At 32.9% G+C, this 144,179-nt stretch overlaps 7 protein-coding genes, 3 long non-coding RNA genes and 1 pseudogene across 16 annotated transcripts; 6 read left to right on the plus strand and 5 right to left on the minus strand.

Moving 5' to 3' along the window:
• The first annotated feature begins 18,403 nt into the window (after positions 1 to 18,403).
• Positions 18,404 to 20,142, plus strand: LOC128037977 (uncharacterized). The gene is made up of 2 exons (XR_008193448.1): positions 18,404 to 18,858; positions 19,811 to 20,142. It is a non-coding gene; the product is annotated as an uncharacterized LOC128037977 (long non-coding RNA).
• A 14,747-nt stretch (positions 20,143 to 34,889) lies between these two features.
• On the plus strand, positions 34,890 to 37,218 carry LOC105788526 (high-affinity nitrate transporter 3.1-like). Its single transcript, XM_012615470.2, has 2 exons — positions 34,890 to 35,268; positions 36,554 to 37,218. The coding sequence occupies exons 1-2, from the start codon at positions 35,139 to 35,141 to the stop codon at positions 37,033 to 37,035; spliced, it is 612 nt and encodes a 203-aa protein (XP_012470924.1). The 5' UTR covers positions 34,890 to 35,138; the 3' UTR covers positions 37,036 to 37,218.
• Positions 37,078 to 38,777, minus strand: LOC105788525 (manganese-dependent ADP-ribose/CDP-alcohol diphosphatase). Of its 2 annotated transcripts, XM_052627373.1 has the most exons (3): positions 38,631 to 38,777; positions 37,498 to 38,385; positions 37,078 to 37,331 (listed from the first exon to the last, which is right to left on the minus strand). In XM_052627373.1, exons 2-3 carry the CDS (start codon positions 38,363 to 38,365, stop codon positions 37,216 to 37,218), a joined length of 984 nt encoding a protein of 327 aa, XP_052483333.1. In that variant the 5' UTR covers positions 38,366 to 38,385; positions 38,631 to 38,777; the 3' UTR covers positions 37,078 to 37,215. The 2 variants fall into 2 exon arrangements, with proteins under 2 accessions (XP_052483333.1, XP_052483334.1); XM_052627374.1 differs by having other exon boundaries at positions 37,078 to 38,769.
• A 3,647-nt stretch (positions 38,778 to 42,424) lies between these two features.
• LOC105788522 (cytochrome P450 71A1) lies at positions 42,425 to 44,576 on the minus strand. 2 transcript variants are annotated; one of them, XM_052627371.1, is made up of 3 exons: positions 44,394 to 44,576; positions 43,342 to 44,316; positions 42,425 to 43,255 (listed from the first exon to the last, which is right to left on the minus strand). In XM_052627371.1, the coding sequence occupies exons 2-3, from the start codon at positions 44,281 to 44,283 to the stop codon at positions 42,647 to 42,649; spliced, it is 1,551 nt and encodes a 516-aa protein (XP_052483331.1). In that variant the 5' UTR covers positions 44,284 to 44,316; positions 44,394 to 44,576; the 3' UTR covers positions 42,425 to 42,646. The 2 variants fall into 2 exon arrangements, with proteins under 2 accessions (XP_052483331.1, XP_012470917.1); XM_012615463.2 differs by having other exon boundaries at positions 44,461 to 44,555.
• Positions 44,577 to 46,062: 1,486 nt separating this feature from the next.
• LOC105788523 (serine/threonine-protein kinase AFC2) lies at positions 46,063 to 49,968 on the minus strand. 3 transcript variants are annotated; one of them, XM_012615464.2, is made up of 12 exons: positions 49,715 to 49,968; positions 48,911 to 49,127; positions 48,343 to 48,369; positions 48,078 to 48,231; positions 47,915 to 47,963; positions 47,705 to 47,819; positions 47,436 to 47,527; positions 47,123 to 47,276; positions 46,980 to 47,044; positions 46,790 to 46,887; positions 46,595 to 46,697; positions 46,063 to 46,482 (listed from the first exon to the last, which is right to left on the minus strand). In XM_012615464.2, exons 1-12 carry the CDS (start codon positions 49,814 to 49,816, stop codon positions 46,285 to 46,287), a joined length of 1,374 nt encoding a protein of 457 aa, XP_012470918.1. In that variant the 5' UTR covers positions 49,817 to 49,968; the 3' UTR covers positions 46,063 to 46,284. The 3 variants fall into 3 exon arrangements, with proteins under 3 accessions (XP_012470918.1, XP_012470920.1, XP_052483332.1); XM_012615466.2 differs by lacking the exon at positions 48,911 to 49,127 and having other exon boundaries at positions 49,715 to 49,937; XM_052627372.1 differs by lacking the exons at positions 47,705 to 47,819; positions 47,915 to 47,963; positions 48,911 to 49,127 and having other exon boundaries at positions 49,715 to 49,934.
• Positions 49,969 to 65,873: 15,905 nt separating this feature from the next.
• LOC128034743 (uncharacterized) lies at positions 65,874 to 67,749 on the plus strand. Its single transcript, XR_008190869.1, has 3 exons — positions 65,874 to 66,004; positions 66,444 to 66,516; positions 67,534 to 67,749. It is a non-coding gene; the product is annotated as an uncharacterized LOC128034743 (long non-coding RNA).
• An 8,455-nt stretch (positions 67,750 to 76,204) lies between these two features.
• LOC128038013 (cytochrome P450 71AP13-like) lies at positions 76,205 to 78,106 on the plus strand. The gene is made up of 2 exons (XM_052627375.1): positions 76,205 to 77,320; positions 77,396 to 78,106. Exons 1-2 carry the CDS (start codon positions 76,406 to 76,408, stop codon positions 78,005 to 78,007), a joined length of 1,527 nt encoding a protein of 508 aa, XP_052483335.1. The 5' UTR covers positions 76,205 to 76,405; the 3' UTR covers positions 78,008 to 78,106.
• Positions 78,107 to 78,386: 280 nt separating this feature from the next.
• LOC105788529 (probable galactinol--sucrose galactosyltransferase 2) lies at positions 78,387 to 82,056 on the plus strand. Of its 2 annotated transcripts, XM_012615472.2 has the most exons (14): positions 78,387 to 78,829; positions 78,914 to 79,128; positions 79,225 to 79,315; positions 79,393 to 79,441; positions 79,527 to 79,618; positions 79,695 to 79,784; positions 79,854 to 79,973; positions 80,047 to 80,457; positions 80,554 to 80,695; positions 80,792 to 80,859; positions 80,936 to 81,070; positions 81,141 to 81,364; positions 81,455 to 81,543; positions 81,632 to 82,056. In XM_012615472.2, the coding sequence occupies exons 1-14, from the start codon at positions 78,402 to 78,404 to the stop codon at positions 81,911 to 81,913; spliced, it is 2,436 nt and encodes an 811-aa protein (XP_012470926.2). In that variant the 5' UTR covers positions 78,387 to 78,401; the 3' UTR covers positions 81,914 to 82,056. The 2 variants fall into 2 exon arrangements, with proteins under 2 accessions (XP_012470926.2, XP_012470927.2); XM_012615473.2 differs by lacking the exon at positions 79,854 to 79,973.
• An 8,970-nt stretch (positions 82,057 to 91,026) lies between these two features.
• On the minus strand, positions 91,027 to 92,602 carry LOC105789647 (uncharacterized). The gene is made up of 2 exons (XR_008193457.1): positions 92,282 to 92,602; positions 91,027 to 92,201 (listed from the first exon to the last, which is right to left on the minus strand). It is a non-coding gene; the product is annotated as an uncharacterized LOC105789647 (long non-coding RNA).
• Positions 92,603 to 92,745: 143 nt separating this feature from the next.
• On the plus strand, positions 92,746 to 94,327 carry LOC105788531 (28 kDa ribonucleoprotein, chloroplastic-like; annotated as a pseudogene).
• Positions 94,328 to 94,393: 66 nt separating this feature from the next.
• LOC105788532 (protein-L-isoaspartate O-methyltransferase 1) lies at positions 94,394 to 96,881 on the minus strand. 2 transcript variants are annotated; one of them, XM_012615474.2, is made up of 5 exons: positions 96,720 to 96,881; positions 96,021 to 96,224; positions 95,574 to 95,844; positions 94,976 to 95,140; positions 94,394 to 94,858 (listed from the first exon to the last, which is right to left on the minus strand). In XM_012615474.2, the coding sequence occupies exons 1-5, from the start codon at positions 96,723 to 96,725 to the stop codon at positions 94,608 to 94,610; spliced, it is 897 nt and encodes a 298-aa protein (XP_012470928.1). In that variant the 5' UTR covers positions 96,726 to 96,881; the 3' UTR covers positions 94,394 to 94,607. The 2 variants fall into 2 exon arrangements, with proteins under 2 accessions (XP_012470928.1, XP_012470929.1); XM_012615475.2 differs by lacking the exon at positions 96,021 to 96,224 and having other exon boundaries at positions 96,720 to 96,876.
• Between the last annotated feature and the right edge of the window lie 47,298 nt (positions 96,882 to 144,179).

Below are 144,179 nucleotides of genomic sequence, written 5' to 3' on the forward strand. Positions count from 1 at the left end.
CTAGGCCACACTAAAGATTGTTGATATGAACCATTGCATAACCCATAGAAACATTAAGATTACAAGGAAAGAAAGGAGGAAACCTTGAAGGAAGGGACACTTGAGGTTCCAAAAATAAAACACAATCATCACTAGATGGAGTCGATAAAGGCACGTGAAAATAAGGTTGACGGTGTGGAAGAGATGGGGTATAGCCCATAGATGCTTGTTCAAAAGAAAAAAGAGGGAAAAAGGTTTGACTTTAAAAACCTTAAGGACAAGAAGCAAGGATTAGGGAAGGAATTAAAAGGGCCTAGATTGGAGACAGCAGGGAACAACTCAACTTTCTGACTCAACTTTTTAATATTAGACTATTGTGTCAACTCTAAGCAAATAGTCATGAAAAAGAACACGGAAAAAGGTACAAGCACTGTTTACACTTAAAATAACTCTTCCAAGAAGGTAACATTTTAAGCCTTTAGGTGAGCCATCTAATGGTCATGTGATGCTTGACAATGAAAAAAAGGTCTCTTTAATGAACCCTGTGGCCAATCCAAATTTTGTCATGCAAATAGATACATCTCATGCACATGTTAAGGATGGTAGTGAGACTATCAACCCAAAAAGTAAAAACTTGGGGAAGGAAAATGTGACATTGAAAATTGTTGGAAGCGTATGAACAATTAATAACTGAAAAATAATTTTATTACACACAAAAATTTCACAATATACATGCAAGTTTTTTTCTGTATACTAGTTGCTACTAGTTTCTTTCACTCCTTACTTCACGGAACTTTTTCTTCCTTTTTCTCTCAACACTCACTCACACTTCTGCTTCTATTATACTAACCTATGAACCATATTCATAATCATGTTTAACTAACTTAAAATTTAACAAGCCTTATCGCCTAAGATTATTCAAACCATTACTACCATCATTATCCTTATCCTTTGATTTTTCATGAACATTCCAGCCAGTTTATTAATAATGCTTATCCATTTGCTTAAGGCTGCCACTTTGCAATTAATTTCAAGCCACATTTTGCAGAATCATATAGAAGTTTCTTCTTGTCTTCATGTTTCTACCAACTTTGAAAGTCGATTTGACTTTAACATTCCCCTTCAAACCGAGCTTTCATTCCAAGCTTTTTTTTAAGTTTGTGGAATATATCCACTTTCAATGGATTCGTAAATGTAACACCCTATACCCAGTTTGGTCACCGAGTTTGAGATCTAGGATGCTACACCACTGTCTCACATCAATTTCATCATAATCGTCACATTTAGTAACAAGCATCTTTATTTTCTTTTGTTACTATACCAATCATGAGAATATTAAGACATGCAAACTCAAATTAATATTTAACCATGCTAACATACGACAAACAAACATACATCGTGTTGGGTCGCCGGGACGCCCCATAGCACAACGAAAAAAATTATTTTGGCAATCCAAACCAAGAATCAATGCATGCCACTGCTGGTTTAATCCCCTTCGCATGTTGTCGATCCAAAGCCTTAATAGAATTGTCTCGGCCTCTACATATTCTACCAAGTTGCGAATGAACTAACAAAAACTTTCTCTAAACATTTCAGAGAGTTTTTCCAAAAAAAAAATTACGATTGCTAGACCTAAATTTCTTTTCCTTTTCGTGGTTAATGTTGGTACACTCTATCACCTTAGGGTTTTTATTATTCTCTTTTATTTAATATCCATATTAAAACCGGAATCACCCCTTTTTGGTGCCAGAAAATATATGGAAAATATCATAATGTAATATTTTTTCCAAACAGATATTAATTTCCATATATTTTATGTTTGACTGAAATTATTATAACATTTTATTTTAATAATTTCAGCAAACAATACATAATTAATATTTTATATGAATCAAATTCATACATTTATTTTAACTATGTTCTCTATTATTGTACAACAAATTTGTACATATCTCGTGTTTATTATTTAACTGTCAAATTAAATTAATTCAATAATTAATATAATTCTTGTGACAATTAAATTTAATACCAACTGTGTTTAGATTCTGTTCGTTTCAACCATAAGGTGTGACCCTGTAGGCTCTTGTAACATTGGTAGTAATACTAGAGCAATTCTAACGTTACAAGCAATGAATGGCATCTAGCAATGCATCATCGCTACCCAAGTTACAAGAAGTCGTGGTTCGACATAACCTTTTTGTGATAAATTTTCATGTATTATATCCTTTGTCCTTATCTTGATTGGAAACAAGTCATGAGAAAGTCACCACTTGCAAAGTCCAATCTTACGTTTCTTGATACCCAAAGTAGACTACAATAAACAAATAAGTGTAATATCTCATATTAACTTATTTAAGCATGGGCATGCATTTCTAGTCTCACTTTATCAAGTGACCTAAGATATTGCTCTCATTATGCAGGAGGTACAAATCCTATCTTGATCAATCGTATCCCACTACATAGATTGTAGCATACCCAACATCAGTCTTTATAGTACAACCTGTTACGGTAGACGTTTGATTGTATCAAAATATACAACTCACTATGTTAGGAAAATGATGATCTCAAGTCTGAAGACCGTATACATAGTTATCACTATGAGTAATGTTGTGACTATTATATAATAATCCAAGAAACATACTCATAACGGGTCAGTCCAATATGTCATTCTTTAACATATACTCATGTATTGATTTTGGCATCCCTATGTCAATGACAACACTTTGTTATCAATCAACTACATATTAGTCTTAATACATTATTGTTGTCCAAGCCTACAAGAATACTTGATTAAGGATCTTTAAAGAATAATCATATTATACACGGGACATTATTTTAAATCAATTTATTTTACATACACAGAAAGTGAAACTTAGCGATGCCTTTTATTAATAAACAAGATAGAATGAATATGTGATTACAATCATCTCATTATTGGTCTTTGGGCATACTCTAACAAATTGAGCATTGGGACCACTTAGCAAATTTTCCCCAAAATGTTACGTAGGTATTGATACTAAAGGAGTGGTATCGATATTTTCTTTAAGTGGTATCGATACCACATGAAAAATCGATACCAAACTTGCATACTATTTCTCACCAGACTTCCCAAACATCAAAAACTATCGGTACCTTTCGCAAGGAATCGATAAATTTACCCCTAGTATCAATACTCGGGATAAGGTATCGATACTAAATCTATATTCTGTTTCCTTGCATTTTTTAATATACAGAGGTACTATTTTTAAAAATCAAATATCAATACCTCTACTCCAGACTATAAAATCGCAACATACATCAACATTAAAACCATTCAAACTTAATCCTAAACAACATGCTTCATCCACCTGGTTAAGGAAACATCAAAATGTCTGAAATAGCAATCCCAATATCATGTTCAAGTCCACAAACTTCCAAACATAAATAGCATGCAACCAACCCAAAAATTGACTCAGCATAACTGATATAAAATCTACCACATTGGCCTATCACATTGCCTTTATTCCCCAAACAAAAATAAACATATAACACCTACTAAAAGAAGCTAAATAATCAGCTTGGATCAATCCCTCGAAGGCCACATCGCACACACCGACAAAATGTATCTGCAATCGTTAAAAAGAAGTGGGTGAGCTTAACAAGCTCAGTGAATGCTCAGAACAACCACTACGTAAACAAGTCAGTATGCATCAACTAAATAGACATATCTCATATTCATAACATATTTAACTCTAATATCATATTTCACACATTTAACCACATGATTATTTAAGCATATATCATAGCACAAACAAACCATATTTAGTCACATTCAATTATACTATAAGATAGTTTGGCTCTTTAGGTTATGAAACATTATGTCGATTCTATCACCACACATCAGATACACGAATCTCCAACACACCAATAATGACTCATAGAGTCGTACATGCCCCATAAGTATAGCGCATAGCTAACACTCTCCAACACACCAAACACACATATCCCAGTAATAGAGCTTAGTTCTCATTCTCTATCTTTTCGAGAATTTTCTGTAGGCCTCAATGCCCCAAAATCACATCACAAAGGTCAGTACTCACAATCCTATGGCATGCCAACTATATCCAACGGTCTCACAATAACACAAGGCCAAAATATCCACATTATTACCACATATTTACTTACCGATTTTCCGTACATATTCATTGTATATTCATATCATTAGCACATTATAAACACTATCACATGGCATGAACATCACACCCTTAGATTCACTTTTACATCAGTTATCATAAGCTTGTAGCATATTTCATAGCAATCTCATATACGTTCATAATTTCACAATTTCCCAAGCATACATATATCACATCTAGTCATATGCGTGAGAACACTTACTCTCAGAATTTAGAGTACCTCTAAATTCCCAATTATACAATGAATCATCTACGAGCAGCGATTCCAAAACACCCACCAAATATCAACTTTCACCAAAAATCGAAAGCTCGAACTAGCTTTTCCTCTAACTCGTAGTAGGCTCCAATGAACCCAAGGCTTCACACATAATGTCACAGAATACACACAGTCAAATGGCAGCAAGGACCCACTTAAACTAACCAAAACACAAGCCTAAGCTACCTTATCATGTAACCAAACCCTTTAGCATGACAGACTTAAAACGTAAATATCTCGATCTACACTTAACATTTTCGCATTAAACAAGTTTTCTTCATCCCCATATTCATATACGACTAAACCTCACCCTTTAAACCACACAAAACTACTCAATTCATGGTATCAAAATTTTTGACATGTTTATGCCTATTTTTCGAAAATTCATTAATACTCAATAAACTCTTAACGAAACTTCAAAGTAACTTTAGAAACCTTCTACTTATGTTAATACAAGTTGCAAAACACTTTTAAATAAGGTTTTAATCCACAAACCCAAAATTCACCATTAATGACCAAAATTTCAGCTTTTATCTAAAACATGCATTTTAATGGCTAGAAATTCGATTTAAAGTCTATGTGACATTTAAAACTAAAAGGAAGATGATTGGTTACCTTGAATGCAAGAAAAAAAACTTTGAAGCAAATTTAGGAAAACCCACTCTTGAGGAAGATGATGAAATTGATAGAATTTTGGTGTGTTTCCTTAAAGATTTGCGTAGGTTTAATGCTTGGGAATGATAGGAAATCAAGTAATTATATTTTGGATATCAAAAATCAATTAGAGGAGCAAGAGAGAGCAAGGGAAGGCACAATAAAGGGAGGAACAAATCTATCGTGAAAACAAACTAAGAATGCGGGTTTATTAGGTTCAATTTTAAAAATTGGCTAAACTGCAACATAAATGCCTACAGTTTTGACCCTATCACAAATTAATCCTTTTTTCTAAAATTAAAGGTATTTAAAACTCATTTTAAAAAATTTACTTAATTCCCTAATAGCCATTGTCGAAAACATTATTGAATACTAACCTTGCGAAATTTCGAGCACATATAAGCTAAAATTTCTAAAATACCCTCGAAACTTCTAGGCCCTATTTTGGGGTGTGACAGTAAAAATGTCTGCCAATTGATCTTTTGTTTTGCAATAAACTAACTCCACATTTTTCTTCTTCACTTGATCTCAAATAAAATGATACTTTGTATCAATATGCTTGATTTGACTATGAGACACTGGATTCTTTACAAGAGATATTGTGGACTTGTTTTCAATATAAATTATAACTGAACCTTCTTGTATAATAGATAATTCACCAAAAATATTCTTCAACCAAATTGCTTAACACGTGCATGTTACAACAGCTATGTAGTCTGCTTTACATGTTGAAAGGGCTACTGTTTGTTGCTTTTTTAAAGACCATGAAAATGTCGCGGAGTCAATATAGAGTAAATATCCGGATGTGCTTTTGCAATCATCCAAATCACCACCATAATCGCTATATGATTAACAAACCAATTTTGAACATTGTGAGTGTATGTAAAATAAACCATGATCTATCGTACCTTTAACATATCTCAAAATTCTCTTTGCTGTAATCAAGTGACCTTGTTTTGGCTTCTCCATGTATCTGAACTATTCCCACTGCATACATGATGTTTGGCCGTGTGATAGTCAAGTACCTTAAACTTCTAATGATACTTTTAAACAACGTTGGATTTATCGGCTCTCGAGATGAATCAACACTTAATTTCATGTCTGGTTCTGCTAGCGTGGCTACTGGCTTGCAATCTTTCATTATGAATTTTCTTAAAATCTATTTTGCATACCTCTTTTGAGACATAAATATTCCATCTTTCATTTGTTTCACTTTGACTCCAAGAAAGTATGACATTATACCAATATCTTTCATTTCAAATTCTTTAGTCATAACTTTCTTAAAGTCATTGAACATACCTGGATTATTTCCCGTGAAAATCATATCATCCACGTATAAGCACACAATCATGATGTCACTAACTCAATTTTTCTTTGTATATAGGGCATGCTCGTATGGGCTTTTCATGAACCCATTCTTCTGAAAGTATTCATCTATTCTTGTGTTCCATGCTCTTAGAACTTACTTTAGTCCATATAAAGCTTTCTTCAAGTGATAGACTTTGTCTTCTGTCCTTGTTCGCTATATCCAGGTGGTTGTTCGATGTAGACTTCTTGCTCTAGGTAGTGATAAAGAATGAGGCGGATGAATGCAGACGCGGATCATAAAATTTGTCCAAGTCGCGGATTTGACTTAAGGTTCTAGACATTTTAAAAGAAACTTGGATTTTAAAACAACCTGAAACGCAAATGAATCCAAGTCAGATAAAAAAATAAAAAGAACAATTAAAAATAAATAATCAATAGAATAATAAGATCAAAGATTATAATAATAAAGAAGAAAATAATGAAGATAGATGGAAAAGATAGAACGTAGCGTATAGAAGTCCAAAGAAGCCTTAGAAACAAGAAGAATTCACTGCTCCCTTCAAGCGGCTCTAATTTCCCCTCCAAGAAAGAAAACTTGGCAAGAAAAAATTTGAAGATGATCTCCACAATCTGAAAGATTGTTAAAACTTTTCTAAAAGAAACTCAAAAGAAATTTTTGAAAAAGAAAACTCAAAGAGAATTTATTAACTCAAAAGAGAAGTTGAATAATAATGAATTATGTGATTTGTGTACAATGCAAAGGCCTATATAGGCTAGCTAAATAAATCTAAATAAAACTTTTAAGTATACTAGAACTCTAATTAACCTAAACAATAAGTAGTTTTAAACTAAACTTTCTTGTTAACATAAAACTCTTAAATAACTTAAACTACTTAATAATTATTAAAATTTGGAATAATAAAATAGTAAAAGTTGATAAATACAATATTGGGCTTATATATAATAAAAATTCAGCCCAAAATCTAAACCCAATGTGATTTAAACTTGAATTAAAAGCCCGAAACTCGTAATTCCCGTCATAATCATGTCCAAGAATTCTACTCACACAATCTTTATTGAAATAGTCATAACTTGAGCTCCAGAACTCAAAATCAAGTGATTCAAACTGTGTTTCGAAGCTAAGAGATAGATCTTCGAATGTCATGCAGACATCTCGACCTAGAAATGCCAGAATCCCATCCAAAAAGTCATCGCAAGTCTGCTAAAATCCCAAGATTGAAAATTGGCAACTTCGGTGAATGAAATTTAATAAATTTCACCCCCATTTGTGCATGTAGCATTCCCCCTTTCCTCGAAAAGATTCATCCTCGAATCTTATATTTGATTGAATCTTAGTTTAATTTGCTTGGTATTTGACATTGTTGTTAGGCCTTGAGGCAATCTGAACCCATCACATTTATGGGGTTTGAAATTGGGCTTTAAGACTTGCATCAGGTAGTCATTAAGGAATGTTGACTTCACGTCTGCAACACCCCCATACCCGATCAGCTCGCCAGGATCAAGCACCGGAATGTTACATTCTTTGCCGAAGCAACTTCAGAGAAATTCAATTCAAATACTATTCCTAATCAAGTTAACAAAACAATTTGTAGTTAGTATTAAATTTATAAATTACATTCCAAGATTTAATCAAGCTTTTGTTAGCTCTATTTAAGTTTTATCGACCACTTAGGTCTTGTTTACAAACATTTTTTTCTAACATCAGAGGCATCGCCGCAACGTCAGATGGACACGTCGCGACATGTACTCTATTTTTCTCAATTTCTCCAAGTTTTCAATTTTCTGTATAGTCTAGTACCTACTTTCTATTCCAGTTTTTACTCCCTTCGCTAATCATTCATTCATATATAACTTATTCTCAAATCTTAGCATCATATATTCACACTAAAAACTATTTTACACTTTATGCAATTTAATTACTATACCATGAAATTCAATATTATTCCTATGCTTCTATTTCTCATTTCAATACTATTTGTTTCTCAATCAAATTTACAAGATTGACACAACTATCAAAGTTATACATATAATTACATTAAGTCATCATATTACAATTATTCACATAATGTCTTAACAATTCACTTAAATATTCTTATGTGTTAGTAATTCTATCACGTAAAATAATTTCTTAGAAACATACTCTTCTACTATTTTTCCTCCTCCTCATCTCCATTTCATAGTCTTTACATATGTGTATTTATACGAGAATTTATGGCTTTTAGTGTTGTATACCCCATATGCAACATTAATTTCAATTTTACTAAATACATAATTTTAGCAAAGTTGTCCACTTGAGTAACATTCACTAATTTATTATATCTCAGTCTACAAAATTTGAAATTAAGATCTACTTTTTGTTTTTAAAACTAGACTCATTTAAGATTTTACTCTAAAATTCAGAATTTATACCTAAGCCAATAAAATAGTTTATTCTTCAAATCTTCCCTATTCTCGCTTCTAGGCAACAATGACCCTTCTTCACTAAAATTTAATTATCTTTCAGTACAAGTCTCATAATTTATTTTTGTTTGTTTCCTTAAAATAGACTCATTAAGATTCTATTCTTACAAATTTCATCACCAAAAGTTTTTGTACAATTTAATATGAATTTAAAAGTTAGAATAGGGGATCACGAAATCATTCTAAACTTGTCTCACAAAAATCATTATATCTCATAATCTAAAATTTCATTGCTTACACTATTTCTTCTATCTGAAACTAGACTCAATAAGATTTAATTTCATATTTTATTCAACCTCTAATTTGATTTTTAAAATTTTGGTGAATTTTCAAAGTTGAACCATTATTTTGTCCGAAACTATTTTAGTGATAATATCTATTTTTCTTGATTTTTGCATTAATTTTCATTTAATCATACATAACCATTATAATTTTTATTATTATTCAATTTAATCCTTAAAACCCACTTACATCAACATATAGTTTTAATATAACTTCTCTTCAATTATGAATTTCACAAGTTTAAAATTTAATCCCTAACATTATGAAAATTCATTATTTGATATAATTTCACCTTAACATCACTTTATAATTAATCCACTAACACTCAACATTCCATTTAAACTTTCTAAGACCATATTTTATTTCACACATAAAATTTTGTACACTTTACAATTTAGTCCTTATTATCAAATTTTCAATTTAACTTCAAATTTTTCCACTCATTCACTTTTTATATCACCACTATTTCATCACAATTTATTTATATTCTCTTTTCAACATTCAAATTCACATAACCTATTTCGCTTAATTTACAATTTAATCCTCTTTTCTACTACTTCATTGTACTAATTTAATTTCATACATAATATTTTCACAATTAATTCAATCAATTTAGCATACTCTATTCTTGATTTAAATTAAATAAAGTAAAATTTTTGAAGCACTTACCTTGTTTCTTTAATCTCTTCACTTTTTCACAACTTTCTCCACTTACACTTGAATTTGTTTCTTCCAAGATTATATTGTAACTCTCTAGTGTCTTTAATTCACTTTTTCTTTTGGGTGGCTATATAAATTTGAGAGAAATTTGAGAGAAAAAGTGAGATTATATGGTGAAGGACCAAATTGTAAAAAAACAAAACTTTCTTCTCTAGATCTCTCACTCATGTTGGAACATGTATACTAACATTTTCATAATAAAATATTAATTAAAATTTAATTAAAATATTAATATTATAACATTTATCTAATTCTTAAATTTAAAATATCATTCAAATATCTTCCATGTCATCATTAACTCTAGAATTCTCTCTCATTCTAATTGACCATTTTGCTCTTTATAATCATTAAAATTCCATCCTTGAATCATCACTTAATTTATTAAAATTGTAATTCAATCCTCATAATTCTCCATTTATTCAATTTAATCATTATTCATCGATTTTCCTTGTTTTCTATACTCTTCAACCTTTAAGATATTTGCATTGTTGGTCTTTCAACTTTTCTATATTTATACTTTAACCCTCACATATTAAATATTTACACTTAAAGCACATAACTTTTTATATTTTTATGATTTAGTCCCTAGCTCAAATTAATATTTCACAACATTTTTTTTCTCTAATATCTCTTATCTTTTACTTTCTTTATATCTTATTTCACTAAAAATCTATCTTATATTTTTTTCGACCAAGGGGTTTTGGGGATGTTACAACATCTATTTGATAAATCTTCCATTTATTTTGCGCTACAATTGTCGTGAGAAGCCTTCTAATGTCAATTTTGCCGACCGGAGCAAATACTTCATCATAGTCCACTCCATGTCTTTGCTTGTAGCCTTTTGTAACTATTCTTGCTTTGTATTTCTCCACTTTTCCTTCGTTTTTGGTTTTTGTCTTGTACACCCATTGGACTACAATTTGACTATGTCCTTCTCGTAGACTTGTTAACTCCCACGTGTCATTTCTTCTTATTGTTTCAATTTCTTCATCCATTGCCTTCGCCCATTGCCTTCTTCCATTTGAAATCTTCAATTGCATGTTCATATGTTATTGGATCACAATCTAACATTACACAGAATAAGGAATAATCAAGTGTTGTTTTTATGCATTCTGTGACCTCATAAATATTGTGTAAACTATGTATTATTGCAGGTGCTTCCTCTGAGCTACTAGTACCGCTATTGATTGGTGATGACAATGTTATAGGGGTTATTACAACAAGACTTGGTGGAGAGCTTTGACCATCACCTTGTTATTATTTATGAAGTCATCATCTTTGTCATCACTGAAAAATAATCTTTCAATTTTCTTTTCATCTTCGCTCCATGTCCAGTAACCAGCTTCATCGAATTCAACATCTTTTGAAATGATAACTTTCTTGGTAAAAGGGTGGTATATTCTATATGCCTTGCTTCTTTTTTCATAACCAATGAAAATACATTTCACTCATTTGCTGTCGAGCTTCTTTCTTGTTTGGTCCAAAACATGAGCATACGCAATGCATCCAAAAATCTTGAGATGCCCAACTCCTGCCTTTTGATTACTCCAGGCTTCATTTGGCGTCTTATATTTCACACTTTTTGTTGTACACTGGTTCAACAAATAAACAGCACATTGAACAATTTTAGTCCTAAAAGTTCTTGGTAAATGCTTACCTTTAACCATGCTTCTTGTCATATCAAGAATAGTGCGATTCTTTCTTTCAGTGACTCTATTTTATTGTGGCATGTATGTAATTGTCAACTAGTGAATGGTTTCGTGCTCCTTTCAAAAGCTTTCAACTACCTTTGAAGTATACTTACCTCCTCTATCAATTCTGAATATCTTAATATAATGTCCACTTTTTTTTCTACCATAGCTTTAAACTCGATAAATTTTTCAAGTGCTTTTCATCCAACTTTTTCTACTGAAATCATCAATAAAAGTAAGATAATAACTATTTCCACCAACTGATGGTATATCAAAAGGACCTGGTATGTCGGAGTGTAAATCTCCAATGGTCTCCTGGCTCGTCATGATTTTCTAACTTCAAAACTTTGTCTATGTTGTTTTCCTTTTATGCAAGCTTCATACAGTTGATCAGAAAGATTAATTTTTGGCAATCTATTTACCATCTTTGCTTTTGACAATAGCTTCATGCCAAAAAATCCAAGATGCTCAAACATTAAATGCCACAACCATGAATCATCTTTGATTGCATTCTTCATACACTTCACCTCTCTAGATTCAATATCAATAGTAAACAGACGATTCCCCATCATATCAACCTGGGCAATTAATTTATCACTCTTATTTTTTAGGGCAAGCGTGCGATCCTTCATATGTACTTCATATCATTTTTCTAGAAGTTGCCTAAGGCCGATGACATTACTTTTAAAATTTGGTACATAATAAACATCTAATATGTACTTCTTCTCTCTGTTCTTTTGCGTAATTATAACTTTGCCTTTACCTTTGACTGTGACATGCAATTCATCTCCAAACGTTACTTGTTTGTGAATATTCTCGTCCAACTTTGAAAATAAGTCTTTTCGGCCACATGTGATTGCTGGCACAATTATCAAGATACCAACTATTTTTATTTGACTTTTCACTTTCTTTATAAGTAAGGAATACACTAGATTCCACATTTTCTTCTTCTTCATTAGCTGCTACTACATGATTTCTCTTCTCCACCTTGGGAGTTGATCTACACTCATAACCAAAATGGTCATATTTATTGCAATTATAATATTGTATATGGGATTTATTTCATTGATAAACTCTACCTCGACCTTGACCTCGATCTCGGCCTAAAACTCCTTATCCACGACTTGAAGTCTAGTATTCTTCACTTGTTTGGCCTCTACCATATTATTAATTGTCTCGTCCATATGTTTCTCATCCGCCTCTATTTCTACCTCTATATCCTCCACAATTGCTTGTACCTTGTCCAAAATTATTGCTAGCTCCACCTTCACTGAAGGACAGCTTGCTTTGCAAGACTTGCTCCAAATTTTTAGTATCATTATTTTGCTTGATTTTATGCTTATGGTCTTGGAGGGGACCCACAAATTCGATGATTGATATTTGTGAAAGATATTTTGATTCTTCAATGAAAACAACCACATAATCAAATTTGCATGTTAATGACCGCAATTTTTTTTCCATTACTCTTACGTCATCAAGTGTTTCTCAATTCCTTGTCATTTCATTTACCACAGCTTTCACTCGAGTGACATGATCATCAACATTTTCTAAAACTTTCATTTTTAATGTCTCAAATTTGGCTCTGAGGGTTTGTAAACGTACCTTTTTGGCCTTTTCCGCTCCTTAAAGGGATTTTTGCAAAATTCCCCATGCTTCCTTTAATGTCTTCACGTTTGAAATTTTTTCAAAGGTTGATTCATCAACACCTTGAAAAATAAAGAACAACACCTTCTTATCTTTTTCAAACTTCTTTGAATACTATTTTTTCTTCGTTTTTCAAAGTCGCTTAAGCAACTGCATTTTCGAGTTCGTTTGTCATATGGATGCTCCAATTGTCATAATTTGTCTTGGTTAATTTCAGGATCTACGATTGAATCATGTTTTCCATTATGATGTCGACACGAACCTAGCTCGGATTGTAACACCCTATGCTCGGCTCAGTCGTCGAGCCCAAATATCATAATGCCACACCATTGTCTCACATCATACGCAATACAACTAGGCTCATTCTTAAAGAAATGTCTTCCTTTTTAGCATTTGCTTGAGTTTTAAGTTAAACATGCTCCTAATTATCATTAAAACATGCCACACATACTTTAATGATCATATAATAACAGTTGTACATGCATTAGGTCCACTTAGCAAAATTTTAATACTGACTACGTAGGTACTGAAACTAGCACATGGGTATCGATATTTTCCTTACACGGTATTGATACCGATTGGAAAATCAATACCAAAATAGCATTTTGCTTCTTTCCTGAAAATAAAACACTAGAAAATATTGGTACCTTTCAATAAGTATTGGTAATTTTACCCCGAGTATCGATCCTCATGATAGGGTATCGATACCAAATTACGATTCTGGTTTCCTACACATTTAAAAATTATGGAGGTGTCATTTTTAAAACCCAATTATCGATACCTCTGCTCCAGACTACAAAAATACATCATGTTTAAGCAATAAGATCAATCTAGCTTAATTCCAACCAACACGCAACATCTACCAAATCAAATAAACACCAAAACATCCATAATAGCAGTTTAAATTGTCATAAATGTGTCTAGAAAATAACCAAATACCAAGATCAAAGTCCATATAAATCTAAAGCAAAGTGTTCATGTAGTCACACCAAATATCATGGAAAAAACCAACAAATAGTCTATCACATTGCCTTTATTTCCCTAAAACATAGATGAATAATAAACACCTACGAAATAATGCTATAAGACTTGTTTGGATCACCCCTCGAAAACCACACCACTCACGCTAGAATGCTACTAATCTGTAATGGTTTTAAAGAAGTGGGTGAGCTTAACAAGCTCAGTGGATGCCTAGAATGACTACCATGCAACCAAGTCATCAAGCATTAATGAAACAACCATATAGCACAATTACAACGTCTCATCTTTAATATCAGATTGTACTTATTCGTGCATTATTCATTAATTCATTTACATAGTATCACATTCTCATTTAAGCATATATCACAATACTCATAAACATATTTGAAGATAATTTGCCACTTGAGTTATGGAATGTAAAATTGGGCTATATCACACTAAACATGTGTCGTTGAATAGAGCTTAGCTCACATTCCCTTATCTCTCCAACATGTCACAGGGCCTAAACGCCCAAATCATATAACACATATAGGTGCGTACTCACAATCTTATGGCATGCCAACTATATCCAACGGTCTCAAAGTTCACAAGGCCAAAATATTCATTATCAAACACACATATTACTTACCGATTATCCACTCACTATCACCGCATGTTTGCATCATTAGCACAAAATTATCACTATCGCTTAGAATGTATGACATTCCTACATAGACACTTTCACAACAGTAATCGTGAACACATAACTCATGTAATAGCATCTCATCTCAATCCACATTTTCACAATAACACAAACACATATTTCACAAGTTAAATATGAGTAGGAGAAAGCTTACACTCAGAATTTAGAGTAGGGGTTTAGGCTACAACTAAATTCCTAAATAACACATTGAATCGTGTCTGCAAGTAGCAATTCTAAACATTCACCAATACGCTTTCGTCGAAATGCCAAAAGTTCAAACTAGTCTTTCTTTAACTAGTAGAAGGTCCTAATTAATCCAAAGTTTCAACACAATAATTCACAATAACACAATCAACAATCAGCTAAGGATTCACCTTAAATAATCAAAATCATAAGCCTAACTTATGTTCTCAAGTAACTAAACCCTTTGACATAGTAAACTTGATATCTAAATATCTCAACCTATACTCAATATTTTTGCCTAAAACCATCCATTCATCTATTTTTTCACCTATGGCTAATTCTCAACCTTTAAACTATGCAAAACTACCTAATTCATGATGTCGATATTTTTCAACAAGTTATGGCTATTTTCACGAAAATTTATTAAAACTCGAGAAATTTTTTAATAGAACTCCAAATTAAGTTTAGAAATATTCTAATCATGTTAAAACTAATTGCAAAACACTTTGACACCATATTTTTACTCAAAATCTCGAAATTCACCATTAACGATATTATTTTTGGCTTTTATTTAAAACATGCAATCTAATGGGTAAAAACTCAGTTTAAAAGACCAAATAACATTTAAAACTAATCAAGAATCGAATCGTTAACTTAGTTGACAAAAAAATGAGCTTTTGGTTGAAAACCCAAAAAACCCACAAACTTGACAATGGAGAAATCTATGGTGTTTTTGGGTGTTTTCTTGATATTTTATGGAGATTTATGCTATGAGGATGAAGAAAATCAATAGAATTAAGGTTTGAAAAACAAAAAGTGTAAGAGAGGAGCTTGGGGAGCAAGGGACGGCAAGAACATGTAGTTGGAGAAACCTATCGTGAAAATAAAACTGGAGATGGTGTTTTTAGGTTGAATTTTAAAATTTGGTCTAATTACCTCTTAAAAACTCACAAATTTGACCCATTTCCAAATCAGTCCTATTTTTTAAATTAAAGGTCTTTAAAACTCATTTTCAAAAACTAATTTAATTTTCTAAAAGCCATAGCCAAAAACATTTATGATTACCATACTTACGAAATTATGAGCACACTAAAGATAAAATCCCTAAAATACCCCTAAAACTCCTAGGCCCAATTTTGAGGTGTTACACGAATACCACTAGTTGGAAGCGTATGGAAGATTAATAACTTTATTACACACAAATATTATACAATACACATACAATTTTTTTCTTTATACTACTTGCTGCTAGTTTCTTTCTGTTGGTTTTCTATTGTTTAAACTGATACTAAGTGATACTACGTGGTCGAATCGTAGTACAGACAGACAACTTGTATTAGTAGATGAACCTAAACATTTCCTTAGTCTAATTGGAAATGAGAAAATCAATTGAAAGACTAATATGTTGTCTATCAAGTCCAATTGGAGAGACGTATTGTCTTGAGCATCGGAACGAATGACTCCCAAAATATAGTGATACAGATGTGACTGACTGAACTGATTGTACATCAAACTGGACCCAAGAAAAATAGGTCCTAAATCTGTTTATGGATTTATTCATTTGTGATGTTCATAGTGTGGCATACCTAAATCCTGAATGGATGGCGGACTATGTATGCTTGACTCATACACTTTGATGTAAGTAAAAGCCTGAGTTCGAATAGATAAGGAATAGAAAGTTGGTGCATTAGGCGTACGACTTCTGCAGTATGTAGCGTCATTAACAATAGTGGAATTCATAGCCCGAGACATGGGTAAATGATATCCTCTCATAGGCATTACATGGTTGATGAAAAGTAAATGTCGTCACGGGTCATTCGTCTTTGTGATGGATAACTTGATCACTATTTGATAGTGATTGACTTTTCATGAAGGAAGATGTAATTGTTACAATGAGATAAAATAGGATCATATTGGAAGAACAGACATTATCCCAAAGAGATCAATGATACCCTATGAGGGTAACACACTTATGACAAGGTCATTGGACGAGAATTGAGTAGTTGCTTTCATAATGGTAAGTCGTTACGGAGAGCTCAGTCACGATACTATAATGAAATAACTTCCTGACTAAATGAGTTTATAATTCATAGGCAAAAATTAAAAACTTAATTATAAATCATTTGAACCCTAATTACATATGTCCAATCGGTTCCTTCGCTAACTCGTTGAAACCAAAAATGAAATGCGAGTTTGAATAGAAGGAATAAGAAAAGAGAAATGGAAACATTCATGAATTATTATGTTTTTTTAAATGGAATCATTTGAAAATAAATGTAGGTTTCCAAAAATGGGAATGGAAATGATCCTTTTGCAATTCTATATAGATTACTTAAAAATAATCGGAAGAATAAGTTTATATTTTTAAGCTGTTTTGAAGCCCGAAAATGAAAATAAATCATTCAGTCACAGTGAACATGTTGAGTTATGAAATATTGAACATATTTTCTTGAAATTTTACCACGGGTAAAATCATCAAAAAATTTACTAGGGGTAAAATTGTCAAAATTTTATTGGAATAAAATAGGGATTCGAAAATTGTTTAATATAGAATATTAAAGTTTATTGTAGGAAATAGAAAAATCGAATCGAGTTGGATTACATTATAGAGTACTAGGTCAAAAGGCCTAGGAAGTAATTGTAATTGGACTCGATGTATGAGAGGCCCGAATCTCCATCATAATACATATGAGGGGAAGCACACCCTATTAGCCCCTCTCCCTCTCCTAGTTGGACTAGGAAGTTATTTTTCTATTTGAAATAAACATCTACAATTCAATAAGGGTTCTACCTTCTCTCCCTATAAATAGATGGAACCGGTAGAACTATTTACACAACTTTAAAAAATTGTTACTCTATCGAAAAATAGAGAGAACTTATTCTCAACTATTACATATATTTTCCGTAATAGCAATTCTACCGGTTTCTATTAATGAAGAGATAATTTCTTTTTTCAGCCCAAATAAAAGAGAGAAATTTTTTCTATTTTTGTGTTTTGATTCAATTGGTTCGAGCCCACACTCGAAGCAATTCGTGCTACGAGACTAGCGGAGAAGAGCATTTGGTTGAAAGTCGGGAACAACGAAAGCCTGCTAAGTCGAAAACATAGGTGTGAATTTGGTTAGGGTTTACTATTATAAATATCACAAACCGAGTCAGTTTTCAAAATTTAATTTTCTTGCTATGCAAGAAAATTGTTTTCAAACTAAATTTTTTCCAACAATTTCACTCCTCACTTCACGACACTTTTTATTTCTTTTTCTCTCAACACTCACTCACATTTTTGCTTCTATTATACTAACCTATGAACCATATTTATAATCATGTTTAACCGACTTAAGCTTTAACAAGCCTTGCCGCCTAAGATTATTGAAACCATTGCTGCCATCGTTATCCTTATCCTTTGATTTTTCATTAACCTTCTAGAAAGTTTATTGATAATGCTTATCCATTTGCTTAAGGCCGCCACTTTTTAATTAATTTCAAGCCTCGTTTTGAAGAATAATATAGAAGCTTGTTCTTGTCTTCATGTTTCTCCCAACTTTCAAAGTCGGTTTGACTTGAACAAAAATCCTTCAAAATTTTTAACTAGCATTGGTAACCTCTCCAAAGGCATTGTTCTTAAAGAAAACGACCACCTACTGTCTTCTAAAAGGCTATCTTCTTCTTCGAATACCCACCAGAATCCACAAGTTGAGAATCTTGCTCTTAGCAACTTTGATGAAATTTGGAGTACTCAATCAAGGTTTCCTAAGAAGGGAAGGGAAGTGCAGGTACGTCAAATGCAAGAGAGCAATAGAAGCAACTCACGGCCAGAATCCACAAGTTAGGAATCTTGCTCTTGTGTTATTTATTTTCTGAACTTTTGTTTATTAGTGTCGGAAGTAGTTGACGTTGTTCTAAGCACTAGTTCTGACACTGCGCGTTTTATGTCTCCAAATATTAATTTGAATTAAACAAATAATTTTTCACCGAAAGTTTTCCCGTGTTGAAACACCAATTACAAACCCCCCACCTCACTATAACTCCAATTTTCAACTGAAGCTTAAAGCTCTAATGAAAAAAAGCAACACAACTCCAATGGCGTTCGTTTGTGTTGCCATTATATATATGAGACGAGAGACTGTTAATCTTTAAAAAATAATAATAGGTATATATTACAATTATAAAATTAATATTAATTAAAAATAATTTTTTAATAAATAATATTAAATTTTATATGATATTATTTTTTAATTATTAATCAAAATCAATATTTATGATTTGACATCAATATAATTTTAATAAATTTTAATTATTTATTAAGTTTATAAAATAAAATAAATTAAAATTATTATTGCGCATATAAATTTTTTAATCTTTTAATCTATTGTTCTTAATGGTCATTTTCTTTTCTCACTATAATTCATCTCACCATTCCTATTACGTTTGAATCCAAACGCATATTCCAACACCGATTTCAATCATAGTGATAAATTAATTATTCTCACCGCCACTATTGTTTTTAAACTCATCGAAATTAATCTCACCATCCATCAAAAGGGATCCTGGCTTAGTTTGGATGAATGAGAGATATCTATTTAGGTATAGTTCCAAAGTACCTCTTTTCTTTGAAAGAACTCGTAAGCTTTGTGCTCCCTTTAAGTGGTCGACCGTTTTGCCAATTGCCACTATCTTCCCCGGTTATAAATTTTTTTCTTTTATCCCATTGTTTTCTTTTCCCTTTCTCTTTATAAAATAAAAATCTTCTCTTATTGATGTGTTTGTTGTACACTAGTCACTCCACCTATTGGGTGTGCCTCGCATTTATCGAACACATTGCAAACACCTTAGACGAGAATCGATGAGTAACAGATTAAGGGTCAAAATAGGCCCAACTTCGAGACGAGGAGGTCCTTGATATCGGGACGATGCAATGGTTTTTGGCAATGGACATGGTGACGACGTCGTGACGAGGAGATTGGCACGTCACGATGATTCCTAATGTTATCTAGTTAGGGTTTTGTTTTTAGGGTTTGGGTAATGCACGTTTAGTACATTTAGGTTTATTTTTTCCATATTGTACTCTCGTTTGTTTACTCATTTAATGAAAAGTCGAAGCCTCCTTTACTCGTGGTTTTTATCCTCTTCGGAGGAGTTTTCCATGTAAAATATTTGTCTTCTCTACTTTTCTTATTCATTGTTTCTATAGGTCGATCCCAAACACTAGCTACTAAGAAAAGAGGCTTTGCTAGATAATATAGACATCACTTATATAATAAGCATAATTACATGTTATTATTAATTATCTTTAAAAAGTTAGCACAAATTAAAAGTAGTTTAATATGATTAAGGATTATTGGATTTCAGTTATTAAATAAAGTATGTGCTAATTAGAGATTAATGTTAATGTGCAAAAGTTATATATTAGGGTTATAGTCCTCAAATTACATGTTCTTAACTTTTTTGGCATCCTATTTTCATAAAAGAGATACTCACCTTCTTTAAAATACTGGTGTTTTAATTTGGAAGATTGACACATGACTTAAGATTTCAACATATCAATGGTTTCAAGTATGCTTTCGCGTCTAATTTTTTTGTTGACGAATTGTCCTGACAGATCTAGGTAGATTAAGTTTATATTCGGTTTTATGATTTTAACAAGTAGCATTCGAGTTCTGTCATGTTGAATGGTTGAGAATAAACTGATTATCTATTATTTTAGAATTATTTGGTCCTAAGATTTTATAAATGTTATATTTTAATTGATATTAATCACTATAGCAAAACAGGTTTTTAGAGGCTATTTTATAAGAGCCGCAAAAAAAGCCACTAGAGATAATGCCGCTAAATTTTGTGGCATTGTAGAAAAACGCCACTACAAAACATGACCTTTAGCGGCGCTTTCCCACAAATGCCGCTAAACAACATGACCTTTAGCGGCGCTTTCCCCACAAACGCCGCTACAGAACATGGACCTTTAGCGGCGCTTTTCCCAAAAATGCCGCTAAAGTTCATGTTCTTTAGCGTTGCTTTTACAATGTTCTTTAGCAGCGTTTGTGGAAAAAACGCCACTAACTTTAGCAAATTTTTAACATCCCATTTTCATCCATATGAACCTAAATTTTCAACATAATTTCCTGTAACATCAAATCCAACCAAAAACTGCAAATTCAAATGATACTTCAAATCCAACGAAAGAAATATGTATATGATCTAAATTAATAAATGAAATAACAAAATTTATTATTTTCAAAAGTTATAATGTTAAAATATTCTTACAATAAGAAAACAAACGTCTAAGATGGTGGATTCTGTGACTGCTAAAACATCTTCATCATATTCTAAAGATGTAGCTGGAGTGCGTCATATTTTCTGCTTTGCTCTACTTCCCTCGTTGCTGCCTCTGCTTCCCTCGCTGCTACCTTCGCTTTAAGTCGTAGCTGGAGTTCTTCATATTTTCTTTGAGGATCTACTTCTCTCAATGATGCCTCCACTTTAACTTGAGTAATTTGCTCAACTGTGCTCGCTTGCATCTAAGCCATCTGGTCTCTTATCCTCTGAACTTCAGCTTGAGCCTGACTCCCCGAAGGCATGTATTATTGGGAGCTACATCCAAAATATTGGGTTGGGTTAACAAAGGATCCTTGAAATCAAACCCGACCATACATTTCAAGACCCAAAACTTCAATAATAATTTGGTTATCAATGTCGTCAAGATTAACATAACTATCACTTGAAGCGATCAATTCATACTCCGCCTTTTTATCCTTTAGTTTCTCCTAATAAATCAATCAAAGAGTTAGAAGTGAAATATGTTATCAAAAAAAATGCAACATAACTTAACGTTATTTGCATTACAAACGATGAATTAAATCATTATAATTAAACATGATAAATATTTAAAATAATTCAAATTTTATTAAGTAAATATACCATAATTTCTACAGCTTCAATAGTCATAGGAGATCCATCTTTCTTTCTATGTGTAATGTCAAAAAACTGAAGGAGTCTAACTTTTTGACCAAACGACAATTTCTACAATATAGTGGCAAAAATATTATTTAGTAGAAATAATTAATATTTGACATATTTAATAAATTCAAAATACCTCAGCCTCGGCTACACAAGCAAAACTTTTCGACCTAGTTGTGTGCGTGAATTTTTGTTTTTGCCTACTTGTAGTTCCAACTCGCTCACGATCCTACATTATAAAATTATTATTACATATATGGTAAATACTATAAACCGAAATAATTATAAGAGTTTGAAAGTACGTAATACCTCTCTTTTCTTTGAATTTCAGAATCTAACTGCATCTTCCCATTGGTACCTCAGCATTCCCGACGGGACATTTCACAATTTCTCTTCGAGGCTTATATTTTTCTTAAAATATTCCTTCTTTAAAGCACTTTTATGGTCTCTTCATTTTTTTCCTAATGCCTTCTTCACATAATTATCTGAGACCTCTAAAGCAAATCTCTCATGCAAAAAACACAAGTTTAGAAAGTAAATATAAATGAAACTTAAACCAAAGTATTATAAATTACATTCACGTTATTACCTTAATATTATCGAAAGCTTGATTTTTGTTACTATCAGGCATATGATGCTAGTTTGTAACTGCACGATTTTAGATCTAGTCGGAACAGTGGTTTCGGGACCACAAATTCGACGAGGAAAAATTTATTTTTTATTATCTTTTTATGGTCTCCAATTTCACGGAATGATTTTCTAAAAATTTCGTTCAAAAATTTCAACGTTTGGGCACTCAATTTAGCCAAAAGGACTAAATTGTAAAAAGTGCAAAAGTTGAGTTCTAGAAGCTAAAGGTGTTAAATTACTATGAAATTTTAAATTGGAGGTCCTTAAATGGTAATTAGAACATTGGTTAACTTGTTCAACAAAAATGGACAAGAGATAAGTGAAATAGGATTTTTTTAAGTTGGGGGCATTTTGGTCATTTAGTAATTAAAAGAATTAAAAAGGCCAAAATAGCCTAAAATTTGTCCATCTTCAAGCTAAGGCCGAATTTAGCAAGGGGAGAAGCCATAGTTAGGGTTTTCAAGCTTCCAAGCTCCATGGTAAGTGATTCTAAGCCCCGTTTTTAATGTTCTTTACGTTTTTGGAGTCCCGGTAACTTGTTTTAGCTATTTCTAGCAATAATTTAACCTAGGGTTTATATTTGGAAAAATAATCATAGGTGAAATGTGTTTATTTTGATGTTTTATGGTAGAATATAAAGCTAGAAATTATGTTAAACAACTTTTGCTAAGCGATTTTAAGTGAAAACGAGTAAAACGACATAATCGGTAAAAATACCTAATGTTCATAAGTGTTAGAGTGGGAATTTGATGTTGCCATACAAGGTAAAAATGTTCAGTATGTCATAAAACATAAGAATAAGAGATGAATTTTAATTTCCGAGCTTTGGGGAAAAAGTGTAAATATGCAAAAGTTTAGGGGCAAAATTGTAATTTTGCCAAAGTTTGATTTAAGGATTGTTTTGATGAATGTGCATGTTAAATAAGTTAAATGTGTTATTATAGTTCAAGAAAGAAGTGGAATCGACCTTGATCGGAGAAAAGAAAAGATAAAAGATTAAATTGCTAAATTTCTATATTGTTGCACCAAAGTAAGTTTGTATGTGAATTAATGCATTATTTTAATGTTATTCAATATATTGTTGAGATTTGAGTGAATATAGATTAAATATTTGATGTAGATTTTAAAAAAATGTGGTTAAGTTTGAGAAAGGTGGTAAAATGTTAAAAAAACAAGGTTTCCGATTGAACACTCGGAATAGACCGGAATATATTGGATAAAAAGGGGTCGCTAAGTGCAGATTCCCCGAGGGGTTGCTAAGTGCTGATTCCCTGAATTATTGATTCTAAAGGTGGTTTCTAAGTGCTGATTCCACCGTATATTTGATTGTGAAAGGGGATACTATGTGCTGATTCCCCGTATCACTGAATATAAAGGTGGTTCCTAAGTGCTGATTCCACCGTATCTTTGATTGTGAAAGGGGTTGCTATGTGCTGATTCCCTGTATCACTGAATTTAAAGTGGTTGCTAAGTGCTGAATCCACCGAGTAATGGATAATATTTCGAGTGTTCAACAGTGAAATTGGAAAAGTGAATGTACATATGAAATGGACAAGATTATGTGAGGAATATTGGGTTTGATACTTAATCAACCCATGTGTAAGATGGTATGAAATATCAAAACTATAAAAGAGTAAATTTAGAAATAAAACAGTTTTGAACAACAGCAGTTGTGCAAATTTGAAAAATCACCATAAATGGTGGAAATTGAATTAGAGGCTAAATAATATATGGAATTGAAGCTGAATGAGTCTATTTTCAAATGAAAGAAACAAAGAAAGCAAAAGAGTTATATATTTTAAAATATTTTAATTTTAGTGAGACAGGGTTGAATTGATTTTGAAATCCCTTGTTCCAACTTTGGAAAATCACCCAAAATTGTACAAAAATAATTATGGCTTGTATTATACATGCTTGAACTTCTAAATGAATCTATTTTCAAGAGGAGCAAACAAGAACATAGTTTTAATTTTTTTACAAAGAGTTAAGTAAATTTTAGTGAAGAGGGGTCAGAGCTTTCGAGCAGTGAAATAAGGGAAGTTTAAAGAATAAACTGTACTAATTGGCTAAACCAAAAATTCTGAAAATTTTATGGTAAGAATATATGTGAGTCTAGTTTCGGGAAAAATTAACATAACTTAATTTACAGCTCTGTAGCTCTAAATAAAAATAATTTAGTGACTGTAACTCGACTAGACAGCTTTAAATTTAAATATAAGTGGATAGTGAAATTATGTATAATGCTATTTAAGCATGTTATATACATAAAGAATGTGGGATAGAGAGGAGGAGGAGGACAATAAAATGTATGAATAAATTGTGTATAAATGGTCATATGCCCGATTATAATCGGTAAATGTTAAATTGAATGGTAAATACGTATTGGTACTGAAGGAGCTATTGTTGTATTGAAAAGCAAATGATCAAATGTTTAAGAAATTTAGTCATGATATATATATGTGTGATAGAAATTATTTATGGATGATTATATTATTTAGTTTCATTGATTAATTCGGTTTAGGTGATGGAAATGTCAAGAACATTTGTCTTTGATATGTGATGATCATGTAATGCCATGAAAATTTGTTTAATTGTGTGGTTTAAAATGTATCTATATTTTGTTATATAACTTATTTTGTAATCTATTTGACAAATGATAAAAATTAATTCGGTTACTATGTGAGGTGAATTATGATTTGTGAAGCATATCTATATTCGGCAATAATGGATAAAATACATTTATGTCATGGGTGAATGGTTAAACACTTGGGTTAGTATAAAGTGTATATTTAGTAAGGTTTGTTGGAAAAGAAATAACAGGTTTTGGTTTATATCGAATAGAGAAAATTTGTACTATCTTTGTGGCTAATTTTGTTAGCTGTATGGGAGATGAATGGTTAATCTATGTATGTGACAATTAGCTTACCAGGTGAACCATTGATATACTACAATAGTTAAAAAGGAAAATTTGACGATATGAAAATATGTAATGATACGGATCAATTCAGGTACTTAGGACGAATTCAACAAGTAAGTGAAAATTTATAAATTCATACGACGAGGAAGTGAAAGATTGTGAGTATATTTAGCCAAGTAAACCCTAATTAACGACCCAAGAATAACAATTGGAAAGTTTTAATTTGGATGGCATTTCGTGCTATAATGCCCAAGTATTCTACAAAAGTCAAGCTTCTAATCCAATAGGCTGACCAAGACTGTTTCTAGCTACTTTGACACGCTCGACAGAATTTAACTCGTATAAATCTTTTAATAGCGTACGTCCTAGAGTTTTTCTCGTCCCACCACTTTCAGCTGAAAAAATGCTATATTATAATATAAGAATTTGAAACAGAAATCAATAATAAAAGTCAACACGCATGTAAATTAAAGTTAACATTACTTTGAATTTTTGCAGGTTCGTCAGCTGTATTCAGAACATTCGAAGATCTAATAGCAGTCTGTTGTTCACTATTTGTTTCTTCCAAATTGGGAGGATTTTGAACAATACTTAGATCTCTCAATCTTCTTCTAGGTATTTTATCTGCAATACACATAAAATAGTTAAAATTTTAGTAACTAATTACAACAATAATAGTACATATAAAATAGTTGAAATATTTAACAAGATCAAGATTTAAATTATAATATCACATATAATTAAAAAAATCGTAAAATCTTACTACATCATAATTCGTAAATATCTTCATCCACATCTTGGCGAACCCATTGAAATTGTGTACTAGTACAAGGATAGTTTCATTTAAGTTTTGTTCTGGAAAATGTAAAGTTTCTGATCTTTCATCGATGTTATCTCTACTTCCATTGCCCATGTCAAACAAGTCTCTAGGGGTGTTACAGAGTACAATGTACGAACCCTCATCAGTTGGATCTTTCGAGTAAAAAACTTGTTTCACTTGAGAAGAAAATGCATACGACTCGTCTATCAATTGTTGTCCAGTGTGAATTAATCGAGAGAAGCTCACCATTGTAAAACCAAATTTATCTTTTTTTATTCAGCGAGCAGTATTAACATCAGCCCAATCACATCGAAATAAGACAACCTTCCGTTTGCTATAGTAATCCAACTCAATAATGTCAGTAAGAAGTCTGTAATACTTCACATTTCCCTCAACAGGATTACTGTCCCTAGCACTAGCATAACTTGTAATTAAAGAATTAACAACTATTCCACAATTTTGAGTCCTCCTCAATCTTTCGCGAGATTTTGTATGAAATCTGGATCCGTTGATGAGGAAGGCAATATATCTTTTTACTACTCTATTCGGACCTTAGGAAAGCCATTTAACTTCGTCATTGACGTCCTTTCCACTCCAAACCTATTGAATCGAAAGTAAATTGATTAATTATAAATGTTATGAGAAAATATTATTATTTGTCAATGAAAGCTTCAGTTGCATACCGTTTTCCCTAACCATTCATGAAAAGATTCTGTGAATAACTTATGAATATCTCGATGTTGTAATCTTCGGGAGCGTGAACGAGATCTCAAGACTTGTTTGTACTCGCTATGTTAAAAAGTTGATTACTTGGTTAGAAGATAAACAAATTAAAAAGATGAATATTTATCAAATTCTAAAACTTACTTGCGTAATGGTTCAATTGAATCGTGGTGAAAAAGAACATATCGATGTGCTTGTACCCAAGATCTATTATCTAAGTGTGCAATTTCAACTTTACCGATTGGTTCTCCATAACTTCAAAATAAATAAGTTTCGACTAAGTTATGATTAGTGAGCCCATCATTTCTACTTGGTCTATTCAGTCTTGTTTCAACATCTTTTAAATATCTAGAACAGAAAGTCATACACTCCTCTGCCAAGTAACCTTCAGCAGTTGATCCTTCTGGGTAACGCTTATTACAACAATAAGACTTCAATTTGCATAGGAACCTACACACGATATACAACATTATCAAAAGTTGTAACTAAAGGTATATTCATGAATGAATGAAAACTTTACAAATAAATTAGCACCTCTCTATAGGATACATCCATCGAAAGAAAACCAGTCCACCAAGTTTTGCTTCATGAGGGATATGGATTAGCAAGTGCACCATAATAGTGAAGAAGGAAGGTGGAAAGATCTTCTCCAAATTGCATAAAGTCAAGGCGGTTCGATCTTGTACTTTCTCAAGTTCTTCAACAATCAAAACTTTGTCACAAATAGCATTCATTATATTGGATAGTTCAATTATACAAGATGTCACCTTTTTTTACATACAACACCGTAAAGCAACTGGCAGTAAATCTTGCATCAAGATATGATAATCATGTGATTTTAGGGAATATAGTCTTCGATCTTTAAGACTCACACATCGATATATATGTGAAGCATACGCATCTGGGACCTTTATATCCTTCAACACCATGTAGAACACTTCTTTTTCTTTCTTTGACATTGCAAAAATAGAAGGCGGCAACCGATATTTCCCATTCGGAAGTACTTGGGGATGAAGATCACGCCGAATTCCCATGTCAACTAGATCAAGTCGACTGTGAAGATTGTCTCTCGATTTTCTATCGACATTTAGAATTGTCCCAATGATGTTCTCGCAAACATTTTTTTTCCACAAGTCTGCCTCATTAGGACCATCCAAAGGCAAAATGTGCATGACATCAAAATTGTGTCACAAAATGTGATGCTCCCAATAAGGCAGCTCAAAAAAATACTTATTTTTTTCCACGAGCCTGCCTCATTAGGATCATTCTCTTCATTAGATTCATCATCAATCTGCCAATCAACATCACCAACATACGCCTCCCTCGGTCTTCTCTTTGTTTGCGTGTTGGGTGGTTGATTCATCTTCCCATAACTGAAATTGATATCTTTTAACATGAACAAGATTTCAGATCTAATGGTCTGTTCAGGAGCTTCTCTGAACTCTTCAGTGTCATTAAATAGAGTCTTCTAAAATCTAAATCTATGATTTCCATCTAACCACCGATGATTCCCCATATAAGAGAACTTCTTCCTATTATATAACCACTTCGAACATGTTTGCGCCGCACAACAAGGACAAGCATAATGTCCTTTGGTACTCCAACCAGATAAATTGGCATAAGCCGGGAAATCATTAATAGTCCACAATAAAGCTATACATAAATAAAAGTTCTCCTTTCTCAAGACATCATATGTTTCAACACCCGCCTATAACTGTTTCAACTATTCAATAAGTAGTTGCATATAAATGTCAATATCATTTTCGGGACCTTTCTCTCCAGGGATAATCATAGATAAGATAAAAGAAGATTGCTTCATGCAAATCCAGGGAGGCAAATTGTAAGGAACAAGCACTACAGGCCAAGTACTATACAAAATACTCATGATTTTAAAAGGATTAAATCCATCAGATGTTAGCCCAAGCCTTACATTCCGAGGATCTCTTGCAAAGCTTGGAAATTTACTGTCAAATTATTTCCAAGCTAAGAATCCGCAGGGTGCATAATCCATCTTCGGTTCGTTGATCATGATGCCACCTTATAGACTCGACTATCTTTGACAACATGAAAAGCCTTTGAAGCCTTGGTATTAATGGAAAATATCGCAAAATCTTTATTGGCTTCTTTCTTGACTATGCCTCCCTTCATTCTCATTCACATCCTCTATATTCCTATTCATCCAACGAGATTTACTGCAAACATGACAAGACTGTTGGTTTTTCCGATCACCCCAATACAACATGTAGTCATTTGGAAAACTATGAATTTTGTCGTACCCAAGGCCCAAATGTTTTATCAGTTTCTTCATATCTTTGCATGAATAAGGGATTTTTGCAAACGGAAACATATCTCTCAAAAACTCTAATAGCAGTGTCAATGAGTTCCCGGTCCACCCTCCCAAACATTTTAAATGAAAAAGACGAATGCAGAAGGACATTTTTGAAAATTTCGATCCCTCATAAAGTTCTTCATTCATTTCATTAAGTAACTTATAAAACTTCGCCGCTTCTCCATTTGGCTTTTCATCAGGTACACTTCTCCCTGCTTCGGTAAAAGCATTTCCACCAATATCACAATCATCGGATGCAATAATTTCAGGTGGAAACGATTGCAAACCATGACTACGCATATTAAATGCATCCCGCAACATACCTTCCATGTCATCTTCTCTAACAGACTGATGGTAAGCATTATGAGGATAAGTCGGGTTAATCGTTGAAGAGGTTCTACGAGGTGTACACTCTCCATGGAAAATCTATTTTTTATACCCCCAAATAAAGCTATCAACAATTAGATGTTCGTAGACAACTTCATGAATATTCCAATTGATGTTGTCACACTTCTTACACGGGCAAAGAATCATATTCTCTTGGCTTGCATTTTGAAATGCAAATTTAGAAAAGTTTGTACTCCATTTCGGTAGTCGTTGCTTACCCTTGACAAATTCATCCAACTCTTATCCATTTCGTAGTTCTTGAAGTCTAAAGTTGACAATAAATTACGTTTACTTAACTGTTCTAAACTGATTTAAATCATGTCATTGTACTAAAATAGATAATACATATCAAGTATCAAGTATCTAATGGGAGTAAACTAATTCAGGTAAGTTGTTTATTTATAAGTATAATTAAGTTATGTAAGTTATGATATGATATATATTTATGTATTATGTAAATTATGTAAGTTATGTAAATTATGATCCAAAGTTTTTTTTTATTCTTTAAATATTTATGTAAATTATGATAATCATAAAATTTAAATGTTTATGTAAGTTATGATTACCGTCTTCAAATTTTAACTTTAAATTGCATAAGCAAAACAATTAGATATTTGCAACATCATGTTACAAGAACAAAATATACCCGATCTAAGCACAGACAAAGAGAGGTAAATAGCTCAAGGTAGCCTTATGAATCGAGCTAGCATGCATGCATATATAATTAAAATTTCATGGATTACAGTCTTTTTCTCTTTAATTTCAGATTTCGTTTTTGGTGTTAATTAATCGGAAACGAGGTTGCAAATTTAAACGATATAAGCCTGATTAAAATATATGTGGACCCCACCAAATTCTTTTAAAATAGTGGAATGAATTAGTAAAAGAAAGTTAAATTAAATGACTCAAAATTATATAATTGTGAAATTTGATCTTTAATCAGCTTTGTTTTGTGCAATTTTAAAAATGTATATTAGTACGATAAATCCATTTTATAAGCTTTTTTTTTTTAGGATAAGAATGGGTTATAATTGGATGGTTAAAAAATATCTTTTCATTTTAAATAGCTTTTAAATCATTTTTGGAAAAATTAGTAAATTTATTTTATATAAAAATAAATTTAAATAATGCTAAATATTATTATATTGATAAAAAATTATTTTAAGTTTTAAAACATTTAAAAATATTAAATATTAAAATCAAACATTATAATTTTCAATATTATTAAACATATACATTAATTAGTATTAAATATATATTTTTAGTCAAAAGAGAGTATTTAATCATATAATAAATTAATATTTTTAGTCAAAATATTGAAAATCATGTTAATATTTTAATAAAATATTGAACTCAACAATAGCGAAAATAATAAAATAAATGAAAAATAAAAGAGTATAAATAGCAAAATTACGAGTTCAAATAGTGCAATTAATGCTAAACCCTAATTATTGAGTTAAATTAATCATTAAAATGTAAGATTTAATTTGTATGTCACAAAATATGTACAGTAATAAACTTGAACATTTATAGACTGAAATGGAAACAAAAAAAAAAAAACCCTCTGAAATGGAAACTTCAACACCATGGAACATTATGAAACCAAAACCGATTTAATACTTAAGGAGCAAAAGAGATCACATTCATACTCCACCAGCATACAGGCAAACAATTTGCAAGTATAGGACAATGAAGGCTTTAACAATTTGCAAGTAGTATATCCAGAGGAAGACAATAGCATGCTCAATGTAAATGTTGTCACCAATCTTCAATTTCATAAAATGGCAAAGCATGCAAAAAAGAGAAAGCAGCAGTTTTAAATATAACTCATTGGAATTCACTGTTATTACCTTTACAAACTTTAGCTTGCTTAATTCGGTCAGACCAAAAAAGAGAAAGAAACAGAAAATTTAGAGCTCGGTAATTGCCCTGCAAAACCATGCTCTATTTCAAGAACTTGTTGATGTAAAAACTCAATTATACTAGCCTTAGTCAACAAGGGAAAATGATTTTAACACACAATGGTCACCATCAATATATCACCCAAAATCTCAAAATCATCTAACACAAGCAAAATCATTACTTTGATTAATTCAAGTCAAGAACAAACAATAGTTATGGATGAGCAGAATATTGTTAAACAATATCTTTTATCCATGTTTACAGTGTTTTATAACTGTGAAACATTAAAATTGCGTGCAAGTATTGCACTTAAAAGTGTAAGAAAGACTCTAAGAATTTGATCTATTAAAAGGAAACTACTACAATTATCCTTCAACGTAAACTTGAGATAAATTTTATTTTAATTACGGAATGCATAAATTTAATAGAAAAAGAAAAGAAAAACAAGATGTGATATTGGTAAGAGAAAATAAAAGAAAAAAAAGGAGGGCTTAAAGTAACAAATGCAAGAAGGCTAGTATAAATTAAATGTACTGTCAAAAAGGGACATGTATGAATGTAATCTACACTTCTGAAACCTGTAATTTGACATGGCTGATGATAAAGATACACAATGAACAGAAAAAAACCATAAAATTTCGGAAAGCTTGTTAATTCAATATAAAAGGTGAGTGTATCAAATATTAAAGAAAAACAATAAACACTTTCACTTTCTTTTTTAACATGTAAATCTAGCTATAGGATTCACAACTTGGTGAATTTCATCCTGATGTTGTACCATCCTACAGCCTTCCAATTAATAAAAAGTAATAACTAATTAGAATCATGATTATCCTTTGAAACTAGTTATTTTTGTTAATCAATCATCATCAACCACATTATTTGTCTTTGTGGGAGAGACCTTAATTTACTTTTTATGTTAAAAAATCAACTAATTTTATCAAGGCAATGAAGTTGTTGGCATTTCAACCTGCTGGACGCCATCTTTGTCCACCAATTCAAATTAAAAATGCATTATTTGGGTTTATAAAGTAACTCGGAACATAGAAATCACAAACCGAGGTCTGCTTGATCACCCGTCGAAGGTCACCTTGCTCTTCACCTTAGACGATTCTCCAATCTCGTTTGCTTCAAAAACTCAATTCATCACACCAATTAGAAATGAATCAATATAAATTAAATTAAACTAAATTGATGAGCAGGAAACAACCCCAAAACTTTACCCAATCCGAAATCTACCATTTCGAAGTCGATTCGAAATCCATTTCGAAGTCGATGGCGCTGCAGCAGATGGTCGGGTCGACAGCTATGCAGCAGATTGGTTGGGATTTTGATTTGGGGAAAATTTTTAGGGGGAAAAAATTAAGGTATTTTGGGTTGGGATAAAATAGAGGAGAGCAAAACGACATCGTTTCGTCTAAAACAAAATGACCTTTTGCCGCGTTTTTCTCCTAGCGCCGCTAATACTCGACCTTTTGTGGCGTTTTTTTCATAAATGCCGCTAATGCTTGACCTATTGCAGCGTTTTTTCGTAAATGCCACTAAAAAGTCAATCAAAACAGCGCCGTTTTGATTAAAACAAAATGATTTTTTCAGCGTTTTTCTCATAAACGCCACTACTGCTTGACCTTTTGCAGTGTTTTTCTCCTAAACACCGCTATTGCTTAGCCTTTTGCGGTGTTTCTCTCATAAACGCCACTTTAGCTCTAACCTTTTACGGCGTTTTCCGATTAGCACCACTAATGTATAATTTTTGGGAGTTTTTGGTCCAAACGCCACTAAAAACGCCGCTAAAAACTGTTTTGGTGTAGGGAATGTATATTCAATCTTTTGAAATTTATCATCAAGCGTTAGATTTTGACTTTTTTTTGTGGATAGGTTTTCACTGTTTATGAATTCAAGTTTTATAAAATAAGCACATAATGCATTGATTTTGTACACCAAGCATTTTAATCACGCATTGACTTTTGAGTCATGTTTTGGTTTAATTCACGACTATGGATCAACTTTTTTGGAATTGATGTTATGGACATTAGTTATAATTGACAAAGTTGAAGCTTTTAATTTTCTGCCATCATAGTTATGAATGTTATGAGATTAAAGTTACGGCTTTAATACATCTTTAATAAATTATTCAGATAATATTTTTGAAGCTTAGGATGATAATATCATCACTACATGTTTAACGAATTATCTTTATTATTTATTAAAATATCAGTCCAAGGTTAAAATTTTCAATTTTTTTTCAATATTTAGATAATCTTATTTTAACTCAAACAATATTCAAATTAGTTCAAGTTTTAATGCCTTCAATTTTGTTAAGTGATAGAACGAATTATGGCATCTCAAATTTATACATATAAGATTGAAATTTTCCCTTAGAGAGTCGCCCACAACACCCTTGTCGCCTCAAAAAGATTTCAAAAAACGCTACCTTGCCGGGGATGGAACTACATTGATGTCCCTTCTATAATTTCGTAAATTCATATGGGCATTCACATGATAACCCATGTGTATGTTATGTCAATAAAGAAAAAATGATTGTGCCTTTTGTATATAGATTTCCCCTCCTAAAAAAAATACATGATTTAAACATAGCTCATCTCTTTCACAATTAAATTTCAAACCTTTGTTACATTGTTTAATTAAATTCATAATGTAATGTTGTAAATGGATTGGGACATTCCATTTAAATGTAAAGTGGAGTCCACATCCCCAAATTTTATTCTTTTCAACAATTATAAAAGTCTCTCCAAGAATTAATTTTCTAGATAACTACCAATCGCACGGGCTTCTTAATTTAAAAATTTCCTTTTTGGGATTCTTTGTTTCTCAATTTCTAGAGGATTTGAAAATTGATTCACAAAAAAAGGTATAAGGTTGACAAGTTATTTGAGATTGAATGTCTATTTATTGATGTGGGTAGTATATAGTATATTGGAGTTTTGGTGTAATTCCATTTTAAAAAATACAAAAATATTAAAGTCGTTTTCTTCCTCTTTGCCCCTAGAGATGCAAATACAGCTGCCTTTTCATTCAAGGAAAGAGGTTTGTAGAGAGAATGTTGATGGATTGAAATGGTCCTTCTTTTATTTACATCTAATCATTTTCTTGTTTGTTTTTTGTACTTTCCTTTTTAAAATCACTTTACTACTTGCGTATTCTCCGTCACCATTTTCCACATCCCAACTAGTAAAGTCAACGACTAAAGAGTAAACCGCAAGAGTCGATCAAAGCTCTTAACCATGTTAAAGGGGCATTACTTATGTTATTAAATTATAATAAGAATAACAGTAATAGTCCCTCTTCAAATACAGAAGGCCTTTTTGACTTTTTCTTCAGGATTCGGGTTTCTATTTAAATCCCCCTCTGGCTTCAACTTTCTTCATCCTCCAACACCTGCCGAGGGATTTGATTGTTTGGTTGAAGACAAAGGTGAATCCATGGCGGCTACAGGTCTTCTACTGGGTTTAATACTTGTTTTGGGTTGCTTTTCAGAGATTGGTGTTGCCCTCATCTCTTTCTCTTCGTTGCAAACAACACTTGTTGTCACCGCTTCTCATCCACAACGACGTAAGTCAACCCCTCTCCCTCTCCCTCTCCCTCTCCCATTTTATCATTGTCTTTTTTTTTCTTTTTCTTTTTTGAAAAAAAGATGGGTTTTTTATTAAAAAGGTAGGGAAAATCCATTTGATTTCCTGAAATTATAAATTTTTGTTTTCGTAGATATTTCAAAGATGGGTTTTTTAGGCATTAGATGTGTTTGCATGGTGGATGACTTATATTGTGAAAATAGATTTCAGCTAACTCGCTAATTTAATCCATATCATATTTTTAAAATCATCTTATTTCTCATTTAACTCTAAATTAACGAATGTTGGAAAACAGGAAATTTGAGGTTCATCCCTATTTTACTATTTTATATAATATGTTAGAGCACTAGTTAAAAGTTCTCTATCCACCTCCAATATTATAGGCTAAAACATTAAAATAAATGTTTAATCAAATGTGATATGTGTTTTATGCCAAATATTAATTTATTAAAATATATATCTTTTACAAAGTAAGATGTTATATTTTAATATAAAATTTATAAAATATTTACTAAAAACACCAAAATCTTTAAAGCACCAATTTTATCATTTCAACTAAAATTTTATTTTATTTACCTAATTTTTCATCTACATCATTGATATGCTATAACCTAAAGGTTTTAAGTTTTTGAAATGAATTTTTTTGTTTATATAATTTTCAAACTATACCCATATTAAATATATATTTATATCTGGTACTAAAATTTAGTTTTAGGATACTTCTCAAAAGTGTTTTGAGGGAAAAAAACACTTGAGGAGAAATTAAAATTTTAACTTCTGAAAAAGGAATAGTATTTTTGGGCCAATTTTAACTTCAAAAAGTAACTTGTTTCAAAATAGTTGTGTCAAAAGTGTTTCTTAAGAGTAATACTAAACTGGCTCTAAGTTAAATTCGGGTAAAATAATAGCAGATTTTTATTATAGATACGTCCAAAAATGAAAGATAATATGAGAAGAAGAATACATGTATGAACGGTATCAAATGTGGAAATTTAGAGGTAAATTGACATTTCATCTGCCATTACCATTTTTCCACTTGGATTTTCTGCTTCGTCAATATTGTATGCGCCCACGCCAACGACTTGTAAAGGAAAAACAAGCTAATTAAATAGTGATCGCGATGCAATGTCTTCCTCCTGCCTTTATTTTGTATTTCATTTCTTTTGTTGATTTTTATCATAATTGGTTTAATTAAAATTTAAAATTTTAATCATTTATTTATTTTTTATATCTCGAGCCATTTGGTTGATGATTAAATTGTGCAGTTCTCAGAGCTGGGGAAGACAAAATAACAGTGAGATGGGGGCTGAACCAGAGTCTCCCTGCAGGGACCGACTCGGCCTATAAGACAATCAAGGTTCAGTTATGCTACGCACCCATTAGCCAGGTTGACCGCGCCTGGAGGAAAACCGAGGACCATCTTTCCAGAGACAAAACTTGCCAATTCAAGATCGTTAAAAGGCCCTACACCACCGGCAACCAAACTTTGGAATGGACCATCGAGCGAGACGTGCCGACTGCCACATACTTCGTCCGAGCCTACGCACTGGACGCCAATGATCACGAAGTGGCTTACGGTCAAAATACTGATGCCAAAAAGACTACCAACCTCTTCGAAATCCAGGCCATCAGCGGACGCCATGTCTCGCTCGATATCGCATCCGTTTGCTTCAGCGTTTTCTCCATCGTTTCCTTGATGGGCTTCTTCTTTGTGGAGAAAAGAAAAGGAAGAAAGGCTCAACAGTAGTGGATGAAACATGCAAAGCAAATCAAACTTTCAAATGTGTAATTTATATGTTTCTTGTTTAAGATGGTGTGTATTATTATTATAAGCTTCCAAAGCATAGACAGTATGTCATATTGAAACCTTGAACTGTACATTCCACAAAACATGTCTAATAAGGATTGAAACTAATGTTGGTGTTTTTCATTCCATCTGTTCCAACATGATGGTACCTGGAGGGTATTCCAAGGCAGCTTCAAGCACTGGATGATGAATTCTGTGAGGATCGATTGAATGCCCTCCGTCATAAATGTCATGTCCTGCAAGACAAACTTTCAAACAATCGTATCGATGAATCACATCCATTACCTCGGTTGCAACTCGTTTAATAAGGATTGAAATGAATGTTGGTGCTTTTCATTCGATCTGTTCCAACGAGTGATAACATGTTGTCATAAACCTCTATATATCCAAATGCATCAGTACCTGGCGGGCATTCCAAGGCAGCTTCGAGCACTCGATGATGAATCCCGTGAGAATCAATCGAATGTCCTCCTTCATGATCGTGTCCTGCGAGACAAACCTTCACACAATCATATCGATGAATAACATCCATTACTTCATCGTAATTCCATAGAAGTGGCTCTTGGCTCGAAGCACCCGGATCTAGAGGCAAATGACAACATACAACCACTTTCTGTTTCATATTTGTTGCATCTCGAAGTACACAATCTAGCCATTCCATTTGCTCTTCCCCAACAGCTCCATTAAACATAAGGAACCTTCTATCAAGTCCCTCGAGTCCGTTTGGGCTGTTTTTATCGGAGTTTGGGTTTCTTTCCCTCAAGAACTTCAATGCCTCCAACGTTTTTGGATGGTCATGAGGCCATCCGATTGCACTGATATCATAACCATCCAATACAACAAATCTGTATCCCGGTGCTGGTGAAAACTCGTAGTAGGCACGACCGCCATCAAGATTCGGGATCTTCAATAAAGGAAGTAACTTATCCCTTGGGAGATTGTAAAGACAATGATTCCCAATCATATGATAAACAGGACCCTTAAAATTTTCAAACTCATCTACCAGTTTTTTGACAGCATTTAGAGATTGATCCTTGGGACATTTCCCATCAACAATGTCTCCGAAATGAATGGCGAAGTTAAGATTCTTGTTGTTGTTCCAGCTCTTGACTGCCCTTTGCAAGACGAGCATACTATGTCGATAAAACCGGGGAACTCCGAGGAACGAGTGGCCATTAGGGATATCAGCATACTGGACATCAGTAATAACTCCAAAGGCAAACAGAGGATGCCCGCCTCTCCCATTTGTTAATCCATTTGCAGACCCCATGAGGGATACTCTCCTTACTCCTATCAGAGTTACCAAATCATTGATTCAATTGGCAAGGACGAATCAAAAGATAATTGAATAGCCCAACACGAATATGTTCAATTTTAATTACAAGACATACACAGAAACTAAACAATTACATTAAAAGCATCCGAAACACAACCAATAGAAAATTTCTAACAAAGCCTCTTGGTATAGTTTGTAAATTCAGAATAAGAAACAAACAAAAATGAATTAAAAGGGAATGTAAGGAGTAAGAACAGACATGCTTTTTTTTTGCTTGTTTGAAATACGAGGAGAAAAGAAAACTCCAATGCCAATAGACGTGTGTTTTTGTTTTTGTTGCAGATTATGACTGAAAATGGTGATTGATGAAGAGATGGAGTTTGATTGGTGAAGGGTTTTTTTCCCCTTTTTTCGATATAAAAGACACAAGTTGGTTTGCTGTCGGAATATGAAAGAAAATATGTAATTGCAAATCTAGTCCTTAAAATTATTTATATTTTTGTTATCACACCCACTTATCTTTTATTTTAGTTAATTTAATCCTTACGGTATTGTTTCAGATCAATTGACCTATATTTAATGCATACTAGGGATTAAAAATTAAACCAATATTTATTTTAAATTAGAATAATATTAATAGAATTATAGAATTATATTTATGATAGAGTATGAATACTAGAGAGAGATTTTAAGAAATGATGATCTATTCACTATATCAATAGTTGAGTTTATTATAAAAGATTTGTCTTTTCTATTGATTCCTATGGATTGAATCAAAAACAATTCTTAATTTCAACTCTACCTCCTATTTTTACGAAGAAAATGAAACAAGTTCGAGAATTTAAATTATAATTTTGTAATATTGCTTTTTCCTAAATAAGCTTACTCGTCAATATTAACATTTTACTTATCTTTAATAGTATTGTAGTTAATTTGAAACCAATCAACTCAAAATGAACTACATTAATAAAGAGTACTCCAACATCATCCCCAATATCTTTAACCTTACTACAATGTTAGTCATCTTAATTGAGAGTGAGCAAAACTTGATTCCGTTCGAAAAATAAAAAATGTATATTTAAATTTCGAGGTAATCGAATCGAGTTATTCGAGTCAACTCGAATAAGTAATTCAATTTTCGAATTCGAATTGAGTTGAATTTTACAATTCGAATAACAGATTGATTTAAATACCCTTTTAGTCCCTATCAATTTTGAAAATAAACAAATTGATCTCTATCTCAACAAAAAATAAAAAATTCAAAATAATTTTCAAAATTTTAAAATAATTTTAAAATTCAAAATATTTATAAAAACTCCAAATTTTAAATGTTTTTTTAAATAATAAGTTTTGGGACCTAAATAAGTTAATTAATGATTCAAATTTATACTAAAGTATATTGTTTTTATTTTATTTTTTTTCAAATATATAGAGTTTCAAATTTATGTACTCTAATATGAAATTAGTTATACTATAATAAGATTTTAATTTGACATGTTTAATTTTTTAATTTAACTCAAACAAGTTCACTTAATTCGAATTTCATTTCACTCCACTTGATTCGAAATATTTCAAATCGAGTTAAAATAATAAATAGGACTCGTCAACTCGATTAATTTAAATTTTTCACTCGATTCAATCAAATGTTCGTCTCTAATGTTATGGATACGTTATTGTTGTGCCATGTAAGAATATGTACTACCCTAGGATTGGGTACAACTCTTTTCCATTACTTAAATCAGTAATAGTAGCTTGTTTATCAGATTTATCTTTTAATAGTGTTTGTTTGTTTTTATCAAAATCAAATCGGTTATCTAAAATGAGATAAAAAATCAATTAATATAGGAACTAGTAAAACCGGTTGAACCGTATTATATATATATATATATATATATATATATATATATATATTATTTTAACAATTTATTTAAGTTGAATTGATCAGAGACTAATCCCAAAAGTGCCAAGTTAATATTCAAAAACACTTGAATGAAGCTTAATTTGTTCATTCAATCCAAAGAAGCTTAGCCCGTAACGCAATAAATATAGATGAAACATTCGAGTGAAGCGAACGTAATCGGTAAACAACATATAAATGTTTATGAATTCACTTGGATAACTAATTAACTATAAAATAAATGTTAATCATTTCAATGTGCAAAATATATAATTAGTTGTTTTGGATATTCAAATAAATTTTATTTGTATTCATAACTTTTATTATTTATAGAATTCGCCTTTTAGGCTATTTATATTATTTTCTATTATAAGCATTTCATTAACAATATAAATATAAATGAATAATTTAATTCACATTTATGAAAATTTGTTAATTTAATCACTTTACCGACTAACAAACCATCGTACAATTAAATATTTCTGAAACCAAATACACACATTATTGAAAGATTTTAGTTCAATTACGCGCATCCAAATAATATCACCTAATTTAAAGGAGATATACTTTTACTTTAAATAGAAGTTGAATCTCATTCATTCATTTGGTTACTTGATGAATACACCAGATTAAAAATTGATCATTCCTCTACCTATTTTACACATAAAATTATAGCCGTCCCCTTTATTCCACTAGTGGACTTCGCCAGTGGGCTTGAGTCAATGATTGAAAAACTTCCTTTTCTCGATCTTGGTTTTGGTAAAAAGTTGGGTTAGGAACTGGGGTCCTAGTTGAACCGGAGAGACCCGAATTCATATTGGTGTCATAAAATTTTTTAGCTTAGATACCATATGATTGGGTATCATATGAGTATGCCTGAAAAAACCCTTGTATAGCTACTTCAATTTCTCGGTAAAGAAAAATATGACCAACAGTTGTTCGAATGTATATACAAAGAATTTATTTATTTTTAACTTCTTACTATTAGATAATGCCCATAAATCTCATGATAGGTACCCAAAGATTCATAGTGAACTTCAATGGGAGCTTCTCTTGAAGCAATAACACATTGCTCTAGTTGCCAACAGAGTCACAAAGGACTATCTAAATTGATTCTTTTCTACCCATAAGCTCCAATCGCATCACATGAATTAAAAAAAAAAAAAGGGCTCCCTTGTTGACTTATAGTTATTATTGTAAATTCTTTAATTTTGATAGCTTTTTAGATTCCATGGATTATACCTATTTGCACAAATACCTCAACGATTCCCACTCGTTAATACATAGAGCCCAATAAGCATATCTTGAGTCAGTATGGAAATGGGATCTCCAATAGCTGGAGAAAAGAGATTCATATATGAGAAAACATAAGTAAGCGAGCCTCCGCTTGCACCTCTAAAGAGAAAGGTACAGCCATTTGATCCTCATCAAAGTCTACACTGAATCCCTTACAAACTAATGGATGTAAACAAAGAGCACTCCTTCCACTACAAAGGTTGGAATGCCTGTATACCTAATCTATGCAGAATAGGCGCTCCATTCAGCAATACAGGATGTCCCCGCATAACTTCTTGCAATATTTCCCATACAATCGGCCCTTTTTCCCGAATTTTACTCTTAGCAACTCCTATTGTGTGACTAAAGAAAAAGGTCAAGAGAAAAATTAATTTATTGGATGTGTTTCTTCATAGGGAAAAGGTCAAGAGGGAAAAATTAATTTATTGGATGTGTTTCTTCCTCTATTTTTTAATTATTTTCCTCTCAATCAGTAACAACTTAACCATGGGTTTTAAATTCTTCATCATCATCTCAACACTGGCCCCAAAGTTTTGGGGTCAGAAACACTTAACAATGGTTTGCAATGGCTATAGCTTCCCTTTAATTTTTAAAAGAAACACAGATCTAAAATCAGAAGACCCGAACCTAAAGAGAACCTTATCATAGTGGTTGGTATGGTAAGATTAACAATGGTATACTAACATCATATGCAAAACCGCCATCTTTAACTAGTATAAGAAAGCAAGAAAGAACAAAAGTATGATGTGGGTATTGCCAAATAAAAAGAATCCGGACAAAAGTAAGTAATAAATTTAGACACTCATTTAACTTAAAATTGGACCATTGATTTTAACATAAGTTTCTTACGGCTTTATCAGTTAAGAGAATCCGAATTCATGTAATCATTCCGCCATTGAGAGCTACAAAAACATTGTGTTCCAAACAAAGCTCGTAGCATTAAAGAGAAAAAACACATGATTTAGTTGTTTACCAATCTTCTATAACTGGTACCAAGTTCTTGATGAGCTTCAGTAATGTAAATAATAAAAGGACTATCTCTACCCCTGAGATCATGAATACCATACAAATGGATCGCAGGTTTATGAAAAAGAATGCAGCATTGGTACAAGATGAAGGGGTACCTTCTTGCGGATGATGAGAGCATAATAATCACTCATGTCTAAATCTTCACAGCATCTCGAATCCGGCAACTTCCAATCAAACCAGTAAAGGAGATTGGCCAAGACATACTCAGCTCCTGCAACTGCAAATGTAATTCCGGGACAAACTCTTCTTCCAGCACCGAATGGAGTGTACTGAATATGTTGGCCCCTAAAATCAACCTGACTGTTCAAAAACCTGTCTGGGATGAACTCTTCAGCCTTGTCCCATAACTTGGGATCCCTTTGAATTGCCCATGTATTGACCAATACTATTGTTTTGGGAGGAATATCATAGCCTTCCAATTTAGTAGCTGTGGAATTTTGTCTTGACACCATAACAGGAGCATGGAGTCTCAGTGTCTCTTTCACAACACATTTCAAGTAGTGCATTTCATTGACATCAATCTCACTGATTGTTTGTTTCTTACCAACAACCGCTCTTACTTCTTCTTGAGCTTTCTTCATTATGCTGGGATTTTTCACAAGCTCTGCCATTGCCCATTCCAGTGTTGCAGCTATATTATCCGTTCCACCAACAAACATGTCCTGTACTAGGATGATAATGTTATTATCCAAAGATTCGAGTTATGGCTAATACAAGTATGAGAAAAGAGAGGGAAAGAGTAGTATACCAGTATTATAGCCTTGAGGTTATCTTGAGTTAGACTGATATCGAGCTTGCCATCGAGCTGAAGACGAAGAAGGATATCAACAAAATCTTTGTTCTCTGATGTATCATCATCATCATCATCTTCATTCATCATAGCCAGGTGATCCTCTATCACTTGATCAAGAAAAGCATGTAATTCATTGGAAACTCTTTCCAGTTCTGAAGTCAAGCCTGTAAGAACATCAATCCATCCCAAATTTGGAAAGAAATCTTCAAAACAAAAGGATCCTATAAGGTCCATTGCTTTCCTTGATAATTCCCCAAACCCTTTATTCCCATCTTCTCTGTCATATACTCGACCAAGAATAGATCTGCTGATGATGTTGTTTGCAATGGTTTCAAGCATCTCACAAACAACAATTTCAGACCCATTATGACAACATTGTCTTACATTCTCCACCATTCTTGAAACCTCTTGCTCTCTCACAAGCTGAAACATTCGAACCCTCTTTTGGGTCAAAAGTTCGAGAACACAGATTTTCTTAGCTTGTCTCCAGTAATCACCATAAGCACTAAATGCAATATCAGTGCAGCCACAGAAGAGAGTATGGGCAACCCTTATTTGAGGCCTTTCTACGAACACATCGTGTGCCACCATGATCTCCTTGCCTATTTCAGAAGATGAAACCACAAGTGTTGGGGTTTGACCCATGTGTAAGAGCATCAAAGGACCATATTTCTCAGACAAGGCTCGGAAAGATCGGTGGGGCGATTTCCCAACTTGGTGGATGTTGCCAATGATGGGCAGCTTGGGTGGAGATGGTGGGAGATTGAGCTTCCAAGTTCTTAAAAGCTTAAAGAGAAAACTAATGGTGAGGAGAAGAGGAACTAATGTGAGAGGGTTGAACACATCAGTTGAATTAAACAGTTGCCACCATTGTTGCAATAACATTGTTGGATTCATGGTTTACCTCTTCAGTTCTACAATTTGCAAGAACTAGAGTTCAAACAAAGCAGATTTAGCATTTGTAAGAATCAATGAAGAGCAGAAGATGATTATTTAGCTGCTTATACCTCAAACATAACCCAAAATAATAAGAAGAAGAAGAAGAAGAAATTGCTGTCACTGTAGGGTACTCACAAATCACATAGATCTTCAACTTTGAGTCTAAAAATGAAATTTGGGAAGATAACAAATTCTGGATCTCACTTTTAAAGAATATTTAAGCGGTGATCTTCCTTAGAACCAATCTGTTTATTTACATCCTTTTTCTCTTGTTTATATACACGTAAAACTAATCTAATTTTTTATATAATTAATATTTTAATAATTTAGTAATTAAATTTATCAAAACATTTATATTTGTCATTTAAATTTTTAATTCATCTTATATATCTATTATATTCATCTAAAATATTATTTATATTAATAGGAGAGTATCCATTTATACTGCTGTAAAAATTTGTATGATTTTAGAACTTTTATATCAATTCAAGCGTCATATTTCATGCTCTTTTCATGTATATTATGTATGTCAAGTTTGATATAATTTAAAACATTTTAACTACTGCTTTTATAAAATATATATTAATATAAAAATAAATGAAATAGATTTGATAAAGATATTTAAAATTATATATATATATATATTTATGACAAATACAAGTCCAATTAGACTCTTAAAATATTAATCATATAAAAGTTTATAGAATTGTGTAAAACTTGTGTGAGTGAATCCTCCCCATATTAATATATATTTAGCGATTCAAAGGTTTATACATAAAACGAAAAAATAAAAATTTTAATTTGTGTCATATGCATGATCTACATGAACGGAATATAAATTAAGACAGTTTAATTGATAAAATGTTAATAGTATAAATTGTTAAGAATAAATGTAAAATTCCTTTAACTTTTCACTAGTATAATTAATAAAGTGAAGCTTTTAATAAAATTTTCTAAATTTACAAGACTCAACTTAAATCTTTAATTAAAATTTTAACTTAGAAAATTATCACTTAATTTAATGAACGTACAATATTTTCAAAAATTATATTATATAAAATTTAGCATATTTTTATTTTAATAAGATATCTTTTTTATTGTAATTTCATGGTCTTCATAAAGAAAAGAAAAAGAATATAGCAAGAAAGCCAAACTCAATTTAATTATTATGTAATATAGACTTGTGGAAAAGATGAAGCCTATGGATGTTGGACTGGAGCAACTTGATCTTATTCCTTTCTATCTAAGGTTTCCTGTGGCCTCTGTGATTGTGTTGTGTTGTTTAAGCCCTCTGTCATCTCTTTTCTTTGTCTGGACGTAATGTAACCCCTATTCTATCGTGAATAGTTGAAGAAAAGTCTGAGATTCTGAAATTAAGGCTTGTGCCTTGGTGGTCAAGCAAATGTGGTCTGCATGAGAAAATTCAACCCAACTTTTCGGACAGAAAATCTGTCTAGATCAAAGTTATTATTTAAAAACCAATGGTCAAACCATCTCAGTGACGGAGGATATTGCACAAATTATAAATACTCGTAGAATATGGACATCCATATGTATTATACGATACAGGGTGTCCCTGACAATTATTAATTTCAAGTCATAATTTATCGATCTGTGTGATTGAACATCTTATGAAACTTTCATAATTTGTATTAGGTAAAGGCATACTTTAGGGCCCAAAAATATAAAATACATAAATAAAAAAAGAATCTTGCACAAATTAAGGCTGGCAGGATATGCACTCAAAAAAGATGGAATTAATGGATTGCCAGGAGACGAGAAGTATGTGAATAAATGCCCCCATATTTACTACAATATCCAAAAGGGTTTAGTCACAATCTAACTAAATGGTGTTTTAATCTGTTGTTTGCACCACAATTCAGTCCTTTAACACACGCAGAAGGTGCTAGTGTTAACAAGTATTCCAGGTTAGTAATATTTACAGATATGAATCCTTGTCTACTTTCTTAGATATTCATTCATTCCAGGCCAACCAATGCTAGCCAAGCTCAATCGCCTAAATTGGTCCCTACTGAAGAAAGGGTGCCTTAAGGCTTCCCGAGCTGTCAGCCTATCAATAGGATCATATCTAAGCAATCCTTGCAATAGATGAATCAGGTCCCCAGCTGAATGGTCCACGTGTTGCATTATCAAGTTCTTCCATTAACATGAGATGCCAAACGGAGATTAGAACACAAGAGAAGGAAGAAACAGAGGCCATTAACATGCTGCACGTACATGTTGGAAATTATAACGCAACAAAGATTACCTGGAGACGAGGTAGCTTAAGAACAGCCTTGATACTCTCCCTTGAGGTTGCACCATCTGGCCAATCCAATCTACCTCTTCTAACATACTTCTCTGCATGACGGCTGTAATACACAAAATTCACAGCAACAATTTTAACTTCAAAAGATCCAGCAAGTATATAACTTTATAAAAAGACCATCCTAAGAATACGCACTCTACTCTCTTCAACATGTGCTGAGGTAGTGGACCTAACACTCGCTCCATCATGGCAAGGTGCTCTAAATTTTCATGGGTTTGAAACAGCGCTTCACCCTGTAAAATTATAAATACAAGATGAATAAAAGCAGGCTCATATAGATTGAAATTTCCTTATGAAAACCAAATAACCAATTTTCTGAACATACTGTGCATAATTCAACTAAAATGCAACCAACACTCCATATATCACAAGCATAACTCCATCCAAGTCCTATAAAACAAAATACCACAATTACATCCATCATCCGACCATATTCTAAAGCATCAATACAGCTTGAAAAATACATACCAAGAATAACCTCCGGAGCACGATAATGCCTTGTTGATACAATGTAATTCTGATCTGGGCGCTCATATGTAGTGCTACCAAAATCTATTACCTTAATAGCACTTGATTTTGGCAATCTTCTAAAGTAACTGTCCTTTGGAGATCGCAATGTACCCTGACAGCAAAAAATAAATTAAAATAAAAACTTATTGCAGATCTAGTAAAAGGTAAACACCTTGTAATCAGGAACTTTGACCAAGTATAAAGACGAACAGGGATTCTAAACTAGACACTGCTGCAAAGATGGATGATGGCATCCAGTAAAAGAAAATACCTTGTAATCAGGAACTTTGACGTACTCTGGAGAGACTAGAAGAATGTTTTCTGGCTTCAAGTCTGTGTGTATCAGGTTCAAATCATGCATGACTGAACAGAAACAAAAGAACCATATAAGAAACCAATGCCAGATAGAGCACAGCAATTGACAACTTTTCAATGTTCATTGAATCAGGATTCATGTTAAGATTTAGCAATCAGAGACAATATCTAAAAAAAATCATAAAAAGGATAGGCAGAGAAACTAGATTAGTAATTATTACACACATGCTACACATTCCAATAGTTGTCTGCCAATCTCACGGACAAGATCAATGGGAAATGAGCGATAATTGTTTTTGCGTAGAAAATCGTATAAGCTTGGTCCAAGCTTCTCAAACACCTGTCCAAACCATTTAAATTCACCCAGAAGTTTTAACCCCCATATTATTGGTGAGCAGGGGAAACCAATCCATCACAAATTAATCATATACTTACAATACAAATATGGTTACGATAGTCAAACCAGTTCCGTATTTGCACACAACTGCAAGGAATGAACCCATTTAACCATTGAATAAAAAAAAGAAAAACTTCTACAAGGTTGGCTACAATGTAAGTAGCTCCAGTAAATGCAATTACAATGATAAAGATAACTCACCGGTTGCCACCTTTATCATGTTTTCTAAGCTGTTGCAACATCTCAATCTCTATCATGGCTGCCTCACGATACTTCTTAATTCCACGGACAATTTTTATGGCAACCATCTCCTTCCTCTCTCTATCCCAGCATTCTAAAACCTGACCAAAGGTACCTATAAAAATATGGGAGGTCAGGGTCAAAATCCCTAAAAGGAAAAGGTATCACCAAGATTCAAATAAAACGTAAGTAAAAGAAATGGTGCGGTGAGTTCAATAAGGTATACCTTCGCCCATTTTACTCTGTATCTTATCTGCAAAAATATAAAGCAAATAGAATTAGGGGAGAAAAATTACTAAAAACAATCAGTTCAATGTTACTTTCTATCATATTTCATCTACTTATTAACCTCACACATTTAGCATAGAAAGATCCAACAAGCATAAAAATTACTTTTAGCAGACCTAAAATGTTTTGGTTCAGACTGCCATGTTATACATTACCATGTTTCATTTAATCAAGAAACTTAATCTAAAAGCATGAAACTAGACAATCCAGGCTTCAACAATTCTACGATCATATCTTATATCCAATATCAACAATTATAAAATAATTTTTTGAACAATTATTAAGACTCGGATGCATCAAAACTAAGTATGCCCAATTTTCTTAGAGGTTTTCAATGCAATTGGAGGATCCTTGGAGGATCACATCTTGGTACCAATGTCCATATATGCAAGGTCACCTATGTGAACACCAGTACTTCAAGAAAAGGAAGAGTCAAAGCAACATAGGTTTTGAAGGCAGCTACTGAATGTAAACTTGTTTATAATGATGATGAAAGTGAGATTTACAGCGAGAGGTTAAATTATCTCCAAGCTCAAACATGTAATGTCCATCTTTGTCATCGTCTCGCCATGGGGGAGAACCATTTTGAGCCACTCCTCCCTTTAGAACTACAGAAGAACTAGTAGTAATAGTACTAGCATAATCTGCAGGTGCTTTTGCAGTGGAAGAAGCAAAGCCTGTCACTCTCCCAACTTCTTGTGCACAAAACATTCCTACCTGAGCCTACACACAGCCATTCATTGATTGCACCACTAAGATTAAAAATAATACTTTTTAACCCTCCCCAATTACCTTACATCCCCCTCTTCTTATCGACCAAAATTACCATGGCTAAATATATATGCTAGCAGCAATCATAAACTTCTGTAAAACTATCACAGTAAACAATCTTGTAATATGAAACAGAAATTCTGGAGAAATTTAACGTTTTTTCTTGTTATACCGATCAGAAAATCTTAAAATTTTAGAGAAAAATCCCAATCCACGGAAATTATTTTCTAAAAAAGGAAAAAAAATTCAAATAAATCATATAATAATCAAATAAAGAAGAAAACATATTAACAGCGGATCTAAAGCAAAATCAAACATATTAACAGCGGATCTAAAGCAAAATCCATAAGAATACGCAAATCATAAATTCGAAACCCTAATTGGAGAAAAAAGAATTAAATGGATCTGAAACAAGAGCTATGAAAATACGCAAATCTTAAATTCAAAACCTAATTGAAGGGAAAGGAATTAAACGGACCTGCGGAGCGCAAATCAAATACCGAAAGAAAGATCTGATCCAAGAAAAAAAAAAGAGGTACCTGCGGTGGCAGCTGAGTTACGTCCCAGCCCAATCGCGGACGCTTTCTTGGTCGTCGATCCATATGCGTATGAGGGAACCCCGTCACGCGCTCCATCTCCATGATCGCAAATTCTAGATCTAAAAAATTTTCTTTTTTTTTTTCCGGAGAAAGAGAGAGAAAATCGAAAAACAGAAATCGCTTATTCGACGAAAAAAATAAGGCTAAAAAAGATGATAAGGCTTTCTATTTCTTCTTGTGAACAAAGTAAGAGGCTTGGGGGCCTTGCCCGAGTTTTTAACCTAACAACTAAGGCAATTGTGATTATATCTGATCGTACACGTGTCAGGCCTGTAGCCGTTGGTTTCACCGAATATGCCAATTTAAATGTGCTAAATTCTTGATGGATATCAATTATTAAGGATTTAGCCCATCTTTTTAAATTTATGAAAATATGTATTTTTTCGGAAGTTGGTGTCATGTGACAAAAATGCATTTAATTGGGCGTGTTTTTTGTCACGTATTTATTTTAAAATATATATATTAAGTATTGGATCGCCAACGGTTAAAAAATCAAGGACGTTAACTTTCTAATTATTGGAATCAACTGTTATAATCTGAAAAAAAATTCTCAAATATTTTTTCCTTATATACCCTTTACATTTATATTTTTTATTCAATCTTATTCACCTATTCTCTCATCTCTTTTATTATTAATTTTTATCCTAATCTCTCTTTTTCTCTCTCAATTTTCTATCATAATCGTTTGTAATTTTTCGGATTTTATTTGATTTACATCATCTTAAAGGTTTTAAAATGTCAACGCCTCTAATTCGTTTGTACCACAAACACATTTACGTTATCCAATTACAAATGGTAAAAAAATATTATTATATTTTTATTTTAATTAACATCATTACTAAGTTGTTAATGTTATTATTATTTTTATGTTTATACAATCAGGACGAAGATCAGATTATCGAAACATATATGCACAATTTAAGTGCAAGAACATCACATGTTATTAAACAATACTTGGAAGAGGCGAGATTCTTACACATGTCTCGTATGCTTGACAGGACTAAATTGGAGTTCGTACTTATCAACTCTTTGTTGGAAAGATGTAAAGTTGAAATACACACATTCCATCTTCCATGTGATGAGTGTAGGATTACACTCGAGGATGTGGCATTACAATTCGGTCTACCAGTTGATGGGTCAATTGTTACGAGGGTAGTGCGCCTTGGTGATTGGAGCCCAATTTCCCACCAACTATTAGGCAAGGTGCCGGACAAGTTTAGTGGTAATCAGATAGATACGAAATGGTTAGAGATAATTTCTTACATCTCAACAACTCTTTCTAGTGCGGTTGAAAGACAACAATTCTCTCGAGCATTCATACTAAGGTTGACCGGAGGTCATCTAATACCAGATAAATCTCAAAATCTAGTACATTTAAGGTGGCCCCTACAACTAATCAACCTAAAAGAAACTGGGAAACTTAGTTGTGGATCAACTATGTAACAACCCGATTTTGACCCTAATCGGAACAGTGGTTTCGGGACCACAAATCCGAGTCTGAAAAACATTTTAATATTATTTTATGTGTTTATTATGTGTGAATTTACTTGTGTGAAAATTTTGTGTGAAAATTTTATCGTTTGTGTGCTCGATTTTATAAAAGGACTTAATCGCGTAAAATGCAAAAGTGGCTAGCAATTTGTTAAAGTGCTATATTGCCATGGCTTTTATAATGTGGGGTCTTTATGTTGATATTATACCATTGAAATTTTGAGTGGACTTTTATGGACATGGTTAGTTAATTATTAAAGTAAAATCGTTAAGGTTAGTTTTGTAAATTAGTTAAATATGTTAATATAATAAAACATAAAATAAAAACCATGCATGTTATTCATTTTTTTGGCCGAATGTGAGAAGAAAAGAAAGTCATTTACCTTGTTAAGGGTTTGGCACTTTCAAGTTTGGATTAAGGTATGGATTTAGTTCGGTTTTTGATAATTTTTATGTTTTTGAGATCGTTGCTTTGAATACTTCAAAACCCATGCCTTAATTTTGTAAATTGTTGATGATTTTAAAATGTGCCATTGATGAATGCTTGAAAATTGTGATAGTTGATGATGAAAATGAAAGAAATGTGATAGATTAACATATTTTGTCTTTGAATTTTAGTGAATTTGAGAAATTAGAGCTAAATTGTGAAAATGAATTCTTGAGGATTAAAATGTGAAATAAATGAAATGTGTGGACTTGTATGAAGACAAGGAATATTCGCCCTAGCTTAGTGTGGGCAAATTTTGTGTATTTTGTGTTTTGTGCAAAAGGATTAAATTGCAAAAGTGTAAAATGTTAGGGGCAAAATGGTAATTTGCCCATTTATGTATTTTTGGACTTAATTGAATGTTTTGATGAATAAAAAGGTTAAATTTGATTATGTTTAGATTAAGAAACGAAGAAAACGGATTTGGATCTGGGGAAAACGAAAGTAATTGAATAGTCGATCTTTTCCGCTGATATACGAGGTAAGTCTATTAGCAATTTGATGTTATTAAATCAGTATATATGCATGTATATCTATTGTATTTTGATGAGCTGAAATTGAAAGTATATGGATTGAATTTGGTTAAGTATGAATGATATGTATATATATGTATCATGTTCGAAAATATATATATGTATAAATTCTTGTTTTTAATCAAAGGTACATATATATATATATATATATATATATATATACATAAGGTTCGAATATATATATGAGCATATACATGTATAAAACCTTGGACTTGGTTAAAGGTAGGAATGTTATATATATGTATATGTGAGTTGGAACATATATTTATACTCATAAATAAGTCTTGAATATATTTAAAGGTATGAATGTTATGTATGTATATGTAATTTCGAATATGTATGTATATACATGTATAAGTTTTTGTTCGAATCAAAGGTATGAAATTGTTAGCTTAGATTATCTATAAGGTGTTGAATGTATGATATATTTTCTTTGATTTGATTTTTAAGGTTATGAAATATATATGTATTTAAGTGATTCGATTAGTAAATGTATTTTACTTAAGGTATGATATAAGTTAAATGATAAGATTTTAGTAGTAGAATTTAATTTATTAAGTTATATATATGTGTGAGTTTTCGGATGTATAATTAAATTATTTAGCTGAATTTGGTATTTGATCTTTATATATCTATGTGGTTTAAAGATATAGTTTATAAATTATTGAGCTGAATTTTTATGTATGGATATTATATACAAATATAGTTTGAATATGAGTTACAATTTCTGTAAATTGAGATTTTCAGGCTCAGGACCTATCAGGTTTATTGTCAATGAAATAATTCGGACTTTAAGTCTAGCAGGCTAAGTGCCGGTGATCTGAATCAGGTTATAAACCTAGCAGGCTAAGTGCCGGTGATCTGAATCAGGTTATAAACCTAGCAGGCTAAGTGTCGGTGATCTGAATCAGGCTATAAGCCTAGCAGGCTAAGTGCCGGTGAATATGTTAAATTAAGCGATTATACGCATTTGATATATATATATATATATGATTTTGGGTTATATATAATGGATAAGTATATGAGCATTTGGCTATATGTATTTGATGAGCATATAAAGGTTTGGATCTCTGTGTTTAGTGAATAGGCACATATATTGGTTGTTATGAAAATTATTGAATATACATGTATGCATTCGGCACATGTGGATTAAAAGTATAGATGTGCATTTGGTTTATGTAGTTGATAAGTAAAAATATAAGTTTTTGACATATGTATTTGAAAGATCATAGATATGCATTCTATGAAATGCAAATGATAAGTATATTAGAAATCAAGTATATGCTATTAATGACTATGTTTGGAACTTGATTATAAGCATATATTGTTTATACATATGTTCGTTTATATGTATTTTAGATATGCTATAAACTTACTAAGCTATAAAAGCTTACTTTGATTGTTTTTGTCCGTTTGTTTTATAGATAAAAAAGAACCAAGCTGCAGACTCGGGGATCGTTAGTGAAGATCATCACTCTATCTACCATCTCGGTATTAAAACGTTTAAATTTTAACTTATGGCATGTATAGGCTAGATAATATGTTGGAAGTCGTACTTCAATGTACTGTATATATATATAATTAATAGTCATATGAAACTAGCTTATTTTTCTTACGATTTAACTGAACTGAAACGTTATGTTTTGTTATAAAAGGTTAAAGTAAAATTTTATAATTATAATTACTTCTTATTTGACTAATTTAACATAAATGTAAAAAAAATTTTGAATTCTACTGAATGTCTGTATTAAGTTGCATTTTATCCGATAATGCTTCGTAACTCTAATTTATCGACGTATACGGGTTAGGAGCGTTACATTTTATTGGTATCAGAGCTACGGTTTAGTCGATTCTAGGACTAACGTAGCATGTATGAGTCTAGCTATACATGCCATAATTTATACTGAGATAGTGTGATGACTTCTGACATCTAAAAAAATGTGTTTTTTTTTATAGTAATGGATCCCGATCGAACTGTAGCAGATGATGTCGAGAGTGTAGCACCTGCTCCCGTGCAAGAGATGGAGCCGGTTGATTCTCGACCGAATACGAGTAACCATGGTGATGAGACTAAACAAGCCTTTTATACTATGATGAATGAATGGTTTACTCAATATATCCGGACAAATCCGGCTGTTCAACAACCTCCGACCCAGATTAACCCACTTCCGATGCTTGTGGTACCTCCGACCATCGATCCTATGAGATTGAATAAACCTCCTGTTGATAAAATAAGAAAATACGGAGCTGAAGAATTTAGGGCCATAGCTAGTGATGATGCTGAACGGGCTGAATTTTGGCTCGACAATACCATTCATGTCTTCGATGAATTATCCTGTACACCTGATGAGTGCCTGAAATGTGCTATATCCTTGTTACGGGATTCAGCTTACTATTGGTGGAACACTTTAGTTTCGGTTGTTCCGAAAGAGCGTGTCACTTGGGATTTCTTTCAGACAGAATTTCACAAAAAGTATATTAGTCAGCGATTCATTGATCAGAAACGCAAAGAATTTCTCGAGCTAAAGCAGGGTCGTATGACCGTATCTGATTATGAGCGTGAGTTTGTAAGACTCAGTCGATATGCCAGAGAGTGTGTTGCGACTGAGACTGCTATGTGTAAAAGATTCGAGGAAGGGCTGAATGAAGACATAAAATTGCTTGTCGGCATACTCGAAATAAAAGAGTTCGTAGTACTCGTCGAGCGAGCTTGCAAGGCTGAAGAACTCAGCAAAGAGAAAAGAAAAGTCGATCTTGAAGCCAGTGATTTTCGTAAGAGATCAGCGAGTAAAACTTTTCAGACGGCAACAAAAAAATTCAGAGATGTTAGTAGCCGATCTAAGGCTACTGCCTGGCTTTCTATACAAGATCGACCCCCTGTGAGTTAACGAGCTACTTCAGTTGCTAGTGTGGGTAATGTTCGACAAAATAGATCAGAGTGCAAGCATTGTGGTAAATGGCATCCAGGAGATTGCAGATTTCATGATCGGTCTTACTTTAAGTGTGGATCAAATGATCATTTTATTCGAGATTGTCCGATGGTTGCCGAGCAAAATACTGTATAGAGTACCAGACCAAATAATGTGTCGGTACGAGGTAGACCACTCAGGCATACGGGTAATGTTAGTGGTAGTCAGAGAGGGACAAAGGACACGACAGTTCGATCTGAGGCTCGTGCACCTGCCAGAGCATATGCCATTAGCACACGTGAGGAGGCTTCATCCCCAGACATCATTACTGGTACTTTCACTCTCTATGATACTAATGTTATTGCACTGATTGATCCTGGTTCGACTCATTCATATGTGTGTGAAACTTTAGTATTCAGTAAGACTTTGCCTGTTGAGTCTACTGAATTTGTGATTAGAGCATCAAACCCCCTAGGCCGGTGTGTGTTGGTTGACAAAGTGTGTAAGAATTGTCCGTTGATGATTCGAGATTTGTGTTTTATGGCTGATTTAATGTTGTTGCCATTTGACGAGTTCGATATAATTTTGGGTATGGACTGGTTGACTTTACACGATGCTGTGGTTAACTGCAAAAGGAAGACTATTGATTTAAGGTGCCTGAATGACGAGATTATTCGGATTGAATCTAATGATCTAAATGGTTTATCGGCAGTTATATCCTCTATGTTGGCTCAGAAGTATGTGAGAAAAGGTTGTGAAGCTTATCTTGCATATGTTCTTGATAGTAAAGTGATAGAAAAGAAGATTGAATCAGTACCTGTTGTATATGAGTATCCAGATGTGTTCCCTGAAGAATTACCGGGTCTACCACCTATTCGAGAAGTAGAGTTTGATATTGAGTTAGTACCAGGGACGACTCCAATTTCGATAGCTCCGTACCATATGGCACCGACCGAATTAAAAGAATTGAAAGCACAGTTGCAAGAGTTGACTGATAAAGGTTTTACACGATCGAGTTTCTCTCCTTGGGGGGCACCAGTTCTATTTGTGAGAAAGAAAGATGGAACGATGAGAATGTGTATTGATTATCGACAGCTCAATAAGGTGACTATAAAGAATAAATATCTGTTACCACAGATTGATGATTTGTTCGATCAGTTGAAAGGGGCTACTATGTTCTCGAAGATATATTTGAGATCAGGCTACTATCAGTTGCGAGTTAAAGACTCTGATGTGCCAAAGACTGCCTTCCGAACGAGGTACGGACATTATGAGTTTCTTGTTATGCCTTTTGGACTTACTAATGCACCTGCTGTTTTCATGGATTTGATGGATCAGATCTTTAGACAGTATCTAAATCAGTTTGTAGTAGTATTCATAGATAATATTCTAATCTACTCCCGTGATGAGGCAGAGCATGTCGAACATTTGAGACTTGTGTTACAGGCTTTACGAGATAAACAGTTGTATGCAAAATTCAATAAATGTGAGTTTTGGTTGCGTGAAGTCAGTTTCTTGGGCCATGTTATATCGGCATCATGTATTCGGGTTGATTCGAGCAAGATTTCGGCTATACTTGATTGGAAACCTCCGAGAAATGTTTCTGAAGTTTGAAGTTTTCTGGGACTTGCTAGTTATTATAGACGGTTCGTAAAAGGATTCTCTATGATTGCAACCCCGATGACAAAGCTATTACAGAAAGACGTTAAGTTTGAGTGGTTAGAAAAGTGCCAGAAATGTTTCGATCAGTTGAAAGCTCTTTTGACTGAAGCTCCAGTCTTAGTTCAGCCCGAATCGGGTAAAGAGTTTGTTATCTATGGTGATGCATCTTTAAATGGTTTGGGTTGTGTTTTAATGCAGGAAGGCAAAGTTGTAGCCTATGCCTCGAGACAGTTAAAGCCGCATGAAAAGAACTATCCGACGCATGATCTGGAATTGGCCGCTATTGTATTTGCGTTAAAAATATGGTGTCACTATCTGTTTGGTGAAAAATGTCATGTTTATTCCGATCAAAAAAGCCTGAAATATTTGATGACTCAGAAAGATCTGAATTTGAGGCAGCGCCGATGGTTAGAATTGCTAAAAGATTACGAGCTTGTGATTGACTATCACCCGGGAAAGGCTAATGTTGTTGCTGATGCCCTAAGTCGAAAATCACTGTTTGCTTTGCATGCAATGAACATGCATATGGCTATGCCTGATGATGGTGCGATAGTAGCTGAGTTGAAAGCAAAACTATTATTTATTCAATAGATTTGTGAAGCTCAGAAAGTCGATAATGATTTAATTACAAAACGAGCTCAGTGTGACTTAAATGTTGATTCGGAGTTTTTAGTTGATGCTGAGGATTGTTTGAGATTCAGAAATCGATTATGTGTTCCGAAAAATTCAGAGTTAATTCAAATGATTTTGAACAGAGTTACGATGGATTTTGTATCTGATTTACCGTTGACATCGAGCAAGAAAGATGCAATTTGGGTTGTTGTTGATAGATTGACAAAATCGGCTCACTTTGTTCCAGTTCGTATTGATTATTCACTTGATAAACTTACTGAATTATACATTTCTTAGATTATGAGATTGCACGGAGTACCTATTTCTATTGTTTCGGACAGAGACCCGAGATTCACATCGCGATTTTGGGAGAAACTACAAGATGCTTTAGGTACGAAACTACATTTTAGCACACTTTTCACCCGCAAACAGATGGTCAATCTGAGCGAATCATTCAGATACTTGAGGATATGTTGAGTTGTTACATTCTCGAGTTTGAAGGTACGTGGGAACGATACTTACCTTTGATTGAACTTGCTTATAATAATATCTTTCAATCTAGTATCAAAATGGCACCTTACGAGGCTTTGTACGGTCGTAAATGTCGTACACCATTGTATTGGACCGAGCTCAGTGAAAATAAGATACACGGGGTTGATTTGATTAAAGAGACTGAACAGAAAGTGAAAGTGATTCGGAATAGTCTAAAATCAGCGTCGGACCGTCAGAAATCTTATGCGGATTTGAAAAGAAAGGATATAGAATTTCAGATCGGGGACAAAGTGTTTTTGAAAGTCTCACCGTGGAAGAAAATACTCAGATTCGATCGTAAACGCAAATTGAGTCCGAGATTTATTGGACCGTATGAGATTATAGATCGTGTCAGACCGGTTGCTTATAGATTGATGTTACCACCTGAGCTAGAAAAGATTCACAATGTATTTCACGTTTCGATGCTTCGTAGATACCGATCCGATCCTACACATGTGATTACTCCGTCAGAGATTGCGATTAGATCTGATTTGTCATATGAAGAAGAACCGATTTACATTTTGGTTCGTGAAGTTAAAGAGTTACGAAATAAGAAAATTCTATTAGTCAAAGTATTGTGGCATAAACACGGAGTTAAAGAAGCAACTTGGGAGTCAGAAGATACAATGAAAGAGCGTTATCCAAACCTATTCACCGGTAAGATTTACGGGGACGAAAATCTTTAAGGGGGGAGAGTTGTAACAACCCGATTTTGACCCTAAACGGAACAGTGGTTTCGGGACCATAAATTCGAGTCTGAAAAATATTTTAATATTAAATTATGTGTTTATTATGTGTGAATTTACTTGTGTGAAAATTTCGTGTGAAAATTTTATCGTTTGTGTGCTCGATTTTATAAAAGGACCTAATCGCGTAAAATACAAAAGTGGCTAGCAATTTGTTAAAGTGCTATATTGCCATGGCTTTTATAATGTGCGGTCCTTATGTTGATATTATACCATTGAAATTTTGAGTGGACTTTTATGGACATGGTTAGTTAATTATTAAAATAAAATCATTAAGGTTAGTTTTGTAAATTAGTTAAATATGTTAATATAATAAAACATAAAATAAAAGCCATGCATGTTATTCATTTTTTTGGCCGAATGTGAGAAGAAAAGAAAGTCATTTACCTTGTTAAGGGTTCGGCACTTTCAAGTTTGGATTAAGGTATGGATTTAGTTCGGTTTTTGATAATTTTTATGTTTTTGAGATCGTTGCTTTGAATACTTCAAAACCCATGCCTTAATTTTGTAAATTGTTGATGATTTTAAAATGTGCCATTGATGAATGCTTGAACATTGTGATAGTTGATGATGAAAAATGAAAGAAATGTGATAGATTAACATATTTTGTCTTTGAATTTTTAGTGAATTTGAGAAATTAGAGCTAAATTGTGAAAATGAATTCTTGAGGGATTAAAATGTGAAATAAATGAAATGTGTGGACTTGTATGAAGACAAGGAATATTCGGCCCTAGCTTAGTGTGGGCAAATTTTGTGTATTTTGTGTTTTGTGCAAAAAGGATTAAATTGCAAAAAGTGTAAAATGTTAGGGGCAAAATGGTAATTTGCCCATTTATGTATTTTTGGACTTAATTGAATGTTTTGATGAATAAAAAGGTTAAATTTGATTATGTTTAGATCAAGAAACGAAGAAAACGGATTTGGATCTGGGGAAAACGAAAGTAATTGAATAGTCGATCTTTTCCGCTGATATCCGAGGTAAGTCTATTAGCAATTTGATGTTATTAAATCAGTATATATGCATGTATATCTATTGTATTTTGATGAGCTGAAATTGAAAGTATATGGATTGAATTTGGTTAAGTATGAATGATATGTATATATATGTATCATGTTCGAAAATATATATATGTATAAATTCTTGTTTTTAATCAAAGGTACATATATATATATATATATATATATATATATATATATACATAAGGTTCGAATATATATATGAGCATATACATGTATAAAACCTTGGACTTGGTTAAAGGTAGGAATGTTATATATATGTATATGTGAGTTGGAACATATATTTATACTCATAAATAAGTCTTGAATATATTTAAAGGTATGAATGTTATGTATGTATATGTAATTTCGAATATGTATGTATATACATGTATAAGTTTTTGTTCGAATCAAAGGTATGAAATTGTTAGCTTAGATTATCTATAAGGTGTTGAATGTATGATATATTTTCTTTGATTTGATTTTTAAGGTTATGAAATATATATGTATTTAAGTGATTCGATTAGTAAATGTATTTTACTTAAGGTATGATATAAGTTAAATGATAAGATTTTAGTAGTAGAATTTAATTTATTAAGTTATATATATGTGAGTTTTGGATGTATAATTAAATTATTTAGCTGAATTTGGTATTTGATCTTTATATATCTATGTGGTTTAAAGATATAGTTTATAAATTATTGAGCTGAATTTTTATGTATGGATATTATATACAAATATAGTTCGAATATGAGTTACAATTTCTGTAAATTGAGATTTTCAGGCTCAGGGCCTATCAGGTTTATTGTCAGTGAAATAATTCGGACTTTAAGTCTAGCAGGCTAAGTGCCGGCGATCTGAATCAGGTTATAAACCTAGCAGGCTAAGTGCCGGTGATTTGAATCAGGTTATAAACCTAGCAGGCTAAGTGCCGGTGATCTGAATCAGGTTATAAACCTAGCAGGCTAAGTGCCGGTGATCTGAATCAGGCTATAAGCCTAGCAGGCTAAGTGCCGGTGAATATGTTAAATTAAGCGATTATACGCATTTGATATATATATATATATGATTTTGGGTTATATATAATGGATAAGTATATGAGCATTTGTCTATATGTATTTGATGAGCATATAAAGGTTTGGATCTCTGTGTTTAGTGAATAGGCACATATATTGGTTGTTATGAAAATTATTGAATATACATGTATGCATTCGGCACATGTGGATTAAAAGTATAGATGTGCATTTGGTTTATGTAGTTGATAAGTAAAAATATAAGTTTTTGACATATGTATTTGAAAGATCATAGATATGCATTCTATGAAATGCAAATGATAAGTATATTAGAAATCAGTATATGCTATTAATGACTATGTTTGGAACTTGATTATAAGCATATATTGTTTATACATATGTTCGTTTATATGTATTTTAGATATGCTATAAACTTACTAAGCTATAAAAGCTTACTTTGATTGTTTTTGTCCGTTTGTTTTATAGATAAAAAAGAACCAAGCTGCAGACTCGGGGATCGTTAGTGAAGATCATCACTCTATCTACTATCTCGGTATTAAAACGTTTAAATTTTAACTTATGGCATGTATAGGCTAGATAATATTTTGGAAGTCGTACTTCAATGTACTGTATATATATATATATATATATAATTAATAGCCATATGAAACTAGCTTATTTTTCTTACGGTTTAACTGATCTGAAACGTTATGTTTTGTTATAAAAGTTTAAAGTAAAATTTTATAATTATAATTACTTCTTATTTGACTAATTTAACATAAATGTAAAAAAAAATTTTGAATTCTACTGAATGTCTGTATTAAGTTGCATTTTATCCGATAATGCTTCGTAACTCTAATTTATCGACGTATATGGGTTAGGAGTGTTACAAACTATCCTGACTACATTGTACCGAAAGATTTGTCCGGGAACTGAAGCATAGAAATTTAAAGTCGATGGTTGTATACTCATTTTTCAATCATAGGCATGGTACCGCTTACTATTTTTAAATCCTCGAGTTTTCTTCCCTTATTAATTCTCACTTGTAATATGATAAGATTCATTTAATAATAGTTATTATATTATTTTTTTCATTATTATATATTTGGAATAACATACATGACACAAGTCATGTGGGTATATCGAACGAGCTTGAAGATATTCGGTTATTGTTAAATCAATGGGTCAAAAGCCGAGGTTAGTTTTTAAAATTTCAATTACACAATAATTAGGTAAGGATTTGAAATTTAATATTAGGTACGTAATGAAATTTATAATTTTGTACTACAGTTGGAATGGATGTCATACTTTGATCTAGGAATTCAAGAATACATCCAAGTTGAATTTTTTACATATCGTAATTTGGCATGTTAACCATTGATAGTTTTTACAATAGTTGATATGTGTAAATTTGATCGAATGATGCACCAGTTTGAGTTTGTGCACGATATCTCGCTCTCACCTCAAAACCTCGATGAACTTCACAAGATTAACTTATGAGGGAGAATCGATGAAGATTGGCCTAAATTTCATGCCAAGTATATCTACTTGTGGGAACATAAGTATGATTTCATACTTATGCACAAACCAATTGTCAAATTGGATTTGGCGACATCTTCAGATTACATGACATGGTTTAGACTTCATGGTGAGTCGTATCTATTACCAAAGGGGGAAAGGAGTAGACAAATTCGTTGTAGAAGGCCAACACGACTCTATATGATGCCATAATCAGGAGTACATGCATCGAGTTCATCATCATCAGCTCTAACTAGATCTGATCATAGGTTGGGTTATCGCCCTAGCTAGAAGGCCCGCCCAAAAAATGGGAGGGTTTTGGCAAAAAAATGAGGCACATTTTCTAAATGAGCTGAACCTCGGATAAACCTTTTTTGGTCCGGCCCAAATACTATGTTGCCCTAATTCCTCATAGACCTTTGTTGCTCTCCACTCCACCACAAACACCAATCGACCGACCACCACAACATCGACCAACCACCACAAACACCAATCGGCCACCACTATCTCTTCCCTCAACACAGACTGCCTCCATTAACCACCACCATCATCGTAAAACATGTATGCTCTTGAATGTGTTGAACCTTTCTACCACCATCATAATAACTTATTATGTAGCACTACATTATATTCTTTATTACTTAAACGAACTGAAGACAACAATTAATACCTTAGGTTAGTTCCTTATCTTTTTATCCTCTGTTTTTCTTTCTATTTGATTTTTAATTGAAATAATAAGGAATTTGCTTAATTTACATGGAAATTTAATAGGTTCAAACATCTGTTTGGATGACGAGAAAAAAATTTGATTTTTTTTGTTATGATTTGGACTAACATAAAATTCTAACCCTGCATATCTTCATTTTCTTCTTTTGAATGCAAAATTAAAGCTAATAGAATTCTCTTTGATGTCATGCAACTCAACTAAGTATTCATTTTTTTGCCTTGCGCTCTTTCCTTTTATTTTAGTATAAATTTCACTATTCTATACTCTACAAAGTATGGATCGTCTCAATTCTTTTTATGATTGAAGTTATGAAATATGCAACATGCTAGTATGATCCAACATTGATTTTTATGCTATACTAAGATGATGTTATTAATATGAGAAATGTTTTTTCAGAACAATTAATGTCTTCTTAATCACATTTTGAAGCCCCGGATGTCTCAAATTAAAGAGTTCGTGAGTTGTCTCTAGTGCTTGCGTCTGGCACCATTCTCTCAAATGGTAACATACTCTATGATATGGTGTAAGAAAACATTTTTTTATTTACATAATTAGCATCAACCTTATAATCTTTGAGTTCACAATCCTAATGATCTATATATTTAATTATAAAAACTTATATAAACTTTATTTGATGAAAGACTATGTTAGGTTAAATCTCTTTTTATAATATGTAAATTAAGTCAACAATAATATAAAATTTATACTATATACTATATAATCTTTATAAAATAAGGTTTTATAAATTGTCAAAAATTTCATAACACTTCTTATAAATAATATAAATTTTCCATAACTTTAAAAATTATTTTTATAAATAAGTTATAAAAAAACTATAACAATTTTTTATGAATAAGTATATTATTTTTATAATATATAGCATGGACATATAAATGAGAGTCCATATTTTGCTATAAATTTTATAAATAAATATATTATAACACTTCTATAACATGTAAGTTATTTTTATAATATATTTTTGACCATAACTTTAAAAACTTTTAAGATTTAAATAATATATTTTTTTGTTATAACTTTATAAAATACACAAATTATTTCTATAATATATATTTTAAAATTTATAATATTTTTTTCCATAACTATTTCAAACACTCATACAGTTCATGCTTATAATATAATTTTTATAACTTGTATAATTAAAAAGAAAAAAATAATTTGAGTGTAATTCCTATGTAAAAACTTCAATTCTCACCCTTCCTTAAGAATTAGAAATTGTAATTAGGATGCTCCAATTATACCTAATTCGATAGGATCCACAAATTACATCACCCTTGTGTAATTACAAATAATTACACACAAATCCAATTAGTAGGTGGCTTTTGAAACACTATCTTAATTTCGTTCCTCATTGTAATTTAAAATTCTAATCATAAGATTTCAAAATTTTTATACCATACAAATTATAAACACAATCAACTCGTGTATCATAATGAAATATATATAGTATGGATAGTTAATATGTCAAAATAAATTAAATACTGTATTGATATATAAAATAAACATGATATAAATACACAAATGTATTTTATTTCCTATTTTCCTTCTCTTTCAATTTTTCTAATATATTAAAATAAAATTTTAATAACACTTTTTTAAAGAAAAATTACGTTGTTAAGTATTCAATTATATTGAACGATTTTATAGATTCAAAATTTTTGCTGGGTAAATTACACCATTAATCATAAATTATAGGTAAGTTTTAGCTTAGTAACTAAAATATATATAATTTGTCACTAACATTTTAAAAATTATTGTCGCCCGACTATTAAGTGGCTAATGGTGACAACTTTTTATTTGGTATAAAAATAAATTTAGTCCTTAATTTTTATACTTTCTATCAATTTGACCCTGATTTTATATAAATAAAAAATAAAAAACTCAAAATTATTTTAAAAATAGAAAATTTTATATAAAACTTCTAGAAAAATAAAATTCTGAACGTGTTGTTGAAGAACTAATATGTATGAGAAATAAAAAAAGCATTCAATAGAATTCAATAACAAATTAAAGATAAAACAAAAAAAAAGAGTTAGATCATTACATGCTTGTTTCTCGAAACCAAATTAGTAATGTGTTCAAGTCGAGTTCCATGCCTTGAAGAACATCCATAACTAATATAATAGAGGCTTGTGAAATCAAGTCTCATGCCAATTTTTAGCCAAAAAAAGAAGAAATACAAAATATACCATAAAATTTTCTTTTTCAGTATCAATTCAAAATTTCAATTCATTTAAATTATTTTTCAAATCTCAAATTGTAAAAACAAATTATATTATGAAAATTTTATTTTCTTATAACAAAATTTTTGTAATGACCCAAAATTCACAGGCATCGAAAAAGTGTAATATCGGGCCTCCGTCTTAGTAAACTAAGTCCGTAAATAATTATTAGGAGTAATTATAAGTCTAGTAATGTGTCTAATTAATTTTAATTAGATGAATTTAGTTTAATTAAGAGAAATTAGGAAAAGGACTAAATTGAATTAGGGTAAAAGTTGAATTATAAATATAGAAATTAAAAGGATTAAAATGGCAATTAAGCCATTAACAAGAAATGAGGCAGCATATATGTAATAAAAATCTAAGATTTTTATGTTATATTTTAATTATAAAATTAATTATTTAGATACAAATTATGTTAAATTAATTTAAAATAATTATTATTATATTAAAAAATAAATTAAATAAAGACAAATATATGGTGATGATAATAGACAAGTGGGTGGTGTTGGTAAATACATGTGTAATAATAATAAACATGTATTTAATAATAAAATATGTATTGCTTATTAATTAAGTAAATATATATTATTATATTATTATAATTAAAATAATAAAGTAAATAAAAGAAAGTAAAGAAATAAAAACGAAACAAAATAAAAAGAAAGGAGAAAGAAGCAGAGAGCATTTCGAACAGAGCAGTGGAAAGGAGAAAACGAAAAAGAAAAAGAAAAACTAGGGTTTGAGGCTTTAAGCTTTAATTTGGTAAGTCAATCAAGTCCTTTCTTTTAATTTTGATGTTTTAAAAGTCTTAGAACAAAGTTTTGTTGAATTTAAGTTAAAATTTTGAAAGTTCTTAGATTTTTTAACATGATTCATGTTGAACAAATTGTTGAATTAGGGGTTTGATTGATAGAATTTCTAGTTAAAATTGATAAAAGAATTAAATTGTAAAGTAAGCTATAAGTTTTATGTTATAGGGACTAAATTGAGAAAAATCAAAATTAGTGAAATATGCTAAAAATTAGTAGATAAATTTGAGTTTGGAAGAATTTTGAATAGAAATAGAGTGTGAATTAAATTAGAAAAGTAAATAAATTTAGTTAGGATTAAATTGGAATTAAAGTATAAATTAGATAGAAATTCTATTATTATTATAAATTAATGTTGTAATTAATAGTGTAAATTATTATTATTTTCGTAGCTAACAAGGAACTCGAGGCATTGACACACAAAGGAAAGGAGAAGATTATTGAGGAATAATCGAGCAAATTCGGGTTTGTATTACTATAATTCAAATTATTTATTATTTAATGTTAAATTTAAATTATGTGTATGGTAAGCAAATAATAAGGTAAGTGACTTTAATGAATTGAATTTGGAAAATTAAATTGAATGAGAAAAGTATGTGTTGGTATTGAATTGTGTTTTGATTGATGAATGGAAAAGTATAATTGATATTGACAAATGAATTCTTGAAATAAAAGTGAAAATTGAATTGTGATTATATGTGAATAATTGAAATGCATATTGAATTGAGAAAGTGTATTGAAAATTGATTGAAAAGTGAAAAATGATTCAATTGAAAATGTGAGAAATTGTGGCTGAATTGAGTTTTAATTGAGAATTGAAATACCCTATTAACCAGTAGGGCTAAGTCGGATATAATTGGCATGTCATAGGATTTGGAAGAGTACGGGATTTATCGGCTTTGCCGATCAGGCACTTTATGTGTCGTATATCAGGCACTTTATGTGTCGTATTTTAGGCACCTCGTGTGTCGTATCAGGCACCTCGTGTGTCGTTTCAGGCACCTCGTGTGTCGTTTCAGGCACTTATGTGTCGTATACTGATCAGGTACTATGTACCATTTTAGGCACAATGTGACGTACTGGTGTGTTTGGGTTGGAATCTGTGTATCCGTCAAAGTCCAGATTGCTAATATGGTGAATAACTGAAATGAGGAAATTATATGAATATGATTGGTCATATTATTGAAAATATTGAAAGAAATTAGAAAAAAATGAATTGTGGATTGAAATTGAAAATGGAATTGGAAAACATGAACTAAATGTTCATGTAGTAAAGGTAATTAAAGTTATGACATAATATTAAAATTGATGCATAATTAAAAGTGTATTGTTAATACTAATATAGTTTAAGAATGAATTAATGTAAGAGAAAATCAATTGTTATATACTTGATATTTATATTTTATTATGGTTATTACAGTTTGAATTATGGTAATACCACTAAGTATAAAATACTCAACGTACGGTTGTTTCCATGCGTAGGTTGAAAGGGGTCCAGAGTCTCGGTTCAGCATCCAGAACAATCCCGACTCAAGCATAAATTTTGATGATGTTTTCTCCCTTAATTGAAAGTGGCATGTACTAGGAGTTGTATAGGTTATATAGATGTGCTTGTAATGTTGGTTGTAAAAATGGTATACCATATTTTGGTATCAGTTTAATAAAATGGTAAAGATTATATTATATAATTTGGCATTAAGTTAGAATGGAAAATGAATGAAGTTATTGGTTAATTTTGAATGATATTATGAATGTTTAGTTATTAAATTACTATGTTAATGAATTGGTCATGATTTAAGTACATTTGAGTTTATATTGTTTTTGGTTGTGTCATTGGTTTTGGATTAGTTGTTGTTTGAAAATTGCAAGGAAGGTTAGATGTTTATAAATGGGTTATAATAAATTTTAAAAAATATATATTTGGAGTACTCAAACAAGTCCTGTTCCATTGTTAATATGTGATTTAACTTCGAGGGCCCATTAAAAGGGATTTTATGATTTAATTTTTATATGTTTGTTATTTACTTGTGAATTGCTCATAAATTGACCAATATGTTCTGTAATGTTTCGTAACCCTGTTCTGGCGACGGTTTGGGGTTAGGGGGTGTTACAATTTTACTTAATATTTCTATTTTTCTATGTTTTTCAAAGAATACGTATTGGATATTTTTGTTGGAAAAATTGCTTTTATGGTAACTTTAAGGCATATTCTCAATTAGTAAAGGTAGAGAGTTGAATCATAAAATTATGATTTCATATTCTACTCTATGAGACCTTTATAATGGTATATCATATGCTCAAAATGGTTGAGTGATGAATGAGAAATTGATACTCAAAGTAAGATACTTGGAAATATTATTGAGGAAAAATAAATGCTTAGATCCCACATTGGTTAAATACCAAAGTGTGAGATATGTTTATATATGTGAACCCTCTTAAAAAGTAATTGAAAGACTGATTGTAACCTTGCCTCGCACGTAGGGGGTGCAGGTCCAAACTTGACGAGGTTAGGGCCCACCCACACGACGTGGGCGACGCGAAATATCCATATCGGTTAGGCCCAAAAGGGCCTGCAAATATTTTAGCCCAACACGAATTTATTTTCTCCAGTAGACATAATCTCCTTATATAAGGATATTTATCTTATTGATTTGATTCCAATAAATTTGATTAAATTTTTTAATCAAATTGATTTAATGGCAGATTTTGTGGGTATTTTTTTTCAAAATTTCTAAAGGATTTTACACACAAAAATACTCTTTGATATTTTTCTCTTATCGAAACTCTGTTGCTCTCAAAACTCTTCATTTTCCTTTTCGTATTATCAACATTTCGGTGATAGAAAAATGCTTGGTTTGTTCGTTAATCGTTGTAGAGGTGCTGCTACTTTGATCACTGTTGTTGTTGTATCATGGGAGACATTCGACAACGTTACTCCAAGTACCGTAGGAGCGGCCGAATCCGTCTTAAGGAAACTGTGTTTCAGAGGCCTCAACGTTTTGTAAAATCCCTATTCTTTCTTCTTTATTTCAACTTTATATTATGGTTTTGTTTGATTTTCATATTTCACAATTTAATTATAAATTGTTCCATTTACATTTTATTTATATTTATCTTATTTTGTTTCGCTAACGTGTGTATTGTCCAACAATTTCTATATAGATAAATGGAGAAAAAATTGAAGGGTTTAAAAACACTTTCCCCTCATTTCCCATCATTTTTTCTCACTTTATCTATTTTTATTTAATTTTTTTATAAGTACAAATATTACACATATTTTATATCCGTGCATTTAGCATTTTGCATAATCCTTAGGTGAAATATTGCAGTTTAGTTTAATTACTTATTTTGAGCCTCAATTGTATTTATTTATCTTTTTTAGTATTTTCCCTTTATTTTGTGTATTCCTAATTAATTAAATTTAAGTTAGGTGTTTTTGAAATTGATATAGGTGCATGGGAGTTTGAGAGTCGAGTTTTGGGACCATCAAAAGATTAGATGAATAATTGAGGCAATGCATAGCCGAAAACAAGAAGTTTGGAGTCCCGAAACAACATTTTGGTGCCGTCGCGCATGAGTAGCGGTGCCTCTACGCCAATTTAAACACCCCAACGTCGAACCCCTTTGTTTTGGCTTGAAATTCTGCATTTTGATCGTATTTTAAGGGTTTTTTTGTCATTTATGAGTTTTATGACCTAAATCAAGTTTCTGTAATCTAATTTAGATAGAAGGGATGTTATAAATACTCTGATTTGAGAGGGAGTTAGGGCTTTTGGCCGTTTAGAAACTGAATAGATAATTTTGTTTACTTTTTTTGATTTTATGGCTTGCTAAACTCCCTTTTTTGTATACAAAGGATTTATCAAAGTTTGATTTAATAAATTTGTGAGACTTATTTTTGCTTTAATTCTTCTTTGTTCTTTGATATTCATGCATCTTTTGCTTGAATTACAACTGTTGGCGCCACTTTTTGATTAAAACGGGTTCGACTTGGATTTTAAAGATGAAAACGAAAATGGGAGTCGCCACTAATCTTTTTTGATGAGGTGTGATCGGGTCACCTTAGAAAATGGTTGTTTTTAATAAACGATTTGATTTTATCAAAACAACAATTTGGTCTACGAAATTTAGAAAACGGGTTCGGGAGTCGGTTACGTACGAGGAAGGATTAACACCCTCGTAACTCCCAAAATTGGTACCTAGTTGATTACTTAATGTCTTGGTGTCGAAAATTAAAAACTCGAAAAGAATTTAAAAATACGATCCCTATTTTTATTGTGTTATCTTAAAATTACTCGAATAAATCAAAAAGGAAAATGCCTCCTTATCTCGAAGTAACAAGATGTCACATCCAGTAAGTTAGGACACGACACCTCATATTCTTGAGAGTAAGCTTGCCTTTCATTTTTTATTTAAACCTCATTCATTTCAATTTTAAAAGGATATTCGGTTATTTATGATCAATACGAAAAATCGAAGCCCAGTAAGTTAGGGCACGATTTCTCGAATTTTCTAAATACAGAATACTGCCTTTATTTTCGAAATTTTATGCGTTTGGAAATTTAAAAGGATATTTTGCTATTTAGGTTTAACGAAAGAAATTGAGACCCAGTAAGTTAGGGTACAATTTCTCGAATTCCCAAAATGCAAAACATTGCATTATCTTGAAATTGGTTACAAATTTGAGTAAAAGAATATTGAAATAGAAAACACGTTTAATTCATTATGCTTTTAATAGAATCATTTGATGCACAAAGGCATCATACGTGGCTATACGACATGCATTTAAATAACTGTGGCATAATATGCATAAAATACAAATATTTGATATTTAAAAGTTCTAATGTCAACATGTATGAATAATAGTTATGCAAGCAACAATATAATGATAGCAATAATATAATAACAATAAATGTAATACAAAATCGGTCTAAATTTTGAAACTATTTGAAAAATAACGAATAAATAAATGAGAGGATAAAATTACAATGATAATGGCAAAATAGAATAAACAAACCAAATTCTAAAAATAATGAGTAAATAAACCAAAAATAAAATTGTTGTAAATTTGACTAAAAAATAAAAATAAATAAATAAATAAATAACCTTAAAGAAAATATTAAATAAAACTGATTTTTTTAAAAAAGGAATATAAAATAAAAAATAAAAGGAAAATTCAAGGTTTAATAGGCTGAGGATCAAATCGCAATCAAGCTAAAATTTCGGAGTCAAAATAGCAAAATAAAAAAAGGTTGCAGGGGACTGAATTGAAACGCGCTTGAAATGTGAGGGACTTATAGGGAACTATTCCCCGGCCCTAAAACGCGGCGTTTAATCGAGGAAGCTGCGCATGGTCCAAGGACCAAATTAAAACAGAGGCAAAATTTACGGCCCAATTCTAAAATAACCAAAGAGATCAGATTGCGCTATGCTGCAAAGTCAGAGGGACCTCATGCGCAATTATACCCTCACATCAGAAAACGCGCGGATCCCATGAATACGGGTTGGGTCTTCGGGTCTTAGGCCAAACGGCGCCGTTTTTGGCCACTGATACTAAGGTCCAAAATGGCGCCATTTTATAGCTTATATAAATAAAAAAAACACACAAAAAAATCACTCTCATTCATTTTTTAGAAAGAAAAAACAGAGAGCCAAAGGTCTCTCTCTCTCGGTCTTCTCCTCCGGTCAACAGGGCCACCTTCTGCGCCGTCGGGTCTCCGCCGTAGGCGGTGGTCGGAGCAACGCAAAGGTCAGATTTTTTACCCAGTTCAAAGACCGTTTAAAGGTTGAACCTTCTGGGCTCGAGAGCCGAAAGAAGAGAACCCCCAACACCCCTTTTACCGGTCCGATTTCAGCGACCAAACAAGGTCTCCAGCGATGGGGTTTGCAGCGATCCCAGGTACTTCCTTCTCTTTTCTTCTTATTCTATTTTATTTGCTAAAACTGATTTGTAAAAAAAATGAATAAATAAAAAATAAAAATAAAAATAAAAGGAAAACAGAAAAACAAAACAAAGGCAATCAGATTTCAACCTTTTCAAATCTCTGTTCTATTTTTGATGTTTGATGCGTGTAAAAGGAAGAAAAAAATTACAAGTCTCTCATTTTGGCTTTATAGCCGATCTAAACAACTCTTTGATGTCTATTTTTTGTTGTTTTGCGATTTGGTTGCTTCCTTTTGTTGCATGTTACACGTTTTGCAGATGTCAGGGGTCGGTGATAGGCGAACGATGGTGGCAGTGGGCATGCGAATGGCGGCTGGTCAGAAGACAGAGAGCCCTAGGTGCGACGCACCTAGGGTTTTGTTTATTTTTGTTCTTAATCTGGGCTTGTTTTTGTTTTGGGTTTTGTTGTTTAGTTTTGGGCTTTTAGCCCGGGCAAAAATTGGGCTACTACAATAACTACTCAGGTTTATTGAATATATGGCTAGTGTTCAATTGCTTAGAATAAGCCGAGTCAATTAGGAAGGTTAAATATGTAGTTGTTTAATTCGTTCTAATACTAGTGACAAATTACATAACACATTTATGTTGTAGTTTACAGTTATGTGGTGTAAATGTGTGTTTTAGCTTAAATGAATTTTGGTGAGGTGAGTTTGTTAGTTAAAATTAAGCCTCTCTAGTTCTTAATGCTGCTAGTAAGTTAAAGCTTGGGCATTGAGTTGCGAGGTTATTTATTAGTTTGGGAAGTAATTTATATACGAGTTGTCTCTTGGTTACCGGTCAAGTAAGGAGAGATTGGTTGCCCGACGTTGAGTCAACAACTAGAATTAATTCACTAAAGGCGTTGAAGTTATATTTGTGTTGATGATCAAATTCATAAATCAAACAGAGATTTACCTTTGGCGAGAGCTTTTTTCCATTAATTTTTATAAAACTTTTAATTACTACTTTCTTCAATCTAAGTTTTCAATTTAAATTTGGTTTTAGTTTAATTTTAGCTTTCGATTTCATAAAACCCCCTTCCGATTTACTTTTATTGTATTTCTTTAAAGAAATAAAGTTATTATCGATCTCTAAGGATACGACCCTACTTGCTGCTCTTACTAATTACTCTTTTACAAGTAGGTTTTATTTTTGTAGGTTTTGACACCCTATCATTTTTCAATTTTAGAGTTTTCTAAATTTTTAAAAAGAATTTTATTTTTATTGTTTTATATAGAATCAGGGTCAAATTGACAGAAAGTATAAAAACCAACTAAAATTGTTATTATACCAACTAAAAAAATAACACCATCAACTGCTTGACACTCGAGTGACGAAAAAAATCGAAAACATTAGCGGCCAAATTGTAACTTACTCTTAGTTAAGTGATCAAAATGAAAATATTAGTGGAAAACGACTTTTATTTTAGAAAAACGAAAATGGAGTCGCTACCAACCCTTTTTATTAGGTGAGGCCGAATCACCTTGAAACTTAATCACTTTAATAAAAGGTTAAATTTACTAAAATGATAATTTTCGGTCTACAAAATCCAATGAGTGGGTTCAGGAGTCGGTTATGTATGAGGAAGGATTAGCACCCTTATAACGCCCAAAATTGGTACCTAGTTGATTACTTGATGTCTTGGTGTCGGAAATTGAAAATTCGAAGAGAATTTAAAATACGATCCCTCTTTGCATGATGTTATTTGATTAAAATATCGCTAACTAAAATAAATTTTATGGAAAATGCCTTATTTCGAGTTAATCGAGAAGAAAAGATCATGCCTTGTAAGTTAGGGCACGATGTTTCGAATCCTCGAAAACAAGAATAATTGCCATTTGATTATTACCTAAGTCCTATGTTTTTGTATTTTAAATAGGATATTCGATTACTTAGGTTCAAGGAGAAAGTCATACTCCGTAAGTTAGGAGCACGGCCCATTGGATTCCCCAAATAAAGAATATTGCATCGGTTTTAAATTATTTCTTATCCGTTTGTGTAGAAAAATATTATGAATGTATGTAGTAATATTTACAATACACGATAATGGCAAAATTATGACATTAACAAAATAACAACATAAATAATAAAATAAAATGACAATAATATAATGAATACAATAATTAAAAAATAATGATAAAAATTTATTCAATTAATAGTACTATATAATAATGATACTAATAGTGAAATAATATAAAATGTATGATAATAATATAATTACATTCATGAAATATTGATTTTTGAGAAAATTTTAACAAAATAATATTGATTAGCAACGATAATTACCTAATAGTATTAATAGTATCAATAATTGAAAATAAAGGACTAAAATAAAATAATTGATAAATTTGAGGGTAAAATGTAAATTATGCAACTTAAAGGTAAAAAAAGTAAGTACAAGGATTTAATTAAATGAACAGGGGACTAAATTGAAACTATGACAAAACTTCAGGTATAAATAAAAATAATAAATAAAAGGGAATAAAATGTAGGGACCAAAAAGGCAAATAACCCAAACCCAGTACACATCATTCCCCAAAGGGTCGATAGTCTGGGGATTGAATTGAATATGTAACAAAATTTAAATCATAAAAAAACAAAAAAAAAAACAAAAAAAGAATATAAAGGACTGAATTAAAATAAAATGGAAAAGTATAGGGCCTCAAAGGGAAATTATCCCAACCCACATTGTTTCCTTGGTTCAATAGTGGGTCAAAGGACTGACATGCAAGGAAATTAAAATTATGGGGTAAAAATGTAAAAAAAAGAATAAGATGAAATTGAAAAGGGCCAAAAGCGTAAAGACCAGGGCAATAATTACACCCCCATTTCTAACATGCATGGATCCTAGGGAATCCAGATCGGGTTGTCAGTTCACGCTTCAAAACGATGCTGTTTTGGGCATTTTAAGCTACGCCCCAAAACGACGTCGTATAGTACCCTTCTATAAGTTAAAAAACTAAAAAAAAAAAATTCATTTCCCTTCTCTGTTTAAAAATATATATATTTCTTTCCTTTTTCTCTCAAAACGACCTTTAGGCCAACCATGAGGTCTGGTGAGCCTTTGCCGTGGCCACCGATCATCGACGACGGCAACCGCAGTTTTTGGTGGCCGAAATTCCTAAAAAGTTTTCCTCGAGCCCCTTTTTTTGTGTAGATCGTGGATCCGACGATAGATCCTCTGAAAATCCAGTCAAAATCCGACTGGTGACCAAAAAACCTTTCGGTTTCTCTTCTCCGATGTGGCCATCGACGAACAGGTAAAATTTAAACCTTTATCTTATATTTTTAATGTTATTCAAAATAAAAGTAGAGAAAAAAAAAAGAATGATGAATCCTAGTTTTTTTGAACTTTGCTGTTGTTTTTTTATACTCAATTTCTCCAGTTTCCGTCGAGGCTGTCGACGAACCCTAAAGGGCTCGGAGACCGGTCGAATCGGCAGAGAGCCGTCGACGACAGTGATAGGAGATGAAGCGATGAGGTAATTTTCTTTTAAACCTTGTTTTTATTTTTTTATGCTTTTTACAAAAAAATAGAATAAAAATAAAAATAGAAGAATATAAAACCACTTTTGTAATTTGTTTTTTTTCTTTGTATTCTCTTTTGAATTTCTTTGTCTTCTGCAGGTGGTGGTGGCGAGGATGAGGAGGTGTTAGGCCTCAAATGGCACACCTACTGACGCGGCAAGGGCGACGACCGGAGGCTTACAGACTTTTAGGGTTGTTGATATTTTTTAGGTTTTAGGTTTGGGGCTTAAATAATTTGAGCTTTAGGGTTTTATAGTTGGACTTGTAATGGACTGGACTTTTAATTAATGGACTTATTTTTATTTATTTTTGTTATTTTTATTTGGGACGGATAAAAATAGGCCTCTACATAGTTTACCTATGTATTTTACTTTTAAAAAGAGCACCAAGTTAAAAGAGTTAATTAATGCATTAAAAATTATTAAAAAATGTAAAAAGAAAACATATTTCATTTAGAACATTACTAAATAGAATGAAAGTTTGAAGCTTAAGGTATAAAAACTTTTGATTCCCATATTTTCTTTATTTTAATTTCCCCACTGAACAGAGATATTTGTCCAGAATGCCGAATGGATGTATACTAATTTGCTGCAAATTTGTGTATAGATTATTAGAGGACTTGTTCAGTAGTTTAGGGCGCATTTTTTTTTTAAATTTATAGCAAATCCAATATTCTTTACGAAATTTGAGACTGTATCATCAGCTTCTGACTGATTATTGAAAACCTAATATTATCTCATTGGAAAGGTCGATACTGTTATCAAAACCAAATAATTCGTGATTGAACACACCAATATGTAATCCCCATACCCTATCCCTCCACCAACTTTGTCCAATAGCATAGCAATAGGACGAGATACAGTTAGTAAGTATAGACTTCCAACTGTGACCGAAGAAACTCCAATGGCTTCTCTTCAATGGCTGCTGCAACTGAGCTCCAGTCCCTTCTTGCTCTTTGCATCAATCCTCCTTCTCCTTAAACTTCTTTTCAACCAAAACTCCACCAAAACAAAACCCAATCTTCCACCATGCCCTCCCAAGTTACCCATCATCGGCAACCTCCACCAGCTAGGTACCATGCCTCATCTGTCACTCCGTCGCCTGTCCAACAAGTTCGGCCCAATAATTTACTTACAGCTGGGTCAGATCCCCACCGTGGTGGTTTCATCAGCTAATTTGGCCAAACAAGTGATGAAAACTCACGACCTCGCACTTTCCAATCGCCCACCCATCTTCTCGGCTAAACTTTTGTTCTATGATTGCACTGATATTGCCTTCGCCCCTTACGGTGCTTACTGGAGACATATTCGGAAACTCTGCATCCTTGAACTGTTGAGTGCTAAACGAGTTCAATCATTTAGCTTTGTCAGGGAAGAAGAGGTTGCTCGATTGGTCCGTAGAGTTTCAGAATCTTCTTATCCTGCTACTGTAAATCTAAGCAAGTTGTTGGGTTTCTACGCCAACGATAATCTTTGTCGAGTTGCTTTGGGAAGAGGTTTCTCACATGGTAGAGACTATGATCGCCATGGATTCCAAAAGATGCTTGAAGAGTATCAAGAGTTGCTTGGAGGATTTAGTATCGGAGATTTCTTCCCTTCCATGGAGTTCATCCATAGCTTAACGGGTTTGAAATCGAAACTCCAGAGCACGTTCCAACGCTTCGATCGGTTCTTCGACGAGGTGATAACCGAACACCTTGATCCGGACAGACATAAAGAGGAACATAGTAAGGACTTGTTGGATGTTTTGCTGGACATACAGAACAGTAAATCTAATGAGATCAACCTCACCATGGACAATGTTAAGGCCATCATGTTGGTAAGTACCTTTTGTTTGACGAACCCAATACGAGTATATGCCTGATATGAGTATGTTGTATTATTGGTTTTGCAGGACATGTTTGCTGCTGGAACCGATACGACATTCATAACTCTTGATTGGGCAATGACAGAACTTATCATGAACCCGAAGGTACTCGAAACAGCTCAAGCCGAAATCCGGAAAGTTGTAGGGGATAGAAGAGTGGTCTTAGAAACTGATCTGCCTCACCTTGATTACATGAAAGCTGTCATCAAAGAGACCTGGCGATTACATCCTCCGGCACCGGTCTTACTCCCTAGAGAATCCATGGAAGACGTTACGATCGACCGGTTCGATATTCCGACCAAAACACGGATTTTCGTCAATGTATGGGCAATAGGAAGAGATCCAGAATTATGGGAAAATCCAGAATGTTTTGCACCAGAAAGGTTCGTACATAGTTCAATTGACTTCAAGGGGCAAGATTTCGAGTTGATACCCTTTGGAGCTGGTCGAAGAAGCTGTCCTGCTATTACATTTGGCACAGTGAGTGTTGAGTTGGCACTGGCTCAGCTGCTTCATAGCTTTGATTGGGAGCTTCAATCAGGTACTGAAGCTAAAGATTTGGATCTTACAGAGAACTTTGGCATCACAATGCATAAGATTGCTCCTCTCATGGTTATTGCTAAACCACATTTCCCTTAGGGCAGACCATCCCTCCACTGTTCTGCAAATTATCTTGTACTAAACATGAAATAAAACAACCTTACAAAAATATACAAATATATGAATGTGTTTATATAATGAGTTGGGATCCTTCCCTAAATTCACATGCTTTTGCACCGTAATAACCCCACACCGCTCAATTCACAAGAAAACAAAAATCAATCGAAACAAGCATAATATAAAAACATATTAATATTAAATATAAACAACTTTTTTTAGTTTTAAATAATAAATCAGATTAAGAAATGATACAATTTAAGCTAAAATTATTGTATTGGACTAAAACTCATGCACCACAGCTGCACATGAGCTCCAATTCAGTTGGTTTTCAGCCACGTATAGCTCCATTGCCATCCGCTCTGGCTTAGAACCAATGTCGACACGTTTTATCCATCACTATATTTTTATAGTTGGGAGTTCATGGCTCATAAATCCAACAATCTCAGTCAGATTTTCAAATTTCTCGCTTTGTTCGGTGCGGTTTCCTTGTATTCATCTTCCTATCTCGTCTCATCCTGAGACACTATATAATGGACGGCTTCCATTGCTGAATCCTGCAGTATCTGCAAAAACATTAGCATTTCAGTCAAAAGAAAAGAAAAACATGGGAAGTAACGAAGATGTTAGGATTAGTGTTAAACCAGGTGTTACAGGTGGTTCGTTCATGGTTCGAGGAACGGCTGTTTTAACTAACGTTCCAGCTAACATCACGGTTACACCGGTTAACGACGGTTCGGTTTTCGTTGGAGCTAATGCAACCAGTTCAAGTTCTCGTCACGTGTTCAATCTCGGAACCCTCCAGTATGTACAATAACTGTGCAATTTAATTGAGTTAAACTTCGGGTTTATCTTACATTTTGGTAAGTGTTTATATGGATACTGCAGGGTGCACAGATTGGTGTGTCTCTTCAGGTTCAAAATCTGGTGGATGATACCATGCTTCGGAACATCGGGCGGAGACATTCCGGCAGAAACTCAAATGCTTCTCCTGGAAGTTGAGAACAAGTTCTATGTCTTGATACTACCTGTATTGGATGGTCAGTTTCGTACAAGTTTGCAAGGGACACCAGACAATGAACTAGAGTTTTGCATTGAGAGCGGTCGATTTGCCCCCCTTTTTCATCTATGTTTTATTGTAGTTCAATACAAGCTACTTCTGTTTTCTTAGTTCTTCTGTTGATTATCCATTGTTTCAGGAGATCCTGATGTTCAAACCACCAAGATTAAAGAACCAGTTTTCGTAAATTCGGGGAACAACCCGTTTAAGCTCATAAGGAATTCTATTAAGTATGTTGGTGAGCATAGGATCAGGGATTTAAATTACAAGCGCGTTTTATCGAATATGAAGTTTGAATTGCTTGTAGGATATTGGAGAAGCATAAGGGTACGTTCAAGCATATCGATAATAAGCAGGTAAAGAACCAAGAATCCATGTTTTCCATGTACGTTCTTGTTAGACAACTTCCATGGTTGAAAATCTGTGTTTTTTTTATTACAGAAGCCAGAACATATAGATTGGTTTGGATGGAACACCTGGGATGCTTTTTATTGTAATGTAGATCCTGAAGGAATCAAAGATGGACTCGAAAAGTAAATATTATTCTCGGTACTTCAAATAGGCTTCAATTTCTTCGTTCATAATATTGATTTAGGGTTTTATCTGTAGTTTCTCAAAGGGAGGTTGTCCTCCAAAACTTTTAACCATTGATGAAGGCTGGCAAAATATTTTTCCCAGCTATGAAGAGAACCCAACAGGGTAAGACAATTAATTCAATAAGTTCACTCTTGCTTAGTAGCTTTAGTCATTCCATCTCTTTGATTGAAGGGAATTGTCAAGATTAATTAATCTTGAGGAAAATACAAAATTCAAGGGCTCAAAGTTGGATAAATCAGGAAAAAATCTCAGAGATTTTATCAAAACTATCAAGCAGATATATGGATTGAAGTGAGTTTTTTTTTCTGTCAGAAGCTATAGAAGTATAGATTGTTCTTATTAATCATTGCAGTAACAATTGCAGATATGTATACATTTGGCATGCTATGGCTGGTTACTGGGGAGGGGTTCTTCCAGAATCTGAAGTGATGAAAAAATACAACCCCAAAATTCAACCTGTTGTTCAGTCCCCTGGTAATCTGACCCATGTTGTATGTTCAACCCTGGACAACATACAGGAAAAGGGAATCGGGCTAATTGATCCCTCCAAAATCCGCGATTTTTACCACGATTTTCATAGCTACCAAGCAAGTTGTGGTGTTGATGGTGTCAAGGTGGATGTTCAGAGTGTGTTGGAGCTCCTCGGTGCTGGCTACGGTGGTCGAGTTTCACTGACTAAATCATACCTGGGAGCCCTTGAGGATTCTGTTACCGAAACTTTCAAATCCAACAACTTAATCTGCTCCATGAGTCTGAATACTGACTTCTTATACAGGTTTGCCCAACATTATTATGCAACTTTTGTTATGATTTGGCAAAAAGGAAAAGGGTATCTTCAATTTTTTACAATAACATTTTCGGATACTGTCAGTACAAAGAAGGCTGCTGCAGCTAGAGCAACTGAAGATTTCATGCCAAATGAACCAACATTTCAGACATTACATGTTGCTGCTGCTGCTTTTAACTCTCTTCTTATAGGAGAGATCATTGTACCAGATTGGGACATGTTTTATGTAGGTTCTTAAGCATCTGCATGAACACCTTTCACATATACACAACCATGAACTATCCATGCATATTCCACATGGGATTTTTTTTTTCCATTTCAGAGCGATCATATTACCGCAGAGTTCCATGGTGCAGCGAGAGCCTTGAGTGGTTCTGCAGTATATGTAAGGTGTGCCCCTAGTTCTAAATGCAAGTTCTTGTACATCGCTATATGTGTCTTAATGTTGGGATTTTCATTCCTTCAGTGACAAGCCAGGTAGTCACGATTTTGACATTATTAAGAAGCTAGTGTTGCCTGATGGCTCTATCCTTAGAGCTCGATATGCCGGTCGACCTACTCGGGACTGTTTATTCAATGACCCTGTCACAGATGGAAAAAGGTTAAACACTTAAAGCAAAGAATCATGCTTGTATTCTGCGAGTATATCTTGTCTGATGACATTTTTGCAGCCTATTGAAGATTTGGAACTTGAACAAGTTATCAGGGGTTATAGGTGTTTTTAACTGCCAAAGAGCTGGAATATGGCCTCCTATTAAAGGTAGTATATATATGCCGGCGCCCGGCTCAGGAATACCAATCTCAGGGATTGTCAGTGCTGGAGATGTTGATGCACTTGAAGAGGTTGCAGGTGAGAATTGGAGAGGACATTGTGCAGTATATGCATGCCTTTCAGGTAAATCCTTTTGTTTCATGTTTGTCGGTCTTCGGGTTCTGACTTTGGACTCTCCAGAAAGTGCTTGAAATGTGAATCTATATACTGTAGGTTCCCTGAAGACAATGTTAAAGGATGCAAAATTTCAAGTGGCCTTAGAACATTTGAAATGTGAAGTCTTTACTGTTTCTCCTATCAGGGTCGGTACTTCTCCATAGCTTTTTTTTTTTTTTTTTTTAAAAAAGCATAAGCAAAGTAGTTAAAATAATGAAGTATGAATCCAAACAGGCATTCAGCGAGGATCTTCGGTTTGCTCCTATCGGATTACTCGACATGTACAATTCAGGAGGTGCAGTTGAAGCTATGGACTCCGAAAACAAATCATCAGAATGTAAGATAAAGGTGAGAATCCGAGGGTGTGGACGGTTCGGAGCATATTCGAATAAGAAACCAAAATGTTGCAGCATGAACGAGAAAGATGAGGAGTTCATATACAATCCCATAGATGGACTAGTGACAGTGAAGGTTGAAGGTGAGTACAGCTCAAGAGAAATGGTTTTTGTTTATTGAGACGAGGTTGTATGGGGAATTTTGAATGAAAAGAAAATGTGGGTTTAGTTAGATTTTACAGTGCATGAAGTTTTCCCTATTATTATGTAAGCTTTGCTTTCTGTTTTCCTTAACAAGGCAATGAAATATTAGTGTTATATATATATATATATGTTGGTGTTGGTGTTGGTGTTGAAGTGAGGTATTATTGATGTAATGTGTGGTAATGGAAGAAATTGAAGTTGTTTTCCTTAGCATTCTTAGTACTATTTAAACTCATCTAATATAATAACTATGGATTTTTTTTTTTTATCTTGGAAAAACAAAAAAGGCATAACAGCAGACCACAATTTGGTTCTCAATCAAAGTAACATTCTTTGGACATCTCAAGTTTCTTGTTTCTCAATTTTATAATTTAAATTTAGTGTATTTTTGGTAATATATTATTTTAGTAATTTTTTAATAAATTTAGTTAATCCATATTGCTATTTTAACACTTCATAAAAAATCAAAATAATAAAAAAACTTGATAAAATTTTTAAAAATTATCTATTACAAATTCTATCCCTTAAAAAAAAATTTAGGGCACGTTTGGTTCGCTGTAATGGAATAGAGGCGTAATAGCAATTCAATTGTTTGGTTGAATGTAATGGAATAGAGGTGTAATAGTATTCTTGTGTTTAGTTGAATGGAATGGAGATGTAATAGCATAAGAGAAAAAACTAAAATGACTAGAATACCCTTAGCAGAAATTTGTTTAGGTAAATAATTATTGTTATTGTTATTAAATTTTAATAAGATTATTAATATCAATAATAAATAATTTAATCATATTTTAACATAATTATTATTAAATATATTTTAATTAAAATACATAATTTAATAAAATTCTTAATAATCAATATTCTTATATGAATTTACTAAAATCATAATATATGATACTATAAAATATAATTTGAAATAATTATTATTAAATATATTTTAATTAAAATATATCGTTTAATAAAATTCTTAATAATCAATATTCTTATATGAATTTACTTAAATCATAATATATGATAGTATAAAATATAATTTGAAATAATTATTATTAAATATATTTTAATTAAAATATATGATTTAATAAAATTCTTAATAATCAATATTCTTATATGAATTTACTAAAATCATAATATATGATACTATAAAATATAATTTGAAATAATTATTATTAAATATATTTTAATTGAAATATATGATTTAATAAAATTTAAAATAATTATTACTAATAAATTTTCTTATATGAATTTGTATAATTTAAAATAATTATTATTAAATATAATTTAATAATAATATATAATTTCATAAAATTCTTGATAATAAATTTTCTAATATGAATTTGTATAATTTAAAATAATTAATATTAAATATAATTTAATCGTGATATATAATTTCATAAAATTCTTAATAATAAATATTCTTATATGAATTTACTAAAATCATAATATAACTTGAGAATTATATTCTGTGTAAACATAATTAACTTATATTAACAAAAGGTTAGATGAAAATGAAATTCTACATCATAATCCATATGTTATATAGTTTTACAACATCAAAAAGTTTAAACATTGATTTTTAATGGTCAGAAAGAAATCTTCTAACCCATTCTAACCGCGCATCAGAAGGTAAACTAAAGAAAACGAGCATTTGAGTTGGATGATCTGAAATTTTACTCAAAGCTCGATACCGCTCATCCACGGTTAAACCTTCAATTTCCCATAAGGTTGAATATAAATTTGTAGCTTTCTCTTGGATGATCTGGAATTCTTATGACTTCTGTTGAACTACAACATCGGAGGCAATACTCCTACTGATTTGTTCGCCAATGGCCCGCATGTTTTCGGCCAATAAAGTGGCAGCCTCATTAAATGAAGAAGAAATATTATCACGGGCATCAGAATTCTTCTTTCTCTTGTTTGAAGATGAGGAACCCCCTTGGTCTCTATCTTGTCACGGCTCCGTAGCAGAAACATCCATGTCATCCAAAGAGACGTCAGCTTCGCAGTCATAGAATGAGTTTCTTTCTTCATTCATATCTGTAGTAGATACACCCTCAGCATTTATTTCTTCAAGAACATCAGCGGCTATTTGAGCATCTTTCCCAGTCGCTCGATCTCTTGCGTATATGGCAGTAAGCTGGTCGTAGTAAGGGAAAGTACGATGTCTGAATTGAGCGGCTTCTTTGTGACTCTAAAAAAATGAGGAAATTATATTAGTTATAAGTTTGGTAAAAATAAGATAATAAAGACTTGAAATAATTCTTACCTTTAAATAAGAGTCCCAAACCGCATCTTCAGCAACAACGAGCTACCTATGCTCGTCCCAACCAAAACCGCTATTGTTTTGGCCATTAAGCATGTCATACACGATTGACGACTCCCTTTTTAGTAACCTAATCCTTGATTCAATATTAGGTTTAACCTTCAACATTGCATTTGGTAAAGCCTTTTCTAGCATTTTTTCCAACTCGTTTAAATAACCGGTTTTGAACCCAGTATCAGCATTAAATGTTCCAACATTGTGCAAGTCCACCATGCAGGAAACCAATGCTGCATCTTCTTCTGGAACCCATTTCCTTTTGGTTCCTCGAGAAGCTTGAGAAGAAGCATTTGATTCTGGAACACCTGACATAATTATCTTAAGAAAAAAAAAACAAATTATATTAAATACTATTAATATCATGAATCAAAAGGTGAACACTTTATAAAATTATAATTAAGTTCAATATCATGAATCAAAAGCTCAATACTAAATTTAAAATTATAACACATGCTGAATGAAAAGAATTTAAATTATAATTCAACAAGTTTAGTACAATACAAAAATCAATTCAAACACCACTAAAGTTTCACAAACTAGATACATAAAATAACATAAACAAATTAACTCAAACTCATTTTGTCCCTAAACCTAATTAATTTCTAGATGCTTGCCATTAATTGAACATTTGGTTGGCTAGTTCCATCCTTCAAGTAACCCAAGCATCCGACGGATGAATATTTGCGATATTCGGTTCATCGTCATCTACCACAATACTAGGTAATCATTCTCCCACATCCGCTTCAATAAGATCAATACTCATATGGGTTCGAATAAAATTATGGAGCAAACAACATGCAATAATAATTCTATTGTGCACCCTTACAGGATAGAATGATGGACTCCTAAGTATTCCCCATCTAAGTTTTAATAACCCAAAGCATCTTTCAATAACATTACGTGCTGAGACGTGTTTCATATTAAAAAACTCTTGCGGAGAACTTGGCTGATAACTCTGACGCCACTCGTTCAAATGATATCGTTGTCCTCTAAAAGGTGCAAGAAATCCCTCACAATTTGTGTATCCAGCATCAACTAGATAATAACAAACTATAAAATATATTTTTTTAAAATGATTAATTCAACACAAAAAGTTTGATCTTAATGAATAATTCAAAGTCCTCTAACTATCCACTTTACCATGAGGAACTTTTAGTCCATGTCTTCTACTAATGGCATCTCGAAGAACCCGTCCATCAGCAACTGAACCTTCCTAACCAGGAAGAACATAAACAATTGCATATCAGGTGTACAAACACCTAGCATATTTGTTGCTATGTCACCTTTTCGCGTTCGATATCTAGGTTTATCAACTGTTGGAACCCTAATCTTGATGTGGGTTCCATCAAGAGCACCTAAGCAATTCTATATCACATGATATAAAACCTTGAGTTAGAATACTAAATTTAAATCTAAATCAACTAAATGTTGTACAAGCTATATATAAAACTCAGTCTAATACCTTAAACCATTTCCACCTTGTGTCAGAAGAATCAGCTGTAATTGGCTCCGCCTTTTTAAATAACACATCTTGTAAGCGTATGACATCATTTAAAACACTATGAAATGCTCTGCTAACAGTTTCCCCGGACCTACTAAAGTGATGCTTGATAACTCAATTTTTCAGGTGATGGGAGATGATATGTAAAAACATTACCACTTACTCATCAACAAGCATGTTTCTTGACGACTTCAATCCCCCTAACGATTCTAACATCTCACATAGTTTAAAAAAGGCAGTTCTATTCATCCTAACTTGTTCAATACATGTCTCGTCACTAGAATATTCAAGCCTTTTCACATAATCCCATTTTGCATAAAAATTTAAGGTATAGGACCTAATCCTTAGTCTATAAGTATGTAGGCTAAGGCTGGTACCCATTGTAAATAAGAACCAAATCGCAATTCTACAGATTTCCAACCATATTGTCAATGCAATACTAATTCTTTTACGCCTCACACTTTGTGCAATTAAAGGCAGATGAGCCATTACTGCAACATGTTAAAATTACAACACACTATCAAAGAATTGAAGTTGTAATTACACATTATCAAATAAAAATAAACAATACAAATTTAGAATATTTACGAAGCAAAAAAGTAGAACTTAAATGATATCGTTGCAACTTTAATTTCATTTCTTTATCAATCACCCAAACAATAAAGAAAGAAAATATATTTAAATATGTTTTCCATAAATTTGTGAGGTGAACTGGATACAAATAGTCTATAACAATTTGCATAAATTATTTGTCTTCGTAATTAAAATTTGTTAGGTATATGTATAATTGACCTAAAATTAATTGTTGGTATTTGTTAGATTATAACTAAACTCATTATAATTTAAAATTATAAAGCATGTTCAAAGTTTGAACATTGATTAGTTTATTTATTGATGATTAGTTTAATTAAGGTTTTCTAATTTTAAAACAAATAAAATAAAGAATGAGGATTTGGTTTAATAATATATTAAAGTTTTAAAACTTTTATAATATTTTAAATTTAAATTTCATTTCGTATAAATATGTATAACTGCTTTTTTGTAAATTTAATCTCATTTATATCTACAAATAATTATTAAAATGTAGTATTGTATTTGCAATTATAATTGTGAAAGAAACAATAATTACACTTTTTGAGATATTTTGTGCTAAAGTTGAATTTACGGGAAAAAGTAAGTTTGATATTTAAATTGACTTAATTTCACTTTCAACTTCTTCTAAATCTCTGCTATTGACATGTGTTATAGTTAAAATTGTTAATGTGATATTTTAAAATTAAAAAATTCACTTCATAATTATATAAAACAATATTATAATGAATTGAATTAAACAAAAATTTTAATATTATTATCAAGTTTAAAAATTAATGTTAGCATTTTAATCGGTTAAAGTATCTAGGCTAATATTGGTGTACCAAATTTTATTAAAATATAAAGATTTAATCTTAAATTTGAACATTATATAAGCATCGAAATTGAAATTTGATTGTTTTTACATAATTTAAAAGCAGAGAGCTTATTAACTAAAAAAATCATTGTAAAATAATTCAATAATTATTTGAGTCTTTAATAGAAAACAACATAATTAACCCTTAATCAAATATAAATAATAGCTCAAGTAACTCGTTTACAGCATTTGATTTCAAAATCTAAAGAATAACAGAACTATATCCTACTATACTTGCAATTAATAATCCCCAAAACAAGCAGGAACCAGAACAAGTCAAGAACAATATCAAAACAAATGCAACAATTTCCAGTTTCATCTTCTAGTCACCAACAACAAGAAGCTAATATCTGAATTGAAAAAACAGCACTAACAACAATTTCCATTGTAAACTCTTTCAAAAAACAGCAAACTATCAAAAAACTGTCTGAATTGAAATGGCAAATCACAAGTTTAAACTCTTTCAAATTCTCCGGATCTAGACAGCCTAAAAGCACATACAACTAGGTGAGCAACTTAATACTGCTTCCATTGTACAATGTTCTTTATAAGAGTCACATAATACCAGCCTGGATCAGTCATTAAGCTAACTTAGAAAACAAAGCTATAATTGCTCACTGCCTCAAGTCTGCAGTTAAGCCTAGCATTCAATAGTTATGGAATCCGAAACGCACAATGTATAAACATCAATACAGACTCTAATTTTAGAAGACATTGTGCACAAGACACGATTTTATCAAATTTATTTTAGAAGTTAAACCAGAAGTTAAACATCAATACATACTTGCCCTTATGCCTTAAAACTCTTTGGATTACATAACAAAGGAAAAGAAACAGCAATCTTCCATGTCTCAGATGTAAGATCTCTACCAAACCCAACACCATTCCACCTAAGCTAAGCAAAGAACGCAGTAGATAGTATATGTTTGATGCATATAACTTGTTCAACTAGTTGTCAACTTAACATTCTAAGTGTGATGAACAAGAACCTGTAATGTGAACCAGGGAAACTAACCTGTAATCAGGGAAATCGGGGAAGAGTGCGATGAACAAGAACGTGTAATGAGAAAAGGGAAATCGATTAACTGAAACAAATATTGCAATACAAACAAGAACCGAAATAAAGATTACAAAGATTTCAATTTTTTTTCTTCAATTCTCTGTAATAAAACTATTTAGCCCTAAAATTCAACAACTCTTTCAATCGAACATGCAATACAAACATTGAAAATACCTATGGAAAACTAACCTGTAATGAGCAAATCGGGGAAGAGTGCGATGAAGAAGAACCTGTAATAAGAAAAGGGAAATCGATTTTAAGTGAACAGTGCAATAATCGATGAAGAAGAACCTGCAATAATTGATGAAGAAAAGGAAGAGTGCGATGAAACGAAACCATATATATATACATATATCATGATTTAGTTTCCTTTCCTTTCTCAACAACCAAACAAATAATTTCCAAATAAAAAAAAGTAAATTCCAGCAAAGAAGAAGCACAGATTAAATCCTCAGACTTAGTTTAAGACTTTTTACCAGACTAACATGAACATAACAAACCAATCAAATAAAAATCAAACTTGTTCATTCATCTTGATTTTCTTTTCTCATCATTTAAACAAAAGCACAATAAACAAATTGCCAAAAAGAAACCCAAATCCAAAAAGAAACCCAAATTTTGTCTATCCTAGCTTCGGTAATGAAAAAAAAATCATAACCAGCAAGAAACGAAATGCCGATTTACCAAGAAACTAATGAACTGAAACAATCGCACCAAAAACTAATCGTATTTATAAAAAAAAATTGCAATAACACCCATTAAAAATGCATGCAGAGAGGAAAGAAATAGAGATTACTCACAGGCGGAGATTACTCACTTGCCGCTTCAAAACGTCCGGAGATCTGAGACCGTGGAGTCTGTGAAAGATGCCAAGATGAAAGTTGGGAGCTGCTGGAGGTTTGGTTCGCTGGCAGCTTCTGTTGATGTTGGGAAGGAGAGGGTGGGGTGGAGATCGATTTCGGCTTGGGAGGGTAAAACAGAGACCGATTAGCTAATCCTTGCTTTTGGAAGGAATTACAAATCGGTGCTGAAGCAGAGAAAATGAAGAATACGTCCGTAATGTAATAGGCCTGTATTAAGGTAATACAGCGAACCAAACACAATATTGAGTGGGGCCATGAAATAGGGGTGTAATGGCTAATCCATTACACTCAACCAAACATGGTGTTAACATTTAAGAATTTCCTTTGAAATGCCTGAGTAAATATAATTTTATGATTCTTAAATATAAATGTATATTTTATAAATGTTTACTTTCACTCTTTCATGGGAATATAGGCTGGGACAAGTAGGGGCATGGCCATAACAATTAAATAAAAGATTTACCTTTGATCTTCCAATATTGAAATTTGTTGTTGTTGTTTAGAAGTGCTCATGGTAGGTAGCCTGAAAAAATTTTGGCCGGGTCCTAGGCACTTACCAGAAAAAATTCATAAGCAAGCTTGGCTTGCCCGCTTTTTAAATAAATACCAAAATTTATTTTAAAATTAAAAAGTATTTTAAAAATATTTTAAAATTAAAAAATTTAAAAGTATTTTAAAAATTTTAAAATTTAAAAATTTTAAAAAAGTATTTTAAAATTATTTTAAAATTAAAAAATAAAAAATAAAAATATTTATTATATTGGCGGGTAGGCCCGAGCCAAAAAAGTGGTGCCCGAGGCCCGGCCCATTTTTTCAATCGGGCCTCGTTTTTTTGCCCAAACCCATATTTCGGGCCTATATTTTTACCCAAACCCTCCCATATTTCGGGCAGGCCGTCGACTCGGCCCGGCCCATGAGCACCTCTATTGTTGTTGGATATGATACAATTTAATGTATTATACGTAGGGGTGAGCATTCGATCGAATTGAATCGAAAATTTTCGAGTTAATCGAGTTTTCGAATCTCATTTTCTCATCCTAACTTTATTTGAAGTTTTATCGAATCGAATCGAGTGAGATAGAGATCGAATCGAATCGAATTATTTGTTCGAGTTAAGTTTAAAAATAAAATAAAATTATTGTTGTTTATTTTTATGTAATTTTCAAAAAATAATTTTCTTTAAAGTTTTTAAACATAATCATACAACAAAAATTGAAGTAAATAAGTGAATAAATAAAAGTAACACAACATCAACCCAAATAAACAACATGATTCCAAATAAACAACAAAAATAATACAAAAGATTATAATAAAAAACATAAGTAAAAATCCAAGTAAATAGCATGAGTCGAAATAAACAACATTATAATAAAAAACAAAACATAAGCAAAAGTCCAAAATACAATAGAAACCTACTCCAAAAGAACACAACAAAAGTCCAATTAACCAACAACAACAAACCAAACCAAACCAAACTAATAACAATAACACATCAGTTCAAAAACCATTATAATATACAGCAGCATAAATTAAACAAAAAAAATATGTTAAACTACATTTATAAAAAATGGTTGAATTGTTTTATTTTTATAATTATAAGTTTTTGAATATATAAAATAATAACTAAATTAGAAAGAACAACAATAAATCTGCAGCTTCAAAATGATGGCTATAGTTTGATGATGATTGGTGCATACAAAAATAATTGACTGCATATTCCCACTTAGAGAATTTATATTTCCAATATCAATTTCAACAATCTTTAATCCTTGCAAAGGTAATGAGGTGAATAATACATACATATACTGATATACATATATCAGGTCTCAATGTATCATTCCTTAACACATAATCAAACATATATGCCTGAAGAATGGAATAAGAAATAAAAGAAGTAGCAGATCCAGAAAAGCAATCTAAGTTTCAAATTTCAACAACATTAAAAGCAACCCATTGAAAAGAAAAACAAAACAAATAACACATTCCATAGGCATAAACGATGGCAGAGCTATACAAAAGAACCCCAAATAGAAATAAAAACCCAGAAAAGAAGCTAACTAACCTCCAAAACAAAAAATAAGAATCTTTTAGAGAAGTGTAATAGATTATCTCTAAGATTTCGTTTAAGAAAACACACTCAATGGGGTGTTGGTAATTCATCTCAACTCAGAATAGGAACCAGAGAAGATGGGATGAATCCACCCAGTTGGAAAGGCACATCCTCCTCCTGAATTGAGATGCAACCTAATCTACAGCTCTGTTGGCGTCTCTTGTTGTCAGCAAGTAAAAAACCTTCATGCATAGCAAGAGCCTCAACTTCAAGGGTAGAGCTAGCCAAGAAACTTCTTCCCTTCTTAGCAACTAAAGCAGCCATAGAATCTCTAATGATCACCCCAATTCCAACTTCCTTCGACAATAAATTGAAGGCACCATCACAATTAACAATCCAATAACCAACCGTAGGCGCAATCCATCTTACTTGCTTACATCGATCCTTCCCTCCTCTAAAGATTCTTATTTTTTGTGTTGGTTATGTTTAGTACCAGAGATGATAACAGTTCTTTCTCACCACCCCCACAAGAAAAGCTTAAGAACTAAACAACAAGTAGCGAAAATAAAAGGGAATTCCACTCTCTCCCTGCAAACTTAAAGAAAACTCAAGCCTGCTTTGCTTTGATAAACAATGAAGAAACAAGTTTCTTCTCTCTTCGCCAAAAATTTACGACCGTTCAACGCATAATTCTTAAAGTTCAATCCAAAAACCCACGAGGCAAAATTGAAAACACTCATATCCCACACCAAGAAACAAAAACAAGACAAAATAAGGGAAAACCAGAAAAAAGCTTATTTTAATGACAGAAGCCAGAATTTTTTTTCAATGTTTTTTCTTTTTATTTGTTTCAACAGAAACCCATAATTTATGATAAAAGATTTGTTGGTTTGGATCTTTTCACTGGGATCAAGAGGACTTCTTTAACAGCTGACAAGTGTTAACTCTAACAAAGAGGGAAGTTTGAATGTTACCTGTGTACCCAATCAGTTGCTTTAGAAAGATTCGCAGAGCTCAAACCAAGGTACTGCAAGGAAGAAAGTGCAGAAATTGAGAAACCCATTGAAACTAAATACAGTGTAAGGAAAGGAATAAAAGTTAATATACCTTAGAAATCAAAGGTAGAAGATGTAAAAGCACTGGCGGTGGAGCAGTCAGCCGTGGAGGACCCGGGACCGGAGGTGGATCGGTGGAGGGGGGTGGACCGGAGGTGAAGATTTTCGAATTGGGAAAAAAGGGAGGAGGGAGGGCACGGGCTTAGTTAGGGATTTTGGAAGTGATTTTGTTTTAAATGTAGTGTATTTTAAAAATAAAAAATATATGTAGTATATTTTAAAAATAAAAAATATAGTTTTTATTCGAATTATTCGAGTTATTCGAATTCAAAAATTCAACTCGATTCGAACTCGAAATTTGAAAAAAAAAATTCGAATTGATTCGATTAATTCGATTAACTCAATTCGAATAATTCGAAATTCGAAATTTTTTCGAATCGAATCGAATTTTGCTCACCCCTCATTATACTCACAAGAGGCAGAGATTGGCCTCTTTTCAAAGAAAATATCTTTTTTGGTATAAACCTCCTCGTCCCCTCTCCTTTCTGCCTCCTATTATCCTTTCAGCCTCCTCTGCTCTTCTTAACACCCTCCCCCCCCCTCTCTCCTTTCTCTCCTTCGCAATTCTCCAACAACAAATATGTCTACTGTAATGAGACCTGTGTCTCTGGTTGACTCAACTTGCCTTGTTTCTTTGCCTTCACTCTTCACCACTTCTTCCAAGTTTCCATCTCTTCTCTCACTTCCTTCAAAGCCCATCAACCTTGTCCTCTTATCTTCCTCCACTCAGCCAACCTTATCCTCCCTCAAAACAAAAACCCATTTCCCTTCCCTCGTTGCCTTTTTGGCCCAGACGTCAGATTGGGCTCAACAAGAGGAGGAAAACGACACCACCCTAACCATTGATGACCAAGGAACTGAAAGTGAAATGAGGAGAGTGATGGGGCTGAAGCAAGTTTGTCTGATTGGGAACCTCAAGGTGGGGTTGCTGGTAGTGGTTCAGAAGAAGAGGATGCTTCCGAACCTTCTGAGGAAGCTAAATTGTTCGTTGGGAATCTGCCTTATGATGTTGATAGTCAAAGCTTGGCTATGCTTTTTGAGAAAGCTGGAACTGTGGAAATTGCTGAGGTTAAATGACCCAAGTTTTCTTCTTTGAAAAACTGTTTGAAATTCGTGTGTTTGGGGTTGAAATTTTATTTGTTTTCTAGGTTTGCAGGTTATTTACAATAGGGATACTGAGCTAAGCCGTGGGTTTGGCTTCATAACTATGAGTTCAGTTGAGGAAGCTGAGAAGGCTGCTGAAACATTTAATGGTTATGTAAGCCTTTTCTTTTGCTCAAAATTTCCCACTTAATCGCTTTCTATGTCAATCCAGATTCCTTGGCAAGAATATGAGATGCTTGGCATATAATGATCTCAATTGTGCATTAATGTGCTATGAAGTTTGTATTAGGTGCTTGTGCTTAGTCATTCTTGCTTTTAAACAGGATCTCAATGGAAGGCTCTTGACCGTAAATAAGGCCTCTCCCAGAGGATCACGTATCGACCAATCCCCTCGTGTTTATGAACAAGCTTTTAGAGTCTATGCGGGTAACCTTCCATGGGGTGTGGATAATGCTCGATTGGAACAAATTTTCAGTGAACATGGTAAAGTATTGGAGGCTCGTGTAGTCTATGACAGGGAGACCGGCCGTTCGCGCGGTTTTGGTTTTGTGACTATGTCCTCGGAGACTGAGCTGAATGATGCCATTGCTGCTCTCGATGGACAGGTATGTCTCGATGGACAGATACATTAATCATATATCAGTATCTGATGTAAGTAACCAAGATTTCGGGTTACAAATTTTTTTCATGTGTATTGTTGCAGGGTCTGGATGGAAGAGCACTAAGAGTAAATGTTGCAGAGCAAAAACCAAGGCGAAGCCCCTTTTGAGCTGAAATGATTATAGATTAAGACTATATGTTGCTGTTGGTTTTTTATTTCATATTTGCCCTTTCCTATTTCTATTTCTTTTCATTTTATTAACAGTTCCGAAGTTTTGCAAAATATTTGTATGGAATATTTTTATCCAGAGAGTTGGTCATCATTTGGGAGAAACTTGTTTCAGCTAAACTATCATCTACAACAATGATATGAAAAATGCATAATATTGTTGGAAAACAGTAAAAAAACCAAAACAGATTCATATAATCATCTTTCACTGGGCCATGGATTGCTTCCAGGAAGCATTTTCATTATGTTCCAAGTTCAAACATACGAAAAGCATGCCATTTATACAACGGTGCAAGTCCCGAAAAAAAAAAAGAAAACTCCGATATTCTGTACAATACTGGATTCAATAACAGTAACCACCTGAACGTAAGATACTTGCCTGAGCTCAATAACCCTTCAACTGTGCATCGCGACTGGTCAAAGGTACGTATCGAACAGCAGTCTTGTTTCTAATGCTAACTGAACCATCCAAATTCTTGTCCACCACTTGCAAATCTTGGAATATTTTTCCTACAGGGATCACCATTCTGCCGCCGGGCTTCAATTGATCAATAAGGGGTTGAGGTATTTCTGGTGCTGCTGCTCCAACATGTATAGCATCATAGGGTGCATGTTCCGGCCAACCTTCTCGGCCATCTATGACAATGTACATGATCAAACCATCAATCACAAACATTCATGGAAACATTCTCTCAATATGAAAAGTTTACAGCAAATTCTGTTTCAATATATCAAGTTCCGATAAGTACATACCGCCAGCATGCACTGAAAGAGAACCTCCTTTCAATAGCGAAGCTGCAGCACTTTTTTCAATATTTTTTATAGAAGAAGCAACCAATTCAGGAATATGTTCCACACCAATAGCACGACCCTGTGGTCCAACCATTGTTGCAAAACAAGCAGTCAAGTACCCCGTTCCTACAGGACAAATGCATGACGAAAACTAAAATAAGCCTTTCCACAAAAAAGGGAAAATAAAAATATTAGACTGCGATCAATGACTAAATTATGCAAAAAGTGTTAAGATAATGATCCAAAAAGCCTTCAGACACTTGAAAGTTTATAACACAAGTTTTCTTCAAACAACCTTTCTTTTTCCCGCCACTACCATAGAGTCGTAAACACTTGAGATTGGATTTTGATGGTTTTGCTAAAAACATTTCCTAAATGCAGGATGATTGGATGCAGCCATCAACTAGTATGATCGACTGTTTATCAATGACCATTGACAAAGCGAGATTAACATCAAGAAAATAAGTGCAGCACATTTGATATCCACCATTTCAAGAGAGTAGTACATATGAAAGAATCTGAAAAAGCACAGATACGACATAATGGAGCGAAAAGAGACCTGAACCAACGTCTAAAGCATGCATGCCAGGCTGCAAATTTTCCTCCAATAACTGAATGCAGGTAGCATGCATATGAGGTGCAGAAATGGTGGCATTGTAACCTATTGCCATTGGACTATCGACATAAGCTGGGGTCCCATCAGGTACAAATAATGCTCTATCAATAGTCTCCATTACTTCAACAACCTTCTTTGATGAAATCACTCCATATCGCTGCAACTGCTCCACCATTTGTTTGTTCTTGTTGGTCCCACTTCCACCCGAGTGGTGCTAACAAATCATTACCAAAAATGTTTAGCACAAAGTCACCATTGAACCGAAAAACAACAAAAGGAAACAGAAATACTGAAATAAAACCACTGAATGCTACACGAATCAACCACTGAAAATGCCTATGGCCATAACTAATTTTATTTTCAAGGCAAGCCACAAAAAAACAGAGGAACCTCAGACAGAGAAGTTGAACAAGCAATCATTGGTATAGACATCATCGCAGGTCCAATGCCCTCCTTATCAAGGGCAGCCACGGGCTGAGTTCGCAGGTCCGAAGTCGATGGACATGCTAAATTATCACTAGACATGGCACAATGGGCCCCAATGGAAATGGCCAATAGAACATAGCATCCCCAGGCTACTTGACATACCGGACCCTGTACCAGGAACTACCTCAAATGATGTCTTTTGCACCAATAATTATATCCACAACATAAAATTCCCACCTTCTGGGAAGTTCACAAAAATAACAATAAAATTTTATCATGTTTTGTTTCAATCCCTAGATTATGAATCTTACAAAATTACACTAATTGAACTTATTATGTTAGTAAAAGTCAAAAGAATATCCAACAATTCAAACAATTCTATAGATATAATAAAAGCTAGTTCTTCAAGCATTCATTGATGATCACCCTAGAAATTCTCAGAAACCGTCCCTAAATTATTCCTTTTCTATTTTTGATGATCAACCAAGACAATTTTATCATTTCTTGAAAACCCAAACTCAAAACCTAAGTAATAAACAAAAAAAGAGAGGAAAAACACCATTTCCCCGTAATCAGAAGGAAAACAAAACCCAGAAACCAAAACTGTTATTAAGCATAAAAGTGAAGCGAGATAAAGGGAAGAAAAAGGAAAGAGTAAGGCACCTCCATCCTGAAGAACAAGGGGTTATCCTAAGAAGAAAATTGAAGTTAGGGAGCTAAAAGATTGATTAATAAAGGAAGAATCGAATAAAATGAAGAAGCAGAGCGTGGATGACGAAGGAAGGTACTGGTGTCAGTTTCCATTAGTATAGTATGGCTTGCTAGCTTTTCTCACTCGGAACTGACTCATCTGGTTGGCCCAACACTGACGATACTCTCTTGGGCTTACTTCTGTAATTGATAATTCTTTCATGGATCAATGACGATAGCAAACTTCCGGGCCTTTAGTTGTTTATGAAAATTGTTCTTGGTTTAATTCCATGCCCTTTCCCACCAATGATACAACTTTGTGGGCTTATTTGGTAAGAATTGTTCAAGATTCGGATTAACTTTTTAAGTTGGAAAGTTCAGTTAAAATTTTAAAACTTAATATTAAGCTCGAAAAATAAGTTTTAAAAAAATTAGGCTCTTTTAAAATATGGATTAAATTCTGATTTTAATATTCAAAGCTCGAACTCGGCCTAACCTGTTCGATTTTTAAGTTTATAATATGTTATTTTTCTTTTCTTTTATGTATTATGTTATTTATATATAGAAGTTAAATATATTGGGTTATAATGTAAATATAAAATTTTAATAAAATAAAAATTATAATGACAATATACTTATATATAATTACTAAATATTTAAAAAAATAGATTTAAAAAAAAAAGAGGGAATCTAGATAAATTCAACCTAACTGTTTACGATTATAAACTAATTTAAATAAAATTTTAAACTCATATTTTAAATTAGGTCGAGCTTAAATAACTATCAACATTGCTACCAATTAGCTTAGCGAGGCCATGAAGATGGTAGTGTGAAAAAATTGGCTAACCAATTAAAATGCATAGGACTAAATTGATTTTAGTTTTAAGGAATCCATGAACTGACTCTCTAATTACTTGTTAGTAAAAATAATCCACCTTAAAATAATACGGCTTGGGTTCTGGAACTAGAAATCACTACACCAAAACAGGTCTTTAGCGGCGTTTTTTTAGGCCTTTAGCGGCGCTTTTTAACGCCACTAAAGGTAAGCGCCGCAAAAAAGGCCGCTAACGAAAACGTCGCAAACGTTTGCAGCGTTTACAAAAAGAACGCCACTAAAGATCATGTTCTTTAGCGGCGCTTAGAAAAAAACGCCGCTAAAGAACATGTTTTTTAGCGGCGCTTAGAAAAAAAACGCCGCTAAAGAACATGTTCTTTAGTGGCGCTTAGAAAAAAGCCTTTAAAGACCATGTTCTTTAGCGGCACTTAGAAAAAAACGCCTCTAAAGACCATGTTCTTTAGCGGCGCTTATAAAAAAAACACCGCTAAAGACCATGTTCTTTACTTGGTAGCTTAGAGAAAAACGCCATGAAGACCATGTTTTTTAGCGGCGCTTAGAAAAAACGCCGCTAAAGATCATGTTCTTTAGCGCTTTTATACAAAACGCCACTATTTTTGGGATTTTTATATATTAAATTTTTCATTTTTCACCTCCAGTAGCAACAAATCAAAAGGAACCGATTTAAACCACCAAAAGCAATAAATTTATATAATATTTCAAATTAAACGAATAAAAATATTAATATCAATAAATAAAAGTGAATTCATAGTATTTTTGCAAAATGTTAAATGTTAAAATGATAAAAATATTTATGCCATACACTATGAAGGCGGAAGTTGCGATTGAAACATCTTCATCACACTCAAGTCATTCTTTGGAGTTCGTCGTATTTTTTTTAGCCTCGCTCGCTTCTCTCATTGAAGCTTCCGCTTCCTCGCCGCCTCTGCTTTAAGTTGTAGTGGAGTTCTTCATATTTCCTTTGAACCTCAATCGTGGTCGTTTGCATCTCGACCATTTGGTCTTTCAACCTCTCGAACTTGACTTGAGCTCGACTCCTCAAGCCATGTATTGGTGGGAGCTGGATCCAAAATATTGGGTTGGGCTAACAAAAGATCCTTGAAATCGAACCGACCATACCTTTCGGGACCCAAAACTTCAAGAATAATCCGGTTATCAATGTCTTCAAGATGAACAGAACTATCACTAGAAGCAATCGCCAGACTCGCTTTTTATCCTTTAGTTTTCCTAATAAATAAATCACATAGTTAGGAATGCAATATTATATATTAAAAACATATGCAACATAACAATAGTTGCATTACAAGCAATGAATTATACCATTAGAAAATAAACACTAAAAATAACTAAAATAAGTCAAATCTTATTAAGTAAACGTACCATTATTTCACCGACTTGAGTCATGGGAGATCCATCTTTCTTCCTATGTGTAATTTCAAAAGTTGAAGGCGTCTAACTTTTTACGGACGATTTACGTTCCTACAATATGGTAGTATAAATATTATTTAACGAAAGTTATACATATTCGACAATATTAAAAATTAAAATACCTCCGCCTCACTACATATGCAAAACTTCTCGACCTTTGTGTGGGTGAATTTTGTTTCACTTTCATTGCTTTTCCAACTTGCTCACGATCCTACGTTATGAAATTTTTAGTACGTAAATAGAAAATACTATAAACCAAAATAATTACAATAGTTTGGAAGTACGTCATACCTCGCCTTTCTTCGAATGCCAAAATCTAACCGCATCTTCCCATTGGTATCTCAACATACTCGGCGGGACATTTTGCAATTTCCCATCTAGGGTTGTTTTTGTTTTATAATAATTTTTCTTCAAAGTACTTTTATTGTCTCTCCATCTTTTTCCCAATGCTTTCTTTACGTAAGCATCCGAGACCTCTAAAGCAAACCTCGCCTACAAAAAATAAAAAACACAAGTTAATAAAGTAAATATAAATGAAACTATTTCCCAAGCATTACAGATGGCATTAACATTTTGTTACCTTAATATTATCGAGGGCTTGGTTTTTGTTGCTTTTGGGCATTTGATGCCATGACTCGTAGTTGATAGGCAACATATTCGCATTTCGTGCTAAAATGCCTATGTATCCTGCTAAAAGTCGAGCTTCTGATCCAACAGTGACCAAAATCTGTTTTGGTCCAACTTTGACACGCTCGATTGGATCTAACTCGTATAACTCTCTAAGTAGCGTCGTCCTCGACCTCAAGCGTCCCACCATTTTCAGCTACAAATGGTATATTATAATATAAGAATTTGAAAATAAATCAACTATAATGTAAACACGCATGTAAATTAAACGTAAAATTACTTTGAACTTCAGAGGATCCTCACCGTAATCGGAACATTCAAGATCCAATTGTTGTGTCTGCATTCAAGACTATTTGTCTCTGTCGAGTTAGGATCATTCCTCGTAATGCTTCCCTTAGAATTTTTCTTTTAGGCATTTTATCTACAATACACATAAAATAGTTGACAACTTAATAACTAATTACAACAATATCAGCACATATAAAACAGTTGAAATATATAATAGGACCAATATTTAAATTATAATATATTACATATAAATAAAGAATCATAAAATCTTACTACATCATTATTCGTAAATATCTTCATCGGTATCTTGACGAACCCATTGAAATTGTGCACTAGTACTAGGGATATTGTCGTTTAAGTTTTGTTCTGGAAAGGGCAAAGTTTCTGATCTGTCGTCGATGTTATCTCTACTTCCACTGCCCATGTCAAACAAGCCTCTAGGGATGTTACGGAGTACAACGTACCAACCCTCATCAGTTGGATATTTTGAGTAAAAAACTTGTTTGACTTGAGATGAGAATACATACGGCTCATCTATCAATTGTTGTCCTGTGTGAATCAATCGGTCAAAATTCACCATTGTAAAACCAAATTGATCTTGCTTAATTCCACGAGCTGTATTAACATCGGCCCAATCACCTCGAAATAAGACAACTTTCCATTTGCCGTAGTAATCCAACTCTATTATGTCAAGAAGATGTCCAAATATTCCACATTTCCTCGACGTGATTATTGTCCCTAGCACTAGCATAACTTGTGATTGCAGAATTGACAACTATTCCACAATTTTGCATTCTCCTCAACCTCTCGCGATATTTTGTATGAAATCTGAATCCGTTGATGAGGAACGCACTATATCTTTTAACCACTCGATTTGGACCTTGGGAGAGCCATTTAACTTCGTCGTTTACGTTCTTCCCACTCCAAACCTATTGAATGGAAAGTAAACTAAGTAATTAAAAATGTTATGAGAAAACATTATTATTTGTAAGCGGAAGCTCCAACTGCATACCGTTTGGCTTAACCATTCATAAAAAGATTTTGTAAACATCTTATTGATATCTCGATGTTGTGTTCTTCGGGAGCGCGAACGAGATCTCAATATTTGTTTGTACTCACTATGTTAAAAAAATGTTCACCTTGTTAGAAGATAAATAGTTATTAGTTTGATAAATATTTATCAAATTTGTAGAACTTACTTCCGTAAAGGTTCCAATGATTCGTGGTGAAACAGAACATATCGATGTGCTTGTACCCACGATAAATGATCTAATTCTGCAATTTCAACTTTGCCGATTGGTTCTCCAAAACTTTGGAACAAATAAGTCTCGGCTAAGTTATGGTCCGTGAGTCCAAGATTCCTATTTGGTGCATTTAACCTTGTTTCAACATCTTCCAAATATCTTGAGCGAAGGTCATACATTCCTCGCTAAGTAGCCTTCAAAGAATCGATCCTTCGGATATCGCATTACGGAAGAAGACTTTAATTTGGATAGGAACCTAAACACAGTATACAACATTTCTTAATTATTGAAACTAAAGGCATATAGGTGAATGAAGGAAAATTGCAAAAATTTTAATTAACACATTTCTATGGGATACATCCATCGATAGAAAACGGGTCCGCCAAGAATTGTTTCGTGCGGGAGATGGATTATCAAGTGAACCATAATGGTGAAGAAGGAAGGTGGGAAGATTTTCTCCATGTTGCATAAAGTCAAAGCGGCTCGATCCTGTACCTTCTGAAGTTCTTGAACATCCAAAACTTTGCCACAAATGGCTTTCATTATGTTGGATAGTTCAATTATACAAGACGTCACCTTCTTGGACATACAACATCGTAGAGCCACTGGCAGTAAATCTTGCATCAAGATGTGATAGTCATGTGATTTTAGCGAATATAATCTTCGATCTTTAACGCTAACACATCGAGATATATTTGATGCATACGCATCTAGAACCTTTATATCCTTCAACACCGTGCAGAACACTTCTTTTTCCGTCTTCGACATTGAAAAAATAGAAGGCGGCAACCGATATTTTCTATTCGGAAGTGGATTGGGATGAAGATCAGATCGGATTCCCATTTGGAGTAAATCAAGTCGACTCTGAAGATTGTCTTTTGATTTTCCGTCGACATTCAAAATTGTACCCACAATGTTCTCGCAGACATTTTTCTCAATGTGCATAACATCAAGATTGTGTCGTAAAAGGTGATGCTCCCAATAAGGCAACTCAAAAAAATACTTCTTTTTTTCCACAAGTCTGCCTTATTAGGATCGTCCTCTTCATCAGAGTCATCATCAGCTTCATCATTTGATTTTCTATTTCTTTGCGTGTTTGGCGGTTGGTTCATCTTCCCATAAATGAAATTCATATCTTCCAACATGAACAAGATTTGAGCCACCGTCTGCGAAGGAGCTTCTCTAAACTCTTGAGACCATCAAATACGAACTCAAATCTAAATCTATGATTTTCCCAGAACCACCGACGATGCCCCATGTAAGAGAACTTCTTCCCATTGTACAACCATTGCGAACATGTTTGTGCAAAGACAACAAGGACACGATAACGACCCTTGGTACTCCAACCGGATAAATTGGCATAAGCGGAAAGTCATTAACGGTCCACATCAAAGTCGCACGTAAATTAAAGTTCTCCTTTCAAAGACATCGTATGTCTCGACACCAGCCCACAATTGTTTTAACTCTTCAATAAGTGATCAGTAAATAAATGTCGATATCATTCCCTGCCCTTTCTCTCGTGGATAATCATAGATAAGATAAGGAAGATTGCTTCATGCAAATCCACGAGGCAGATTGTAAAGAACAAGCACCATCGCCAAGCATCGACGCAGTGCTCATGATCTTGAAAGGATTAAATCCGTCGATGCTAGCCCAAGCCTCACACTCCTAGGATCGCTTGCAAAGCACGGAAATTTATTGTCAAATGATTTCCAAGCTAAAGAATCTGCGGATGCCTTAATAATCCATCATCGGTTCGTCCATCATGGTGCCATGTCATAGAATCCCAGTCTTCGACGACATGAAAAGCCTTTGAAGCCTCGATCGTGAAAAATACCGTAAAATCTTGGTGGCTTCTTTCTTGATCGTGCATCATTTTCATCGTCGTTCCCACCTTCTCGCATTTTACTTATCCAACGGAGTGGCCGCATACATGACAAAGATGTTGATTTCTCCGATCGCCTAATACAACATGCGTCATTTGGGCAACTATGGATTTTGTTGTACCCAAGGCCTAAATCTTTTATCAATTTCTTCATATCTTTGCATGGTGAGGATTTTTGCAAAGGAAACATTTCTCTCAAGAACTCTAACAGTATTGTCAAAGAGTTTCCGGTCCACCCTTCCAAACATTTTAATTGAAAAAGACGAACACAGAAAGACATTTTTAAAAATTTTGATCCCTCATACAGTTCGTCGTTCATGTCATTAAGTAGCGCGTAGAACTTCGCCGCCGTCGTTCGGCTCTTCATGACGTACACTACTTCCCGGTTCGGTAAAAGCACTTCTCCCAATATTACAATCATCAGAAGCCACAAAGTCCGCTGGGAACGACTGGACACCATGATTGTGCATATTAAATGCATCCCGCAACATACCTTCCATGTCATCCCCCATCGATGGTGGTAAGTAGTCTTGTCATAAGATACATCCATCCTTGAAGAGGAAGTACTAGGCGGGCATTCTCCATGAAAAAACCATTGTTTATAACCCCGAACAAACCCATCAACAATTAGATGCTCGTATACAACTTCACGATAATGCCAGTTTATGTTGACACACTTCTTACACGGGCAAAGAATCATGTTCTCCTGGCTTGCATATTGAAATGCAAAATTTAGAAAAGTCTGTACTCCATTTCGATAACCGTCGCTTACCCTTGACAAATTCATCCAAGACCGGTCCATTTCTTATTTCTTGATGTCTGATTTTCACCAGAAATTACAAGGGTAAGTTGTTCAGTGGTAACTACAAATGAGTTTTTTGAAATATATATCATATGATATATATTTATGTATTAAGTCAATTATGTAAGTTATGTACGTGTATAAGTTATGTAAGTTATGTATTAAGTAAGCTATTTAAGTTGTGTAGTATGTAAGTTATGCAAGTTATCAAAGTAATGTATGTTATGTAAGTTGTAAGTTATTATGTATTATGTCGGTTATGTAAGTTTTGTAGTATTTAAGTTGTGTAAGTTATGTATGCTATGTAAGTAATTTGTATTATGTAAGCTTATATAAGTTATTATGTAACTAATGTATTATGTAAGTTTATTTGAGAATTTTATATAAGTCACGATTATGTAAGTTAACATGTAAGTTATGTATTATGTAAGTTTTATAAGTGTATGTGTGATAGTTATATAAGTTTATTGAATATTAATAAGTTATGTAAGTTCTTGTAAATACAAAATTTGATTATGTAAGTAAATATTAATAGTTAGTCACTTTTATGTATCTTATTTATAATAAATATTGAAATTATAATATATTTTAACAAGTTATGTAAGTAATGTAATATATACTTAAATTTTAGTAAGTAATATATATTTTAGTAATGTATTTAAAATTTAAACACATTTTAGTAAGTAATGTATTTAAGTAAGTTATTTAAGTAATATATTCAAGTTAATTTTAGTAAAAATATGCTTTAGTAAGTAATGTAAGTCATGTAAAATATACTTAAAATATATATTTAAGTAATGTAAGATATCAATTTTAAAATATATATATTAATAAGTCATGTAAAATATACTTAAAATATATATTTAAGTAATGTAAGATATCAATTTTAAAATATATATATATATATATATATATTAATAAGTCATGTAAAATATACTTAAAATATATATTTAAGTAATGTAAGATATCAATTTTAAAATATATATATTAATAAGTTAAATTAAATTGTAAAATATATTTAAAAATATAATAAATATTGAAATTATATATTAACTTTAAAATATATATATTAATAAGTTATTTATATTAAACATGCAATCAAGTAATAATTTGTTGAGAATTCATTATATAATGAATTTATTAAACATTCAATCAATTAACTAACCAAAATTGATAATTCATTGACATTCATTATATAATGAATTTATAAAACATTCAATCAATTAGATAACCAAAATTGATAATTCATTGACATTCAATCAATTAATCGATCAATTTATTGAATCATCTTAGATTATTAAACATTTATTAATTAACCGATAAATTGTAAATCGATAAAATTGCAAATCGATAATTATAAATACAATATAATTATGAATATATATTCGAATAATTATAAAATTAAATAAAATTACCTAACAAATTATTTAAAATTTACCCATAACAACTAACAACTATACATGAGAAAAATCAAGGCTATATTAACATCAGAAAACAAATTTTGCATCCTTATCAACAATGCCATTTGCAGGATACCTGAAAAATTTTGAATTCATGCCTAGTGCTGAAATGATTTATGGGAATGGCATGAAAGAAATATGAAAGTAAATATTGACTTCGATATCAAACATACAACCACTTCATCTAAAATTGGAATGCATGGAAAATAATTTTAAATTAGGAGTAAATACTGCAAAAAAAAAAAGAAAAACATATGTAAATTACACCCAAATAAACAGGAAAAAAATAAAACACTTTTACTCTAAATCCATTATTGTCAGATAAATGCTTAGGCACCTATAGCAATTCAATTCGGATTTCAGTTTGGTTATAACATGTTACAACAAAATCAAACCAAATCAGAAAAGATAAAAGGAAGCCTATATATATTCAATATAATCAAACAGAAGAATGGTTTTTCTTTAACAAAAAAGTTTCCCATTGAAAAGTTTTTAAAACAAATTCATTAGATAAAACGTAAAATGCCAATAACTTTTCCACGCCAAAAACCATTGTCTAAGTAGCAGACTAAAGGCATTTCACATAAAAGAAACACGTCGTACCCTAAACCCACTATCGAACTAATCAGAAGCATCGACCAATTTCGTGTATAAAGGACCGATTTTTGAGCATCAAGGAGTCCAATAAAAGTAACCATATCAGAACTAAGGACCCAAAGCCACTAATTTTAAAAAATTAAATTAATACCGAGAGCTTTATACCTTGGAAAGGGTATTGCCCAAAACTGCAGATGGAATCCGTTAACACTAATTGCGGCGTCTTCTCCTCGGTTTCAGCCTTGGAGCTTCTGGGGAAGTTGGAAGATTGAAAGCGTGGGTTGCTACGAGGAAGGAGTCAAAACAACAGCAATGAAGAAGCAATAGAGAGACATTAACGCATGAAGAAAAAGACGGTTGCGGCGCAGAGAAGAAGCAACAGAGAGACATTAACGCAGGAAGGGTAAGTACTCGAACTTACCGATGGTTGCGGCGCCGGAAACAGACGGACGGAGTGATGCAGCACAGGAGACGGCAGAGTAGCAGGTGGTCGGGTTTGGGAGGCTGTTAGGGATTAGGGGAAATTTTAGGGATTTGGGGGAGAATGAGTATTTGGGGGAAAATATTTACCAAATTTCGGGTGTAATATTTGGTCAAATTGATGGAAAAAATACGACGCCGTTCTCATCTAAAAACATATCCATTTGCGGTGTTTAGCGCAAAGCGCCACTAAATTTAATTTAAATGCGGTCGTTTCATCAACCCACAGGTGAAACCTGTGGCGTTTCCCAATAAACGGCACTAACAATATAGATAAACGGCATCGTATCAAACATTGAAATACATTTTTGCGGCGTTTTAAGCAAAGCGCCACAATATATAGGTCAAAATTTTGCGGCGTTTTAAACTAAGCGCCACTAACTATCACTCAAAACGCAGTCGCTTCATCAACACTTACCTCAAACCCGTGGCGTTTTCGATAAAACGCCACTAATAACATTAACAAAACGGCAACGTTTCAACAAATGTTTGAACAATTTTGCGGCATTTTAAGTAAAGCGCCACTAACTATAACTCAAAACGAACCTGCTTCCCCAACAGTATTACCCAATGTTGTATGCGTTCCGACAAACGCCACTAATACAATAGACAAAACGACAACATTTCAATAAACATAATTATAATTTTGCGGCGTTTCATTGAAAGCGCCACTAATAGCAACGTAAACGCGCATAGCCAAGAACTCCTAATCCAACTTGCGGCGTTTTCAAAGCGCCGCTATCAGATGAACAAAACAATACTGTTCCTTTCCCAAAGGATGTGAAACGACGCAGCTTTTACTTAACGTTAAATACTCTTTCCGGTGTTTTGAGATAAACGCCTAACGGCTTTCATTGCAATTTTTTTAAATTTCTACAAAATTTAAAAATATTTCTAATTTATTTTAAATTATATATACGCTAAGAATAGAATACAAATATACTAGCACGTGAGTTGTCAAAATAGTGTCATCCAAGATTGAAGTTAAATTGATCCAAAATTAAAACCAAAGTTATAAAATGGAAAAATTAATAATAAAAAATGAGAGAGTAATACATTTAAAAATAAATAAATTCGCGTTTTAAACCTGCTTAAATTAAAATTTGTAATCCTTAAACCTCAAAAACCAAACCCTAAACCCCAAACACTAAACCCCAAACCCTAAAACCCCAAACAGTAAAAGTCAAAACCAAAAGTCCCAAATCGTAATTTTCCTAAACCATATTTTAGGGTAATTGCATGGCCAATGTTACTGTACAAAACATATATTTTATATTCATATATTAAAGTACTGCATGAATCTTTAGTAAAATCTAAATGTTCTTCAATTTTTAAACAGTATCCTTAAACCCTAAACACAAACTCTAACACATAAACTATTAACCCAAAATAATAAACAGTAAACTGTAATCCCTAAAACTCTAAACCATGGACATTAAATAATATATTCTATAACGCAAACCCAATAGGCCTAACCTGACCCCGAATTTTTAAACCCTAAATCACTAACTCTTATCTTCTAACCCTTAAACCCTAAACATTGGCCCTAACTTGTACTAACCCTAAACCTTGTTTAATACATAAATTAAAAAATATTAATTAATCCAAACCCTAAATCGTAACCCGAATCCCTAACCCCTAACCCCTAACCCTTAAACCATATTTTATAAAAATTAAAACACACTAATTAATCTAAACCCTAAAGCCTAACCTGACACCGAATCCATAAACCTTAAATCCATAACTTAATCTATAACCCTAAATTACAACCCTTAAATTAACCGAATCCATAATTCCATAATCTATATAAACGTTAAATTTGTAACTCTTAAACCGACCTTAAATCTTAAATTAACCGTATACCCTAAATTGCATATATATTAAACCCTAAACTATAATGATAAATAATTAAATATTTTAAAATTAATACTATCGTATCTTTTCTAATTATATATGAAATTATTTAATATATATATAAATTACAAATCAATCAGTCATGTACCTAAAATTTTTTAAAATTATTTTAAATAATACTATTTCAATATTTCCATTTTTAACAAATATTCAATTAGAAATAAATTGAATTTTAATTAATATAAATAAACAAATTAAATATAAAAAACATATAAAATGATTTTGTGGCGCTTTAAGGAAAAACACCGCTAAAGCACTAAAAAGTACCGAAACGATGCCGTCTGGCTTTGGTTTTTTGTGGCATTTCGGTAAAAGTGCCGCTAATACTATGCTTCAGCGGTGTTTTCCCATGTGCGCCATTAATTCTAGTATACATCAAGAACTAAACGCTGTGTTTTGGTTAAGATACTTTGCGGCGCGTTACACAAACGCTGCTAATGATATACTTTAGCGGCATTTTTCATCAAGCGCCACTAATTCTAATACTCCTCAAGACCAAACTCTGCGTTTTGGTTAAGATATTTGGAGGCGCTTACCACAAAACGCTGCTATAACTATCCTTTACTGGCATTTTCCTTAAACGCCACTAATTATAGTATACATCAAGACCAAAATGGTGCGTTTTGATTAAGATATCTTGCGGCGTTTAACGCTCTGCGCCGCTAATACTATACATTAGCGGCGTTTTCTTTATAAGCGCCACTAATTGCAATATACATCAAGACTAAACTCTGCGTTTTGGTTAACATCTTTTGCGGTGCTTTCGCTAAGCGCCGCTAATATCGTATACATTACGGCGTTTGTTCATAAGCGCCACTAATGCCAATATACATCAAGACCAGAACGCTGCGTGTTGGTCTTGATATTTTGCGGCGCTGCGTGGTAAACGCCGCTAATGATGTTCTTTAGCGGCGTTTTGTTAAAATCGCCGCTAATGCTAGATCTTTAGCGGCGTTTTTTTCTTTGCGCCGCTAATGGTTGATTTTTAGCGGCGTTTGTTATCAAAATGCCACAAAATATGCCGCTAAAAGCCTGTTCTGGTGTAGTGAATGGAAATTCAAAACTTGAAGGGCAAGATTAGGAAGCTGCATGATGAGCTAGTGGTTAAGGACTTGAAATCAACATTATTGCATAGTATCATCATAGTTTACTAGGTCATCTATTTGATAAACTAGACCATCATGAAGAACTTCTATCTTAAGGAAACTATCCCACTAAGCCAAAGCTTTTTATGATGTTGAAGATCAAGACTAAAAACTCTTGGATTATTGTATTTCCAATGGGTTTCGAGACTTGAACTTGTTTATGTAACTTTCCCGAAGGAATGTCTTACAAATCGACACTGTGTCCATTTGGTCCTTTGGATTATAAAATAGCTCACCCCATTTTCTTTTTGAATATTCTACAAATATGCATAATTTTTGTCTATTAACTTTGATTTCGAAAGCTTTTAATATAATAGAATTTAAGATAAATTTTATATATTATATTTTTCTAAGTCATTTGGTGAAAATATGGTTGAAAATTTCATCAAACATTTTCAAAGACTTGCAATTACTTTAAAACATGTTTTAAATGTGCTTTAATTTATCCAAATGTTTTTGAGTTAATACCAAAGTGTTCTAAGATGTTTAAAATATTCTTAAGGAACTTCGGTAGTCAAGTCTTATGGGTTGCATGTTTAGAGACATGAAACTTTGAAACTAAAGTTTTACTTTATGGGTTGCATGTTTAGAGACATTGGCATGTATGTCTCGAGACATAGCCAACCAATGACTATATAATGACTATTTTTCAACCATGTCTCGAGACATCTTGCCATGTCTTGAGACATCTTGCCATGTTTCAAGACCTAGGTTACAAGGATAGTTTTTAAGCACAAACTTAATGCTTTCAACGACAAGAATTCATCCCCAATGACCATAAATGTTCACAAATTCATTCCTTAAAAAATACAAGTCAAAGATAAATCAAGACACAAGATGGAGATATCCAAGCATCAAACACAAGAGAAAAGTATTCAATTCCTCATTATTTCATTTCTCTTGTAAATATTCAATATGAGTTTATTGTTAGATCTTTTATCACTTACATTTCATTTATTTGAAAGCTTAATTTTTTGTAAACACACACTCTGTAGAGGTTTTTTTTTTTTGGTTTACTTTCTTTTATATTAGCAACTATAAATTTGGATGGCTTTAATTAAGCCATAAAAACTAATAAGGGTTCTAGTTTTTCAATAAAAGCTAGGGGGAAAGGTTATATCTAAGCCTTGAGAAAAAGATAGAGTTGTAAAGTTTATACCTTCTACTTGAAAGGTATCAATTCTTATAGTGAATTGGGAAATCCTTGGTTGAGGTACATTAAGGTAGTGGATGTAGGCAATTAACGCCGAACCATTATAAATCGAATTATCCAAGTTATTCTCCATCTTGTAGAGAAATTCAAAATACCAAATCAACCCCTATTGGTATTTTTGAGCCTAACACTAACCATGTCTCCAACTTTATTGCATCATTATTCAATATGCGTGCTAGGAGTCCAATATCCTTAAATGGTTAAGGTTAGGCTTCTTTGTTGTTTCTGATGCGGAACCCCGGATCTAGACACAAGAGAAACACAAATTAAAAATAAAAACGAGAATAAATAAAATTAGTTAAATAATAATAATAATAATAAAAGGATAGATTTGCCCTATGGAACCCTTGGTTAACTTGCAACCAAAAACGCCAATGATTGAGCGGCTCCCTACGAAACCCCTAGAAGAAGAACCTCTAGGAACACCGATGAACGGGAAAGAAATTTGAATATTTGTAACTCCGAAATACCCTCGAAAGTAACAAACTCCAAACTAAATAGCAAGAGAAGAATCACTCTACTCTAAAAAATTTGCCTCACACAAATTTGGAAGAAAACAAATACTCTCTTTTTAATATCCCCTCCAATGTGTAGAAAGCAAGCCTATTTATAGGCAAATTACAAGAGTAATTGAATCCTAATAAAACTCTTTCAAGAGTAATTGAATCCTATAAAACTCTTTAAAATTATCTAAGAAAATAAAATAAATAATAACCTAACCAATAAAATTACTTAACTCATAAGTGATGTGTCCCAACCAATGAGAATTAAGTAAATAATAATAAGATACATAAAAGATTAATCCACCAATTTATGGGCTTTCACTATTCCAAGATTGGTCCAGTGAATTGCATTCCCGTATTTGTCAATGTCACGAACATGATGACTTAAATTTGTAGCAACAAAGTCTTGGACAAAAGCATTCATCTTTGATTTTAATTGTCGTGCCTTGCTTCGAGTGATTGGACCACAAGGAAAAACAACCCTTGAGTGTCACCTCTTTGGCTCAGATCATTCTCCCCTCTTCAAGAAGATTCATCCTCGAATCAACCTACATCAAATTCAAAAGGAGAAAGATCGAAACATTGAAAGTAGCACTAACACTATACTCACCAGGAAGATCGATGCGATAAGCATTGTCATTTATTTTCTCGAGTACTTGGAATGGTCCATCTCCTCGTGCATTAAGTTTATTCTTTCTCTTAGAAGGAAATCGTTCCTTCCTCATATGCACCCATACCCAATCTCCAGGTTCAAACAATACTTGCTTTCGCCCTTTATTAGCTCGATGTGCATTGGACTCATTCTTTTTCTCAATGGCTTTACGAGCCTTCTCATGGATCTCTTTCACTAAACCAGCTTTCCTTTCACCATCTAAATTAGCAATCTCATTCAAAGGTAAAGGAAGCAAATCTAAAACAGTAAGTGGATTAAAGCCATATACAATCTCAAAAGGAGTAAAACCTGTGGAAGAATGAATAGAACGATTATAAGCAAACTCAACATAGGGTATCCATTCTTCCCAAGATTTAACATTCTTACCTATTATGGCTCTAAGCGAAGATCCCAAAACTCGATTTACCACCTCGGTTTGACCATCAGTTTGAGGGTGGCATGTAGTAGAGTAAAGTAGTTTAGTACCTAACTTACCCCATAACACCTTCCAAAAGTGACTAAGAAATTTTGCATCTTTATCGGAAACGATAGTCCTTGGGATTCCATGTAATCTCACAACTTCACGAAAAAATAGATCGGCAACATGGGTTGCATCATCAGTCTTATGGCATGGAATGAAATGAGCCATTTTAAAAATCGATCCACAACCACAAAGATGCTATCTCGTCCACGCTTTGTCCTTGGTAAACCTATTACAAAATCCATTGAAATGTCAGTCTAAGGTGAACTAGGAACAGGAAGAGGAGTATATAGACCATGAGGCATCACAGTGGATTTAGCTTATTTACAAGTAATGCAAGTAGAGCAAATTTTTTCAACAAGTTTTCGCATGTTAGGCCAATAAAAATGCTCATGTAAAACATCATAAGTCTTAGTGACTCCAAAATGACCCATAAGACCACCACTATAAGCCTCTCGAACCAAAAATTCTCGCATTGAACACTTTGGTAAGCATAGTCTATTATTTCGAAAAAGATAGCCATCATGCTTATAAAATTTGTGAAATGCACCATGTTCACATCGTCATAAATGCTTGCAAAATCGTAATCATGGCATATAAATATTTGAGATACTCAAAACCTAATAACTTAGTATGCAAAGTACTAAGTAAAGTGTACCTCCTTGATAGAGCATCACCACAATATTATCTTTACCTTTCTTATACCTTATAACATAAGGAAAAGATTCAATGAATTCAACCCACCTCGCATGTCGCTTGTTCAACTTACCTTGTCCTTTTAAGTGCTTAAGTGATTCATGGTCAGTGTGAATCACAATCTCCTTTGGTAAAAGGTAATGTTGCCAAACTTCTAGTGCCCTTACCAAGGCATACAACTCTTTATCATAGGTCGAATAGTTCAAATGTGCTCCACCAAGTTTCTCACTAAAGTAGGCTAGTGGTTTACTATCTTGCATGAGGACGGCACCTATACCTACACCAGAAGCATCACATTCAATCTCAAAGGTCTTTTCAAAATTAGGTAAAACAAGAATAGGAGCATTACACAATTTATCTTTAAGTTCATTAAATGCTAATTCTTGCTTATCATCAAATGAAAAGATACGTCCTTTTAATAAGTGCGTCAAAGGTGAAGCAATTGTGGAAAAGTTACGAACAAACTGCGGTAGAAACCACTAACCCAAGGAAAGACCTTACCTCGTAAATAATTTTAGGATAGGCCATTCTTTAATTGCCTTTACCTTCTCCTCATCCACATGGATTCTGAGAACTTATCACAAAACCCAAAAAACAAGCTTATCCATACAAAAGGTGCATTTTTCAAGATTAGCAAAGAATCGTTCATGCCTTAACACATCCAAGATTAATTTAACATGCCCAACATGATCATTCAAAGTTTTGCTATAAATCAAGATGTCATCAAAATACACAACGACAAATTTTCCTAAAAAGGTCTAAGTATGTGGTTCATTAATCTCATGAATGTGCTAGGAGCATTAGTTAAGCCAAATGGCATGACTAACCATTCATACAAAGCCATACTTAGTCTTAAAAGCGCTTTTCCATTCATCACCTTGTTTCATTCTTATTTGATGGTAACCACTTTTAAGTCAATTTTAGAGAAAATGCATGCACCATTAAGCTCATCCAACATATCATCTAATCGAGGAATTGGATATCGATACGTTACCGTAATCTTGTTGACAGCACGACAATCAACACACATTCTCCAAGAACCATCTTTTTTTGGGACGAGAAGTACAGGGATCGCACAAGGGCTTAGACTCTCACGAATCAACCCTTTCTCTAAGAGATCTTCAACTTGCCTTTGCAACTCCTTAGTTTCTTCAGGATTTCTTTGATTGACTGGTCTATTCGGAATACTCGAACCAGGCACAAAGTCAATTTGGTGTTCAATCCCTCGTAAAGGAGGTAATCCCTTAGGCATTTCAGAAGGAAATACATCCTCAGAATCCTGCAAAAGATCAACAAAACAACTAGGCAAATGTGTATTAGGGTTAGTCAAAACAAAGTTTTCTCTAAACGTAATAATTACAAATGTTTGTTTTATACAAAGAGCAAATTTGATATCTCGAAACCTAGCGAATAAACTCACTCTTTCATCTCGTGACTTGTGTGTGCAATCACTTACCAATGTTGGGCCTTTAAGTTGGCTTTTAACACTAAGGGCCTCTTTACTCTCAGCCTTTTTTAATGATTTTACCTCACTTTCGTTACCCATCTCACTAGCAAGTTTGAGTTGATCATTGTAGACTTCTTGAGGAGGAAGTGGAGCCAAAGTAAACTTCTTTCCGAGGAACATAAAGGTATATTAGTTAAGGAAACCATCATGATTTACTCGTCGATCAAACTACCATGGCCGTCCAAGTAATATGTGCCCAGCTTGCATTGGAACAACATCACACAAAACTTTATCAGAGTATCTAGCAATGGAAAATGAAACTAAGTATTGTTTAGATACTTTTACCTCCCCACTATCATTCAGCCATTGCAAGCGGTATGGCCTTGGATGCTTCACACAAGGTAGGCCAAGTTTCTCAACAAGGGAAGAACTCACCACATTGGTGCAACTTCCACTATCGATGATCAATGAACTAGGTTGTCCACCAATCAAACATCTCGTGTGGAAAATGTTATCTCTTTGTTCGTGCCCTTCCTCTTTAAACTGGACATTTAAAGCCCTTCGAGCAACAAGTGCTTTCTCACCATACTCCAAGTATTCTTCATACTCATCATGAGTATGCACATCATTAGCATCTTCCAAATGAGGCATCTCATCTTCGTTATCAGACTCAAAATCAACCTCGCCATCTTCTCGAATCACCAATGACTTTTTATTAGGGCATTCTCGAGTATAGTGACCGCTTCCTTGGCATTTGAAACAAGTAATATCTTTTGGCTGCTTAATGGCACTAGGAGAAGTAGAAGAAGAAGATGGAGCTCGATTAGTAGAAGTAGAACCTTTAAATGAATTAGGCATACCTCTATCTTTGGAGTAAGTTCTAGGCTCATTTGGCTTGAACCGTGCATCTCTCCCATTCCATAATCTATCATCTTGTTTTTGCCAATTTCCTCTCCAAGCAGGATTAGAAACTGAACTAGCACCCCTCATTGTCCCTTTCTTTCGTAATTGCTTTTCAATGGTGAGTGCAGTTTGAAGCATCTCTTCAACATCCATGTAGTGTTGTAACTCAACTCGATTTGTAATCTCGGGCTTTAGGCCGCAAGGAATCTAGCCATAGTCACCTCACCTCTTCAACAAGATTGGCTCTAATCAATAGTCTCCATCTCTTTGTAGTAGTCATCCACAGATCTATCTCCTTGAACAAGATGTTGCAGTCTTTGATGGAGTTCTCGATAATAGTATGGTGGAACAAACCGTTTTCGCAAGATGCGCTTCATTTCAACCCAAGTAGTAACAAGTTGCTCTCTATAAAGAATCCTGCTTTTACATAATTGATTCCACCATGTTAGTGCATAATCAATGAACTCAGCGATAGCGTATGTTACCTTTTTCTCATCAGAGTAGTTGTAACAAGCAAAGACTGCTTCCATCTTTTCCTCCCAATCAAGGTAAGCATCAGGATCATTCTTCCCTGAGAAAGAAGGAAATTTTGGTTTGGCGGTGTCATTGTTTCATTCCAACCTTTCTCTATACATACTCGGACTCAAAGTCATCATAAAAAACATGGTCCTCCCTTCGTTTAAAAGTTCGATCGCGTGAATTTGATCGGCTTATAAAGGCTTCGTTCAACTTCTTGTAATTATCAGTAATGTATCTCTATTAAGTTGTAAGTTTTGCATCAAGATACTCCCTTTGCTCTTGTAACATCTAGGTCATGCGATGTTCGAATTGAGTTTGCAACTTTTTCATCTCTTTTTGTAACAACTTGACCAAAGGGTCGTTCTCTCTTTTTTGCTCATCCTCTTCATTTTTACTAGTTTGGGATCTAGTGAGCGGCATGGTATATGTGAAAGATCAAACAAATAGGAACAAGAAAGAAAAAATAATAATAACCTCACTTGTTAGCTCTCAAAAGAATAACTCTCTGAATGATTCAAAACTTGTAAATATGTTTCGAGAGGGTTACTAATCAAGATCAAATAACGGAGGTGCAAACTTCAAAGAAACAATGAAGACCCTAATTGCTTTAAGAGGCCAATAAACTTGACGAGGCAATTTGTAATGGAGGCTACACGGATGAAGGAATTGTGCGTGCCTTTAATATCTGCTAACACAAGAAGAAACAAAGTGTTAGAAAGCGTAAGAGAAACAAAAAAAACGTAGACCTGCAACGATCCCTAACTCTAGAGTCAAAGAAAAGCTTTAAGAAGAAAAAAACTTAAGAAAACTCTACCCAAATTAAAAAAAAAAAATTAGAAATGTTTGGTGTCTTAAGATTTTCAAAAATTGAAGCTTTAATTATACTTGAGTCAAGAAAAGAAGAAGGAAAAAAAATTCAATTTTGGGAAAAATAAAAATAAAAATAATAACAATAATAGGAAAAGAAGAAACCTACGTATGAAAGGTAGGCAACTTTTTTTTTGCGCTTTTTGCTTTTTTTTCTGTTTCTTTAAAGAATAAGAGGAGAATAAACACAAACTTCAAAAAAAAGAGAATCGACGAAACCGATGAAAAGTGTTTTTGGTATTTTGACTAGTTTCAGATTTGATTTTAGCTTCAAAAATAACACCGAATGGCCTGAAACTGATACCAACTGATGCGGAACCCCGGATCTAGACACAAGAGAAACACAAAATAGAAATAAAAACGAGAATAAATAAAATTAGTTAAATAATAATAATAAAAGGATAGATTTGCCCTATGGAACCCTTGGTTAACTTGCAACCAAAAACGCCAATGATTGAGCGGCTCCCTACGAAACCCCTAGAAGAAGAACCTCTAGGAACACCGATGAACGGGAAAGAAATTTGAATATTTGTAACTCCGAAATACCCTCGAAAGTAACAAACTCCAAACTAAATAGCAAGAGAAGAATCACTCTACTCTAAAAAATTTGCCTAACACAAATTTGGAAGAAAACAAATACTCTCTTTTTTATATCCCCTCCAATATGTAGAAAGCAAGCCTATTTATAGGAAAATTACAAGAGTAACTGAATCCTAATAAAAATCTTTGAAGAGTAATTGAATCCCAATAAAACTCTTTAAAATTATCTAAGAAAATAAAATAAATAATAACCTAACCAATAAAATTACTTAACTCATAAGTGATGTGTCCCAACCAATGAGAATTAAGTAAATAATAATAAGATACATAAAAGATTAATCCACCAATTTATGAGCTTTCACTATTCCAAGATTGGTCCAGTGAATTGCATTCCCGTATTTGTCAACGTCACGAACATGATGACTTAAATTTGTAGCAACAAATTCTTGGACAAAAGCATTCATCTTTGATTTTAATTGTCGTGCCTTGCTTCGAGTGATTGGACCACAAGGAAAAACAACCCCTTGATTGTCACCTCTTTGGCTCGTATCAGTTTCACAAAACTTATAGAATCTTAGGTGCAAACCTAGTTTGGGAAAACTCAAAATATAACAAGCCATTTGTAGTATATATCACCAAAAGGATAATGTCCATTATGAATAATTTTGTAAAGACTATATACCATGTCTAACAAATTTCCATTACTTCTCTCCACTACACTACTCTTGATGTAGAGTTTCTAATGCAATTTTCTAAGATATGATCTCATTCTCTATGTGGTTGGTCTTAGAAACTGACCCAATAAGTATTCTCCATTATAATTATGTCAAAGCACTTTTATGGATAAAAATAATTACATTTTTACCTCATGTTGTGTTAGGTACACATATCCAAATGCGAACAATTATCTATGATATTATGATGTAATTTTACTCTTTTTGCTCACTAATGTTCACGGGGCCATAAACATTACTGTGCACAAGTTCTAAGAGTTCTTTAGCCCTCAATACCTTTAGCTCCAAAAGACCTTTAAGTCATTCTGATCTCCAAAAAGGATTCACTCATACTCTTCGACTCCGTTCTTACTCCCACCTAAGTGGTTTTCCTTGTGCTATTCTAATTTGTGATGATATAAAGTAATGTTTGTTTTGTGCACATTTTGTAAGGTGATTTGAAGAGCCACCATATGTAACACCCCAAACACAGCCTAGACGTTATGATCAAATCTGACATGTCACATTGAAGTGTCATTTGAAAATTTAACTCGTTGGTAAAAGTTTGTTTCTAAGCTTAAGATAAACCCATTTATTATTTAATTAACAAATCAACTAGACAAAATGTTTGTCTTATTATCTGATATTGTTTTAATATTTTGGTCTAAAATCGCGAAAGCTTGTTAAATTCTATTGTTTAAAACTCGTGTTTTTGAAATCATTAATTATTTTAAAAAGTCATCTTCTCCTATCTAGCAGTTTAAAAATATGTAAGTAAAAGCCCAATTAAAAATTTAAACCAACTCAAAGGCCTTATTACAAAAAAAACCCCAACTTATAATTTAAATTGAAATAAAAGCAAGCGTGAATAATAACAGTTATGTGGCCACCTTCGAGTGTCTCGTAGCATCGAATCACCTAAGGCTGAGGATTACCTGAACAGTTAAAAGGAGGGTTGAGTTTACGAAACTCAGCGTGTAATCCCCTAACAGTCAATTAGTAATTATGCAGTATTAATCTGGGCTATACAGTAATAGTACAGTGTGGGCCTTAGCCCAAAACAGTAACAGTACGAGTTTTAGCCCAATACAGTAACCAGTATAGTGCAATAATGTAACCCATCCCAATCCAGCCAACACACCACTCCGTACCACCAACACACCATGTGGGGATAAAATCGACCTATCTAGCCAACACACCAATATCACATTAAAGCTGCCAGTAAGAGAATCACAACGAAGCTGCCAGTAACAGTATATGTGGCAAAGCCACCAGTACAGTATACTTCCCCCATATCAGTATCCCAACCCCATGCAGTATATCATGTCATAAATCATACGTGAATGCAGAACGTCATACTCAGTAACAGTCATATATATATCATTGAACAAATCAGCTATACATATCATAAGGCTATAACGGTCATTTCATCTCCAGGGGTATAACAGTCATTTTACCCTATGTGGGTATTTCGGTCATTTGACCCTTCGAGGGTATTTCGATCATTGTACCCTTCGGGGTATTTCGGTCATTTTACTCTTCGAGGGTATTTCAGTTTTTTCACCCTTCAAGGGCATTTCAGTCATTTTACCTTTCGGGGTATTTCAGTCATTTTACCTTTCGGGGTATTTCGGTCATTTTACCCTTCGGGATATTTCGGTCATTTTACCCTTTCGATCTTTTTATCCTTCGAGGTTATTTCGGTCATTTTACCACGAATCGCAAGTTGGGCTTACCACTCGAGCGATCGCACACCCGTGTTATCTCAAATGCTGTATTTACGGCTTTTTGGCTTTTCGCTGATCTACGGTCGTAGTGGGGCGATTACACACCTGATTGTGAAAACGCACCAAGATCCACGGGCACCCAAAATCTACATTCATATAATTTTTCCATTAGTCGCTAAACAATAGGGTTAAACTCCTTCTTTTACATCCTTTAACCAAAACTAAATTAATACTTGCCTTGCCTGTCAAAAGTGGCTTAGCCCACCTATACCACCGACGAAGGTTGACTAGAATCTTATTGACGGATATCTGTATTGCAAATGAATTTATTAGACAAGATTGCTTAATCATGTGGTTTAAATTTACTTCATGAAAACTTACAGAAATACAGCCAGCATTCAGCCTACCCCTAGAATGCTAGCCCACATACCTACCTTAGATCGTGAGAAGAGAGAAAAGTTTCGATGACTTGATATTACTTGATACTCCCTCAATCCTCGAGGAGTTCGAACTGACAGAGAAGAATGATATACAGTTGAACCACAGACAATAAAGGGGGATAACTTTCGATCAAAAAAAATAGGAAGTAGAAATCAAAGACAGAAAGAGAATGTTATTCGGTCAAGGAAGAAGAAGAGAAGGGAAAAAGATTCCGCCTACAGAGAAGAGATGAGGAGTAAAGAGAAGGGAAATTTAACAACAAGAGATGAAGGAAGAGGAAAGTGTATTCGACAGGGGAAACCACAATTATTCGGCCAACACACAAAAAGAAAAAGAGATGAGCAGAAAAATATATCAAACAGACCCAAAAGAAATACCAAGTCTTAGCAAAAATTGGCACCCAAAAGCAAAAAGACAAGAACGCGAAACTAACTGAAACCAAAACTGACAGAAAGAAAACAACTTCAAAAAACAATTACCTCAATGCCTTTTGACCAAATTCTGCACAAGCAAACCCCCAGCCAAAACCTCTAGCTAGAGTTTTCCCAAAACGGCACAACTCTCCTCACAAACAACTCCTTGATTTTCTCCTAAAACCTCTCCCCTTATCCCTTATTGAATCACTCCATCAATTTCTCCTCCAACTCCCCCAACAACTCCATTCAAACTCCCCTTAGCTGTGTTTCAGTCCAACTCCACTACCTACACAGCTCAAGCAGCAATATAAATATTCTACTGCACAACCCAGGACTTGAACCTCGAACCTCTCAGTTACACAACACGCTACCTTGCCATTTGACCACAAGCTCTTTTTGTAACATAAAACCAACACTAATATTTATAAGGCCTGTATGCCTATGCCCAGATTCATTTAAGAGCAAAACTAAAAATTCTGCCAAGGCCAAGACTTGAACCTAGGCTTCTCAAACACTCCCATACACACCCAAATAAATTAGCCATTAAAGCAAATAAGCAATTTGTGTCAAAACATGCAAAAATTAAAAACTTAGATTTTTGGGGCGTTAGACCATATTTTGATAAAAAGAGTCACTAAGGGATCCCTTAATTGCCTTCTATGTCGTGAAGGTCTTTGCCTTTATTTACTAGAGAATTTGATATTATTTGTGAGTATCTTCTTCTACCATCAACCATTTATCAATTCAGTATCAGGTGTTTTGGTTCTAGTAAGGAGATTTGAAGAAAGGGTCTAGTGTAGCATTTGCTTTCTTTGTGTGCTTTGGCTATTTATGTTGGAAAAAATCTGGTTTGAAAACGATATTCTTGCACAGTAAAAAATTAAAATTTTAAAAATCAACCCAGTTTGTGATATTTACAGCAATAAACCTTAACCGAATTCATACCTGTGTTTTTGGATAAGCGGATCCTTGATGTTTTCCGACTTTCAATCAAACAATCTTCATGTTATTTTCATATCACGAACTGCTTCAAGTGTGAGCTCAATCTAATTGAATCAAAACACAAAACTAGAAAAAGTTTTCCTTTTGGGGTGAAAACAAAAATTCTCTATTTTATAATAGAAACAATTAAAATTTTTATTCTAAAAAATATATTTATAATTTGAGAATAAATTCTCTTTAGCTTTCAGCAGAATAACAATCTTTCAAAAGTTTTGTCAATAGCTCTATCGGTGCCATCTATTTATAGAAAGAGAATGTAGAACCCTTGTAGAGTTATAGAAGTTTATTTTAAATAGAAAAACAACATCCTGCTTAGTGTAGCAGAAGGGTGAACGGCTCACCCTTGTATTTCTACTAGGGTTGCCCCCCTTTCATGTTATATGAGGGGTTTTGGGCCTCTCTTACATCGGGTCCAATTACGATTACTTCCTAGGCCTTTTTGACCCAGTACTCTGTAATGTGACCCAAATCGATTTAGTTTTTCTATTTCCCAAAATAAACTTTAATATTTACATATTAAATAATTTTCTCATCCCAATTTTACTTCAATAAAATTTTGACAATTTTACCCAATTAAAATTTCAATAAAATTTGTTAAATATGTCACAACTCAACATGTTCACTATGATCGAATGATTTGTTTTCATTTTCAGGCTTCAAAACAGTCCAAAAAACAAAAACTCGTTCTACCATCATTTTTTAAGTAATCCTATTTAAGATTGCGAATTTCCATTTCTATTTTTGGAAACCTACATTCATTTTCAAATGATTTCAATTCTCCATTTTGGAGAAAACTATAATCATTCCTGAATGTCTCCTATTTCTCTTTTTCTATCCATTCTATTCATTTTTATTGAAACAAACAATTCATTTTTGGTTTCAACGAACTAGCGAAGAGACTGATTGAACATATGTAGTTGAGGCTTAAATGATTTATAATTAAGTTTTAGCTTTTAGCCTATTAATTATATAATCATTTAGTTACGAATTCATTCCACTATAGTATTGTGACTGAGCTCTCCCCAACGATATACCATTACGAAAGCAACTACTTAGTGCTTGTCCAATGACCTTGTCATTAGTGTGTTACTCTTATAGGATATCATTGATCTCTTTAGGATAATATTTGTTCTTCCAATATAATCCTATTTTATCATATGGTAACCATTATATCTTCCTTCATGAAAATCAATAACTATCAAATAGTGATCAAGTCATCCATCAAAAAGATGGACCACCCTTGGCCATGTTTACTTTTCATCAACCATATAATGTCAATGAGAGGATATCATTTACCTATGTTTTTGGGATATGAATTCCACTATTGTGAATGACACTACATACTATAGAAGTCATACACCCAACACACTAGCTTTCAGTTCCTTATCTATTTGAACTCAGGCTTTTACTTACATCAAAGTGTACAAGTCACACATACATAATCTGTCATCCACTCAGGATTTAGGTATGCTACACTATGAATGTCAAAAGTGAATAAATCCACATACAAATTCAAGATCTATTCTGCTTGGGTCTTGTCCAATGTACTGCCAGTCCAGTCAGTCACATCTATGTCTTTATCTTCTAGGAGTCATCTGCTCCGATACCCAAGACAAGGCATCTCCCCAATTGGACTTGATAGACGACATGTTAGTCTTTCAATCGGTTTGTTCATTTCCAATTAGACTAAGGACATGTTTAGGTTCGTCAACTACTACAAGCTATCTTTCTGTACTACGATCCGACTACGTAATGCTTAGTATTTGTTAAACATTAGACAACCAATGAGCAACATTTGCTTCCATTTTTCTTTGCATGCAAAAACCATGTGAGGACAATATAAAAAGTATTATTGTAATTCATGAATAATTTTATTAACCAATCTATTTGAAAAAATTACAAGTGTACTTAGACGGAAATACTACACTTAGGGTACAAGATCTAACATTTTATGCACTTGCCACAAAACTATTATACTTGCCCTGACAAACTTTTCTCCCTTGGTCCTGAGCAAAAAGTGCATCAAACTACTTCAACTTGTTTTCTTACTAAAAAGCTCATGCACTTTTTATCTTGAAAGATGCTTTAACCCATTTTGAGCTACCTGTTTGGCCTATCTTCTTTATGCAAAGGGGTCCTGCTATTAGACTCATCAGGTGTCCTGTCTCAGAAGGGACTTAGTTAACTTTCCCTATTACTATCTTTGTTCTTTCAAGTGGTTATTTATCATGGGTCAACACCTTAAGGTCACCCTTTCTTTTGCACCAATACTTTGAAACTCTTAAGACATTTTTTTATTGTTAGGTTTCTCCCTTTCTTTCTTTTAGGAATGGGGTCTTTGTTTTATGAATCTTTCCAACTACTTTTCCCTTATTACAACTCTGATGACATCTTTCAAGTTGATTCAATAGTTGGAGGTGTGACCTATATCATTATGATCTAAGCAATCAATCATGGATTTATTCCTTTAGGGATTAGACTATATGGGTGGTGGAATTCCTAATATTCTTATGCTTTCACGAAAGGTTTCTCCTTGAGAGGTGTTCAAAGAAGTGTAATGATGGAAAGGTTTCAATGACATCCCTTTCAGGTGTTTTAGGCATTGATAGTTTTGATTTCCTACTACAACCCTGTTCTTAATCCATTCAGTCACACGATGGTTAGGTTCCCCCCTAAGCTAGAGCTATACTAGAGTCTCAAGGATCCTTTTTAGCTTCAAGAAAAATCTTTTTTCTTTTTATTCTTTGCTACTTACTTTCCCTTTGTGCTTCTTCTTAGGCATACTCCTAGAAATGAGCCTAAATAAACTCATTTTGAGGTTGTAACTCTTGATATTGTAAGATCATAGTCCAAGAATCTTATTCATCTCTTGGTCCTCAATAATACTCTTCCTCTTGATGGTTTTCAAAATAATCAGGAGAAAATGGATAGGTGTAACAACCCGTTTTTCAATGGTGTTGGAAACAGTGGTTTTGGGGCCACCAAATCTAACAAGTAAGTTTGTAAATATTATATTTAATATTTATGAATATTATATTTAATATTTACGAGTCATTTGTGATTTTAAAAAAAGGTTTTTGATATAGTGTTTTTGTAGTATAAATGATTTATTAAGTTCAAGTGGTTTTAGAATATGAGGTATCGTGACCACGCTTTTTATAAACCAAGTGTAAATATTTTTATAAATATTTACAGAGTGTAATTAAGGTGGTATTAAAGTTTTGTTGGAAAATTTTATCATTTCGATAGTTAATTAAGCAAAAAGGACTAAATCGCATAAAGTGTAAAAATTGTGTTTTATAAGCTAAAGGTATTAAATAGCTATAGAACATTAAAGTAGAGGTCACCATATGGTAATTAGACCATTAATGTGTTAGTGGACGATAGTGGTTTGGCAATATTATAATTTTTAAATATTATAAAGGTTAATAAAGTAAATTAGATATTAAATGAATAAATAAAGAAAACATAAAGCTTTCATCTTTATTTTTCTTCCTCAACCAAAATTTCAAGCAAGAAAGAAGCCATGGATGCTGGAAAATTTCAGCTAGTCAAATTCCTTGCATGTAAGCCCCTAAACTATCATTTCTTGTAATTTTTATGTTTTTGAGATCGTTGCAACTAGGTCCAGCTAGCCCGTACCTTCGATTTTGAATCTGTTAAAGATTTTGAATGTTGAAATTGATGAATCTTGTGATTTTTGATGCTAGATGATGAATTTGGACTTTTTATTTGTATTTAAAAGTATTTTGTTAAGTGATTTTGATGAAAATTTTCGATTAGGGACTAATTTGTTAAATTAATAAAACTACAAGGATTTAATGTGAAATTGTTGCATAAATGGGCTGTTTTGGATACCATGAACATTTGAATAAGCTCAATTTTGTGTAAAAATGGTTAATTTGCATGTTTTGGGCTCGAGACTAAATTGAATAAAAGCAAAACTTTATGGGTAATTTTGTAAAAATTTCAAAATGAAAAATATGTATGAAATGATTTGTTTTATTTTATAAATTAATATATTGAATTAAATTATTAATTTAGATCAAGATTGGGTGGAAAATCGAGGAAAATAAAAAATTATCAAAATGCCCTTAAACTTTGGTATTTCTGCAATTTAGCTAGGTAAGTTCATATGAACTATACTATGTATATTTTTTATTAAATTTAATGTTATTATATGAAATTTTATTAAAAATGAATCGATATATATATGTTATTATATAATTTAGCTTATAACGAAACGAGGAAAATTCAACGACGCACGACGACTATCGAGTTTTGTTTGAACCTTAGGAATATTTAGGATACAAATGACATGTCATTAGGGGTTATCGTGTTTTGCGTGCTGGTCTCGTACGTCCTACCGGTGGCTAAGTTTCTAGCATTTGTTGCGGTTACTTGACAGCTTGTGTGAGCAGCACTGTGTAGCTACGTCTTGACTGATAGCTTGTGTGCGCAGACCCATTTATGGCTCGAGAGAGAGCACTGATATGAGATATGAGATAGTAGTGGTTTCGACCACATGTTGGCACATAGTGTGCGAGATTCCTGCGTATTCGATATTATTCTAGTGGTTCAACATAAAATGTTCTGTTACGAGACGATATGAGTTCAATACAAACTAATACATGTATATATATATATATATATGAAGAAACAGTACGAGAATGGGATGTATCATGACATGTACATATATGAATATCTTTGATATGTTGATACATGGAAATTATGTAAGTGGAGACGAGTAATAAACTTAAGTGTGACATGTTGAGAAAATAAGGGTATTAATGTTGAATTTATATGAAATATGTTCAAGTAAGCTAACATGTGTTGTTGTTTGATGCTTAGGCAAGTGCCAAGCTGTTGGTTGAATGGTATTCTGTTTACTTATAAGTTGCATTGAAATGGTAAGTGCTCAAATGAAAATATGCTTGTGCTCATGAAAAAGTGGTAAGGTCTAAATTGTGCAATTTCTTGTGAAATGGCTTATCATGTGATTAATTTGAAAAAGGGCTACATTTAAATGCATTAGCTTGTGGCTATGGTTGAATGATATGCTTATGACTTGTGTGTTATGCATATGGAATTGATGTGGACAGTAATGAAATGCAAATGAAAATAAAGAAATTTGGAAGAGTTTAAAGTTTTTTTAAAATATTACTATGCTAGGGATAATATGTATAAGTGATGTTGTGGATTTAGTCATTTTATGAGTTTTTAAATTTGGTTTCATGAATCATGTGGTATCGGTATATGATTATTCTTGATATGTATAAATTTCATAGTTGAAATGGATAGATATGATTAAAGTTTATACGAGATTACTAAGTATTTCATTGCTTACGTAGTTATTTTTCTTTACTTACAGACTATCGGAAGCTCGATCGGGTTAGAAGCTCGTCGGAGAATTATCACGCTATCCAGCGATTATATTGGTAGATTTTGATATCTTGGTTAAGGTTATAATGACATGTATAGGTATTTTAGCCAATGTTAGACTATGTGCTTTGGTTGTGGAATTGACCATTTGGTTAGTTTGCATTTTGGAATTGTGTTGGTAAAATGATATATATTATAAGGTGTATATAAGTAGCCTTGTAATGGTTGATTTATGACTTGTTGTGAATTGGTGCTTTTCCATAGTAAGCATATATGTATTTTGATGCTAATGATAATGTGGTACAGTTGGTCCCAAATGGTATGTTTTGATCAATGATCTACATATTGTGTAATGATGCAAACTTAGTTATAAGTTAAATCTATTATTTTGGCCAAATTGAGTACATGGTTATACATCTTTTAATGTTGTCATTTGAGGTGCCTTTGAGCATATTGGTTGGATGTTATTATACCATATGTGTTTGGCTTGATTATGCATGATTTTGGCCCATTTTGAGGGCTTATGTATATGTGCAAAAGGGATTATAGGTATATGTTGAAAATGGTGAGAAAAATGGCTTGTAAAATAGCCTACTTTCATCCACACGGGCAGAGACACCAGTGTGTGTTTTAGCCGTGTGTGACACATGGCCAGGTAGCACGGACGTGTGTCCTTTGTAGTTTTCAAAGGGTTACAAGTCAGGTTTTACATGGCCTAGCACACGGCTTGGCACTCGGGCGTGTGAGGTTATTTCGAAGGGTACACGGCCTGGCACACGGGCGTGTGGTTTGGCCGTGTGACCTAAGATGATGCCATTAAGGTAAACACTGCCTCAATCTATTTTATAATGTGGCTCTCTTGTGGTGGCATCGTAGGTCCACGGATGAGAAACATGGTGGGAACGCAATTGGGACTTGGGAGGAGTTTCAAAGAGAGGTGAAGAAGCAGTTTTACCCACAATATGCCGAGAAGGAGGCTCGGACTAAGTTGCGTCGTCTCACGCAACAAGGCACTGTACGGGAGTATGTTCGGGCATTTAGCTAATTGATGCTTCAAATCTCTGACTTGAGCTAGAAAGAAGCGTTCTATTGGTTCGAGGATGGGTTAAAGCCATGGGCAAATCATGATTTGCGTAGGCAAGGAATCACCAAACTTACTGTAGCCATGGCCGAAGTAGAGTCCTTGTGAGTTACACGGGCACGGACACGGTCTGAGATACGACCAAATTGATACCCTATTCAAGCCTTGGTGATGTGTTGAGATGCATTGAAATCTCAACCTGAATCTAGAGTTTCAATTCGATCTTCCACATATGTGTTAAATTGATAGAAATTAAGCTTAGTTTAAGAAAATGACCTAATTATAAAGTCTAATTGTTAGTTTCGTACATTACAGACCAAATTTAATAAAATGCAAAATTGTTATGAAAATTTGGTAAGAATAGAAAGAAGAACGTCCCTAATGAATATAGGTGAAATTGGATTTTAATACGAAGGTCTAGATCGAAAGTTAAGCTTGTCTCGAGTTTAGGAACTAAATTGAATAAATTGCAAAATACGTGTGACTTTGTAATTGAATATGATTGATATGGAATTTGATAGTGAATTGTTGAATTATTATTCGTAGCTAAAGACAACACAACTTCGTCGAGAGGGAAAGAAAAGGAAAGAGCCAACGACATGTAACTCGAGTTTTCATTTTGTTTTTCTATGACTCGAATCATTTCAATTGTTGCATATTTATATTGTTTTTCATAATATGATATTGAGGTGAGTTGTAAATGATTATTTGAATTGAATTGCTATGATTGAGATTGGTTATCGAAATAGATGACTAAATTGAATGCAATAAGGCATAGTGTAACTTGATGAATATATGATATTGGCTTTGAATTGGGTTGAAGTATGTTATGTTATGTTATGTAATGAAATGATGAATTGAAATTGATGAAATGTAAATTTAGCTATATAATGAATTGGATATTTGGTTAGCCTATTAATTGTTCGAGCAGAGTTGGATATAGTTGGTATGTCATAGGATAGATTGAGTATGGGTTACTTTAGCTATTTGTTGATGAGCGTTGGGCTCATTTTCCTTCGGACGTTCCGGTGAGTGAAAGACATAACTTTTATTTTGATTATACCAATGAGTATTGGGCGCAATCTATATACTTCAAACGTTCTGATAAGGCACTAGGTGTCAAACTAGTGTGTTGGTTGGTATCCGTGCATCCGTTCGATTCCGAGTCATGTTAATAGGGAATATAATTTGTGAATTGGCTGGATGATATTTGAAAAGGGTTAAATGTTACAAAGTTGTAAAAATGTGCTTATATATGATATTTGATTATTGATAGCATGTAAAAGACCATGCAGACTGATTATGGAGCTGGAGGACCGATATGGTAAGATAAGGAATAGATTGTTTTATTTGTTAATGTAATGAGGTATAGTAAAATGTGGTAAATTGAGTAGATATGCAAATATCATTGGCATTGTAATGTTGGTATGAGATGTTCATATAATTAACTAGTTCAAGTGTAACACCCCTAAAATTGATATATTATAAAAGTAGTATTAAATTGAAATAGTGTATAATTGATTTCTTGATAAAATGAAGAGAAGATATAAAGATGATAAAAGAAAAAGGGTAAATGATGCCAAAGAAAAAATTGAATTCGTAAGAATGTTGATCTAAGGAAGGGACTAGATTGTAATAATGTAAAAATTTTTAGACACAAGTATAGTTATTCAAAATCCAAGGGTTAAAGTGTAAATATGAAAAATTTAAAGGATCAAAGTAAATAGCCCAATTTCTTAAGATATGAAATTGGGATATAGGGACCAAATTGGATAAGTGAAAGAAATACGTGGACTAAATCACAATTTTATCAAAAGTGAGTAATGACTCAAGAATGAAAATTTGAAGAAATGTGAAGGGTAAATGGTCATATCTTAAATGAGATAATTATACGGTATAATAATTAAAGATATTTTAATTAAATAATTAAATAATTAAATGAGATATTTTTGGAGAAAAGTGTAGAAAATTCCCTTATCTTCCATACTTGTCACATTGGTTATAAATAGATGTAGAGGGGTTTACATTTCTGTACAATTTGACCCTTTACCTTGAAATCCCACTTTTTCTCCCAAATTTCTTGAAAATTTTCATAGCCACCCTAAAGGAGAAGTGAAGTAGAGACACTAGAGAGAATATCATCTTGGAAGTGGAAGTGGAGAAAGTGGTGGAAAAGTGAGAAAATTAAAGAGACAAGGTAAGTATTTCAAGAATTTTACTTTATTTAATTTTAATCAAGTATAGATTATGCTAAATTAGTTGGATTAATTGTGAGTGTGCAAATATTATGCATGAAAATTAAATTGGTATATTGAAGTAGAAGAAAATGGACTAAATTGTAAAGTAAGTAAAATAGGTTATGTGAAATTGAATGTTGAAAAGAGAATACAAATGAAGTGTGATGAAATTGTGATGATATAAAAAGTGAATGTGAGGAAATTTTCAAGTTACATTAAATTTTATAATAATGACTAAGTTGCAAACTGAAGAAAAGTTTGTGTGAAATAAAGTATTGTGTTAGGAAGTTTAAGTGGAATGTTGAGTGTTAGTGAATTAATTATAAAGTGATGTTAAGGTGAAATTATAATAAATAATGAATTTTTATGATGTTAGGGATTAAATTGTAAACTTGTGAAATTTATAATTGAAATAAGAGAAGTTATGATAAAATTATAAGTTGATGACAAGTGAGTTTTAAGGATTAAGTTGGACAATAATAAAAGTATAAGGATTATGTATGTGTAAATGAAAGTTAATATAAAACCATGAAATAGTAAAAATTAGCATTAAATTAGTTTCGGACAGCAGAGTGGTTCACTTTTAAAGTTTACCAAAATTGTGAAAATTGAGTTAGAGGTTGAATCAAATATGAAAATAAATCTTATTGAGTCTAGCTTTTAAAAGAAGAAACAATGTAAGAATTGGAATCGTAGGTTATGAGATTAATAAATTTTGTGAGACAATGTCAGAATGATTTTGGGTTCCCCTGTTCTAACTTTGAAAAATCATTATAAATTGTAAAAAATGTTTAGGAGATGAAATTTATATGCCTAAAATCTGAAAGATTATATTTTCAATGGAAACAAAGGAAACATAATACAAAATTCGTACTAAAATATATTTAATTTTTAGTGAAGAAGGGTCAGAGTTGCCTAGCAGCAGAACGTGAGAAGGTTTGAAGAAAAAATTGTATTAATTGGATTAAGTAGAAATTTTGAAATTTTTATGGCATAAAGCTCGTTGAGTCTAGTTTCAAAAACAACAAGCGGATCTTAATTTCTAATTCTATATACCAATATATAAATAAATTAGTTACTGTCACTCAAATGGACAACCTTGATAAGAGTATGTAATTAACTAGAGAAACATTAATTAATGTTACATATAAGTATAATATGTTAAGATCCAAAGATTGATATATATATATACACATATAAACATTAAGGAAGTGGAATGGAGAGGAGGAGGAGGGCAAAATGATAAAAGTGTGATATTGTTAAGAAGTTGTTGCAAATAATGGATTTGCTAATACATAAGAGAAGTTCAAATATATTGTTAAAGTACTAAGTGAGTAATGATTATAAAATGAATTAAGGTAGTCCTAATTGATAAATTGATTGGTATATGTTGGCAATAGTTATGGTATGTTGAAAGATTAAACTGTATTTGTAAGTGTAAGTCTTCTAGTGGACTTATTTGTAAAACTTTGATAATTGTGTTAATTTTAATAGCTTTTCTATCTTTGATTGAATATCATGTTTTATTATGTGAACTTGAGATTATAAATGGGTAAATGTGGATGATATGTGAAATGAGTTGAGTTGATTAAATTTTGAGCTTTGAAAAAGGATTTGGATGTTAAAAAAACTTGAAATATGGTACAACATGGGAAATAAGATTCTCATGGAAACGACGAAGGAACCAAGTCGCGACAATCTAAGTCAATTTGTGACATCGTGACGAGGAATCCCTGACGTTGCGACATCACCCCAAAATTTTGAGAACATTTCACTTTAGTCGTTGTTCCTCTTTATACTATTTTAAAGGTTGCAATAAACTCGTATAAGACTCGGAAAAGATACTAAGGCATATCAAAAGCTAAAATTAATCAAATTGATTAAATAATTATTCAGTACCAAATGAATTTGACTGTTGTTGCTTTGGTAACAAATATAGCATCCCGATATGTTAACCCGACGATCGGGTCGGGTATAAGGGTGCTACATCAAGTATTTATAGGTGATACATTTTAAGTATTGGTATAATTGCGGCATATGTCTAACAACCCGTTTTCAGTGAAATCAGAACAGTGGTTTTGAGACCACAAATTTGAAGTTAAAGAATTTATTTTTATATTTTTTAATATCCATATCATGATAATAGGATTGTATAAAAATTTCACTAAGAAATTTTACCGTTTGCAAGCTCAATTTGATAAAAATGGCTAAATCGCGCAAAGTGCGAAAGTTGAGTTCTATTAGGTAAAAGTATTATATAGCTATAGAAATTTAAAGTGGAGGCCCTTATATGGTAATTAAACCATTAAAGGTGATAGTGGATGTGCATGGCTTGTTAATTGAGTAAATTTTAAAGTTAAGTAAGGGCAAAAAGGTAATTAGGTAATTAAAGGCCAAATTAATAAAACAAATAGCTATCATCTTTCTCCCATTTTTTTTGTGTTGGCCGAATATCACCATAGGAGGGGAGAAGAGATTTTATTCAAGCTTTCCATAGGAGGGGAGAAGAGATTTTATTCAAGCTTTCTCTTTGCATGTAAGTGATTCCTTGTCCCGTTTTTGTTGATTTTTATTTTTTGGAATCGTTATAGCTTAATCTAGCTAAATAGGGGACTAATTTGCAAAATGGTTGAAAGCCTAGGGTTTTACCACGAGAGAATTTTAGATGCTTATGAAGTTTAATAGAAGAATATGAGTCTTTATTGTTAATTAAACAACTTTTGTTAAGAGATTTTTAATGAAATTACCTATTAGGGATTAATTTAAGAAATGTGAAAATTGCGTGTTAAATGTGTGAATTTGTCAATTGTATGGGCTGCTTTGAGCGCATAGGATATTTGGCTAGGCTTGGGTGTAGTGAAATTTCATGAATTTCATTTTATGAGCCTAGGGACTAAATTATAAATAAGTCAAATGTTTAGAGGCAAAATGGTAATTTTTCTAGAACATGAAATTTGGATTGATTTGATTAGAAATATGATTAAATGAGTTAAATTTGATTATATAGATCAAGAAAAAGCAACATTCGGAACTAAATTGGGGAAAAGATAAAGTTGTGGACTAAACGATCGTATTCTCCGTTTGAGTTTGAGGTAAGTTCGTGTAATTAAATTGCGTATTTATATGCTTTAATTGAAATATATGTATGTGAATGGTTTAATTATTATGTATAGTTATCGAGGGCATAATCGATGACATACGAAGAATACCGAGGCCTGTTTGAACCTTAAGAATTCGTAGGATATAAATGACATGTCATTAGGGTTATCGATTTAGTTATGGTCCTGTATGTGTTGCGGACACACCATAGCTTGTATGAGCTTACCGATTTTAGCTCCTGAGAGCTTACCGATATTCAGCTCGGAGGAGCTTATGTTTATCGCTCGTATGAGCATACATGTACAAGAATTGAAGGATTTACAGTTTAGTACGTCTTGCGTGTACTACCCGCATATCTAACGATATTCTAAGTGGTTCAATGGGCATAGTGTTATTACGAGATTACACAAGTTCAATACAAACTAGTACAGGTATTTGCATGGAAATGGTTTATATATGATATACGGATAGACGGTATAGATGGTACATGTACATGGAATTTAATAATTGTTGAATTCATACATGATTTTCGATTTTATATGAATACATGACTAACTTGGTTAATGGTTATGTGATAGGCTTTGGCCAAATTGAACTGAGTTACTTAACTAAATTTGTGGTTATATGGTAAGTTTAATTCTATGTTTTACAAACTTACTAAGCTTAATTGCTTACTATGTTTATTTTTCCATCTTTTATAGTGTCCCGGTAGCTCGTTCAGATTAGAAGTCATCAAGGATCGCATCACACTATCAAACTCTTATTTTGGTACTTTGGACTTTATATTTTGGGTTAAATGGCATGTATAGGTATTTTGGCTAATGTGACCTATATGTTTTGTTATGTATTTAGCCATTTGATTTGGCTTGAAAATGGTATATGTTTTGATATGTAAATAGGTGTAAATGCCTTATGATAAGTTGTGTATAATTGCTATATGAATGATTTGATTTGTGAGTTGGTATTTAAAGTACCAAATGGTTGAATTGAGAATGTGTATGCATGCTAAGTTAGGCACAATGTCTCATATATGTAATTGACCATTTAGGTAGATTTTGGAAGTATATTTAGTATGTTTAAAAGTGGGCAAATGAATGCGCTTATGGATATCATGTTGTATGTGTGGTTAGTACATGATAAAAACTTGATATTAGTTGGTTTTGAGTGCCTATTTATGCCATGGTTATGTGCAAATTGATGTGTATTGGTTGGTACCAATATGGTTGAGGAATATGGCTTTGAAAATGACCTATTTTTGTCCACATAGGCAGAGACGCGGGCATGTGTCTTAGTCGTGTTTGACACACGACCAGGTGACACGGTCGTGTGTCCCCTGATACTTCTTTAGAAATCAAGTCAGCAGCTTCACATGGCCTAGTACAAGGGCGTGTGGCTTGGCCATGTGGCACAAGTCAGTCTACCCTCCAAGTAGCATACGGCCTGACACACGGGCATGTGAGGCCGTTTCAAAGGGTACACGGCCTGGCACACAGGCTTGTGGTTGGTCGTGTGACCCAAGTTAGTGAGTTACACGGGGTTGGACATGAGCTGGGACACGGCTGTGTGTCCCCATTTCGAATGCCCACACGGCCTGAGGCACGTGCGTGTTTCTTGGCCGTGTAAGACATACGGCCTGGCCACACGAGCGTATGTCCCCTGCACATTGAAAAATTTCAATGTTTATGTAAAAATTTCTTCAGTACTCGGTTTAGTCCTGAACTATTTTTAATGTCTATTTGGGGCCTCGAGGGCTCGTATTGGGGACTATATGAATGTATTTGAATGGTTTTTGATTTGATTGATAATTGATTATGAAATGTATAATTGTTTAAGTTATAAGCCCGGTAATGCTCTGTAGCCCTATTTTTGCGTCGAATACGGGTTAGGGGCGTTACATTTATTGGTATTAGAGCTACGGTTTAATCGATTCTCAGACTATCGTAGCATTTGTGAGTCTAGTTATACATGCCATTTTATAAATTGTGATAGTGTGATGAGTCCTGATAGTTTAAAATCATGTTTTCATATAGAAATAGATTCCAATCGAGTAGATTCCGATTATGTAAAAAGTAATGCACTGGCCTCCGTTTGCAGAGCGACTTCTTCTGAATCGAGACCCGTATCTAAGGGTTGTGGAGGAGAGGTTCACTGATTTTGTCTGAACTAATCTGACTGCTTAGCAACCTCCACCCCCGCCTTTTCCCCGGTTGGTCCCTGGAGCTCCTCAAGTGCTATAACCCGTACGCTTGAACAAACCGTCGACAGCTTAACAAGGTTACGATTAAGAATAAGTATCCATTGCCGCAAATGTATGATTTGTTTGATCAGTTGAAAGGTGCAACGGTGTTTTCAAAGATTGATTTGTGATCTGGTTATTATCAGTTACGGGTTAAAGATTCAGATGTGTCAAAAACTGCGTTCAGAACTAGGTACGGGCACTATGAATTTCTTGTTATGCCATTTAAGTTAACTAACGCCCCTACAGTCTTTATGGATTTGATGAATAGAATTTTCAGATCGTATTTAGACAGATTTGTCATTGTATTCATTGATGATATTCTAATCGATTCTCGAGATGAGTCTAAACGCGCCGATCATTTGAAAATTTTGTTGCGAACGTTGAGAGATAAACAATTATTTGCTAAATTCAGAAAATGTGAGTTTTGGCTCCGAGAAGTTGGATTTTTGGGACACATTGTTTCGGAGGAAGGCATCAGAGTTGATCCGAGCAAGATTTCAGCAGTTGTTGACTGGAAACCACCAAGAAACATTTCTGAGGTTAGAAGTTTCTTGGGGTTAGCGGGCTATTATTAGAGATTTGTTAAAGGTTTCTCAATGATAACTACACCAATGACTCGGTTATTGTAGAAAGATGTAAAGTTTGAGTGGTCTGAGAAATGCCAACAGAGTTTTAATCAGTTGAAAACATTGTTAACTGAAGTACCAGTTTTGGTTTAGCCTGAGTTGGGTAAAGAATTTTTGATTTCCAATGATGCGTCATTGAACGATTTAGGATATGTTTTAATGCAAGAAGGCAAAGTGATAGCGTATGCTTCTAGACAGTTAAAGACACACGAGAAAAATTATCCGACATATGACTTGGAGTTGGCTTCGATCGTGTTTGCATTGAAAATTTGGCGACACCACTTGTTCAGTGAGAAGTGTTATATCTTTACCGATCACAAGAGCTTGAAGTATTTGATGTCTTAGAAAGATTTGAATTTACGACAACGAAGATGGCTCGAACTGTTGAAAGGTTATGAGTTAGTGATTGATTATCACCCGGGAAAAGCAAATGTAGTCGCGGATGCTTTGAGTAGAAAATCCTTGTTTGCTCTAAGAGCGATGAATACGCGATTGACCTTGTCTGATGATGGTTTGATCTTAGTGGAGTTAAAAGCTAAACCGATGTTTTTACAAAAAATTTGTGAGGCTCAGAAATGTGATAATGAATCGCAATCTAAAAGAGTACAATGCGAGTCGACTACAGATTCAGAGTTTCAGATCAGATTCGAGGATTGTTTATTGTTCAGAGGTAGAGTTTGTGTAACAGCCTGGTTTAGACCCTAGTTGGACAGTGGTTTTGGGACCAAAAATCCGAGTTAGAAAAATATTTTAATATTATTTTCCATGCTTATAGTATGTGAATTGATATGTGTGAAATTTTCGTGATTTAATTTATCCGTTTGTAAGCTTAATTTGTGAAAAGGGCTAAATCGCATAAAAAGTAAAAGTGGCATTCTCATTGTTAATATGCTAATTTGTTATGATTTGATTTATGTGAAGGTCCTTAAATGGTAATTATCCCATTTTTGTGATAATGGATGATAGTGGAATGGCACATGGTGTAATTACTAATGTTATTAATGGTTAATTAGGTAAATAAGTAAATAATGTTAAATAAAAATAAAACAAAATGTATTGTCATATTCCACTATTCATCTTCACCGAAAATTCAAGCAGAAGAAAGCCATTGTTGGATTTAACATTCGGCCAAGCTTTCATTGCCCAAATAGGTACGATTTTAACTTCGTTTTTAATGATTTCTACGTTTTTGAGATCATTGTAGCTTAATCTAGCTAGCCCGTATCTCCGATTTCAAAACTGTTAAAGTATTTGAATATTGCCATTGTTGAATGCATGAGTATTTTGATAGTTGATGATGGAAAATAAATCATTGTTGTTAGATATGTAAGTTTTGTTAATGAATTTTTGATAAAAATGTCAATTTTGGACTAAATTGTGAAATATTGAAATTATGTGACTAAAATGTGAAATAGATGATAGAATTGGGCTGCTAGGGACCTAAGGTAAATTCAGCCCAACTAGAGTATGTTGAAATTTTGAATATTTTGAGTTGTTTTGAAATAGGGACTAAATTGAAAAAATGTGAAATGTTAGGGGCTAAAATACAATTTGCCCATTTATATGTTTTTGAATAAATTTGAATAAATATATGATTAAAAAATTCAAAATTGTATTGAAATAGATCAAGAAAAGAAGAAACCGAATTTGGTAATAATATAAGCCCGAAATATATCAAGAAAAGAAGAAACCGAATTTGGTAATAAACTTGACCATTTGTTGAGGTTGCTTAGCCTGAATATGTTTGAGTCTTTATACAGTGTGATATCACATATGAAGTATAATATGCACGATATATGTTATGTAATAATATAATCTTAAAGAGTATTTTTAAAATGAGAATGATATGAATATAGGAGTATTAAGATTCATAATTTGAATGGGATAAATGTATTGATAGGGTTAATTTACAAAGCATGAATTGTAATGAATGCCTGTTATGAGCTGTGTTTTGTTCGGTAATGCCTTGTAACCTTAATCCAGCGACGGATACGGGTTAGGGGTGCAGTTTACGTACCGAAGAATCCCGAGCTTACACAGAGAATTTTACATGAAGCACACAGTGGTAGCTCGTTTGTTCATCTGGGGAGTACTAAGATGTACAGTGATTTGAAATAGATGTACTGGTGGTCAGGTATGAAACGTGACATTTCTGAATTTCTGTCAAGATGATTGATTTGTCAAAAGGTTAAAGCTGAACATCAAGTACCGTTAGGACTATTACAGCCAGTGATGATACCAGAGTGGAAATGAGATAAAGTTACGATGGATTTCGTATCAGGATTACCTCTATCTCCGAAAAAGAAAGATGTTATCTGGTTTTGAGTGCCTATTTATGACATGGTTATGTGCAAATTGATGTGTATAGGTTGGTACCAATATGGGTGAGAAATATGGCTTGGAAAATGACACGAGTGTGTGTCTCAGCCGTGTGTGACATACGGCCAGGTGACACGGCCGTATGTCCCCTGATACTTCTTTAGAAATCAAGTCAGTAGCTTCATACGGCCTACCACATGGATGTGTGGCTTGGCCATGTGGCACAAGTCAGTGTACCCTCCAGGTAGCACACGGCCTGGCACATGGGCATGTGAGGCCATTTTGAATGGTACACAGCCTGACACACGGGCGTGTGGTTGGTCGTGTGACCCAAGTTAGTGAGTTATATGGGGTCAGACACGGCCGTGTGTCCCTATTTTGAATCCTCACACGGCCTGAGACACTGGCGTGTTTCTTGGCCGTGTGTCTGGCCACACAGGTGTGTGTCCCCTGCACATTGAAAATTTCAATGTTTTTCTAAAAATTTCTTGAGTACTCGGTTTAGTCCTGAACCACTTTTAATGTCTATTTGAGGCCTCGAGGGCTCGTATTGAGGACTGTATGAATGGATTTGAATGGTTTTTTATTTGATTTATAATTGATTATGAAATGTATGATTGTTTAAGTTATAAGTTTGGTAATGCTCCGTAACCCTGTTCCAGCGCCGGATACGAGTTAGGGGCGTTACAATATGCATATATATATATGTTGAATGAAATTTGATATATGATGTATTTGCATTGGTGGGCATTAGAAAACATGTAAACTGTATGCAATTGATTATAACATATGTTATATTGATTTGAATCATGGAAATACTACTAAGCTTTATTGTTTAACAATGTTTGTATAACCTTATTTTATTCGTTATATGTCATGTTCCTAGGTCGAGTCAATTCTTAATGAAATAGGTGATCATGCGAACTTTGAGGGTTAGAATTAGAATTTTGAAAAGACCATGTGTTTATATATATATGAAATAAAGATTGTTTTTAACATTTGGTTAGATATAACTTATGGTATATTAATAAGTTATATGGTAATATATCTAAATATATGTCAATTAGCTTCATGAAGCACCTTGATGAAATGATTATGAAATTAAAGGAATTGGTTGTAATGGATGAAAACTTATACTCATGAATAGTATGTTAACTATGTTAGAATTCATTGGATATGGTGTTTTGGGTTTGAGATTGTAGTGCAAATGAATTTGAGATTTTATAAACAGGTACCAAAACTTGACCATTTGAAATCAGTATGTCACGTTGCGACATCAAATGTTTGTCATTGCGGCAAGACCAAGTTGCCATGACACAATGCGATGTTGAGTATTGAACATTGCGATGAGGCCTACTCAGTATCTTGCATCACGACGAGGAACCCCCTGACGTTGCGACGTCAACTTGGTGTTTTAAAATCTTTACAATTTAGTCCTAATTCGGCATCGGGTTAGCTTTAAAGATTTTGTAAGCTCGTATAAAACTCAACAATGGTTATATATCATATTGTATGATTTTATTGGTTTGAAATTAATCATTTAATAGAATATTTGAATATAATTTTATTGTAGTTGCTCCAACAACAAATGTGATACCTCATAGTTTTGACCCAGTGATCGAATCAGGTAATGGGGTGTTAGAGTAAGGGTGCGAAGAGCCATTAAAATAAAGGTGGTTCACATCGTAGGTGGTGTGGAGAGCGACTTAAGATGGATGTTTGGAAGTGTTGAGGTAGTACGTATAAGTAGAGTGTTTGTTGTATGCATGATCTCGTGTTTCTTATTCGTGTTTTTTTTGTAACACCCTTCACCCGACTCGATCGTCAGGTTCGAGTTACGAGATCCTATGGTTGTTGTCAGATCAAATATGAATAGTTAACATTCAAATTTAACATAAATCATACAATCATAGTCAATTCAGTTCAAAATCACTAAATACGACCTTTCTCGAGTCTTATACGAGTTTACGTATGCTCTAGAATCAACCTGGAATTGACTAAGGACTAATTTACAACATTTTCAAAATTTTAGATCAAGCATATCATAAATAAATCCTTCAAATATTTAATGATGTCATAAACACTTAGATACTATTATATACAATTAAATTAAATTCTTAATCGAGGTTATAAAAGCCTTTTTATTGACCCGAGCATAAAATAGGACCAAATTGCAATTTTTTTTAAAATTTAGGGCTGACATCATGACGACACCTTCTCCATGTCATGACACCACCAAACAGATAGTGTCGTTATGGTGTCCAGCCTTCCGACATCAGGATGGCACATTCTGTCGGCAGACGTTGCTACGAGGGGTGTTACTTGTCTCGATGAGGACTCCATTTTTGGCACATTTTAGGCCATTTGGTACCTATTTCAAGCTACGAATGCCATTGATCTATTTGTCGCATAATTATACTGTTACTCCTACACAAAACCAACCAAAATACTATCTAGAACAATCATTTAACCGTTTTTTCAAGTTCAATCAATCAAATATGCCAAAATTTGGTAGCACTCTTACCAATTTAGCCCAATCATACTTCTTTTATAATATAATGCTTTTATTCCTACTAGACCATAATTTGTTAAACCATTTCACATTCAAAATGGTCATTCAAAATGACAAACATGTTATCAACCAAACACATATACATATAGGCAATAATTTTGTCAAAGATCAACCATTAACCATGATTCAAACCAAACAATCATTTCCAAATAAACTCATGTTTAAACAACCTATGTGCATGCCACATAACCGGGATTTAAACGAATAAAATTTTACCAAATTGCTGTTAGGATAGTGTGAGCTTCATGGTGATCCAACTGACGTGCTTCACAAAATTGAAGATCTACAAGGAAAAAGGAGACAACATGTAAGCATTTTAAATGCTTAGTAAGTCTATATGAAATTTACTTAACTTACCTTGACATGATAACAATTCAGCAATTGAAATCATTGGTACAAACATAACAATCCTTTGGCATCTTACACTTCATGTACATTCAACTAACATATTAAATAAGTTAGTTCAATCACATGTCATAAGCTTATAACACATTCATACAATGATATAACATTCCATTACAAAGCATGTACCACTAAATCAAATCCAACTTGTAACATATATATTTATTATGAACCTTACATTTCCATTTAGAGGCCTTTTCCAATTTTGTCGTTCGCTTGGAGAACTAAAGTAAATTGATCTCAAATACACGAGACTGATTTACTTCCACAAATTGTAAAGTTGGTTTGCTTATACAAGCTTTATTTGATGTTTCTCACTCAAGCTGTTGAGAATCCGCAACATGTGCTGGGTCTCAATCAACGATAAAGAATAAATCGATTTTCTCACACGAGATGTGATATTTGGGCCGCTAACTCAAGCCGCAGGTCAGGTTTACTTTTGCACTTTATTCGATGCTGCTCACTCAAGTTGTTGAGAATCCACAACACATGCTGGATCTCAGCCATCGATAAAGAAATCCCTGACCAACACCCAATTTCTTTTTTTGAACCCTAATAGCATGTCATTCATATATTAATCGTTTACTAAGTTCACACAGGCACCATTACCATTTCTATATCATTTCAAACCCTGAAATTGTATACTCAATCTTCACATTTCAAATAACAATCTATATACATTCTTAACCTTGTAATGCCATCATATTCAAATCATCCATCTATATATACATTTCAATTCCACTCAATACATAATATATGTTTGTGGTAATCATATGATTCATTCTTTACAATTTATCTTTTAGATGCTAATTTCACCAAAATTACATAACAATTTAAAATAATAAGTAAGTCTCATATGTACTTACCTAGAAAAACAACAACTAATAAGGTGTAGGGACTAACTCGTAATTTTGCATTTTCCTCGATTATTCTCCGATTTATTCAATTCTCGATCTATAATAATTTATTTCAATTTATAAACTTAAAACCTATTACAATAATTTCTTATAAGCATATATCAATTCAATTTCATTTTTGGATGTCCCTAAAATTTTACATTTTATTTAAATTAGTCCCTAAAATCAAAATTGCAATATCTTTCAAATTTGAGCCTTGATTTTGGAACCAATCTCAATTTCATCCTTCTACAACCCTATATTATCTATAATTATAGAAATTTAACATCAATTTCGAAATTTATGCACTTTAAGCCCCTATTTTCAAAAACTAGCAATTAAGCTTGCAAATTAGTCATTTTTCATTTCTAGGCTTAAAATATAACAAATTAACATCAAATTCATCAAGTATTCATCAATGAAAACTTTTGAAAACTTTAACAGTTTTATAAATGGGTATACGAGCTAGCTAAATTAAGCTCCCGGGGACTTAAAAACATAAAAATTACAAAAAAAAAGACTTAAATTACCTTGGAATTTAAAGGACCAAAGCTTAGACAATGTCAAACCCTATTTTCTTCTATGATTTCAGTGAGGAAGAAGGAAAAAAATAAATATGATGACCACGTGTTCCCTTTTATACTTATAATTAACATAACAAATTATAGTTAATTTAATATAAACCTATTTAATTAATAATTAACTTAACATTAACATTATTAAACCAATTGGTGGATGTTAGATGTCATCCACTACCGTACATTAAATTGAAAAGGACTCAATTGTTCAATTGGTCCTTTAATTAATTAAAATTCCATAACGATCAATTTTACTATTTTTACAATTTAGTCCATATACCTTAATTAGTCACCAATTCAATGAAATTACCTATCTAAAATTCAATTCACCTATACAATAACTCTGTAAATATTTAATAAACATATTTACGAGTTCGATTATAGAAATGAGGTCCCGAACTTCATTTTTCAAAACTAATGACTTTAAGGTGATTCAATTGTACCTTAATTAACTATTCAATTAACAAATTTGTTAGACTAAAATTTAATATAATACCATAATCAACTCATAAATATTATTTAATAATATTTATGAACTCAATTATCGAAGAATAAAGTTCTGAAAATATCGTTTTTGGCACCACTGAAAGAAAGTATTTGTAGATGAAGGTTAGCTTGACAAGGGTCCCAATTATCAAACGCTCTATCTCATAGGTATAGAGAGTAAAGTGGCATTGTTGGAGTCGACCTGAAGAGATTAGATGAGCATCTGTAGGGTTACAAAAGTGATGGATTTATAGATGTTGATAGGGACTCTTCACCATATATTTTCTAAAGATCATATGGACTTGTCTTTTATGATATGGTATTTTGACAAGACTATTCTCCTGGCGAGGCTGAGCTTCATGTAGTTATTGAGTGGTTCAACGTTTGGAGAAGGGCTTATGGAAATGGTATAAAATATAATATTTATTTTCATGTAAGTTTATAGATTAAGACACACGTATAATGTGCGTGAAAAATATTATGTAAAAATATATTTATCGAAAGTTCATATAAAAACAAAATTAAATTTTGGTTGAAATGGTAAGGTTGAATGTTTGAAAATTATGGTATTCTAAGTTTGAATCTTTCCAAGTGTAAGTTTTTTTATTAATTTTATATTAATATATATAAAAAATCCTCATAATAATATAACTTGCTTTGTAAAAGCATG

This window comes from Gossypium raimondii, chromosome 2 (genome assembly GCF_025698545.1).
Source record: "Gossypium raimondii isolate GPD5lz chromosome 2, ASM2569854v1, whole genome shotgun sequence".
Lineage (NCBI taxonomy): Eukaryota > Viridiplantae > Streptophyta > Magnoliopsida > Malvales > Malvaceae > Gossypium > Gossypium raimondii.

What these genes read in the sequence shown, in the direction of transcription:
- LOC105788525 (XM_052627373.1), bottom strand. Translation starts at nt 38,365, where the DNA reads ATGGGGTCTGCAAATGGATTAACAAATGGGAGAGGCGGGCATCCTCTG. An exon ending in TGCCTTGGAATGCCCGCCAG is followed by an intron (nt 37,332 to 37,497) that starts GTACTGATGCAT and finishes TTTGTCTTGCAG; the next exon opens with GACATGACATTTATGACGGA.
- LOC105788526 (XM_012615470.2), top strand. Translation starts at nt 35,139, where the DNA reads ATGGCGGCTACAGGTCTTCTACTGGGTTTAATACTTGTTTTGGGTTGC. An exon ending in CGCTTCTCATCCACAACGAC is followed by an intron (nt 35,269 to 36,553) that starts GTAAGTCAACCC and finishes TAAATTGTGCAG; the next exon opens with TTCTCAGAGCTGGGGAAGAC.
- LOC105788523 (XM_012615464.2), bottom strand. Translation starts at nt 49,816, where the DNA reads ATGGAGATGGAGCGCGTGACGGGGTTCCCTCATACGCATATGGATCGA. An exon ending in CATGATAAAGGTGGCAACCG is followed by an intron (nt 47,964 to 48,077) that starts GTGAGTTATCTT and finishes CATTCCTTGCAG; the next exon opens with TTGTGTGCAAATACGGAACT. An exon ending in TTAAGCTACCTCGTCTCCAG is followed by an intron (nt 46,483 to 46,594) that starts GTAATCTTTGTT and finishes TGTTAATGGAAG; the next exon opens with AACTTGATAATGCAACACGT.
- LOC105788529 (XM_012615472.2), top strand. Translation starts at nt 78,402, where the DNA reads ATGTCGACACGTTTTATCCATCACTATATTTTTATAGTTGGGAGTTCA. An exon ending in CTCATAAGGAATTCTATTAA is followed by an intron (nt 79,316 to 79,392) that starts GTATGTTGGTGA and finishes AATTGCTTGTAG; the next exon opens with GATATTGGAGAAGCATAAGG. An exon ending in AATACTGACTTCTTATACAG is followed by an intron (nt 80,458 to 80,553) that starts GTTTGCCCAACA and finishes GGATACTGTCAG; the next exon opens with TACAAAGAAGGCTGCTGCAG.
- LOC128038013 (XM_052627375.1), top strand. Translation starts at nt 76,406, where the DNA reads ATGGCTTCTCTTCAATGGCTGCTGCAACTGAGCTCCAGTCCCTTCTTG. An exon ending in ATGTTAAGGCCATCATGTTG is followed by an intron (nt 77,321 to 77,395) that starts GTAAGTACCTTT and finishes TTGGTTTTGCAG; the next exon opens with GACATGTTTGCTGCTGGAAC.
- LOC105788532 (XM_012615474.2), bottom strand. An exon ending in GTTCAACTTCTCTGTCTGAG is followed by an intron (nt 95,845 to 96,020) that starts GTTCCTCTGTTT and finishes ATGATTTGTTAG; the next exon opens with CACCACTCGGGTGGAAGTGG. An exon ending in TGCTTTAGACGTTGGTTCAG is followed by an intron (nt 95,141 to 95,573) that starts GTCTCTTTTCGC and finishes TTTGTCCTGTAG; the next exon opens with GAACGGGGTACTTGACTGCT.
- LOC105788522 (XM_052627371.1), bottom strand. Translation starts at nt 44,283, where the DNA reads ATGAATCCAACAATGTTATTGCAACAATGGTGGCAACTGTTTAATTCA. An exon ending in ACCTCAAGGCTATAATACTG is followed by an intron (nt 43,256 to 43,341) that starts GTATACTACTCT and finishes ATCCTAGTACAG; the next exon opens with GACATGTTTGTTGGTGGAAC.